Raw genomic sequence first — 144,179 nt, forward strand, 5'->3', positions numbered from 1 at the left:
CACTTATATTTTATTGAGGTGGCACTGGCAGGGGGCAGGTGGGCTCTTTTTTTTTTTTTTTCTCCTCGCACTTTCAGCGCGAGGAGGAATAATAGCCGATTACTGGCTCCGTTGTATCACATGATCAGCTGTCATTGGGTGACAGCTGATCACGTGATAAGGGGTCGGGATCGACCCCTTGCTCGGATCGGTGATCAGGCGAGTCTCATAGACTCGGCGATCACAGAGCGCGCCACGCGCGCCCCTCAGGGGGCGCGCAGGCCGCTCGTGCACGGGACGACGTCAATAGATATCGTCCCGGCAAAGGAGGTCCGCGCTGTAGCCGTCATTCGGCTATAGCGCGGGTCTCAAGTGGTTAACCGGTTTTAATAGTACCACTATAAGGGCCTCATTCATAGAAGCCAGAAGAGTCCCTGTTTCAAAAGCCTTGTTGTAAACTTGTAGAAGGGTTGGGATTAATTGTGAAGTATAACGCTTGTATACTTCTGCCGCAAGGCCATCAGCACCAGGTGCTTTGCTGTTCTGTGCATGGGCCAGCGCCTCCAACAGATCATTTTCCGTTAGGGGTGCATTAAGTAGGGCCGAGTCTGCTGCAGAGAAGCATAGTATGGGGTGCCTATCTAAAGGCCCATACACACGATCAGACTTTTTGACAACAAACATGCAAATTAGCTGTTTTGGAGCAACATCCTACCGTGTGTACGCTCCATCGGACAAACTTTTTTGGTTTTCATCGGACTTTTGTTGGCTGTGCGAACGGACAAACTTTCTGGGAACAAAAGTCTGATGGAGCAAAGTCTGATCGTGTGTACAGAAAACCATAGGACTTTTGTACAAAGTACAAACAGGCATGCTCAGAACCAATGCAAAAGATCAGACAACAATACAGAAGTTGACCAAAGGTGGCAGTAAAGAGCAGAAAAACCACGTGATTTGGTGAAAGTTGGCTGAAAAAGTCCTGCTGTGTGTATGCAATACAAGTTCAGGGCCGACGCCCTTTGTACAAAAATCCAAGGGAAAGTTTGTACAAAGTCCTATCGTGTGTATGAGGCTTAAGAATGACCATATGTCTTCCCGTGGGGGTTGGACCTTGGATGAGTAAACATTTTGGAAGAATGGTTTGAACGCTTCTAAAACATCGTTAGTTGCATGACATGGTGTGCCCTTGGAGTTCCTTATAATTCCTATGTGTGAGGATGATTGTTGTGATTTAGCCAACATTGCTATGTCCGGTGTTCTCCCCCCTCCTCAAAGTGCCTCTGCTGTAGGAAAAATCTTTTGTTCTTTGCTAGCTGTAATGTGAGGTCCCTGAGCATAACTTGGGCCGCCAACCACTTCCTTTTTGTGTCATCTGATGGGTCGGATACATATGGTGCTTCTGCATTTTGTGCTTCTTTGAGTATTGACAACTCCCATTGAGGTTTTAATCTGCTTTATGGTACTAATGAACTGGCCACGTAGGAATGCTTTCGCTGTTTCCCACACTATATCTATGGTTGCTGAACCTATATTATGTGCAAAGAAATTTGACGAGGTCCGGGATTGGGTCAGGGTTTGGGATGAGCGGCAGTTGAGGTGCTTACTACAGTAATGCAGGACTTTATAGCCCAAAATAGATTCTGGACACAGAGGCCACAAGCGCCCCCCCCCCCCCCCCCCACCCTTCTGTAGCAGATTCTGTACCTGACTTTTAGTGGCTTCTGCACCATCAGCCACAAAGACTGGTAGAGTTTCTGACATCTATTCCTGAACCCTGAGGTGTTGCAGCCTATTGTTACTCCCAAGGAGACCATTTTGGCTCTTACTGATGCAGTGTGTAATACTCTGAAGCCACAGGACCAGCCTGTTGCTTCTACCATTGCTATTGCTAGCCTTGGGTCATTTTAAGACTTAGGCCTGCAAACCCTTTTATTGTTTTGCACCCCCATTTACAACTTCTAAGTTGGCCCCCAAGTGCTTGCTGGATTTTGTATCTGGTCATTTTGTTAACAAATGGTTCATTCCTTCTCTGGATTCAGCCATGCTTTGCCTTTACAGGATGACTGCCATAACACTGGCGGATAATCCTGCTAACAAGGACCCAAGCAAATGAGCAGTTGGAAGACTTTTTATGGGCTTTGTGCTAGATGGTGGGTCCTGCCCTGCGCACATGAGTGGCTGTATCTTTACTTTGTCAAACCACGTCTAACTGGTTAAAATACCATAAAGGATTTAACCACCACTGCTGATTCCTTGTTCCTTTTAACATGGGGGGCAGATGGCTGTAGTGTTAAATTTCAGCTGTGATGGTTTACTGGAAGCCTTGTTATAACCAAAACTAAAAAACTGGACTATATAAACCTTTAGGCTAGAACGCGATACTTAACCATATATACATCACTGTCTCACTGTATAGCTCTTGGTGTGGTCACTCAAAGCTAATAGCATAATTGAAACCAAAAAGCAGGCGCACCAGAAGGTACTAAGCTAAATAGCTTCATATGAGGACAAAATGCAGTGTATTTACTTAAACACCTAAAGCATATTACGCACGGAACCTCCAAACACCATTTTAAAAACAAAGCATGACAACGTTGTCCTCTTTAAAACCTCATGAGTTTTGGGCCCATAAAACACAACACACCCTCATACCAACCTAGGGCTACAGTGTAGTAATACCAGGGCAGATCTAGCCAACCCCCTTAATGCCTAAATCAGGCTTCAGATTAAGACCAACCGCAAATGCATTTGCATTATACGCTGCAATGCTGTATCAATTCCCTGGAATTTATGTTGCAAAGATTATATGGCGACAGGAAATAGTTTCTTTTTCATACATCATGGGACACAGAGTCCGACAAATCATTACCTGCTGGGTTATACTCCATTAGGTGAATGGACACTGGTAGACCAAAGGTCTTCAGACAGGAAGCAATCCCCTATATAATGCCTCGCATACAGGAAGTACTTTCGTTTTTTTTATTTTTTATTTTTATTTTTTTACCAGTGTCTGCAAGGTGGATGGCACAGTTTGTTTGGGCTCTCTGAGCTCCAGGTCTCTAGTCCCACAAACTGTTCCAAAAATGAATCGAGGGATTGACCGATCGGATCCATTTGACACAGACTGATCCTCGCAAAGAAGACTCAAGATCCTATTGGCTTTTGCCTGTAATGTGGCCTCTTGGTGCTGGACCCTACAAGTGGAAATCCTGGACACTGTAGCACTAAGACATTTCCTGCAGGGTGCTGTACAGGTCCAAGGGAGTTGACCCTAAACGTTAACAGGTATCCAGTCCTTGAAGGTCCAAGTGACAGGAACCCGCTGTGAAGGGTGAAGATTGGGCTGTTTAGTTCTTAAGTGGCCCTGCGCCTGGACAGGTAAGTGAAACCCTTTTATTTTTATTATTGTGGGGTATCCCTGTGATTGTTACAATCAGTCAAGCTAGCTAAAGGCTGGACACCTGTGTGCGGTGACCATACAGGGGCATTCTGGGATAGCTGTGGGTGTTTGCAAAGTGTACCTTTTTTGCTTGTGTTTAGCCATTTTTTTCACTTGTATGATGGCGCACTATGGTGCGCCATTTCACCTTGGTTTGCCATGGCGCACATGCATCCACAAGAGCGCAGCTGGGCGCAGCAGTTTGTTTGACAGCCATGGCGCATGCGGCTTCACCACACGCACTGTAGCCTTTATCTGGGCGCACGAAGATTTGTGTTGTATGCGAATACAGTCATGCCCACTCACCGGGACTGCGTACGCATAGAACGTTCCGGCTCACATCCAGCTTATTTAAGCTGTGTATGCCAAGCCTGTGGTGCTTCCAGAAGGCAGCTGTGGGACACAGAGCAGGCTCTGAACAGATGCTTGCAGTGGTTCATTTCTCCTTACCTGGGTCGGGTGTTGCTTGGCAGGCTAAAGGTGCTTAGCAGGATTGTTGCATAGGGGGTTAGTGAGCCCTATTAAAGGGTCTCCCTTTTGAGATGTTTTAACAACCCCTTAGTACTCTGTTTGTGGCATTGAATGTCTTCCAAAAAGAGGAGCGGGACTAACACCACAGGGAAGGGCACACCTATGTCATCATTAGTTCCTGATGAACCTAGTCGTATCCCCTGAAAGACCAGAGACTCTCGGGAAATCTGAGCTGCTGCGCCTATCTGGTATTGTGCCTAAAGTCAACACTGCTGCTTCACCCTTTTTATCACTAAAGATGAACTGTCCTCAGCCCTAGCTGGGTTAGAGCACAGGATTGCCGGTGGTGTGGCAGATACAGTCCACCTATCGAAAAGTGTCCGCTCTGAACTGGGTAGGCGCAGCGCTTGCGCAGTACGGATCACAAGGAGATTCGGAAAATCTCCGAAGATGAACAGCACCTGCGCCGTGAGTCCAGGTGCAAGCCCCACCATCCAAGTGGACATAGGGCTGCACATATTATTATAGGGCCCCTCGTGGGCATGCTTCACTCGCCACGCTTCGGGCACGGCCTTGCTTCGCTCGGCTCTTTTTATTCTAACTCTGTCCACTTGGATGGTGGGGCTCGAACCTGGACTCACGGCGCAGGCGCCGTTCATCTTTGGATTTTTTCAGAATCTGCTTGTCCTGTGTACTGCGCTTGGGCAGTACACAGCGGACACTATCCGACGGACACTATTTGACATGACCCCGGCATGATTGCCTCCATCCTGGAGGGTGGCAGAAAGCGTGACAGATCCCCCCTCTATGGAGTCTCCTGGTCTGCAGCAGGAATGGGTTGAGGATGGGGAAGAGCTTAAAGCTCAGGATTCGGTGGAGTGCCCGGCAGATGGGGTCTGTTTTCGAGCATTCTGGACAAGAAGATAGCCACTCAATGTCTGCCTCTCAGTCGCAGACCCTGACTCTGACCGAAATGGTTCGTGCTGCCTTTTAAGTTGCTTCTTACAGAGGTGACTGAGCCTCCTCCTCTTTGGGATCCCTGAGACCTTTTCAGGTCGCATAGACTTTCCTGCTACACTCCCTGTTGGAACAGGTGGTGTATGTCAATTGGGAACATCCTAACAGGACTTTTTTGCCTCCTAAAAAAAATAAAAAATAAAAAAAAAGTGTTCTCTCTTTATATCCTATGAATGAAAAGTTTGTTTAAAAAAAAAAAAATGGAACACGCCAGCTGTAGATGCAGCAGTCTTTTCCGTTTAGGCTCCATGCACACTGAAGTTCAAAAAAGCTTTTTCTGGACGCCAGATTGCTGGCAGAAAACGCTGGTTGAAAAACGTGCTTTTAACAGCGTTTTGTACTAGCGTTAACGTTTACGGGCATTTTCAATAAAAATTCAGAGGACACTCCAAAAATCCCACAGTGCATTCCAAACTCCCACAATGCATTGAAAAAATAGAATGCTGAACACTAACGCGCGTTTATCTGCGTTTATCTGCGTTTATCTGCGTTTATCTGCGTTTATCTGCGTTTGTCGTTTTTTGGCGGTGAAAAACGTCACTTTGAACACGAATTTCTACGTTCAGAAAAAAAGCCCATAAACTTCACTGCTCATTAAAGCTAAAAGACAACCATGTGTGCATGGACACATAGGCTAACATAGAGTGGAGTTTATGGGCTTTTAAAAAAAACGCCCAAACTCCAATAAACTGCAGTTTATGAGCTCCAGTGTGCACGGAGCCTTAAACAAGAGCTTAACTTGTCCAGTAAATAAAGCACAGGGCTTGAAAGACCCTGTTGACAAGAAATTTGAGTTATTAACGACTTAAGGACCGGGCCTCCTTTCTGAGATTTGTTTTTTTGCTAGAAAATTACTTGGAACCCCCAAACATTATAAATTTTTTTTTTCTAACACCCTAGACCTAGAGAATAAAATGGTAGTCGTTGCAATACTTTCTGTCACACGATTTGCGCAGCCGTCTTACAAGTGCACTTTTTTGACAAAATAACACCTAATTAAAAAAAAAAAACCAGTAAAGTTAGCCCAATTTTTTTTCTATATTGTGAAAGATAATGTTACGCCAAGTAAATTGATACCCAACATGTCATGCTTCAAAATTGCGCCCACTCGTGGAATGGCGACAAACTTTTATCCTTAAAAATCTCCATAGGCAAAATGCAATAAAAGGGGAAAAAAAAAGGCCCTTTTAAGAGCTATGGGCGGAAGTGACGGTCACTTCCACCCTGCAATGGTATGGAGATGGGTGGGGGCCATCTTTCCCTCACTCGCCTCCATGCCTAACAGGAAGAAGGATCCGATCGCCTCCGCTGCTGCCGACTTCTCCGGTAAGTTGCAGGTACCAGAGCATGGCGCGAGGGGTGGGGGGCCCCTCTCCCTTCGCTGATAATGGTGATCTTTCAGCAAATCCAAAACTGGACCGCCTGCCTAAGCCCCTGTACACACGGTTGGAGATTTCGACAACCAAATCTGTCAGATCTTGTCCGAAACTGTTGCATACACCCGGTCGGACTAAGTTGTTGAAAAATACGATCATTCAGAATGTGATGACGTAATTTCGTTACGATGGGACTACGTTCAGGCTAGTAGCCAATAGCTTTGATGTAGGAATTTGATCTGAGCATGCGTGGCACTTGGTCCGATCAAAATTCTCTACACATGATCGGAGTATGTCCGATCGAACCAGTTGGTCGGAAAATATTTCCAACAAGTTGGAAAATTGGGTCCGACGGAATCAGTCCGATGCATACCACACGCAGTCGGATTATCCGACAACACGGTCCGATAGGACACATTCCGACGGATTCTCCGACCGTGTGTACAAGGGCTAAGAGGAGGATACCAGGGTTATGGCAGCTAGCTTCTGCCATAACAAAGATATCCCTTTTCAAATTTAGGATGTATATCGGCGTGCGGCGGTCTGGAAGTGGTTAAAGTCTTCCTTTTGGCTGGTTCAGCTATTCAGCCAGCTGTTGCAGCATTTGGTATTTGCCAGTCCGTAAAGGATCAAGTCAAGCGGCCAGATAGGCCTAACCAAGAGAATGAGCTGCCTGAAAGTAAGACGGATATTCCTTGAGCGCTGTGTTTTGCTATTGATGCTTTAAAGAATTCAATACAGCAGGTTTCTCGTCTGACTCTCTTGTCTGTACATATGCGCAGACTTTTATGGCTTAAAAACTGGTCAGCAGAGCTTCCTTGTAAAAAGTTATTGTCAGGTTTCCCATTTCAGGGAGAACGTTTATTCAGTGATCACTTAGACAAATATATCCAAAAGATTTCCGGAGGGAAGAGTTCTCTACTTCCTGTGAAGACGAGCACCAAACGTCCCTTGTTTAAAAACCCAGGGACTGCTTCCTCAATTGTCTCAGCGTCATGTCGGTTCCGCTGCCAACAGGACGCTAAGGCTAGTGGCAAGCCGCAAGGCCAGGGCCAGAACAGGCCCTGGGTCCAAAATTCTTCTAAACCCAGCACCAAGCTCTCCTTTTGAGGGGACGCCCCCACTCCATCGGGTGGGGGGGAAGGCCGCTGCACTTTACGGCCATTTGAAAAACTATTCAGGACGAGTGTGTCATGTCAATTCTATCTTACAAGCTGGAGTTATGGGGGGTGCCCCCTCAAAGGTTTCTGAGATCCAGTGTTGCCTCGGATCCTCCAAAAAGAAACTTCTTCAGGCACTACGTCATCCAGTGCATCAAGGAGTGATTGTAGAGGTTCCGGTATCCGATAGAGGGGCATGGGGTTTTACTCAAACCTGTTTATGGTTCAGAAACCAAAGTGGGACACAAGGCCCATTTTAGACTTGAGGTCCCTGAACAAGTATCTATTGACACAATCCTTTCAGATGGAGTCTGTTCACTCAGTAGTAACCTCACTCCCAGAGGGTAGACTTTTTAGCCTCCATCGATATAAAGGACGCGTACTTACACATCTATCTTTCAGCCTCATCAAAGGGGCCTACATTCTGCAGTAGAGGAATGTCATTCTCCGTGTGTGGCTCTACCCTTCAGGCTGGGCTACAGCTCCCTGGGTGTTCACAAAGGTCCTAGCACCAGTACTGGGCCTTTTAAGGGCCCAAGGGATCCTGGTGTTCGGGTATCTGGACGATCACTCAGCACAGGCTCTAAAACAGAGCATAATACACAGAGTGAGAAAATCTTAGGCTGGATCATAAATACCAAAAAAGTCACCCTTGCGATCAGCTCAAATTCTAATATATTTAGGTCTGATTCTAAACATGGTCCAAGCAAGAGTATTCTTGCCACCCATAAGGATCTGTGCCCTGACGGATCAGGTGTGTCAGATAAGGGGCCCCAGACAATCCTCCATTCGGCTCTGCATGAGACTTCTAGGGAGGATGGTATCCTCCTTCATGGAAGTGCCCTATGCCCCATTCCATTCCAGGCCTTTACAACAAGACATCTTGTTGACTTGGAACCGAGGACGAAAAGCCCTGGATTATCCAATGTGCTTATCTCCTCAGGCTTGCTTAAGCCTAAACTGGTGGTCACAGGATCACCTGCGAAAGGGAAAATCCTTTCTCCCGGTAACTTGGAGAGCACTGACTACAGATGCCAGTCTCTCAGGCTGGGGAGCGACCCTAGACGGGCTCACAACCAAGGGGAAATGGTCAGGGACAGAGCAGACCCTGCCCATCAACGTCCTAGAATTACTGGCAGTACGTCTAGCCCTATGATCCTGGACAGTGGCGCTTCAGGACTTCCCTATCAGGGTTCAGTCCGACAATGCCATGACAGTGGGCTATATAAACCAACAAGGCAGTACCAGGAGTTGATCAGCGCTGAGGGAGGTGAACTACATACTAGCCTGGGCAGAGGGACATGTGCCAATAATATCGGCAGTCCATATCCCAGAAGTAGAGAACTGGAAGGCAGATTATCTCAGCCGCCAGCAGATCTGCCAGAGGTGTTCCAGGAAATTTGCCAACGTTGGGGATGGCCAGGGGTCGACCTACTGGCATCCAGGTTCAACAACAAGCTACAGCAGTTTGTGTCTCGAACAAGAGATCCTCTGGCAATTGGAGTAGATGTTCTGATAGTTCCATGGAGCCAGTACTCTCCTTCCACATTTGTTGCGCAGGTTTCAGAGAGAGGGGATTCCAGTCATTTTGGCCTCATCAGCCTGGCCCAGAAAGCCCTGGTTCTGGGAGATTGTGAGACTGACAATAGACGGGCCATGGATGCTTCCAGGTCGCCCTGATCTACTATCTTAAGGTCCTATATTCCACCCCAATTTACAGGCTCTAAATTTAACAGCATGGCTATTGAAACCATGGCATTTCGGGACCAGTGGTGTCTATTCTAGTGAATGCTAGAAAAGCTATCGCTAGGAAGATTAATCATAAGGTCTGAAAGACTTATTGCTTGGTGTGAAGCCAGAAAATGGCATCCTTGAAAATATGGGATTGGGAGAATTCTTTTCTACAGTCAGCTGTGGAAATCAAATTTGGCTTGGAGTACAATGAAAGGTTGCGTTTCGGCCCTATCAGTATTCTTTTAAAGGCCTTTAGCCTCCCATTCACTGATTCGCACCTTTAGGTCACCTATGTGTCCTTGGGACTTGGTGCTGTCTGTGTTACAGAAACAACCATTTGAACCTATTAAGGAAATTCCACTAGACTTGCTGTCACGCAAGCTAGCCTTCCTGATGGCTATCACCTCAGCTAGAAGAGTGTCGGAGTTGGCAGCCCTTTCATGCAGGGAATCGTACTTGATCCTTCACCATGACAGTCATGTTACGACCTGTTCCATCCTTTTTGCCAAAAGTGGTGTCAGCCTTTCATTTAAATTAGGACATTATTTTGCCTTCTTTTTTTCTCTCAGCCTCGTTCAGCGGAAGAGAGACGACTGCATTCTTTAGACATTGTCCGGGCAGATCTGCAGAGATCCGAGGATCAGACTCGTGGACCAGCCTTGTGCATTATCCTTTGAATGATATTTATTAGAAAGGTACAAAAGAAAACTACTCGCAAACAGAAATGTAAATTCTTGCGATTATGAATAGTCACAAAAATAGCCGCATCCAGTCACAGATGAACAAAACTCTCCAGAGCTCACAGAGGAACTCAAAATGCCACTGACACGTTTCGAAGGGAACATCCCTTCTTCCCCAGAGCTCAACAGTGAACACCCCCCTCAGTAATCCCAATATTTATACAAACACACCATACACATGCTTATGCACATAAGCTCCCATGATCAATCAACCAATCAAGCAAGCCAAAACATAGGCCCCTCCCACTTGACCCAGTGGGCAGCCCCGACAGTAGAACGTCCACTGCAGGGGCATCACTTAACATTCACTATATAAATTACCAAGTGTTGCATATAATGAGCGCAGAAAAACAATGTGTATCACTTGTTAAACAGCATAAAAAAGACTGCTCAAGGTGGACAAGGGCATTAGGAATCCTAGCGCCCTCATAAATGGCCAAACACCCTTGTCTACCTTCAAAGGCATTCACTGTTCATAGCATTCTGAAGCACTGTGGCATAATGTAGAGAATTTAAGAGTACTGCAATGACAATCCATCATATGCAGCATTAGTCTCCGCATCACAATTATGCCGTGTAGCCCATTGGTTACATGCAACTGCCCGGAGGCTCTCACCCGTATGGTTCTAGGGGATTCGGGCCAGAGCATCATTCAAGGAGCCTGTGTTCATTCTTCATTCCCAGAAGCCTCCTATTGCATGTACCAACAGTTTGTTCATATGTTTGGGGCACTTTAGCTAAAGTCCTGCACTATGGAGCCCCTGTGTAGGAAACCTTTGATCTGCTTGGCCTTTGAGGTACAACATTCTTTGAACCAGATCTTAGTAAATATAAAGGAAAGCTTGTTTGTTTCTAATCCCCTCAAGGTTTAGGGTTGAGACCTACCATACTTGGTTTTCTGTTCACCGACATATCCTTTCTTCACATGTAGGCATACCCCCACTTTCCTGGAGGGAGGGCTCTCCCTGGGATAGCTTGCATTCCAGATGCCTGGGTACACAAGATGATTTTTACTCCAAACTTGTTTACTGTTCCCAAGTACAAAGGGCATTTGCCCAATCCTGAAGATTCTGGCAAATATTCACCAGATTTGTCATCACCTCCACCTTCGTTTCTGCGGGCATTGAATATACTTTGTTTCAGGTTCTCATCTTTCATCATTTTGGCAATGTCACTGCAGTGACATTAGTCAACCATCCAGAAGGAGTCAGGTCTCGCTGCAGCAAGCCAATTTGAGGATCCTGTCCTAAGCATAACTGCATGTTCCATCTTTTTCATCCACGTACATTCCAGGCTTAAACAGTTGGCAGGCAGATGGAGGATTTCAGAACTTGGTAGGTTTGTATCTAGAAGCGGGGATACTCTGGTGGCTCTGTGAGATCATTACACCTCAATCTATGCATTTCTTCCACTGAAATCTTTTGTCTGCAGGATTTATTTGGAGAAATTCCAGTAATGCTCAAGAAGGGACCAAGTGGATTTGGTATTCCAACCTGGTATGACTTCTAGCATATATGTTGAGGATCCTGCCAAGAAACCAATTTCATCTTCTGCTTTTCAGTCGCTGGCTTTAGCACCATGGTTGTTTAAGCCTAGCTATAAGGGGCAGGGGCATCTCTCCTGAGACCTATAATGCTCAAGGCTAGGAAGTCCACTAGGCCTACCAATGGACATAAAAATCCTATATGTGCTTATGTGGTGTAGATGAGCCATGTTTGATATGGCTTTTTGTTGTCCTAGATCTACTCTTGATTTCTGGACTGGGTACATTGCCTGCTTTTGGGTTTATACATTTTGCACTAATTTAATTGATGGCTTGGTGCCCTCTAACCTTGCTTTCTGAAAAAATTGTTGCATCATTATTAATGTGGCTGTCCCTAATGAATCTTGCTATGTGAGCCTATATTAACAGGTTAGTAGTACAATTTAACCTATGCACTTTTTAATGGAAATTGGCCTTTTGAGAAGTTTGCCATACCTTAATTAATTCTTCCACTGCATGTACTCCTGTAAAGGTTTTGTTTTTCTGTGCCTCACCCCTCAAGATTAGTCCACCTCCGGGGAAGGATTTTCAACCTGGCTGTTAGAAAATTTTTAAATGTTTATTGTGTGACTATTAGAAAAGTTATTAGAAAAACAATAACCCTGAGACTGATTTTTAAAATGACTTCTGAGCACGTTGTATTAACTTGCTATATCGTTTGCTTTAACTAACTCCATAGTAAGTTGTAGGATGATTAGGCTTAACCATATATGGTAGACTAATTAGCCAAGTAAAGTACCATTTTGTACCAGGCACGCTATCTGTGTTTCCTCAGCCAATAGAAGCATTGAGGCTATATTATTGTAGGTATTAGGAGAGGGGTTGTACATCTCTTTGCTTGATTCTTACTGCAGCTTTTGGCTTGTAAGCTTCATCCTTTTGTGTGACACATCAGAAATTGTTTGCTTCTCAATACACCTGGCGTTTGACTGATCACAAGAGAAGAATAATTCTAAAATTTTTGGTACTTCTACGCCATAAACAACATTTCGGGTCAGATGGTCCCGATAAAACTTTGGTGAGTATTGGACTTTGAAGCTCACTGAGAATTTAAAGTTCCCCCACTCAACGCTAGTGGTGAAATAGGGGCGGGGGCCTAAGACCCGGATCCACTGTCTGTTTTCGAACTTGCACGATCCAGTCCTCTGGTGTTTGAGAGGTAAGATCATTTAAATTATTCTTAATTCTTTCTAAGAGTCTCTTCCTCTCTTTCTGTTTGATTCTGGTTTAATGTTTTGTAATTGCTGACATTGGTATTGATTGTATAATAGCTAGATGATCCAGTGCTCGTAGATTGAGACACTTGGGGACATTGTCTAAGGTAAAAAATTGCGTCACCCGCTGTCCGGGACAGATAAAAAAAAAAAGATTTGAGGTATACCGAACGTCAGAGGTTGAATGCCTTTTTTGATTCTCCCTATAGTGTGGGGAGTGCTGATATTATTACTCTTGTATTCCTATTGTTACCATGGGCTGAAGACCACTAGCCCAGTGTTTTATAGGTTAATGAGAGACCCGACTGGCGCTGACAATGGGGAATAGTCTCTGTAAAAAAAAAAAAAAATGTTTTGTACCTGTAATAGATAGGAAATGCACCTTCTTTGAGAGTGGCCCTGTATGGTGTGCATCAGTATATAGACCAAAAAACTTTCCCTGTGACACTGCGCTATCCAAAAAAGAAAGAAAGCTGCTAACACAATCACAAGGATAAAACAGTGAATAATAAAACAAATACCAAACCAAAGTGTAGCGCTTAACAAAGTTATGAATAGTCTAGTTAGTGCATCATCATACAGTTTAACCAAAACACCTTAAGTGTGACAATTCTTGAAAACTTGCATAGAAATAAAAAAATATACAGTCCAAACGAATAAAAATAAATTAAAAGTCTCTATGTGAGGAGTTGATCCAGTCCAAACGTGAAATGCAGGTCACCATCCACCTTCTTAAATAAGACTAGCATGCAGGCACCCTGTGATGTTCCCGTCACCTTTAGAATTAAAGGCTTACCGGATAGTATGGATCCAAACGAATCTATATTCGAAGGATCATACAAGCTTATGACTTAGAAGCCAAAATTTGCAGGTGTAGATTTTCAGGGAAGTGTCAACTCAGACTCCTCATAAAGTTGTCCCAACTAGTTGTTAAATCCACATCAGTATACTCCAGCTCAAAATGTTGAACTCATACAAAGAAAAAATAAGGAGCCACAATAGTGTAAATCCGTTTAAGAGAAAAAAATTTAATAAAAAAGTAATGAACTCACATGTAACCAAAGAAATCAAGCGCTTAATCCATAAAAACAGTGCTACAGCAGTAGTCCCGACGCATTTCGTCCTCTACAGACGTCATCTGGGGTAGCACTACACTGTAGCATCATCACTTATATAGCAAACAGTCAATTTGGGCGAGAATTCCATCTGCCTGTGTCACCGCGTGTCATTTCCGGTTTAAGATGGCGCCCGGCGTGCGTTCCACGCCTCATTACAATGTTACAGCATGTATCAGCAGACAGACCATGCCCAAACATGTGTAAAATAAACCAATAAATGAAAACTAGGTTGGCCCAAACATTAGAAACATACCCAACGTAAAAATTAGCCAGACGTTATGATTTATTCCACTCTGTATTACCGTTAGTAGTGTTTCCGGGTCATGATTAAACGCATAAGGGGCATGGGTACGGATCCAATCATTATCATACCCAGCCACCTATGCCGACAAAGCCACACCCACCACAGGGAGGCACCAACACAGTGGGCGTGTCGTACATAGAGAGCACTGATGCCTCCGTCAAGCGGCGATGGAGCGTACCGGAAGCACCAGCACCACACGCACGTCCGACGCAAGGGGCGGCGTAAGAGGAAATACGTCACAACCCATCGGAGAGCGTCGAACATCGGAAGTGACGTGAACGGAAGGTACATCACATCCGGCCAGGATGTATCCGACAACAGGAAGTGATGTAATGAAAATACATCATCTCCGGTGTCAAGAGGGACATATGTAAACACACGCCGGACCATACATCCTAGAGGGGATGTGCATTTAAGTACACCCATACTAATAAGTATGGGATGGGAACGATTATGTATATGTAATGAAAAGATGTTTTTAAAACAATCTTTATACAAAATATATATCAGCACCGACACAACACATGCCCGGACATGCACTGTGACAAGTACTGATAGCACCTAAGGCAGATAGAATTCTGTCCCAAGACCAATATTATTAGTATAACATAAACAGCAACAATAGAAAGGCTGCCACTTATATAAAAAAATCAAAAAATCAAAAAATGTTAAAACAGATAAGCAAATTAAAATAAAGCACTAAAATAAAATATTATCAATGTGCATATTAACCATTATTAATGAAGGCATTAATATCCCATTCTATGTTCAAACCAAATGGCGAGTAAGAACGAATCAAATATATCCAGTAGGTTTCTAATCTGGAAACACCCCGAGTCATAGCACCCCCCCTCCACGGAGGTGTATATTTGTCAATAGCTAAAAATTGGGTACCTGTTGGGTCACTGTTATGATGTTCCCTATAGTGTCTCGGGACAGTGTGTTTAGAGACCTTACTCTTTATTAAGGCTATGTGTTCCCCCACTCTAATCGCAAACGTCCTTGTCGTCCTCCCCACATATTGTTTACCACACGGGCAAGTGATCAAATATACTACATACCGGGTACTACAGGTACAAAATGATTTTATAGTATGTGTTCTATTAGTTGTTGTTGATACAAACTCAGTTGTTTTATGTCTCCCAGCTATATTACACTGACATACCACACATTTTTTGCAAGGATAAAAACCTGTTAGATTGTGAAAAAATGATGGACGACAGGGAGGGTTAATGACATTGGGAGCAATGAAGTTCCGTAGAGAGGGTGCTCCCCTAAAAAGTACTTTCGCCCGTTCAGGTAACTTTAAATTGAGGACTGGATCACTTCTTAATACGTCCCAATGTTTATTAATGATGGTCTTGATTTGTTTATGCTGTACCGAAAAGGATGTAAGCATAGACCACCTATAAGTGTCCACAGGGTCGTGACGGGCTTTCTTAATCACTAGGCTCTCCCTGTTAGTGTTAATAACCTTCTGTATCTCTACATCAAGAACCGTAGCATCATATCCCTTGTCTTCAAATTTTTGTTTTAGGATTCCTGCCTGTGTCCTAAACGTATCAAGGTCCGTGCAATTCCTACGCAATCGTAGAAACTGACTGCGTGGTATCGAACTCAACCATGATCTATGGTGGCAGCTGTCAAGGGGAATAAAACTATTCCTATCAGTCGGTTTGAAATGCGTTTTGAACACAAATTTATTGTCTACTAATTCGATCTCTAAATCGAGAAAATTTATCCTAGAAAGGCTCATTTCAAATGACAGAGAAATCCCCCTATCGTTATTGTTCAAATTCTTAAAGAATTCAGTCAATGAATCAAATGAGCCATTCCATAGGAGGAGGATGTCGTCTATATACCTGGCCCACAGGACCAAAGAGGGGTTCCCCTGGGCATAGACGACATCCTCCTCCCACTTAGCCATGAATAAATTAGCAAGACTGGGGGCAAATTTGGCCCCCATTGCTACACCCCGTTGTTGTAAATAATACTTGTTGTTAAACCAAAAATAGTTATGTTCCATGGCAAATTCTAAAAGTTCTATGAGGTAATCACATTGGAATGATGCCAAAGAGTCCTCGCGATCTAAAAAATATCGGACAGCATCTATACCCATTCCCTGAGGTATGCAAGTATAGAGGGACGCTACGTCAGCTGTAGCTATAATACATTGCTCATGAAGCACTAAACTTTCAAGTCTCCTGATTGTAGCACCCGTATCTTTAAGATAAGATGGGGTTTTTTTAACAAGGGGTTGCAAATAAAAATCTATATAGCGGCCTATACGTGAAGTGACCGAATTTATGCCACTCTAGGATGTATGGTCCGGCGTGTGTTTACATATGTCCCTCTTGACACCGGAGATGATGTATTTTCATTACATCACTTCCTGTTGTCGGATACATCCTGGCCGGATGTGATGTACCTTCCGTTCACGTCACTTCCGATGTTCGACGCTCTCCGATGGGTTGTGACGTATTTCCTCTTACGCCGCCCCTTGCGTCGGACGTGCGTGTGGTGCTGGTGCTTCCGGTACGCGGTGCGTTCCATCGCCGCTTGACGGAGGCATCAGTGCTCTCTATGTACGACACGCCCACTGTGTTGGTGCCTCCCTGTGGTGGGTGTGGCTTTGTCGGCATAGGTGGCTGGGTATGATAATGATTGGATCCGTACCCATGCCCCTTATGCGTTTAATCATGACCCGGAAACACTACTAACGGTAATACAGAGTGGAATAAATCATAACGTCTGGCTAATTTTTACGTTGGGTATGTTTCTAATGTTTGGGCCAACCTAGTTTTCATTTATTGGTTTATTTTACACATGTTTGGGCATGGTCTGTCTGCTGATACATGCTGTAACATTGTAATGAGGCGTGGAACGCACGCCGGGCGCCATCTTAAACCGGAAATGACACGCGGTGACACAGGCAGATGGAATTCTCGCCCAAATTGACTGTTTGCTATATAAGTGATGATGCTACAGTGTAGTGCTACCCCAGATGACGTCTGTAGAGGACGAAACGCGTCGGGACTACTGCTGTAGCACTGTTTTTATGGATTAAGCGCTTGATTTCTTTGGTTACATGTGAGTTCATTACTTTTTTATTAAATTTTTTTCTCTTAAACGGATTTACACTATTGTGGCTCCTTATTTTTTCTTTGTATGAGTTCAACATTTTGAGCTGGAGTATACTGATGTGGATTTAACAACTAGTTGGGACAACTTTATGAGGAGTCTGAGTTGACACTTCCCTGAAAATCTACACCTGCAAATTTTGGCTTCTAAGTCATAAGCTTGTATGATCCTTCGAATATAGATTCGTTTGGATCCATACTATCCGGTAAGCCTTTAATTCTAAAGGTGACGGGAACATCACAGGGTGCCTGCATGCTAGTCTTATTTAAGAAGGTGGATGGTGACCTGCATTTCACGTTTGGACTGGATCAACTCCTCACATAGAGACTTTTAATTTATTTTTATTCGTTTGGACTGTATATTTTTTTATTTCTATGCAAGTTTTCAAGAATTGTCACACTTAAGGTGTTTTGGTTAAACTGTATGATGATGCACTAACTAGACTATTCATAACTTTGTTAAGCGCTACACTTTGGTTTGGTGTGCATCAGTACCTGCTTATGAGGCTGCTGTGTTCCTAATGTGCCAAGTGGGAGGGGAAGTTTGGATTCAATAGTAAACTAACTGTAAAAAAGTGTCAGGCTTTGGTGGATAAACTTAAATTGTTAGAATCTAAAGATCAAAAAAAGTATGGGTTGATAATAGGAGTTTAAATAACCAGCAAAAAATTCATTCTTCACGTTTTCATGTTCTGTGTGTCTGTAAAACTTGCCAGTTAGACTCTGGACTCACAACCACCCCCCCCCCCCCCTCGTGTTGAGCCTGCTTGCCTATCAGTGAGATTGGGAGCTGGCAGAGAAGCAGGAAACTTTGCAAAAGTTTAAAGAGATACTTGGTTGAATTGTCTTATGGCTTCACTCTGTAGGGCTGGATTCGCGCCTGTGTATTTTTGGTGCTTTTTGCGGATTTGCACTACAGTCCGTTTACCATGTTTTCCTGTGCACCACATTCTGTGGTGCGGATCTGCGGGGGGCGCTGGGGGTGCATGGGTGTGAATCCAGCCTAAGGCAGCCAACACCTTGCTAGCCGATGTATTAAGCAGGTAAATATGTAAAATACCTGGTACTATATGGCCTATGGCGATTGGACTGGGGCCGGCGTCTTGGATTACGGCACAGTCTCAAGTACCACTGGACAACTTTGTCTGGGAGACCGTGCTACATCTTGGCCGCCTGCTCAGGGACAACCCTCAGATGGACTCATAGGAACCAAACAGTTGGAGATGCAACTTCAGGTAAAATATTGAAACTTAGCTTAAAAAAAAAAAAAAGTACACTGATAACACCAGGTTGCTTTATTATTTTAGCATGCCATGGTGTTAAAGGAAGCACATGGCAGAAATTGTTGATGGTTTTGAGGAGGTGCATGGGAGACATGAAGGTGGATTGCACTGTGGAGTGAACAGAAGGTTATAGAATTATTATCAGGTGGCTTGCTGAATGGTAGAAAAGAAAAGGCTGAGTATGTTTTGATTACTTTAAATGTGTCCTATCCAGAGACAGTATGTGACTGAGTGCTAATTTACTGCCATAAGGAAACGAGTATTTGAATGGGTTTTCTAACAGAAGTGTGCAGTAGTATTGAAGCCCAGAGAGAGGAGAGATTGTCAACAAGGTGTTTTTCAGAAACCAGATAATGCAGATTGCCTGACAGATGTTGCAGAAGAGAGGGAGATGATGATGATGGATTAGTAGGGCAGCATTAACCGTTTGAGTACATAGAGGTTAATTTGTGCATCTGAAAATATTAGGACTTTTGGTGGGAAAGAAAGTCTGAATAATAGTATTAAAGTAAATATTTTTGGATATGTTACTTTTAGAATTCAGACTTTCAACTTTCAACTGTGAAGTGTTAATGATGCAATGCTGTTTATATTTGGGTACATTTATAAAGTTAAAAGGCTAAGTTCTGAATCAGAATATTAAATATTAATTAAAAAGAAAAAAAGTTCTGTTTTGAGACCCTGTGGATTTCACTTGGGACCAGAGAATAAGGGGAACAATACAAAAGGGGGTTTAAGTTTTCTTAAATTCTGCTAAAATATTGGGGTCTGAGGAAAAATATTCGTGTGTGTGTGTGTGTGTGTGTGTGTATATTCTATATGTCAAATAATGAAAATGATGCTAGGAAACATTTTATGTCTGCATACATTGTGGACTTATGGACTTATATTTGAATAAATAAAGAAGATTGTTTTTAACAACTCCAAGGTAAGGAAGGCTTTCTTTGGTAGTTTGATCTGTGATCCTGTGCTCATTCATGTTAGATAAAGAGTGTCCATTTTCCCCAGCCCCAATTCAAGTGCAGATATGACACCCCCCACCCCCCTCCTTCTACACAACTGAAGAATGAACCTTTAGAGGTATTTTCGAGTTTAGAACATTAAATTAAGGTATGCAATAATGTAGACTACACAGTCCTTAGAGACAAAGACAAATGATGTCCTTCTTGGGTATGACAAAAAATTTTGTAGAGCCTGGATTCCCGGGTATTCCACGCTGACGGCCCCGTTGGTTCAGGCACTACATGGGAGCCCTATGGCCCCCCAGGATGCTATAAAATGGAGTGAGGAAACAGAGACGGCTTTTAGTGACCTAAAACAAGTCATTTCTAGTTCATCAGTGCTAGCCTTATCAAACTATGACAAACCTTTCGAACAAACAGTAGACTCAAGGGAATTTTACATGACATCGGTACCGTCACAGGGCACCAGAGGCCGATTGCTTACTATTCTACAAAATTAGACAGTGTAACTAGAGCACTTTCACCCTGTGTACAGGCAGTGGTAGCTGCAGCTGAAGCAGTTAAGGCCTCAGCATCTATAATGCTATATCACCCACTGACACTTGAAGTACCACATGCAGTATCTGTTATCCTTTTTCAACAAAAGATATCACATTTGAGCCAGCACAACACCTTTCCTGTATGACAATATTTTTGACACCTCACTTAACAATACAGAGATGTACTACATTAAACCCATCCACACTAATACCACTTCCTTGTGATGGTCATAAACATGACTGTACTGCTGCCATCACTGAAAAGGTACTGCCACAAAGTGATTTGAAAGATGTACCGTTATCTAACCCTGACATGAAACTTTTTGTTGATGGCTCCAGTAAGAAAAATGGATATGCAGTAGTGATGAAATTTTGGAAGCTAGGACATTATCAAAACATTATTCAGCTCAAGTAGCAGAACTTGTAGCACTGACGAGCATGCATACTATCAGAAAGAAAATCCGTAACCATATACACTGACAGTCAATATGCCTTTTAAACAGTACACGTTTTTGCACAACAATGGAAAAACAGGGGGATGGTCACCTCCAGTGGTAAACCAATTTCACACACGGACTTCATTCTAGAATTCCTAGATGCAATACGGTTACCAAAAGGGCTGGCAATTTGCAAATGTCAAGCACACACAAAATATACAGACCCCATCTCGAAGGGAAATAAAAGGGCAGATGAAGCGGCCAAAATAGCGGCACAGGAAACACAAATAATGACAGAACGAGAAATCCATAGAGATAGATCATACAATTCTTACTGATATGCAGCAGAATGCAGCCCCTGGGAGAAACAATATTGGAAAACAAAAGGTTGCACAATAATGGATAACATCTACATGTCACCTGATTGAAAACCAATATTGAGATGTTAAATAAGGTATGTACAGCCTATGGCTTCACTAACTACTAAAAAAACTTTTTGCTCTCAATGTATTATATGTGCAAGACACAATGCTCAGGGAGGCATAAGACCACGGAAAGGGAAGTTCCCCACAATGCAATATCCATTCCAACACATTTGCATGGATTTTATTGAATTAGACAAATGTGAAAGGAAGAAATATTGTTTGGTAATCATAGACACCCTGACCAAATCTGTGGAGATATTCCCAACAGGAAGTGCAGATGCACAGACGGTGATAATGGACCCCATTTTGTAAATAAAACTATACAACATTTGACACAAGTGATGGGAATTCAAGTGAAATACCATTGTGCCTATCATCCCCAATCAGCTGGATTGGTGGAAAGACATAATGGCATTCTAAAAAGCAAACTGAGACAAGCTATGGAAGAAACAGGTAAAAATTGGATGTACTGCCTACGAGTAGCTGTGACCAGTATGCATATCACACCCACAAAAGAAGGTTTAAGCCTATTTGAAATGATACATGGAAGTCCATATAAGATACTCTTACAGACAAATGAAACACCTACTGAGCAGTCTGTCTTAACAACCTAGACATGTATTCTGCTAGTTTGTGCTCAAAGAGATACTAATGATTTTCGTTCTGTCCTACAAGGTTCCATTCAAGAAGATGAAAAGGTGCATGTGGGAGACTGGGTCTTAACAAAAAGTAATAAGAAAAAGCAGTGGTACTCCCCAAGGTGGGATGGTCCTTTCAAAGTCCTCTTAACTACCACTACTGCGATAGGGATTGCAGAGAGGTCTACCTGGATTCACCAGTCCCATTACAAAAAGGTTTTACAGGCAGAATAGGGCCAGTTGCGCTGATGACACGCAACTTTATTTCCGGATCAATGGAAAAAAAGATCACCAACAACAACTTGAAAACTGCCTCAAATCAATAGAGGACTGGATGACCACTAACTCCCTCCAGCTGAACGAATCAAAGACAGAGCTTCTTATCTTAAACCCAAATCATAAGCCTGCAACCAAAACCTCCTGGTCTCCACCGACAGTCTTTGGGCAGACTATCTCCCCAAAGACCAAAGCGAAGAGTCTCTGGGTTATTTTAGACGCACAAATGTCAATGGGTGCGCAAATAGGATCTGTAGTCAGTGGATCTCACCATCTGCTACGCATGCTTCGCAGACTCATCCCTTTTATCCCAAATAATGACAAAGCAGTGGTAGTTGGAACAATCATTAATTCACGACTGGACTACGCAAACTCGCTTTACATAGGATTACCACAATATCAACTTGCGTGATTACAACTGATCCAAAACACGGCGGCAAGGCTGATAACAGGAAAAAAACCCTGAGATTCAATCTCTCCTTCGCTGAGGAGCTTACATTGGCTAACCGTAAAAAATCGGATCACATTCAAGACCCTTTGCCTCACCCACAAATGTGTGCATAGAGAAGCTCCGTAATACCTAATGGAGAAAATAAATCATTACACACCAAACCGCAGTCTTCGATCAGCCAACAAAAACCTCCTCCTCGTGCCCAAAGCCCGGTATAAATCCAAGGGGGATCAGAGATTCGCTGTCCAAGGGCCTTGGCTATGGAATGCTCTACCAATCAACATCCGCCTGGAAGAAAATCACCTGGCTTTTAGGAAAAAAACTCAAGACCTTCCTCTTTTAGCAGATGATCAAAGCTCGCCACAGCGCCTAGAGGCGATTCAGTTCGCACTGTGCGCTATACAAGTATTTCATTCATTCAGTTGGCTACAAGAGGTTCAGAAAATCCGGCTACAAAGGGAGGTCTCGCACAAGGTGGGACTTGTCTCAAACCCGTGCAGTCTCCCTACTCTATCCGCTGGAACTCTGTAGCTGGTTAGGATAAAAAGGGACAGTATTTATCCTTGGGTTACTGATGACTCTTGCAGAGGCATCCATAAGAGGGGTTATACGTTATGGAAGAGCAGAGGAACCTTTGGATTGGGAAAGAACAGGAAAAGCCTAATAACCTTTTATAGAGGGAATAACTAGCACTATACTGGTAGACTTCTGTCAGATTGCAGATTGTGGGGATAAAACTGGGGCTAGAGGACTTCTATTGGCAAATAAATACATTTGCTGGCTCTGGAATAGGGCAGGATGCCAAGCATGGAATCAGGCCCTGTGGACCACAGTGTATTAAGATTGGGGGTATAATATACCAGGGCCTAAAAAGAGTGGAATAAAGGAAAGACTCATAATTACAGAAGCGGCCAACTTCCCCTGCACACAGAGTAAGAACTGTAACCAGTTATTGATGACATTAAAAGAGCCGAGGAAGAAAGCTCAGCAGTTGTACTCTATGGGAGCATGGGTGTCAGGATTTGACCACTCAGGCAATTTTTTCCTCAAGGTATTACCACCTAAAAACCAGACAACAGGAAAAGGTAGACACAGAAAGGAAAGAAGAAGGCCATACTAAAATAAAATTCTGAGTAAATATGATTTATTAAGCTAACAATAGAAGATGCCATAGCTTTGGAGATGGGTTACCAAAAAAAAATGATTGGTTAGAATGGTTGAGGTACATGGTTAAAACTCTAAAAAAAGGAAGACTTTTTCGTTCGTGCTGGAGCCAGACCACATTTAGCAATGGTCCCTTTTCCTCTAGATCACAATACAGATCCAGAAGGTTTAAAATGTATGTTGCGATTGTATAATAAGAGCTATAAACCTGAAACAAATTCTACTTGTCGCACATTGAGTTTGTTGTTTCCCCTAGTACAGAAACCTCAGATACCTCCGGCGGTTATTGCTTATCTGGGCACCTTTACTTGTTTTGCACTCCCAGGGAACCGGAGCGTGGTGGATCTTGGGTCACTACCCGTGACTACTGTGTGGAGAGGATTAACACGGACAACGGTGACTGAGTTGAACATGACATTCAGAGAGCTGATGTCTGGTGGATTTGTGGGGATAAGAAATTGCGAGCTAGGATACTGGCCAATGCCCAAGGGGATTACGCTATGGTCCAGCTGGCTATGCCCCTGAGGATCCTGTCAGAACACCCGTGGAGTAAGAGTCACCAACAGTATCGGAGGGACACCTCTCCCATAGGGTCATTTGACTCTCAGATCTACATCGATGAGTGCGGGGTGCCGGATGAGTTTAGGGCCAGGAAGCAGGTGACAGCTGGGTTTGAGTCTCTTCTCTGGTGGGTGACTATAAATAAAAATGTTGACTGGATTAACTATATATACTATAACCAACAACGATTTGTAAACTATAATAGGGACACTGTGAAGGACCTAGCAGAACAGTTGGCCCCTACATCTTTAATGGTATGCCAGAACCAAATGGCCTTAGATATGGTCCTAGTTGAAAGAGGAGGGTATGCAAAATGTTTGGTAGCATGTGTTGCAGATTTATCTCTAACAATACAGCTCCTGGAGGGACCGTGACCAGAGCCTTGGAAGGACTGACTGCTCTATCGAATGAATTATCTGAAAACTCAGGTATTAATGATCCATTCACAAACTGGCTTGAAGGATGGTTCGGTAAAAGGACTGGACTTATCACATGTTTGATCTCAATCGCTGTGGCTTTAACCATTTTAGCCACTTGCAGATGCTGCTGCATTCCCTGTATTCGAGGACTTTCACAAAAACTGATTGAAACCTCAGTCTCAAGAACAATGTATCAAACCCTTCCTACTTCTGAGGAGACCCATGTGGACATTGAAGCTCAACTTAATGACATACAGTCCGAAAGTGTATAACACAGGGACTATCATTGAAATAAAATAGTCACACAAGAGGAGGGAATGTTAGAAAAGTTTTAAATGTTTATTGTGTGACTATTAGAAAAGTTATTAGAAAAACAATAACCCGAGACTGATTTTTAAAATGACTTCTGAGCACGTTGTATTAACTTACTATATGGTTTGCTTTAATTAACTTCATAGTAAGTTGTAGGATGATTAGGCTTAACCATATATGGTAGACTGTACAGGAAACACTAATTAGCCAAATAAAGTACCATTTTGTACCAGGCACGCTACCTGTGTTTCCTCATCCAATAGAAGCATTGAGGCTATATTATTGTAGGTATTTGGGGGGGTTTGTACATCTTTGTGTGATTATTACTGCATCTTTTGGCTTGTGAGCTTCATCCTTTTGTGTGACACATCAGAAATAAATTGTCTGCTTCTCAGTACACCTGGATTTTGACTGATCACAAGAGAAGAATAATCCTAACACTGGCATTTTTGGGTTGATCTACCATGTGGCCTATTGCCATCTTGTAGTGGGTAAAAATTGACTTGGCCAAACGAGCAGTTGCAGAACTTTATAACTGACATGTCTCACAAAATATAAAGGGTCTAGGTTCACATGAAATATTTTGTGTGTTCATATACAGACAATGCATGCAAAAGTGTGCATACACAAGAGAATAACTCAGAACAGTACCCCTCAATTCCCCTCTCTCTGTGTTGTGATCTTTGAGAAAGAATAACTTCACGTTAACTACTTTCTGACCGCAGGCAGTCAAATGACGGCCAGGCGGCGCACCTATTGTAGTCATATGACGGCCTCCCGTTTTAAACAGGGAATGCGCGCGCATCCCTGTTTCTTCGGTGGCGGTGTGTCACGGAGACACTGCTCACCACTGAAGGGGGTGAACAGCCATTGGTTATGGCTGTTTACCACGTGATCGGCCGTGATGAAGTCACGGCCGATCACAGATGGTCACACCCCCACTGTGTACGGCGCATGCGCGCCATCGCGCTGCGCGTGCACGTCAGTGGCAGCGTGTTCCCTGGGAACACTGCTCTTCACCGACGCTGGTAAACAGCCATTGGCCGGCTGTTTACCCATGTGATCGGCTGTGATCCTTTCACAACCGATCACTAAAATGTAAACAAACCGCGGTAACGAGAGGTTACCGGATTCTCCTCCTCACACACCGATCGTGTGTGAGGAGGAAATTGCAGTAACATCTCGTTACCGCCTACAGTGTACACCAATCACACTGATTGCCCCCCCAATAAAGAGGACCTGTCACCACCCCTCATAGTACCTGTCAATCACAGTCCATCAGAGTACCCGAGTACCTGTCAATCACAGTCCATCAGAGTACCCGAGTACCTGTCACAGTCCATCAGAGTACCCGAGTACCTGTCACAGTTCATCTTAGTACCCGAGTACCTGTCACCACCCTTCAGAGTACCCAAATACCAGTCACCAAGCCATCAGAGTACCTGTCACCAGGCCATCAGAGTACCCGAGTACCTATCTCCAGCCCATCAGAGTACCCGAGTACCTATTTGCAGCCCATGTCTCATAGAATATACGTTGGGTGTTTTATTTCTAAAATGGAGTAATTTTGTGGGTAATTTCACTGTCCTGGTGGTCCAGGACCTTCAAAAGTGTCATGGGTAGGAATGAAATGAGATGTGTCATTTATGCTCCTAGAACGCCTGAACGTACTACTTCAATGTTCGGCCTCTCTATGTGACCAGGCTGTGTAAAAGTCCTACACTTGGTATCGCCATTTTTGCTCGTAGAACGTCTGAGGGTACTGCATCAATGTTTGTGCTCTGTATGTGGCCAGGCTGTGTAAAAGTCTCGCACATGTGGTATTGCTGTACTCGAGAAGAGTAGCAGAATGTATTTTGGGGTGTAATTTGTTGTATGCATATGCTGTGTGTGAGAAATAACCTGATAATGAAAATTTTGTAAAAAAAAAAATAATAAAAAATAAATCTTCATTTTGCAAAGAATTGTGGGAAAAAATGACAACTTAAAAAAACTCACCATGCTACTTAATACTTTGGAATGTCTACTTTGTAAAAAGGGGTCATTTGTGGGGTATTTGTACTTTCCTGACTTGTTAGTGTCTCAAGAAATGAGATACACCTGATGTACTGAAGGCCTGATCAGATATGATCAATTTTCAACGATTGGCACCATAGTTTGTAGACTCTATAATTTTCACAAAGACCAAATAATATACACTAATGTGGGTTATTTTTTACCAAAGATATGTAGCAGTATAAATTTTGGCCAAAATGTATGAAGAAAAATTACTAATTAGCAAAAATTTATGACAGAAACAAAGGCATTTTTTTCACAAAATGTACGTTTTGTTTTATTTATAGCACAAAAAATAAAAAACCCACTAGTGATTAAATACCACTAAAAGAAAGCTCTATTTGTGTGGAAAAAAGGACGCAAGTTTCATATGGGTACAGTGTTGCATGACTGAGTAATTGTCATTCAAACTGTGAGAGCGCTGAAAGCTGAAGGAAGGGGGTGTAAGTGCACTGTATTGAGGTGGTTAAAAACAGCTTGATCGGGTTGGCTTGTTTAACACTCTTTTATGGCTGTTTAAGAATATGGAAAATAGTATAAAGTCCATAGTCTGGGTCCAGGTGCACTTTAGGATAACAATGAATTTAAAGGAAAAGTTTTTCAATATAAAATTTGCATCTTCTCTGAGGACCGTGGGAAAATTAAAAGCAACTATCATGGCATATGACGATTTCTTTCAGATAGACAACTGAATTGAAACGTGAAGATAATTTCATTGATATGTGTTTTTAAATATGTTTCAGTAATGTGAAGTCACTTTAGAAAGAAACTAAAGCTTATGTTCGGGGAAGAGGATATAAGTTGATAGTGGGGGGAGGGCAGTTTATTGGAGCTGATAGAAGAGAAAGGGTGATAGAAAGTAAGAACTCTCGATGGCAGGGGAAGCAGAGAAAAAAAAGGAAACTAGCATGTTATTCAAGCTTGCCAGCAAGCATGAAGAGCTGAAATACCCTTTTGTGTAAACTAAATTTGGCCTTTGTAGAAATTGAAAAAGCATATGGCAGTTTTCCCTTATAAGATATATACACAATTTTTCAAAAATGTGGTGTCTATTCCTGATTATCCTATATCTAGTAGCAATTGAGATATGTACATTAAACCCAACTCCATCCAAAGCATGGAACGGGGAAGGGTTTAGCGTTTTAGTTGGGGAATAGTTTTGCCCATGTGATTGGAAACCTGAGGGTGGTGAAGTGTTGAACTTCTGCTTTTATTGCTGTCTGCACCTTCCTGTCCTTGTGATGAGTACTATCCATATCTTGTACTGGTTACACTAGAAAAGGAAGCGAGGGAAAATTTCCCCAATGGTTCACAACCAGACATAAAAACATTGCAGATTTTTTACATCTTTTCTGCTTAATTCCCCCAAAAAATAAAAAATGGCTGGTGTTATGCTTTGTTTATTAGCACCTCAATTGCATACACATGTTCTAAATGATTTCTCAAATCAATGTCAAATGAAACTCCGTCATTTAAAGTTTCTTTTGTTACATATATGGTGATCCTGCCATGAAAGTCCTTATTCAGGCAATTCTTGTTATGGGGTGACAACTGTCTTCCAATTATGGAAAAAGAGATATAGTAATTGCACAGGTGATGAATAATCAAAAAAGCAGCTGGAAATCACACAATAGAACCCTTTGTATAAAAACATGAAAAACAAAAAGATTGCCATGCTAGTAACTTGTGAGCAATATAATAACTGAATAATAATGATCAGTCCGTCAAGTGTCAAAAAATGAAGAAATCCTTGAAATTGTGTCTCGTGGGATAATAGATGACAAACGCTCAAAGTGCACATACCCCCGTTAAAAGATGTTCCTTTACCAGATAGCAAGACTCCACGTTATAGTAGCCTAGTAAGACATAGATTCACACATCATGGAGGATCAATCCATCGAAAACAAACGCAAATGGCATTGAGGCCAACCTTGCTGGTTTCTTCCTTTCACTGGGATTCTGATCATCCATGACTGCCCATGGCCCTTTACACCCTAATCTAGAACTGTTAAGGCAAGGCAGAAACCCGCAAGGTTGGCCTAAACGCCATTTTTGCTTGTTTCCGATTAATGGATCCTCCATGATGTGTGAACCTATGTCTTACCAGGCTCCTATAATGCGGAGTCTAGCTATCCGGTAAGTGGAAGGTGCACTTTGGGTGTTTCTGTCATCTATTACCCCACAGGACATGATTTCAAGAATTGACTTTATTTTTGGACTGATCATTATTATTCAATTGTTCACAAGTTATTAGTGCAGCAATCTTTTTGTTTTTCATGTCTTCCAATTATGCCTCTGCATTGTTATCACTTGGTCATTTGCCTTGCCAACATACCTTGCATAGGCCTGTTATAGGTCTTCTTCACACCAAATACAGTACAGTGCATTTTTATTCTGCAACAGAAATGCATGGACAGTGTTCAACATGGATTCCAATGGCCCTTGTTCACACTAGTGCAGTTAACAAAAGTATAGCACGCTCTACTTTTTCACTACCAAATGTATCAAAAGGGCCTTAACTGAGGTGAGGTGACGGGGAAAAAATACAATGCATCAACAACAAGCTTCCACTTTCTAATCCCCTTACTTTGACCTCTCTAGATCCAAAATATTATGTTGTCCTTTTTATGATTCTAGATAATGCATAACTAGTCATGGAGTATGCAACTTCTGTTTATGTGCTTTCCCTGTGATTTCTATATTTGCAAAACTCAAACATATCTTTAAATTAAAAAAAGATAACAAAAAAGTAACGACCCTGCTTGCAGAAATTGTGGTGTGAACTGGCCCTTACTGTTCTAACCAGGAAGCAGGAGGAAGTGGCTGCAAAGTAGCTAAAGGAGAATAACAACAGTACTGATGAATAAAAAACAATAAAATGCTTACAATACCCAGTGCTGCAAACTAAATATAATCCACTTACTGTAGGGGTTATGTCTACTTTAAAACTTCCCTTTGTATATTTGTTTTAAAATGTGTTTACAGTTGAAATATTACGTAGGAAACTCTGAACAATTGATTTAACTTTTAAATGGAAAGGACAAGGCAGCACACTGAATTCTGAACTATGTACCCTACTACAGTTTTGAGAATTTGACCAAGCAAGTATAATTGCAATTTTTTGTTGTTTAATGTTTCATTACACATATACAGAATAGTACATAAATATACAAATAAAATATACAGAACATGAAGAAAGGAAGACTTGGACACTTAGTAGGAATATGGCACGTGTGACTGTTAAACCTGTTAGGTACATCACTGTGTGCCCAAACTAACAATACTACTGAAGTTCAGGCATTAGATACCTTTGATACTGAGCTCATGGGTCCCAAGAGCACTGTAAGCTGAGGGCTTTGACCTCTACCCAAATTGGAAGTCATCTCCCCATCATTCTTTATTCCAACAATAAAGCTTAGGAGCCGATAGGGACTGTTATTTCAGCTGATAAGACTTAGCCCCACTTCAGACAGTATTTGAGGCCCTTTTTTACAGAGCACACCCAGGTTCCATGGACTTTCATGATACAGAAATACAAGTATTATCAAAGCAAATGTCTGCACCTCAAGGTGCCTACACTTTGGAAGTATTGCTAGACTGGATACACTGAAGTTCATTGACATTGAATACTAAGTGCATGACTGTTGGAAAAGTGTATGAAATAGTATGGCTCTGTACATATTCATATGATTCCTTTGTGTTGCACCAAAATGAAGATAATCTGCAGAAACCAGACTGGATGGGGGGCTGGTCTTGGGTCCAGCAGCACTTATTCATTACTGCACTGTTTAGTGCACCCTATTCAGGATCACTTTTAGTTTTCAAGATTTTACTCTCATACAGATTTAATATATCAATGAATATCAGTTCTAAAGATGTTAAAGCGTAAGTAAACCCATTGATTTATCAGTTTAAAAAAAACAGTTACATTCCTGGCACGTGCCGGAAATGTAATTGTTGCATTTGTTGTGCTCAACCAAACTGTCAAACCATCCAATTGTTGGTGTCATAACTGATCACATGTGCAGCACCATGGCAGTTGAAAATTAAACAGAAGCCAACATGGCAGCTTCCTGGGCTGAAAATGATAGGAGAGTTTACTTCCACTTTAAAGGTAATCTTATTTCGATAGCTGGGCCCATAACTCATCAAAAATTGCCCTTTCTCTGCAGAAAATATGCAAACTGCCAGGGAGAACAAAACCCATAGAAAATGTTGCGTTGTCATGGCTGCATTCTTGTATATTTTGTCTCAGGTCTTCCTTCAGCTTTGGCTGCATATCTTGCCAATGTGAAGAGGTAATCACTCAATCTGCAAGTAAAAATGCATCAGATTAGCATCTAAAGTGTAGGAATTATCAGAAAGATTAACAGGTGATTTTACTCTATTTCCATATTTGGAAACTTTCCTTTAACCTTTTGTTCCCATAGAATGCCTCCATCGGGTTTTTATTGCTATCAAGGGTTCCGTTAGAGACATATTTACCCTCACTTCCTGTCTTGTTGGCAACCCTTTACCAGGAAGAAAATGAGTTCAACTTTCCCACAACACAAATTTAAAAAAAAAAAGGTTTTTGGATTGACATACACTTTTACGGCTAAGTTCACCACATGCAAAAAAAAAAAAAAAAAAAGGCAGTCAAATTGATAAATAATAAAAATGTGCATGTTTATATTGTTTGCATTGGAGCCTGTAAAGCATTACAACCACAATTTGTGGATTGCTGGTGCAATGCTCTGGCTCGTGCAGACTATTCTTTCAGCCGCACAGCCCTTCAGTTAGAGGGCTGGAAAAGTATCAATGGTCTACAAGGGCGATGATGTCATTGCACTTCTGCTCCGCTGATATTTTCCCCAGGATTATAACTGAAGTCTTGTACCTCAGTATGGGCCTGAGCCAGAGCACTGCATCCACAATCCATTGATCATGGTTGCAATGCTTTTCAGGCTCCAAAAATAATAAATGCATATTTTTTTATCAATTTTGCTGCATTTTATTAAGAAAAGGCAGATTTAGTCACTGCACTTGTGCCCCATGCTGCAGTTTTTTTTAAATAAAAAAGCTGCTGTGATTTTTTTTTTTTTTGAAAAACAAACTTTATTGAAAGGAGCAGAAAACAGGGTAAAAAGCAGACATAGCAAACATGCCATCGGTACAGAGGGTAACATAGGCCAACATGGCCAAGACAGTATCGCCTATATGAGTACATTAGATTAGCTGTGCTGTAGAAAAATAAACACTAAACATTGGCAAAGTCATGATAGAGCCATTGTGTATCAGCCGGGGTAGGGGGGGTAAGCAGAGAGAAAGGAAAAAAATAAAGAAAAAGGGGAGAAGTTTGATACAAAAGTAACTGAAAAAAAGGGGGGGGAAGGAGGAGGAGGGGGAAATAATAAGAGGAGGCCCAATGGGTGGAAGATACACAGAAAGGGAGAGGCAGAGGGGGGAGGGGGGTAAGGGATCAATATAGCAGCAAATCAGGTACATGTCTCCCCATCTTCCAACCATCTACCCCAGATCTGCTCATATTTAAGTGGACATCCTCTATGTGCATAAATCAATTTCTTATATGGAAGGGTATCGTTAATCTCCTTCTTCCAGCACTGGACAGTGGGGGGGAGGGCCTGCATCCAGCCACGAGCAATCCCTTTTCTCGCCAGGAACAGCGTTTCATGTAAAAAGGTGCGAAGAGGTTTGTCAGCGTCTAACTCCGGCAACAGACCAAGCAGGCACATCTTCGGGTCAAGGCTAGCAGGAGAGCCCATCTGATCATGGAGAAAGCGAATCACCTGTATCCAGTATGTTTGGACAACCGGACAGGACCATATGAGGTGATAGAAGGTGCCTGGGGTGTGGTCGCATAAGCGGCATCCCGGATTATACATTGGTTTAAACCGTGCTATCCTCTGGGGAGTCAAGTATGTCCTATGAATGATGTACAACTGCGTAAGGCGGTCCGACAGCTTGGGGGAAACTCTCTTCACATCCCCCAAGACTTCATCCCACTCCTCATCCTCAATTATTCCAACATCCACCTCCCATCGGGTCTTAGCAGCATATGCCAATTTCACGGTGCCTGGGAGACGGATGGTGGAGTAGAGGGCGGAAATCAACCTGGTTGGCTCATCACCTTTAATGATATCAACTATAGGAGGGACTGTCAGGGTTGGGTTGGAGCCGGCGAATTGGGTCTGTAAAGCATGTCGGAGCTGTAAGTACCTGAAAAGGACATGATTAGGGAGTGAGAATTCTTCCTTCAACGTTTGAAATGATTTGAGCCCAGCGTTAGTCATAGTTTGGTGCACGTATAGGATCCCATAACGTATCCAGACCGCGGGGTCTGGAATGGACAACAGTTCGGGCAAATGAGTGTTAAACCAGAGAGGTGTATAGGAATGGACCTGCGGGGTCCCGATTTTTTTCAGGGCCGTCCGCCAGATCCTCCAGTGATGTGTGAGCATGTCTACTTTGTGATGGGGGGAATGTCCTGACAATGGGGCCCGAAGGACCGACTGAAGTGGGGTATGGGCCGGGTCGCCCGGACGTTGGCAAAGTAGTGTCTGGTATCTTGGTAGCTCGCTCTTGTCAAAATGATAAAAGTGGGACAATTGGGAGGCAAGATAGTAATCCTGGAAATCTGGAAGAGCAGCCCCTCCCAATGTCGTTGGATTCTTCAGAATGTTCCAAGACAATTTGTGTCTGCTGTGACCCCATACGAATGAATTAAGAATTGACTCGATTGTTTTGAAAAACTTTTGTGGTATGTATAGGGGTGCATGCCACACCAAATAAAGTATCTTAGGTAGAAGTATCATTTTGACCAGACTGATGTGTCCCATAACACCTAGAGGTAGTCTGGCCCAGGTTTGTGTCTTGTTCTTGATCAGGGTATACAGGGGTTCAATGTTTAGAGGCACGTAGTCCGTCAGTGATCTAGTGACCTGCACTCCTAGATAAGCTGCTGTGATTTTGAACTGACTCCTGTCTTACATTGCCTTATATCCTTTTATAAAAATATAATTTAGCTAAGTTAAAGCATACATAACACTCTCCAATTTGTTTCTAGTTTTGGATGAAGTGGGAAAAATATAAGCTCTACACCTTCCCCCTCCAGACTTTCCATTTGGTAGAAGTTATGTAGGCTACTGTGTGCAACCACTTAAAGTGTAAATGAAAATAACAAACATGTTATACTTGCCTGCTCTGTGCAGTGGTATTGCACAGAGTGGCCCCAAACCTCCTCTTCTGGTGTCCCTGGCAGTGATCTTGGCTTCTCCTTTTTAGGACTACCATAGCCAGCTGCTGGTTATGTGGAAAGTATAGTCTGCGCTCCATAGACTTACACAGTGGGACTTAGGCCCGCCCCCACTTCTTCACTGCATTCGATTGACAGCAGCAAGAAGCAATGGCTCCTGCTGCTGCTCGAATGCTGTGTAAAGAGGAAAAGAAGGGAGAATAGATGCAGCCATGCACAGCGCTGATCTCGCCTCCCCTCTCTTCCCCTTCACATAGGGGAAGGGGGGGCACAAAAAAAATGCATTAAGGGAAAAAATTTTTTTTAGGTTTAGTAACACTTTAAGGTTCCTTTTTTTTATTTTTTTATTTTTTTTATTCTCCTGAACGAGTGATTGCATCTGACCAGATGCTATGAGCAAATGCACCAACAATATGTTCTACATAATTAAAAAATAGGTTCCACGATAATGGTGCAGTTGGTCATTCACTCATCACTGACAGGTCTCCTGTACTGAGCTATGAAGCTACAGACAATAATAACATAGGATTCCCTAATGCTAAAAGAAAAAGACATTGGAATCTACCACTACTATGAATGACAATCCAGCAGGACTTGTTTCCTTAATATACACTGATCATTATGGACACAGGATCCCTCTGATGGGAGCCATTGAGTTTGAATTTCTTTACCTGTTTAAGTATTTTCCAATGTTTGGATCTGCCTCTCCTTTTTGCAGCAATTTGAATGTGCTGAAAAAAATGACAGTTTTTTTTACTGTTATTGCAAAAAATACAATTTAGGCATTTTAACAAATATTATTGTAACCATTCAAATTGTGGTTATAGAAACAAGGGGGCTGCCATTGCTGACCTTTCCTTCTGAAAATTTTATCTGTCTGGCTGCAATGTTAATCCAATGGCTTCAGTACTTGGAACTGGCATGCACATAAGATATTATGACTTCACTAGGAACTAACTTGTGGCATCATGCTTGTTCAGGTCAGTGATGCCAAAAGTAGTGAAGGCATGGATAGCCAGAAAACAACATTTTTAGAAGGCAACGTTACCCTCTGTAATTCTCTCAGGAAAGGTTCGGAGGTGGGAGGGACTTACGCTCTCTCAGCTCTTCGGCATACAGCTCTGGCCACATGTAAGGATGCACTAGCTTTACCTCCTGACTAGAGAAAGGGAAAAAAAAAAAAAAAGGGAAAAATGTTAATACAGGCAGACATATTAACAGTGTTCTATTTATTTAACCCTTTGGCTACCAAGGTACATTACAAGCATTCTTGTATTTAAGGGGCTAAAACAAACTCACAAGCTTGGTATTGCTTATTTTAAGCCAGTGATCATGTAACGGTGCTGTGGGAGGCTTTTACTTTACACTACAAAGAAGGTGCTGCTGCCCCCAATGCCTATGATGGCTCGCAAGCTCTCTCATTACACCAGGGAGCCTGAGCTGCTGTGAAATGCCTCAGCATGCTGTGTGGGAAGAGCTTGGGGAACATTCATTCCCCAATCTTCTCTGTGATAAATGAGCTCGGAAGCAATTAGCATCCAATCACTTCCGGGTTCAAAGTGGTCATTGATTAGCTGCAGTGAAGGGCATAGGTGAAATTGAGGATCTAATAGAAGGAAAAAAAAAAAAAACGGGAACGCACCCCTGTCAAATTCAAATATGCGTGTGGTGTTCTGTAAACAGCAATTGTGTCACACATGTGGGGTATCACTGTAAATGACAGAGTGAGAGTAATATTTGTAGGCCATAATTCATTAATAACTCCAAACTGATAATGTAAAAGGCTTTAACTACCTCCCACCCGCCGTATATTAAAATGGCAGCAGGTAGGATCTCCTCTCGTTCTGGGGCATGCAGCGTGGTGAGAACTTGGCACAACCCTGATCTGGGTAAAGAGCCAATGACTCGGCTCTTTAACCATGTGATGGGCTGTGTCCAATCACAGCAGTTCACATGTAAAAATGGAAGTGTCATTTTTCGGCTCTCCTCGCTTCACACTCTGTCAGTGCAAGGGGAGGAGAGCCAATTGGAGGCATCTCCTCACAGCAGTGTGTGTGTGTAGAGTTAATCAGAGCACCGATCATCAGTGCCCTGATTATCAATGTAGCCCCAGCAGTGCCACCAATCAGTGCTCAGTAGTGACACCAATCAATGCCCGTCAGTGATGCCAGTCAATGCTGCCCATCAGTTCCTGCTCATCAGTGCTGCCCATCAAACTAAGAAACCATCTTTTTTTTTAATTTGAAATTTTCAATATTTTTTCGCTTTTTATTTATTTTATTTATTTTTTTTGCAAAAAATAAAAAAGCTCTATTTGTGGGAACAAAATGATAAAAATGTCATTTGGGTATAGTGTTGCATGACCGCACAATTGTCATTCAAAGTGCGACAGCGCTGAAAGCTGAAAATTGGCCTAGGCAGGAAGGGGGTAATAGTGCCCAGTATTGAAGCGGTTAAAGTGTTGCATATAGACAATTTTGCATACCAACATTTTTTGCCATTCTATGGGCATGTGCAATTTTAAGGCTTCACATGTTTGTTATCGTTTGGATGCAACCCCCATTTTTTTATCCTACCAATAAATGGTTATTATATTGTGTTTATGTGTACTAAAATTAGTTTTTGTGTATTTTTTCCATATATGCATTTTGATGAACAATTGTGCAAGTATCATGCAACATAAAAAAATTGCAGCGGCTATCATTTTATTTTTTATGGCCTCTGCTTTCAAGAAATACAAGTTTTCAAGGGTTTCATGTAATTTTAAAGCAAAAAATGCATATTTTAACATGTGTGAAAAATAAAAAATTGCACCACTATAAAAGTGGGTAAAGACCTTTTATAGAGTCTTTTGGGAATGTGTAAGGAAGTTGTGTCAAGTCAGAAATAAATTGCCAGTGTATACACGAGCACTGGAAAAAGATATACAATGTTGTAGTTATAACCACATGAGCGCATGCTCTATTATTTGGCTTATTAAAGTGATTGTTATTTTTAGGGGGAAAAAAAAAATATTTAGAAACAGGTTTACGTACCTGCTCTATGCAATAGAGTTGCACAGAGCGGCCTTGAACCTCCTCTTTTCAGTTCGCCCGCAGGTACTTCTGGCTTTTCCTCTCTGGTGAGTGACCCCATAAAAAGCCGATTTCTATAGGGGCACTTGTGCGAGCTCAGACAACAGGACTCAACCCTGTCCCAGGCTGTGATTGACAGCAGCGGAGCCAATGGTTCCTGCTGCCTCAGCAAAGCCTGTGAGACCTGGAAGTAAGGGGAGAGAAGAGCTGCAAACAGGCACAGTGCTGCACCGAATGAGGGCTCAGGTAGATAAGAAGGGTGAGGGGGGGGGGGGGGGGGAGATACTGATGCCTAAACTTTTTTTACCGTAATGCAAGGAATGCATTAAGTTAAAAGAAATTATTATTATTTTTTTTTACTTTAATTCCCAAACTCATGGTTTATCCGTTTACTGTTATGACCGCTTTGTATATATGTTTGGGGGATGGGCCCCTGGCTCTTTAGGTGCCTCTGTACATGGCATGATGTGGGGGGGGGGGGGGACTGACTGTGCATTGGTTTTTGGCCATGAGGGGTAGAAATTTGGTGCGCATACATTATTATTGTAGATATAATCGCGTGTATCTGTACTTTATGGCGCTATGTATTGTGTATGTATATATATTTTTTTTATATGTAAACTCTTATACTTTATTGTATGATCCATCTATTCTATCACCAATGATACTGATGATGAAGTGGCATTAATTGACTGTGAAACATGTTTATTCAAGCCACCCCTGTCTCAGTGTAGAAGCAGCATCGGGCCAAGCTTTATTATCTAATTCTCTCTCCAGTGCGATGGACATACAAATTTATCGACGAGCAACGATATTTAGGAATGTGGATAAATGGCGTTGCTATTTGGTTGCAATATTCAACATTAATGATATCCCATGGTTTTATTTGAAACAAGTTATTTTAGTGTTCGATTACTCTGGCGGTTGGGGAGGCGATAAAAACACACAAACTGCAGGATACGCTATGAGCCGTGGTTGGTAAAATGACTCAGTATAACAATACCAATGGATGCCAGTTTTGTCTTTTACAATGCGAGTTTTTTAAATCTTTTGGTTCTTAATAAATAATTGCGATGAGCATTATGAAGTCTCTTGACATCTCTTTATAAGCTACACTATGCCCTCAATTGGTGGGGACGGCTACGTGAGGGGAGATCAGTCATCATACATCCAAGGGAGTTTAAATTTGGTGCTGTTTATGACTTATTAGAACACCGAGGTCCATCCAAAAAGCACACGTGGGTGCAATTTAAGTGGAATACTGAAAGGGTGCGATTGCCGATATTCGGTTTTAAGCACATATACAAATAGAGTGGATTGCACAGATTACACAATTTCGTTTACCAATTCAACAAGGGTGTTGCAGTCTTGTGGTAGATAACTCTAGCAGTGCGGGTATATATTACAAATTGTGTTAATGGCAACAATAACATAAAGGCAATGAGCTTGGCCTCAAAAATGCTAGAACTCACTGCACTCGGCTAATAACCAGAAGCGACACACACTTGCAATGAAGTGCTAGTCTCCCACTTGTCAGTCAGGAAAGGGACTAGTTGGCTGTATGTTTGGGGTCATTGTCCTGCTGCATTAAGTTTCCTTGGCAGACCACTGAGAGGAGATTTCCTAAAACTAAAAGCACTCAGAATCTGAGCGCAGCTGTCCATGGTAATCAGCTTCTAACTTCAACTGGTTCAGTAAGGCTCTGGCAATAAAACCTGGAAGCCGATTGGTTTCTATGCAGAGCTGCATCAGATTTTGCACTCTCCAGTTTAAGTAAATCAACCTCATTGTGTCTATGATCCTCAATGTTACCCGATCGATGGTCTCATCAATGCGGAGAAATACAGTCAGACACTTATCTATCATGCTGTACCATCAGGGAGGCATGTGATTGGACCCAAATTTATTCTACAACAGGACAACGACCCTAAACATACAGCCAATGTCATTAGGAACTATCTTCAGTGTAAAGAAGAACAAGGAGTCCTGAAAGTGATGGTTTGGCCTCAAGAGAGAGCTGATCTCATCATCAAGTCTGTCTGTGATTACATGAAGAGATAGAAGGATTTGAGACAGAAGATCTGCGGTCAGTTCTCCAAGATGTTTTGAACAACCTAACTGACGCGTTCCTTCACAATCTGTGTGCAAGTATACTTAGAAGAACTGATGCTGATTTGAAGGCAAATATGGATTTGATTTGGATTTTTCATCTGTTCATTTATTTTCCGTTTTATTATTTGATAAAAATAAACTGTTAATACTTCTTAATATACAGTCTTTTTTCACACCTGCCTAAAATTTTTGCACAGTACTGAACGTTTCTGATATCTATTTTTGTTGTTTGTAGTGTTTACTCCATGGCCCAATCCTCTCGCTGGATTGTTTTAGTGGGTACAAAATCAGGTTGTGTATTGTCTCCCTAAGCCCTTGTACACACAGTTGGACATGCCGACGGAAGGTGTCCGATCGGACCGTGTTGACGGATAATCCGACTGTGTGTGGGCTCCATCAGACTGTTCCCATCGGAGTATCCGACGGACCAAGTTTTCCAACTTGTCTATAAAATTTTCTGACAACATGATCCGATCGGACTTTGTCCGATCATGTGTAGAGAATTCCGATCGGACAAAGTGCCACGCATGCTCAGATCAAATTCCTAAACCAAAGCTATTGGCTACTAGCCTGAACGTAGGGCGAAGACAGAGGGCGAAGACAGAGGGCGAAGACAGAGTATTCCGATATCATGAAGATCAGAGCACCATTACATCTGAATAAAATGGGTTCCATATCAGAAATAAAATATTAGCTCCCTGCCCAAAGAAAATGAATGTACTAAGTAAGGACAGAATCTCAAGAGTGGGGAGTCAGCTTTAGGTCTTTCATTTCCAGCTATACGAGTATAAAATACCACTTTGTTTTCATTAAAAAGACTTACGGGAAGTATGAAGTTGGTCAAGGGGGGAAGTTGTGCAGAGTATTTATCAATCCACTGCTCAAGCTCCTGAGCAGGATCAGCACTAAATGATGTTCGTACTATGGAAACAAAAGAAATCAACGTGAAGCTACATTATAATAAATGCCAATTTAAATAAATGACACACAAAACATACACGATTATCCAGCTAGATAAATTACAACAGTGCAACATAGAAAAAAGACACACAAAATAAAGTGTTAAATCGGTAGTAAACTCATATAATTTTACCCCAAATAATAAATATGGAATTGCATGCTGCTTTTTATACAGAAGGCAAACAGAACGTTCTTACTTGAAAGAAGAAACTTTTTCTGGAAGCTCCTGCTTGTATGCAGCCGGTGCCAATTATAACTTCCGTGTCTAAACAGCATTTTATTTCCACCCTTACTCAGGCTGGATTCACACCTATGCATTTTTAGCACTTTTTGCATTTTGCAGATTTGCACTACAGAACGTGTTCCATAGCAAACCTTGCTAAATGGACTGTAGTGAAAATCTGCAAAATGCAAAAAGCACTAAAACTGCATAGGTGTAAATCCAGCCTCAGTCTCTGTGAACATAATCCCATACATGCACATTAGTTCCCGAAGCCAAGCCTTATTTTCGTTACAGTTTTACCATGGCAACCATGTATAGCGAATAGGGAGCTGATCCTGCTGCTGCATTACTCCATAATCGAGGCTTAGCCTCAGAATGGGGAAGGAGTATCGTGGGATCTCAAGGCTGACACTGACCCAAGGAAATGACGCAGCCCCGGCATGTACACACCATTTTTCCAGCACAAAGAGCTTGCCGGAAAAATAGGACGAACAGCGCATGCGCCGGTGATATCATTACAAACAAGATGAAGGATTGCACAGAGAGCAAGCAGGTAGGAAGTTTGGGAACACAACACAATAGCTTGCAATGATTAATTTAACGTGAACTTGAGTAAATGGGTTTACAACCGCTTTAAATAAATTCTATTTACATTGCATTATACTTTATATTAGAAAAATAAAACATCAGAAAAGATTAAAGATATGCTAAATTAAAGAACATTTCTACGAATGACAGTCATCTGACTCAAAGATTTTATACTGCAAAAACATTTTTGCAACAGAACACAGTCACATCTGCAGTATAAATTATATATTGTACGGCCTAGCTTCAACAATAAGGTAATGCATTAAAGTAGAACTAAGGCTGGGTTCACATATGTCTGGTACGAATTGTATGTCTGTTTTCACTGTGAATAAAAAAAAAGCATATGTTCAGCGACTGAAGTGCGTTTTTGATGCAGTTCTGATGTGAATTTGCAAGCGCTCAGAACTAATTTTTGGCACAGCTGTGTTTTCAGTGCTGGCCAATACACAGTGGATAAAGGGCATCAACTCCTGTAGAAGGAGAGGAATCCATGCTGAAATCCTGAACACGTTTCAATTCAGAAGCATTCCCATAGAACTCAATGAGCCTGGAATTTGCATCTGAACTGCTATGCAGTGCTCACAAAAAACACAGGACTCTTTTTAAATTCACATTTAGGATGCACTGGATAAATGTGAACAGCCTAAATGGGAATCAATGTTATTTCACATGTCATGAGAACAGGATGTGGTTCAAAATGCATCCAATTTGCATATACTGTACGTGAACTGAGCTTTAAGGCAAAGCTTGTTTTCTCCACTTCTGTAAGGGAGGGTTATAACCCCTGTCACCTTCATTACCATCTATTGGGGAGATTTTCCTTTATTTCCTGTCCCATTGCCAAACAGGAAGTGAGAGGAAATCCCACCAAAGTGAGCGAATTCCAGGTTGTCACCAGAAATTTCCGTACTGAAAGATTTCCCCTCTATTCCTGTTTTGGGGACAACCCAAAATTTGGGTTTTCTTTCACTTTATAATATAATACCAGTAAGCAGAACAAATGGAGAAGGTGAATCTCTTTAATGGGGGGAACAGACAGCAATAAGACCCCTTTCACACCGGGGCGCTTTGCAGGCACTACAGCACTAAAAATAGCACCTGCAAAGTGCCCTGAAAGAGCCGCTGCTGTGTCTCCAGTGTGAAAGCCCCAAGGGCTTTCACACTGGAGCTGTGCACTGGCAGGACAGTAAAAAAAAAGTCCTGCTAACAGCATCTTTGTAGCGGTGAAGGAGCGATGTATACACCGCTCCTGCCCATTGAATGCACAGGAGTGGAGAGGCTTCACTTCCTGACTCCTTTACTTAAGATGCCAGTGCCTCCACCCAGGGCAGAGGGACAGGTCGGCTTCAGGTGAGGACATCGCGGGTGCCCTGGACTGGTAAGTGTCCTTATTTTGAGGCTTCATGCACACTGGATGTTTTTGGACATTTTTACAGCAGCTGTTTTTGGCTTCAGACATTTTTTTCTACAGTCAATAAACTCCCCATCATGGTATCCTATGTGTCCATGCACACATAGGCTGTTAGCAGTTTTTGGCTGGGCATTTTTTGGCTTTTTTTTAGAATTACGCGCACAGGGCCAGTGCTAAACTAATTTGCGCCCTAGGCAAGACCAGCTACATGCTAGTACAGGAGGGGCAGAGTACAGGGGGGGAGAGGGGCATAGTACAGGGGGGTGGAGGGGAGAGAGGCACTGTACAGAAAGGCAGAGTAAAGGGGCGAGAGGGGCAGGGTACAGGGGCATAGAGGGGCAGAGTACAGGGGCATAGAACAGGAGGGCAGAGTACAGGGGCATAGAACGGGAGGGCAGAGCACAGGGGCATAGAACGGGAGGGCAGAGCACAGGGGCATAGAACGGGAGGGCAGAGTACAGGGGCATAGAACGGGGGGGCAGAGTACAGGGGGGGTTACAGAGTTCTGTGACCTGGAAAGTGCATAGTATCTAGGCGTACAGAGTCAGGCTTACCGTGACCATCTGTAGAGCAAAGCCATCCACGACTCCAGGTGGTCTGACTAGTCTCATGCTTCTCAGTGGAGGAGGGGAGAGATAACACACACTCTGCATCTTCAGATCTGTCTTTTATCTGCTTTATCTGGGGAGTGGACCATTCTCTGCATGCACTGCACTTTGAGCTGCATGTGGCAGCTGGAACATGCCAGGCTCCCAGGATGTTTACACACAGGGTCTGTCCCTGAGGGTCATCAGACGGCACTCTAAGCTTGCCCCATTCCAAGCTGGCCGGCTGTTAAACTGTGCATGTGAAGTGCAGCTTGTATTTGCTGGCGCCTGGCAGAGCTGCCATTATTACTGACAGGCAGCTCTCCCATGTTCACAGTCTGCCGGAAGCTGCGGGGGCTCCCCATGCATTAAGACAGCCTTGTCGCCTCAATGTCTCCAATCCCTCCCATTCTCTGGGTGTCTGCCTCTCTTCAGTGACAGTCTCCTGCGGGCCCCACTCGCTGCTCTCCCGACTCCTCATGCCGTTTCCATCGGTTCTCGGGGTACAACCAGAATTGCTGAGAGTCGCAGAGAGGGGGTGAAGCTCCCTGGCATGCCACTCCACCTTCCTTCTGTGCTATGCCCCCACGCCCGGACATGTATCTGCTTCTGGACCCTGCACCCCCCCCCCCCCCCCCCCCAGAGGAACTTGTGTTGGGGGAGAGTCAACTGGCATGATGTCCAGAACAGGAGGAGGAGGATATGAGATCGACACCTACCTCCTGCACCCGGTATACGGAAAAGCTCCCAGCGCCCCTCCTCCCAGCGGAGATTAGGGAAACCAGCAGCCCTAGGTGACACTGCCCCCTAGGCGACTGACCTAATCAGCCTATTGGTAGCGCCGGCCCTGCACGCACTTCTTTATTAAGTTAAAAAGTGAATTCCTAAAATGAAGCATACCAACATTACCTTTGTGGCTTTCTCTGGCAGAGGACAAAGGCGTTGCAATGTTTGAGCCAACATCCTGCAGCATGCACTGTATCTGTGGGGATATTTTTTATACATCACGTATGCACTCATTCATGTACAATTCTAAACAAGCTTGTATTTATTCTCTATCATAAAATGGTATGTGATATAAAGAAATACGGTTTGAAAATAGTCTAGTAAAAATCCATCATGTGCCTAAACTTGATTAAAGGTTAAGAAAGTTTCAAGACAAAAAGCACTTGCTGTGTTTGCCCCTATGCCCAGTCTTAAAGTAACCCACTCTCCCCCTCTGCAGATGCATACATTCCTAGAACCAGGCCTCTGATATTTGTTCACATCCTGACAAAGCATGCACATTACAACCCCATAGATTTATATGAAGCTCTCTCCTGCTGCTTCCAAATACACAGATCATAACAGGATTTGTAAAAAGAATTTGTAATTCTTTTCAACCTGTATTCTGACCCAGGCACCCCTGTCAGAAAGGATGACCTTTGCAGTTAAAGGAAAACACCATTGGGAGATAGATGGGCATGTCATTTAAAAACTGGCAAAGAATCAGCCAAATTCACATACGTATTTTGAACTTGTATTTGAATTTGACTCATGCTGCGCCACCATTTAGAATGCACACGAGACACATTCACAAAATCTGAGCGAGTTTTTCTCTCTGTATGCAAAAGAAAGTTGGTCTTAATTAGCTTCACGTTTGCATTTGGCGCATTCAGGCGATACAATGAAAAAGTGGGGCATTTTAGTGCACAAATTGCTGTCAGAGCCAAAATTGTTACAAATGCTTCTTGATGTTGGCACAATACATTAACAAGAGGGATTAATGCAGGAAATGTATATAGGGAAAAACTAGTGCGCTCCACCTAATATGTCATAGGAAGACTAAATATAAAAATAATATATACAGGAAGCAGCCAGCATGAAAACAGTGATCTCAGCACCGAAAATGAGTATATAAATTGATTAGAAATGCGGCGCTACCTAAAAGTGCTTAAACATATATAGTGAATAGTAATCCCAAAATTAAAACGAGAAAATATAATGTAAATCAGATACTATCCATTAGATGCAACATAAATAGTATAGAAAATATGTCTGTATAAATAATCCAAATGTAAATGAGCGTGCAACCAATATGTATATATATAAAAAAATGAATAAATGAAAGTCCGTGAAAAAATCAATCAATCAAGTGGTTAAATAAAAATAATCTGCATTAATGATCCAAATAGAAACAAACGTACAAAAAAATATATAGAGTGAAAGTACGTGAAAAAAATCAATCAAGTGATTATTTATATAATCAATATAAACAAGTGATTGTCCATAAACAAAACGTGCACTGATGACTGGTAAACTTGCAAAAATAAAGTTCATGCAAAAAGTGTAAAAATCATTTCCAAAAGTGACAATCCACTGCAAACTTCAGTGCTTAATGGGTGCATCACCTATTTCCCCCAGCCTCTCACCTCCAGTAACTGGTAAATAGGCACTGTGTATAAAGATAGCTGCTGGCTTCTTATTCATTCAGTCACACTGCTCCACCGCTGTCAGTATTTCACTGTATGGCTATGTATTACATGCCCTCTCAATAGCTCCAGGATATCCAAGCAGTATAGAATAGAAGAACACAGAGGGCTTTCATGTGTAGTATTTCGCTACTTTATTGTAATAAAGATAAAATCCACACTTACATCAACATATACAGCAGAGTGTGCAGCAGACGCGGACTTCCGGTTTCGGCCGCAACCGGAAGTGATAGGTCCGACACCAAATTCCTTCCCTGACGCGTTGCGTTACAGCACGTAACTTTTTACCCTTTGAAAAAGTTACGTGCTGTAACGCAACGCGTCAGGGAAGGAATTTGGTGTCGGACCTATCACTTCCGGTTGCGGCCGAAACCGGAAGTCCGCGTCTGCTGCACACTCTGCTGTATATGTTGATGTAAGTGTGGATTTTATCTTTATTACAATAAAGTAGCGAAATACTACACATGAAAGCCCTCTGTGTTCTTCTATTCTATACTGCTTGGATATCCTGGAGCTATTGAGAGGGCATGTAATACATAGCCATACAGTGAAATACTGACAGCGGTGGAGCAGTGTGACTGAATGAATAAGAAGCCAGCAGCTATCTTTATACACAGTGCCTATTTACCAGTTACTGGAGGTGAGAGGCTGGGGGAAATAGGTGGTGCACCCATTAAGCACTGAAGTTTGCAGTGGATTGTCACTTTTGGAAATGATTTTTACACTTTTTGCATGAACTTTATTTTTGCAAGTTTACCAGTCATCAGTGCACGTTTTGTTTATGGACAATCACTTGTTTATATTGATTATATAAATAATCACTTGATTGATTTTTTTCACGTACTTTCACTCTATATATTTTTTTGTACGTTTGTTTCTATTTGGATCATTAATGCAGATTATTTTTATTTAACCACTTGATTGATTGATTTTTTCACGGACTTTCATTTATTCATTTTTTTATATATATACATATTGGTTGCACGCTCATTTACATTTGGATTATTTATACAGACATATTTTCTATACTATTTATGTTGCATCTAATGGATAGTATCTGATTTACATTATATTTTCTCGTTTTAATTTTGGGATTACTATTCACTATATATGTTTAAGCACTTTTAGGTAGCGCCGCATTTCTAATCAATTTATATATTAATGCAGGAAAGGTGTCGCAGCAACTTTACTGAATGCCCCCCTTTGGGTTTATACTGAGGCCTCTCTCACACGAGTAGCCACAGGACAGTAAGAACAGGATACTGAACCAACTGCAGGTCAAATACACTTGTCAGTGATGTCAGAAGCATCTCAAACTGATTTCAAATGCAAACAGAATTCATCCAAAAGCAAGCTGCCCATTGACATATGCCCTTATATTGAATCTGGACTGTAGTCCAAGAAGTGAATTGTTTCAGAACACTGCATATTAGAACCTCTTGGTCATAACCAGGTGGCATTTTAAAACAGTTTAAGGCTGGGTTCGCACCACATTGTTGTGCACATCACATGTGATGTCTGTTCAATGCAAATTCAGCCAAATAGCATGGCTGAAATCGCATTGAGTTCGCACCAAAATGGTGCAGGACCCTTTTTATGGTCCACACTGGAATCAGATCGATTCCTGTACCATTTGTCAGCTCTCACTGCGATCTAAGAAAAGATCTGGGGGGTGTCATTAACTTTACATTAACACCCGCAGCGGTTCGCAGAGGGCAGTGTGAACTGCCTGGGAGTGAGATGCGATGCGGCAACCTGCACTGGAATAGCGCTGGTTCCTGCATCGCACAAGTGTGAACCAAGCCTTAAGGTTGAGGACAACTGCTGAAGCACCATTTTTTAAACTGTACACGGTCGACGTATACTCTTACTATTCCATTTCAAAAGCACTGTGTATCATAAATAGCTGCCGTTTTGGTGACAACAGTTGACTACGCTTGTGCAATTTGTGCTGAAATGGCTACTTGTGGTCTCCTTGGGAAGCCATCTCATGTGAGGTTTAATGGTTTACATATCATTTATGTGTAAACAGATCTCTATATACAGTTAAAATAAGCACTTAAAAACCCTTACAGCTGATTACAATGGATAATGAAAAAAAAGAAAAAAAAGAAAGCAATTAGTATGAGAGTACAAACACAACAATGAGTCATTACCTTCTCAAGTTCAGACACAAACTGGAGATTAGCATCCAGACAGAATTCTCTGGCCAGTCTGGAAAGCAGATGAGACTAATTAGAACAGAATGAGAACCACAACCTCTGCCACTTGAAGCCTCTACAGAGAAATATGATGAAAGTATTCGGTTTTCTTAAGCTTACATAAATGAAATTGAATTATTTAGGTTTATCCTCATCCTATATAGGTAAGGCTATGTTCACATCTAAGTGTAGCATGATTTGCTTGTGTATAGCACAACTACAGGCTAAATTCACAAAATCGTTTATCCCCACTTCCATAAAATAGCTTCTGGCAATTTGTGCCTTATCAGTGCAAGGTTTGGAACACATAACTATTATGTAATGTTTAACTTATACAGCTTTTATTGAGGCGGGCTAAAAGAAAAATGAAAAGCACTTACATCTCACACAATAGAAAAACACAATACAGCATATCTTCAATAAAGTAGACTTTAACTTTCCATGATTTCACTCCTAGCCCCTCCTCTATTACAGCTGCATATTTATTCATTTGTTTTTACATTTTTTGGGAACCCTCCTCATTCTTTCGAGGATTCTTGCCTAGGCGAGAATGATGTCCTAAGATGCACGCAGCCTCCCGGGACACCACATCATGTATCCCAGGAGGCCTCAGGGTAGTCTACCTTGCAACAGCATAGAATCCAGGCCTATAGCATTTTTAGAATAAAGTCAGCATGCACATCCTCTATTTTTTTTCTCATGACAGGTTCAATTTATACTGTAAAAATTCTGATTTTTTTTTATTTTTTAAATACATGTTAACAAAACAAGGATAAAAGTTGGCACCACTTACCCAATAGCGGAGCTCAGTTCATCAGTAGCTCCCAATGCTTCAAACACCAAGTCATCCTTAGGTCTTCTTTCTCCTGTGTAAGTGCTAGAGAAACCTATAGAAGAATACAGAATATTATACAATCTGTACCTTCATTTAAAGAGAAACAGTTCCTGTCCTACGTCATTGGTAGCAGTACCTTTATCTCCAGTTTTTGTGTAAATTCTTGGGAACTTCTTTGCTGTAGCTTCTGTTTGGGAGCTGTCACACAAAAAAATAAAATAATGATATGAATGGGAAACTACTAGTTTCCCCTCTAAGTAAAATATACACACTTGAAGGATAATGCTTCAATGCCCCCGATCGCCTTTACTTTTGCTCCTACTTGGCCCAGCTGACAAAAGCAATGAAGCCCAAGCTGCTCAAAACAGAGCTTACCCAGGGCTCAGGGCTGCCCCCCACCTTCAGTGCTGGACCATTTACCAGGCTATCACAGATGACGCAATAGGGAATTGCATACCCTCCATACCCAGAATTAAGAAGAAGCCTCTGAGACAAAACTTTCTCAACTGGAGTGCAGCCAATCAGCTTTTAAGTTTGAATTTTTTAAGCTGTGTGGAAAAAATGAGATATAAGCAGACTTGTTTCTATGGACAACAGAACCAGTTGAGATAGAACTTGTCTCGGGAACTTTCTATTAAAATGTAAGTAAACCCCCCTATGGTTTTTAGCCAAGGGAGCTGCCATCTTTGCCTCTGTTTAATCTCCAACTTCCATGATGCTGCACATGTGATCAGTTATGACACCAGCCATTGGATGGTTTGACAATTTGGTTGAGAGCACAACCAATGGGAGTGTTACATTTCCGTAACTTGTTTTATGGATGGGTTTACTTCCGCTTTAATTCTCCCCTGTGAGGAGTATATACTTTGTTCCTAATAGCTGAGTCAAGGGAAAGATGGCATTTAAGCAACCCTGCTGCTTTTAAGTAAATAATTGTATAGAAAAACAAATGTGATTCTGATTAACAGTGTAGATTAAAATATTTTCTATATAAGTAATGAATCTAGTTCCTAATCCTAAATGTAATCGTTTGCATTGGCTGCAACAATCCTGGCAGCTCCTCTTGAAAAGGGAAAACAAGCCATTGACACTTAAAATGGATCTCCAGCCACATAAGGCAGCTACTGTGCCCTTACTTATTATATTACACTAGACATACATAAAATGTACTATTTATTCAATGGCTATTGTAGTAAAGGTGCTAGCATAGTCCAACTTCTGAGGTACCATGGTGTGAAAGCAGATGTGTGCATGCATATATTTCATTGGGTACCTGTCTAATGGACAAGCACAAACAAGGTGTGGAATGAGGCAGGTGATTAAACCACCAACCTACCAATCCACCGTCTACAGCACTCTAGACTTTGTTCTCCCTGAGAAAGAATGAGATGATATAGGGCAGCCTTGCTTAATCATTCGAACACAGAGGAACCCTTGAAATAACTTTCTGGTCTCAGGGAATATCTTGCTAAGAATAACTATAACTACAACTCATGATACATTAGTGTGATGGTCAGTGGGAAGAATGCCCCTTACATTTCTGAACATTGGGAAGATTATTAGCACTTACATATAGCTAAAAAGATCATTAGTGTCATTGGGAACTTACAAGAGGCTGGAATCGCTCATTGCTTAGGGAACCCCTTGCAACCTCTGTAGGAACCCTAGGGCTCTATGGAACCCTGGTTGAGAAACCCAGATATATAGAAAACACTATATGTATTCATGCAGACTTATCCAATCTGCAGAAAATCATACAATTCATAAAACACAATTGCCTGGATTCCTAAATTGCACAGTTCTATCTCCATAGGCGACGTTTAAAAAATTCTACAGGTTGCATGTTTTGAGTTGCGGAGCTTGGGCACGTTAAAATTTTCTATTTTTACACTGTTCTTTTTAAAAAAAAAAAAAATGTTGTAACTTCAATCCTATTACAAGGAATGTAAACATCCCTTGTAATAGAAAAAAAAGCATGACAGGACCTCTTAAATATGAGATCTGGGTCAAAAATACCTCAGATCTCATATTTACACTAAAATGCAAAAAAAAAAAAGTCTTTTGAAAAAAAATAAAAAAAATTTCCCTTTAAGAGCTATGTGCGGAAGTGAAGTTTTGATGTGGCTTCCACCCTGCAATGGTATGGAGCTGGGTATGGGCCATCTTCCCCTCGCTCAGCTCCATACCAACCAGGGGAGAGGAACCGGGGCACGTCCTACTGATGACCTGCTCCCGCTGTGATTGGACACAATGTCCGCTGGAACCCACCGATCGTTCGAGAAAGAAGCATCATTCTGTCAGTAGCAAAGCAGGAACACAGATCTATGCCTCTCCCATAGTACAAGCAACTCCCCCACAGTTAGTAAGCACATTTTAGGAACACATTTAACCCTTTGATTGACCCTGATGTTAACCTCTTCCCAGCCAGTGTCATTAGTACAGTGACAGTGCATAGTTTTAGCACTGATCACTGTATTGATGTCACTGGTTCCCAAAAAAGTGTCACTTAGTGCTCGACTTGTCCGCCTCAATGTTCTGATCCCCAACATTACTAGTAAGAAAAAATAAATACAAATTCCACACATATATAACCAATTGTTTGAAGATGCTATAATTTTTGCATAAACAAATCAATATACGCTTATTGGGATTTTTTTAACCCAAAATATGTAGCAGGATACATATTGGACTTTTTTTTTTTTTTTTTTTTTTATCAGAAAAGCGTTTATTGAGCATAAAAAAAAAAAAAATATACATAATCAAGTACCAGGTGCAACAGGCACCAAAAACAAGAATATCACATCTGACATTACTTTCATGCAAGCAGTGCATACAATTTGATTCGGCAATTAGAGCCCATCCAGAAACCCAGGTGAGGGGACCAACAGGCTGGCCCGAGAGGGCAGCTCGTGGTGCCTGTCCGCGTGGACATATAAAGGGCATCTAATACTGTTATTATTGGCCAATGAAGCATAGTGTTAGAAGACAATTAGCAATTGCATGGGTCACACTGAAGGTGGCGGCATTGCTGGGGGTCAGTCCTGTTCCATGCATGTGGTCATGTCTTCCAGCCACCTGTCCCAGATTTTATTGTACTTGGTTGGGCAGCCTCTGTGCAAGTACAACACCTTTTTGTAGGGGAGGGTGGTGTTTACCGCCCCCCTTCCATTGCTGAATGGTGGGGGGGGGGGGGGGGGGGTTGCCCTAATCCAGATAAGAGCGATTTGCATTCTGGCGAGGAATAGCGATTCCTGTAGGAATATATTGAGGTACTTCTCCTCTTCAGGTAGAGAGAGGATGCCGAGTAGGCATTGTCGGGAGCATAGAGATAGGGGAGAGCACATACGGTCGTGGAGGAACTTGAACACCTGGGACAAGTATTCCTGAAGTCTTGGGCATGACCATAATAGATGGTAAAATGTACCTTGTGGGTCTCCACATTTGGGGCACACCAAGCTGTAGTCTGGTTTGAACTTGGATAAGCAAGTCGGGGTGAGGTAGGATCTATGGAGCATGTATAAGTGGGTGAGTCTGACAATTTAGGAGAGACTGTCTTAGAGGTGGCCAATGCATCTTCCTAATCCCCATCCTCCACATCCTCCAGGTCCCTCTCCCATTTGGACTTCAGCCGGTGCACCTGCAAGGTGGCCGCTGGTGTTATTAGGTGGTTGTAGAAAAAACATATCAGCCCTTTGGGGTCTTGACCACGGATCACATTCACAGGAGGCAGCAACTCAAGTATGGAGACGGATTCTCAAAATTGGGAGCTGAGGGCATGGCGAAGCTGGAGGTAGCGAAAGAGCATTTGGTTGGGGAGGTCAAATTCGTCTTTGATGGCTTGAAACAATATAATTGTTACTTCTCTAGAACAAGGGAGAGGAAGAGGATTTCTTTGGCTATTTATAGATTTTGGAATATAGGGGCTTTGGTTATGGTCAAGACGTGTTGCCAGATTTTGCAGTGATGGGACAACATGTTATTTCTGATGCCCGGAGGTCCATGGGTGCCTCGCAGGAGGATTTGGAATGGATGGGCGACCTGGTCGGTGTAAGGGGAGCACACTAGGGCCACATAGCGATCTCTGTATTTGGTTGTAATGATATAAATGCGACAATTGGGAGGCAATATAATATAGGGCAAGGTCTGGGAGGGCAGTACACCCCAGGTGTATAGGGTAGAGGTCGACCGATATGGGTTTTTGTCTGGCCGATGCCGATATTTAGAAATCATGGCGGCCGATATACGATGCCGATTTTTTTGGGCCGATATGTTAGGCCGATTTTATTTTATTTATTTATTTTTTTCTTTTTTATTTATTATTATTTATTTTTTAATCCCCCTTGATCTAACACACCTTTCCCACTGGGGCGTTTTTTAGGCGCTTTTGGGCTAAAAATAGCGCCTGTAAAGTGCCTGCAAAATAGCTCCCCTGCAGTCTGTGTGAAAGACAGAGTGCTTTCACACTGAGGCGATGCGCTGGCAGGATCTTAAAAAAAAAAAGAGTCCTGCAAGCAGCATGTTTGGAGTGGTGTATACCGCTCCTCCACCACTCCTGCCCATTGATATGAATGGGCACCACTGCCGAAGCGCATGCAATGCGATTTGGCAGCAGTGCTTCATGGGCGCATTTAACCTCTTCCTTGGCCGCTAGCTGGGTTATATGTGCCCCACTAGCAGCCAAATAGCACCGCTAAAATGATGGTAAAGAGCCGCTAAAATTTGCGTTTTACCATCAACGCCTGCCCGCTCCAGTGTGAAAGCAGTCTTCATAAGTGATACAGAAAATTTCTTACATTTAAACATTTATTAAACAAAACAAACCTCCAATCGGTTTACTTGTATGTATGATTTAGATTTAAAAAAAAACTATATATTAAATAAAAACAGGTAGTCAAAACTTTTGGACGAAAAAAAAAAAAATGGGCTAACTTTACTGTTTTTATTTTATTTTTATTTTTTAAATAGTGTATTTTTTTCCCCAAAAAAATGCATTTGAAAGACCTCTGTGCAAATGCCGTGTGACATAAAATGTTGCAACAACCGCAATTTTATTCCCTAGGATCTCTGCTAAAAAAATATATATATAATTTTTGGGGGGGTCTAAGTGATTTTCTGGCAGAAAATACAGGATTTTTACTTGTAAGCAACAAGTGTCAGAAAAGATTTAGTCTTTAAATGGTTAAACTGAGAACTTCTACACACAGAGATGACTTCATTCATTCAAGTGTAAACATTGTATCTTTCTGTTTCTTTTCTTGGCAGGCTGCCCAGAGAGGAGGAAAGTGTTTCTATGATGACTCAGGCAACTTACACTGACTTCTTACAGAAGTCATTTCAAAGTCCCGCTGCAGTTCTAAATCGGCTTTTTATCAGCACAATCGGCCGATGATGATTATTTAAAAAACGGCAAATATCGGCCGATATATCGGTCGACTTCTAGTATAGGGCACTTCAGAGTGTACCATGAAAGCTTGTGTCGGGATGTGCCCCATACAAACGTGTTGAGGATGGCTTCCATGGATTTAAAAATTCTAGGGGAATGTAAAAGAGGGCATGCCAAAACAGATAGTTAAAATGATTTTCCTCCCCAAGCTGCTCTAAGTTTACGCACCCCATAACTCCAAGAGGGAGTCAGAACCAAATTTTAGCTTTTGCTTTATGGAGGGCAAATAACGGTTCTAGGTTAAGATTTATATAGTCTGCTAGTGCTCTTGAACATTGCACGCCCAGGTATTTGATTTGACTCGCTGTGACGAGTGGGAGTGCTGCCTGGGCCGCAGATGGGCGTCCAGGTCCAGCGGGAGGATCTGGGATTTAGACCAATTAATTTGTAGACCAGAATACTCCCCAAACTGCTCTATCAGCCGCAAGGCCGCCTCGAGGGAGGAACCAGAGTCTTCTAAATACAGGAGCATGTTGTCCGCTTAGAGGCTTAGGGTCTCTGTCATCCGGCCCACACGGAGACCTTTGATATGTGGGTGAGCCCTGATGGCAATAGCCAGTCAGGGCATACAGTAGGGGGGATATGGGGCATCTCTGGCGAGTGCCTCTGGTCAGTGAGAATGGATCGGAGATCCTATCATTGACTTGGATCCGGGCAGTGGGGGGCTGGTAAAGAAGCTGTAGCCATTTAACAAATTTAGGGCCGAAGCCAAATCTGTGTAAGCATTCCCAAAGGTAGCTCCATTCCACAGAATCGAAAGCCTTTGCAGCGTCCAGGCTCACCACCACCTTGGATCCAGTATTGTCATGCATGGACAGTAGGTTCATAAAGAGCCTGCGGAGAATGAACGCAGTGTTTTTGTTGGGCATAAACCCGGTTTGATCAGAATGGATCAAACTGAGCATTACTTTGTTAAGTCATAGGGCTTTGGCCAGAATTTTTAAGTCTAGTTGCAGGAGCGATATGGGGCGATAGGATTCTGGGTATAGAGGGTCCTTGCCTGGTTTTTAGAGATGAGGACGATGAGAGCCTCTCCCATGGATGGTGGCAGGGTCTCTGAATCAAAGATATGGGTGTACAGAGCTTGTAGTTTGGGAGTGAGGACTTCTTGGAATTGTGTGTAGAATTCTAGGGGGAGGTGATCTGAGCCTGGCGCTTTAGAGGTCAGGAGTTGTGCCATAGCCTTGGCAACAAAGTCTGAGGTGATAAGTGCTTCTAATTGGGCCCTTTGGGGTTGAGTAAGGGGAAATTGATGTGTTGAAGGAACCGAGATAGTTCAGTTTGTGTATGACGTGCAGTGGACGTTTAGAGAGTAGAACAGAATCGTTTGAACTGCTCTGCCACCAAGTTGGGGTCTGAAGTCACAGCTCCAGTAACTTTCTGGAGCTGGACCACAACTGGGGGGCTGTGATCAAGATGGGCCATGTAAGCTAGCAGTTTACCTGCACGTTTTCCATGCGCAAATATGTGTTGCTTGCTAAAGAATATAAAAATATGAATAAAGTATTCAGCGCTAATATATAAATACCATAAATACTATTGCAAGCAGACACTCAAGGTAAATTTAATTAATCCCTCAAATAACTAAAAACATATAAACAGTGCTGCGCAAAATGTTAAATGTCCATAATTTATGGGAGACAGTCCGAAAAAGTGCAAGTGGATAGATGTAAGTTGATAGGTCTGATATTCAGTGATCCCTTCACCACATAAATGGATGGCCTCTCACCTCCAACCTTCGACCTAATACAGGTCACTATGCAGTGAACGAACGGTAAAGCCCACAAGGGGAGCCTCAGTGTCATCCAATATGGGGAGTGATCTGAGAGCACCCTGGTGCCGAATCCCACGTCTATGAGGTCGGGAAGCAGGGTGGGGAAGATCAGGATCAAGTCTATACAGGACATGGCTAATTGTGAGGGGATATAGCATGAGAAAGCTATTTTGGTTGGGTATTTGTGTCTCCAAAAGTCTGTCATGGCAAATTTGGTTATGAACCTGCCAAACCTAGTGATATGAGAGGGGGGGTGTCGTCTGGGTCTAAACTAGGATTAGTTGTCATGTTGAAGTCTCCTATCCATATTACAGGCACCGTGGGTATTTAGTCATGAAAGTAAGTCCTTCCTGTAGGGCGTGGAACTGGAAGGGTGGTGGGATGTAAAATGCCATGAGAAGTACCTCCAGGCCACCAATAGTGGTGTGAAGGAACAGAAACCGACCCTGAGGATCCGACTGCAGATTATGGAGTTGGAACTGCACTGTTTTAGCAATGAGTATGGCTATACCTCAGGAGTTAGAGGCATACGGGGCATTATATAACCAGCCTACCAAAGGTTTTTTTAGTGCCATTTGGGTTTGGCCGGTAATGTGTGTTTCAACTAGGACAGAAACATCTGCTCGTATACGTTTGAGGTGAGTGTGGACAGCTACACTCTTGGGTTTAGTGCAGAGCCCTCGAACATTCCAGGTAACAATTTTAAGCAAGGCCATGGGGTATCATGGAAAGTTTGAGCATGCAGTCGGATCTGTCAGTGGAGGTGCCCAGCAGGGGGGTGAGGCAAGTAGCACGTAGTATAACACAACACAGATTATATAAATGGATAGGCATTCCACGAGGGAGTGCAGCGAGTCTGTGCAAGTAGGCGGTTAGGATCAGGGGAGCGGCATGACTCGTTGCACAGAGTGTCACCACTAGCATTGCGAGACAATCAGTATACAATATGTAGCTCATGCTGTTGAATTGAAGTTTACAGTATATCAAAAGTGGATGATAATTCAAATAAACCTTGTAAACTTTACTGTCTCTGGACCAATTTGGCGTGGTATGGCCGTATAGCATATACAGTGGGGAAGACATGACCCACGGGGATGCAGCATCCCTGTGCAAGCAGGTGGCCAGTGATAGAAAAATAGCATGGTCAGTTGCACTGGGTGCTGCCCGCAGTATTATGAAATAGATAGAACATTGCATGCAATGTTCATTAAACAGGCAGAGCACATGGTAAGTCCGATGCAAACAAAAAAGTATAAATAGCATATGAACTATAGTAACTGTGCCATCTCTGGACCAGCATGGCAAGATATACAAACAGCCACTCTCCATGGCCATGGAGGTGGCAGCTGGCCAGGGAAACCAAACTTGAGAAACTGTTAACAGTTGCTAGGTCAAAAGATCAATGGGGGGGTATTCGTTTTCGAAGGTGACCTTGGCAGGTTGTGGGGGCGACATATAAGAAAACTGCAGATCACATAACTTGGCGGGATGTAGGGTGTGCAGTTAATATGAGTGAGTGCCTTTGGGGTGTCTGAGAACACTTAGAATGCAGTGGGGGGGGGGGGGGGGAAGAGTTCGGGCACCCTGTATATCAGGCATATGCAATTAGTGGAGCTCCAGCTTTTGCCGAACTACAAGTCCCATGAGGCATAGCAGGACTCTGACAGCCACAAGCACTCTAACACACAGAGGCAGAGGTATGATGGGACTTGTAGTTTTGCAACAGCTGGAGGTCCGCTAATTGCATATCCCTGCTGTATATGGCCACAGAAACAGATATCACAAGCAGCTGCGGGGTGGAGAGGATGAAGTTCAGCGCTTAGCAGGGCCCACCACCTCTTGTTGTTCCAGCCAAAACAGGACAGCAGCGGGGTCTTCAAAAAACTGAGTTTTACCATCCCAGACCACCCGGAGTCTCACCGGAAACAACATTGCATAGGGGAGATGATGGATGCGGAGCTGGCGCTTGGCCTCTGTGAATTGCGCCCGTTTATTCTGCACCTCAGCAGAAAAATCCGGAAACACAGCGACGGTGACTTTACTGACCAAGATGTTTCCCCGTTCACGAGTGAGGCGCAGCACGGTGTCCTGGTCCCTGTAGTTGAGAAGTTTTGCGATGAAGGTTCACGGGGGTGCACCGGCCTGTGGAGGACGAGCGTCCAGGCGATGGGCGCGTTCTATCACAAATGTGGACGAAAAGGCCTCTCTGCCGTAAGTCAAGATGAGGAGATTATCCAGATATGTGGGAGGATCAGAGCCCTCGGATCTTTCAGGGAGGCCCACGAACCAAAGGTTGCACCTTCTTAGCCTGTTTTCCATGTCGCCCTGTTTGTGAAGAACGACATTGAGCTGGTGCTGGAGCTGTTCCATGGAGACCAGTAAAGGGGCAATGTCCGCTTCCACATGGCTCACTCTGTGCTTCAATGGCTCTGTCCCTCAGCTTCTGGATATCTTGTTGGATGAGAGATTGTTGGATGAGAGCTATATCGATTTTGACCTCTTCTATCTTTGAGATGAGTGTAGTTTGGCACACGGAGATGGCCTTGAAAATTTTGGCAGTGTCGCTGGAGAACTCCTCTGTGGCCTGGGTAGGGCTGGTGCCATCTTCCTCCTCGGTGTCCTGGACCTCATGGCGGTATTTAGCCAGCTTGGCTATGGCCTCAGATGTCCTTTTCGGCGGTGACATGAGGGCTGGTGTGTAGGTAGTCGCAGCAAATCGGCGTGTTTTGGGCAGGATTTCCTTGGAGGATATGATATAAGGCTATCATGTCAGTCTCTCTCACTCTGCACGTCCTACGCCATGTAGCTCCAGGACACGCCCCCAACATTTTAAAGCTTTTGTTAGTACAAGTTGCAGCTTGCACACATAACACGTGCTATAAAAAAAAAGTTAAAATACACAAAAGGGGTATGTCGTAATATTTTCAATCCACTCTAGTGTGATCACGTGATGCAGAAGCTCTGGCTCCCCATGTAATTAAAGCTGCTTTTGCACAGGAGAGGAGTGAGTGGCAACAACAGATGAGCTCTGGAAGCCACGCTCCTTGTACATTGCCCCATGGTGGAGCGATCCATGACACAGGGGAGCCGGAGCTTCTGCATTACTTGACCGCATTAAAGCAAACTGAAAAAGGTATTTATACGCATCTTTTAAAATTTATTTTTACACCGTTCCTTTCATTTCTTCTTTGTAATTACTTTTACTGTTGCCACAGGAAATATAAATATCCACGATAGCAACAGGCAGTGACAGGTACACTTTACTGAGAGATCTTGGGTCTATTAGGCCCCAGATGTCTCCTCTGCCCTTAAAAGCTTTAGATTACAGCAAGATCATTATCGGCCAATGCTTTTTTCAAAAGGAAGTGATGAAATGCTCATCGGTTCTGGTTTCTAAGACCATATAGATGATTGGGGATGTTCTGGTCCTCGATCAGCTCTATGATCAACTGGCAGAACCACCGGCTGCACACTCGGGTCTCCCCATGGGATGACAGAGCCTGGAGAGCCGCTGAAGAGGGGGACGTCCCCTCCCACTGCTTGTAAAAGCAATTCAGCAGCTAGGATTGTTTTTACAAGAAATCTGACGGCTGATAAATAACAATACCAGGATTATGATGCCTGCAGCTGCAGGCATCATTCGGGTATAGCCACTCAAAGTCCAGCGAAATACCGGCAAGTGGTTAAACCCTCCTATCCTTTATAGCGATCTTAACTACTGCTTGATCTGCAGTTGCCATGGTTTATGCAGATGTGATTATTTATAAAACCAGCCAGTTGATGGCTTGAATGTAACGGTTTTTGAAAACTGTTGAATTGATGGGTTAAATCTCACTTTAATTCACCTGACTGTGCATATGCAATCAGTCTAAAATAATTTATATAATATGACTAGTACTCAGCTTTCTTAATTCCTTCATGTTACGCAGGAGTAGAAAGAAAAAAAAAAAAAAAACATACACATTATATTGCTGTTTAATCTACATTACTGGGCGTTCTTTATTTTCAATTCTTCTTTTAAACAATTGTAGCAGTTTTATTCTGTCTTCATTCACGGAGGTCAGAAATGGCAGTTTGGGACAGGTTCCTTTTAACTGCAGTAAAGGCAGAAGGTTTAATACACAAAGCTAAAACAAAACAGCAAGGTAAAGATACTTAATTTTTTTTTAAAAGTGAGTTATTTTCCGCCAATTCCAAGATTTGAAATTACAGACACTGGGCTAAAAATACACTATAAAGCAGAATAAACCTATGGATTTAAAGCGGAACCAAACCCATCAATTTTACCATTTAAAAAAAAACGTTACATTCCTGGAACGCTGGGATTGCTAACTGTCACATTTGCTTGTTTCCTCCTGACAAACTGTCAAACCATCAAATGGCTGGTGTCATAACTGACATTTGCAGCCAGCACCATGGCAACTGCAGATCATACAAGAGGCTAAGATGTAATCTTCCTTGGCTGAAAATGATAGGAGGGTTTAGTTCCACTTTAATGGTTTTCCAAAACAGTTACAATCAATGCATACTGGCAATGATAACTGTCACAATCGCTTGGATTCTCAACCAAACTGTCAAATGAGAAAATCACTGGTGTCATTACTAATCATATGTACAGCAACATGGCAAATGCAGATAAAACAGAAGCTAAGATGGAACTTTACCCATAACAACTTGATGAAAAATAATGTTCTTTAGCAAGAAACATACATTCCACATTAATAATGATGCAATCAACATCAGTGTGTGCTGTAAATTGCCTCCAGCATTGCTCTTGTTTCTTCTTGCTGGATGCTGTCATTTTGCTGAAGCCCAGAGCCCCTGAACAGCAGTAAAATCATAAAGTGGAACTAAACCTGTTGATCTAACATTTCAAAAAACAGTTACATTCCTGGAATGCAAAGATTGCTAACTTACATTTACTTGTGTCCTCAACCAAACTGTCAAACCATTAAATGGCTGGTGTCACAACTTATCACATGTGCAGCACCATGGCAGTTGGAAATGAAACAGAAGCAGCTTCCCTGGCTGTAAAGGATAGAAGGGTTTAATTCTGCTTTAAAGCTGTCAGCAGATTGGCCTCTTTAAACTTGGCAGTGCAACTGAGCATGTGCAGTATAAGCACTTATATTAAACCCTGATGGGTTTACTTCTTCTTTGACTCCCTGCAAAGGTAAAGCATAATGGGCTACTATGCATCGCATATTAGTCCATTATGTGTCACTTACTTGACACAGGAACCAGCAATGTGACCGCTGTCCCCTGTAGTACGGAGCGTCCATCTTCTTCCTGGTATCGCTGTTCCGGCCACTCACAGCGCCAGAGCAGTGATAACGTCACTCCCGCGCATGTGCGGGAGCCGCCACTAACGGCATATCGCCGTTAGCGGCAGCATGCTGATAACGACGATAGTGCGCCTGCAAGCCGCTGTCTTTTAGTAAATATCTCCTAAACCATGTAGGTTTAGTAGATATTTCTTGGACCTACAGGTAAGCCTTAATCTAGGCTTACCTGTAGGTCAAAGTGGTTTGTAAGTGTTTACAACCACTTTATTGTTTTACATAACTAAACCTGCAAAAGGGGCCAGCCTGAAGTCATGCAGAACCTAATTTTTCGACTAAAGTTCACTATATAAACTCAGTTTACTGTTAAAAATAATTGTAAAATGCAAAAAACTCTGGTGGGTGTAACAAGATGTCCGCTTGCCCCCTTCTCAGTGTATCCTTACTGCGGAGGAGTGCAGGGTGTAGCAAGATGAAGGCGAGGAAACATCACTTCCGTTACAAATTATGACGGGTCGCCTAATCTGACAGGACACCCCTAGTTTGAGACCTCTGAGTTAGAGCTGGCCATGCTGGGAAAGGCGCATTCCCTGGTATTATGTCCCTTCCCAGCACTGTATCCTGTATACATCAGCACAGCAGCCTCTCACCTGCCCTCAGCCGCACTGTCACTGTACAGGCGCCTGCTCTGCCCCAATCCGCGCACCGCTCTCCATAATAACAACCTGGCTACGGTCGCCGCCATGACTACACCCCGCCCACCACTCGCCTCATGCTCTACACTGCAGCTGATTGGCCCTCCTGCTCTGGCTAGGTCTCACAACCTACACTTATTGGGCACGGTCCCGTGCGACGCAGCCTGTTGGGTCGAAGTCGTCTCTGGTTGGGAGAACAGGTGAGGCGGGGTCTCTGCTGATTGGAGAAAGGAAGGAAAGCGTAGCTGTTGAAGCTGATTGGTTAGAAGTGGCTGGGTTGTACTGTTGTTGATTGGTGAAGGGATGTGTACAGTGTGGAGTTCATTGATCGCATTAGAAGTGTATGGAAGCCGAAGTGAAGTGACAGCATCTCCTGATAGAGCGTGTTGCTGGTCTGTGTCACCTGTCTGCAGTCTATGTATGTATACCATAACCTTTATCTTTGTTCTAGTGCTTACAATGCATGATATGTTTTATAGGTAATGTGCCAGAAATGTTACAATCAGCTTCAACCACTTCAATACCAGGCACCTTCCCCCTTCCTGCCCAGGACAATTTTCAGCTGTCACACTTAGGAGTGACAATTGCACGGTCATACAAGTTTTTATTTTTTTTTGCTAAACAAACTAAAAAAGATCAACATTTTTGAAAAAAAATAAAAATAAAAATTTTCTTTGTTTCTGTTATAAAATTTTGTTTTTTCGCCTTCAATGATGGGCAGTGATGAGTTGGCACTGATATGTAGAATTGATGGGCACTGATATGCAGCACTGACAGACAGCACTGTTGGGCACTGACAGGCTTCACTGATGAGCACTGATGAGTCCGCGCTGATGAGGAGGCACTGATATGTAGAATTCATGGGCACTGATAGGCGGCACTGATGGTCACCAATAGATGGCACTGGCAGGCTTCACTGATGGGCACTGATGAGTTGGCACTGATGGGGAAGCACTGATATGTAGAATTGATGGGCACTGATGGGCGGCACTGACAGGCGACACTGATGGGCACTGACAGGCGGCACTGATTGGCACTGACAGGTGGCATTGATGGACACTATGCTATGAATAAGCGCCATGATGGGGCGTGAAATGCGTTAGATATTTGTCCTGTTTTCCTTTTTTTTGTGAGGTGACTGTACTTGGATTTTAATCGTTTGGCAATAAAGATGTCTTTTTTGATGTGCGGCCATCCAGGAATTCTTTTTCTCCTCAATCTTGAGCAGAGCCAGCACCTGTGAGTTCCATCAGGGTGAGTACTTTATTGTGGATCTGGGAGGTTGGAGTGATAATCTCTGTGTCCATTGATGGACACTAATAGATGACACTGATGGGCAGAACTGATTGGGTAGGTGCTGACAGGTGTCAATGCGGGGCACTGATTGGCACTATGGTGGGTACTGATTTGCACTGTGGTGGGCACTGATTGGCACTTTATTGAATAAAATGGCGGTTGTTGTAATTTTTTTATTTCACACTGTTTTTGTTCCACATTTTTTTTTTTTTAAATGCAATTTGTTCTTGGGGGGGGGGGGGGGGGGGGAATACACTTTAATAAATTAAAAAAAGAAACAAATGATAATATATTGGATATAGGCGTTATTGCTGCACTTAAGTAAGCAGCCAGGATTTCCGGTGAGTGCGACATTCGGCTATTTTGGGAGGATTTGCACTTTAAGAATCAGTTTATGAACTTTTTGAACTTTACGTTGAATTTTTTAGTGCTGCATATTTCTGCACAAAACACAATATAAACCCCAAATTTTTTGTATTATATGAAAGATGATGTTACGCCGAGTAAATAGATACCTAATATGTCATACTTTAAAATTGCGCATGCTCGTTAAGGGGCACCAAACTACGATACTTAAAAATCTCCATAGGCGACGCTTTAAACATTTCTAGAGGTTACAAAAGAGGTGTAGTGATAGAATTATTGCTCTCAGAGGTTTGCAACGATACCTCACGTGTGGTGCAAACATCTTTTACATATGTGGGCTTGAATTATGTATGCGTTCACTACTGGACGGGGGCGCTTTAAAATGACATTTTTATTTTTTACGTTTTTTTACACTATCGTTTTTAATATATATATATATATATATATATATATATATATATATATATATATATATATATATATATATATATATATATATATATATATATATATATATATATATATATATATATATAAATAATATATTTTTTTCATCACTTTTATTGACATAGCAAGGAATGTAAACATCCCTCGCGATAACAATACAGAATGACAGGTCCTCTTTATGGAGAGATCGGGGGTTTAAAAGACTCCAAATCTCTCCTTTACCTTTTTCAAAGCAAAGGATCAAAAAAAAAATATATATATTTTATAACTTAAAAAAAAAAAAATATTTACATGGTCCGTGAACCAGAAGTGATATCATGACGTTGCTTCGGTCCTCCAAGGGCATATAAATGAGCGATGGCCATCTTGCTGGGGAGCAAAGATTAACTTAATTATCCCTTTTATATTAGAGCTTACTTTTGGGAGGGGGATTACTAATAGAAGATTTTTATCAGTTGAGTTTAGCTTTATTTCCAGATTGTTCTTTGACTAAGAATACTTTCTTTTGGCAGAACTACGTAGCAATGGACAAAGACTTATTCATATCTGCGCCTGGAAAAGTAATATTACACGGTGAACATGCTGTGGTCCATGGGAAGGTAGTGTATATGATGTCTACTAGTATTACTTATCATGTTGTGTGTTGCATTTGTAGTCTTTTATACTTTTTATTAGGTGTTTATAGGTCAAACTTCAGTTGAAACATTTTCTTTTATTACTAAAGTGGACAAGGGTTAGAACCTGTCTGTTTGTTTATTGTTGCTGTTACGGAGACTTTTGGGATCCCTGCAAGGACTTCCAGAATTCCCTGGTGGATTACACTGGGCATGTCCTCTGTCCAAAAGGGTATTTTAAATTAGATGTCCAGCCAAAATCGAAGTAAGCTTAAATCTGCTCCCACCCCCATTCTAAACCTTATGCGAACTACCCTGTAAAGGTAAGATGTGTATACTTCCCTAATTTAAGGGTGCTCCGATTTGGTCATGCAATTGGGTTCCAGTGCTATCTTAGGTGTAGAGATGGGACAGCCGACAATGGATACCCCATAGTAAGTCTATGTGTGACATCACTGGCCAAGCTCTGCAGCCATTGTTGCAGCTCTCTTCTCTCTAGAGAAGCCAGTTGCTGGGGAGATCACGTGACTGGACCTGAGCGCCATTAGATCAGGTAAGTATACACATTTTTTTCCTTTACAGGAGAGTTAGCATAAGGCTTAGAATGGGGGTAGGTTTAAATTTAGTCATGTGTTCTCCCCAGCAACTGTCTTCTCTATAGAGAAGAGACCTGGAACAATAGCTTCAGAGCTTGGCCAGTGATGTCACGCATAGACTTACTATGGGGCATCCGTTGTCAGCTAACACCTAAGCGCAGGGGCAGACTGACAACGCATGGGGCCCCCCGGGCAATAGGAGATTATGGGGCCCCCCGGGCAATAGGAGATTATGGGCCCCCCAGGCAATCAGAGATTATGGGGCCACACAGTATACACATACATGTATACACAGACATGTTTCTATTGGCTGAGAAGGTACTGGAGAGGTGGGGCAGCTATAATCTTGGGATTTTTAGACCAAAAGGATGTCGGTAAGGGACATTTCAGAGACAGATGTAAAAAAAAAAAAACACAGATTTTTACATACTGTCCCTGGTTTTACTAAGGCTGGCAACCCTGATGGGGCCCCCTAGTGGCCTGGGGCCCTTGGGCAGTGCCCGAGTAGCCAAATGGTCAGTCTGCCCCTGCCTAAGTGCCCTTAAATTGGGTAAGTATACACATCTTTCCTTTACAGGGTAGTTCGCGTAAAGCTTAGAATGGGGGTGGGAGCAGATTTAAGCTTAGTTCGATTTTGCCAGGCTTTTGGCAAAAGAGCTAATATACTTCCCGAATTCCTTGCTTATTGCTCAAATGGATTATCTTGACTGCTGCCTGCCCACAACCTTTGCCCCAACATGACTACTCTCTTGCCTACCCACAACCTCTGCTCAGGACTGACTACTCTGACTGCTACCTGCCCAAGACCTCAGTCTGTACCTGACTACTCTGTTGACTGCCACCTGCCCAAAACCTCTGCCCAGACCTGACTATTCTGTTGCCTGCTACCTGCCATTGACATCTGCTTGGATCTGACTGTTCTGTTACCTCTCCCCGTGTTTCTAGTACTTGAGTAGGGATGCTTTAACTAGTAATGTCCTAATTCAATAAAGAGTGCCAATTTCTAAAATAAACTGTCACAGCCTGGGTAGGTTGAAGTCAACATCTGATGTTGCAGACTTGTAGTAGTTTTGTAGGTAGCCTCACATATATATTATTTACACGTATAATTAGTGTCTCAGCAATACTACAAGGGCGTTCAAGTCAAACCGGGACATTTGAGTTCATATAATAATTAAAAAAAATAAAAAAATTTCAAGGCGTGGAAACTGCATTTATTTTTCGACATACTCCCCTATTACATTTTACATAAGTGATCCCAGCGTTTAATGCCTGGAAAGATCCGGCATAAAAAGATTTGTCAGTACGTCTGGACTGGCTAATGACGCGCACTGCCTGTCAGTAATAGGACACTCTTGCGACTTACTACTGCGTGTAGTACCACCACGTTAGCATATCTTTTTATACCTGTAAAATTTAAAGTCCCAGTTTGACTTGAACACAACCCGTATCTTTTCGTTGTGGAGATATATTTACATAGGTAGGCCTTTGCTGGTATTTGAGGACAGGTTTAGCAAACATTACCAAGGGGCTAATTTTGTCATACAGCAGTATCGCTTAACCATGGTTCTACTGCTACTTTAACACCTTCCCGCCTGGCATATAGCAGAATGATGGTCGGGCGGTGGCTTTACCGTTCTGACTGGACGTCCTATGATGTTCTTCACATTGCGCCTATAGCACGGCGATCATTGGTGAGCGGTGTGCCTTGGACATGGCGCATCACCAATCGGGGTAAAGAGCCGATGACGTAGGCTCTTTACCATGTGATCAGCTGTGTCTAAAAACAGCTGATTAGGAGAAGGAAGCTTCCGGTGTCAGAAGTTCACCATAGAGAATACTGTGGGCCAGATGGTCCCCGGCAGTTTCTATGACCTTTCGGAGGCCTCTGCAGTTGTAAACCCTGCCATTGCCTCGACTGGGAAGCTGAGATTGTGGTGGTTTATTTTGTTTTTTTATTTTTATTTTAGGCTTTCCAGCCTAGAGGCGAGATCTGGGGACTTATAGACCCCAGATCTCGCTGTAAAGAGAACCTGTCATGCCCTATTTCTATTGCAAGGGATTTTTACATTCCTTGCAATAGGAATAAAAGTGATCAAAAAAAATGTAAAAGGAAAGTGTCAAAATAGAAAAATAAAAGTAAAATAAACATTAAAAAAAATAAAATAAAATGTAAAGCTCCCTCATCCCCGCTCACAGTACCAAATGCATACATAGGCCACGTCCAAATATGTAAACGGCGTTCAAACCACACATGTGAGGTATTGCCGTAAACATTGGAGCAACAGCAAAAATTCTAGCGCTAGACCTCCTCTGTAACTGTGCGCAATCTTAAAGTGTGGCATGTTGGGTATCTAGTTACTCGGCATAACATTATATTTCACATTATGCAAAAAAAATCAGGGTAACTTTAGTGGTTTTTTTTTTTTTTTATGCATGAAACAGTTTTTTTTCCAAAAAAAGCGTTTCAAAAATTGCTGCCCAAATACTGTGCGATATAAAAATTTGTGACCACCATTTTATTCCCTTGGGTCTCTACTAAAAAAAAAACATATATTTATTTGGAGGTTCTGAGTAATTTTCAAGCAAAATAATTATGATTTTTTTTTTTTTTTTTTTTTACATGTAGGAGAAAAGTATCAGAATTGGCCTGGGTGGCAAGTGGTTAAAGCTTTTGAAAAAGCTTTGCTTTAAAAAAAATAATAAACATGGTATACTTACCTGCTCTGTGGTATTGCACAGAGTAGGTGTGAACCTTCTCTCCCAGGGTGCACCACAGGCGCTCCTGGCACTTCCTCTACTCTCTATGCAATGATAGGAAGCTGTTGCCAATGGTGGCACACTTGTGTGCTTGCTCCCAAGCTGGGCTATGCGTGCCTATAGACAAACACAGTGCGTCTCGGCCCCGCTTTCTGCACACAGGATTTGCTGCTGCCTCTGTCATGTGAGGAGACCAGCTCCACTGTAGATGGGTATAGCGTGAGATAAGATTCAGATAAGTATAAGGGGGTGGGCAATATTTCCACTGGAACATTTTTTTTTTAACCTTTTAATGCTGAGAATGCATTGAGGTTAAAGAAATGTTCTACCTTTTAGAACCACTTTAAAGTCAACCTGTTTTGCTCATGAAAAGAAAAGCAACATATTTGATTCATTGCTGTCTCTACAACACATATGTTCACTTTGCTACCCTGCCTCTTCATTCACCAGTGGAAGCAAACTGACATGGCTCCTACATGGCGTCGCTCGCGGTTTATGATTAGCTGCTCAGGTTCCGTGCACTGTTGTATGAAGAGGGGATGGGGTCCATAACTTTGTGTAAGCTCCAACTTGCAACTGTAAGCTTTCATAGGGCTTTTGCTTCTTGCTTCATGGAATGGCAGAACAGTTAAAAATGTACTTGCTGCAAATGTTGGCATCAAAAGCACAAATCCACTATATGGGATGGGTAGTTTTACAGGTATGGTTAGTGTGTGGGGCTTGGGGTATTCCATTACTCCTTGAATTGTTTATCATATGTTCTGTTACTTAATGTCAGTTTCATGTTTTTTTTATTTTTTAGATGGCTTTGGCAGTGGGATTAAATTTAAGAACGTTTATTAAAGTCAAACCTCACAGGGACAGTACCGTGTTAATAAACTTGCCAAATATTGGAACTAAGCTTACCTGGGATGTCAGTGAACTTCAGACTCTACTACCCAGATTCCAAGGTGAGTTTGCGCACAGATAATGCTTTTATACAACAGTAACAATGTTTGCAACTGCATGAAAATTGACTGGCTATTTCAAGGATTCTGTTTTTATATTTTCATGGGTGTAGTATAATAATGGGTTAAAATCCAATGGCTCTTCACACAATCTGAAGACTTTACCAAAGCTAATGCAAAACTCGCATACATATTTCCTCATTAAGGAAACAATCCTAAAGTCCTGAAAATTCCTGATCACTTTAAACCCCAAAATTTACATTACGTGACCATTATTTATTATTATTATTATTACTATTATTTAAATGTTCACTAAATCTAATACTTCATCGACCACCCTTCCTTTAATGCACGCTTTACATAGATTCAGATACATTAAGCTTCCCTTACTTCATCGCTTATGCCCTGTACACACGGTCATACTCTCCAACGGAAAATGTGCGATCGGATCGTATTGTCAGAAAATCCGATCATGTGTGGGCTCCATCTGACTTTTTCCATTGGAATTTCTGACGCAAAGTTTTAGAGCTGGATCTAAAATTTTCCGACAACAAAATTGTTTGTAGACAATTCCGACTGACAAAGTGCCACTCATGCTCATGATAAATTACGAGACGAAAGCTATTGGCTACTGCCCTCTTTCTAGTCCTGTAGTACGGGTTGTATGTCACCTCATTCTGAATGATCGGATTTTCCGTCAACTTTGTGCGATCGTGCGTATGCAAGACAAGTTTGGGCCAAAATGCGTCAGAAAATCGGATGGATTTTGTTGGAATGTCCGAACTTATGTACAGGGCATTAATGTATATACTGCTTCATTTTGTATTTTTTTTTTTTATTCCCATGTAAACTGACATAAATACTCAGCCGATATTGGATATTTGTTTTGATGCCATTTTGTCATATGTTATAAACTTTCAATAAATTTTGTTTTATGGATCTGCTGATTCAGCTTGCCTCACTGCAAGATCTGCTGACCTTACAAGTTTATATAAATGGCAGGAGGCCTGTGATGGGGCCAGATCCTATAAGTAGTCCCCCAGCAGTGGCCAGTAAAAGTGGGTGTTCAGGACCTCTTGTAGACATGAAATCATTGCCTGATCTGACCATTTTAAGTCATATCAGACAACCGTCATATCATGTCTGTGGGTACCTTTTAGTGCTTGGCTTGAACAGTTGGGCTTTAAAGAACAACTCCAGCCAATGTTCTAGAGGGGGTTTTTCTGTCCTTGTTGGAGAATGTTTTCTCAGAGTATTTTTCAGTTAGTCAGCAGTTTATTTTGCTTTGAATTGTATAAGCTATATTCATGTGCAAGAGCAGTCAAAGCCTACACACATAATAGCTGCAGCGTCCCCACCGTACACACAATATAATAGAAATATCCCATTATATAGGGGTATTAACATTCTATTCCGCTACATCACCCTCTCTATCGCTGTTATCTCCGCATCATACCAGACTATGTACAGTGGAGATATTAGTCAGATGCTCCAGGGGGTTCTTCCAGGCCATGGACTAAAACAAAAAATATATAAACAATTGTATTTGTAATGGAAGATGATGTCCAAAAAGGTTCCTAACTGCATTGTAAAATAAGCGTTTTGCTGTAAAAGTTAATCAACAAGTGATTGTTTTGTATGTATTTATATACAGCATGGTGGCTTAAGCTGGGTTCACACATTTGCAGTGCGAATTGAAGCTCCGTATTCACAGCTAATTGACAAAATAGTTGTTCAGCGTTTCAGGTCAGTTTTGATCAGGTCAGGTTTGCATCCATATCGGGTCAGGTTTGCATCTGTATCAGGTCAGGTCTACATAAGGATCAAGTCAGAATTGTATCCTGTTCACAGCTGAATGACATGTGCGATTCAGAAGCCTTCCCATAATGGTCAATGGGCCTGAATTCACACCCGAGGCGGACCGCACTGCTCAGACAACTTACTCTTTTTCAGTTTGCACTGAATTCATACTTTGGCTGCACCAGACATGTGAAATGTTCTTTCACATGTCATGCGAATTCAATTTGCATATGTGTGAACCTAGCCTCAGAAGCAACAACTGTGTTCTTGTAGTCCTAGGTTTGGTTCTGAAGGATACTTTTTTTTTTTTTTTTTTTTTTTTTTTTTTTTCTCTTTCACATTTATATGATCTTATGTTTGCCTGGGTTAAATCTCATCTCTAATGGATTAATTTGCTTGTAGTCGGACTTCCCCAGTGTGTGTGCTTATATCTATATGGATGTGGCATGCACATTAACCTCCCTGGCGGTAATCCCAAGTGTGGCTCGGGGTGAATTTTCATTACCAAAAAAAACGGTGACCCCTAGGAACCTGCGATGGAGCCAGCGCCAAATTTTAAAAGTGAAAAACACATAATACATACAGTAATCTTACAGATTACAATAATGTATCATATATATACACTGTTCTTTCTGCCTGGAAACTTGAGATTGTCCATGGCAACCAAAAAGTGTCCCTTTTTGGTTGCCATGGACAATCTGAACCGCCAGGGAGGTTAAAGTAATACTAAAGTTTTTTTTTTTTTTTTTTTGTTAAAAATAAAAAAACATGTTATACTTGCCTGCTCAGTGGTTTTGCACAGAGCAGCCCAGATCCTCCTCTTCTTGGGTCCCTTTTCTGTGCTCTTGGGCCCCTCCCTCCTGTTGAGTGCCCCCAAAGCAAGAAACTATGAGGGGGCACCCAAACTCCCTGTGTCCATTCAGACACAGGGCCACAGCTGTGCGCTCTCTCTCTCCTCTCTCTCCTCTCTCTCCTCTCTCTCCTCTCTCTCCTCTCTCTCTCCTCTCTCTCTCCTCTCTCTCTCCTCTCTCTCTCCTCTCTCTCTCCTCTCTCTCTCCTCTCTCTCTCCTCTCTCTCTCCTCTCTCTCTCCTCTCTCTCTCCTCTCTCTCCTCTCTCTCTCCTCTCTCTCCTCTCTCTCCTCTCTCTCTCCTCTCTCTCTTCTCTCTCTTCTCTCTCTCTCCCCTCATTGACTTTGACAGCAGTGGGAGCCAATGGCGCCACGCTGCCATCTCCGTCAATGAGGAGTGAGAGTCCAGGCAGCCAAGACACTCCTGCAATGTTGCTGGAGCAAGATGGGCTCAGGTAAGTATTAGGGGGGGGGGGGCTGCTGCACACAGAAGGCTTTTTATCTTAATGCATTAAGATAAGAAAAAAAACCTTCTGACTTTAAAAACCCCTTTAACCACTTGGCCACCAGAAGCTTTACCCCTTCACGACCAGGCCATTTTTTGCAATACGACACTGTGTTAATTTAACTGACTATTGCACGGTTGTGCTACATTGTACCCAAATGAAATTGATGTCCTTTTTTTCTTTATCAAACATCATGGGACACAGAGCAGCATAGTAATTGCTATGTGGGTTATAGGCCACCTTCAGGTGATGGACACTGGCTCACCGTAAACAGGAAGTTGCCTACCGATATAACCCCTCCCATACCAGGAGCACCTCAATTTTTTTTCCACCAGTGTCTAAGGTGTTGGTCATGAGTGAAGGTGTGCTCTGAAGAGCTCTGTTGGAGGGATCCTTGCTGGATTTAAACAGCCTCCATAGATCGGATCTATCCAAAGTTGCCGCTAAGGCCAAAGTGGATGGTACCCGGGCCTCGTATACGAAGCTCAAGGATTTGCCTGTAACGCCTCTCCTTGCAGGGCTGGACCCCGGGACCCAGGGCTTTTTGGTCATGCCTACATTACCTAAAGTTTTTCCTGGCTGGGTGCTAATACAGGTCCAAGGGGTAACCCCAATAAAAAGGGACCCGGTCCTTGAAGGTTTACTAACGCAGCCCGCCGTGATGGGTAAACTTTGGATCTGTCTGTTACCTTATCCTCGCTGCAGCATACTGATGTAAGGGAAGAAGTCTAGGAACTGTAAAAAGCCCACCTATGTTTTTTTTTTCTTCCATAGGTAAAATGTTGTATGCCTTTAGTCTCCATTAGAGGGAGTAAATGCACATACCTGATACGTTGCTTCTCAGGCAGCTCAGTGTCCAGCCAAAACAGCATGTGTGTTGTTTCAGCAGCCAGGGATTCTTAATTCAACAAAGTTTGGCATGTTCCTCTCCCCCCCCGGGGGAACTAAGGGGCTGGGGTACAGCAGCAGTTTGTACACTCCCCCCCTTTTCCCAGGGGGTGTGGTGGTGGCTTCCCTGTGTTGTATTTACCTCACTGTTTTACATGCTTAACGGAGTTTCCCCACAAAGCCATGTCAGTGCCTGCCATCGCCCCAGCCCTTGTCAATGGTAGGTAACATACTTGATTTTGTTATTATTATCCTGCCAGAGGGTGATCGCAGAGCCTCCCCTGGCAGACCAAATGCGCCACGTGCGGATTACTGTTCATTTGAAACAAGGGGGGGCGGGTTAGTGGCGAAGGGGCGTGCTGGGGACGCTGAGCAGAGCTCGCACTTGAGGTTTTTAAAACAGACGCTTCTCAGTAACAGAAGATCTCTATCAGATGCAAGAAGAGCTGGAAGTCTGACACACAGGACACAGGAGCGTTGGGGCACGTAAGGGATACATACAGACATTTCCAGTACAGGAAATACATTGTTACTCAGCACCAAGCTGAACCTTATAGCGGCATTGTATGCTAGACTATTACTCAGCAAATAGCACATTTACTTAGTGCCTCTGCTTTTGTGCTAGGCACTATGGCTTCCAAAAAAGACACCACAAAGGTAACAAAAATTCCACCCCCAGGCGCTGGGAACCCCAGTTGTGCCTCTACATTGTCATCCTCTCCTCAAATACCAAATATGGCAAGCCAAGATGAGTCATTGGAACCAATTGGTGGTGCAACTGCTTCTCACATTTCAGCCCCTGTATACATGACTGAAGATGCATTTTCCTCCGCCCTGGAGGGCCTATAAGGAAAATTAGTGGATTTAATCGCATCCTCCATCCAAAAGGATAGGAATTGTGTTAGATCCCCCTCCCCCACCTCAGACCCTTTGCCAAGGGAACAGTAGGTACAGGATGAGGTGATCAGGCGATCAGGAGGAAAACAAACCGATTACTCCTCTGCGGAGGAAATAACTGTAGGTGAACCCTTTTCAGCCTGGCAATCTGAGAAATTGCTGGTACAAACTCTTATGAAGATGGTTCGTTCCACTTTCATGCTACCCCTAACGGAGTCTGCTGAAAGTTTGGTTTCTTCCTTTGGTTCCTTAAAACCTTTACAGCCTTTTCATGCGTTTCCTGTCCAAGCATTACTAGAAAAGCTTATTTATGCTTAATGGGATCACACAGATAAGCATGTTCTCCCTCCAAAGAGATTCTCTGTTCTTAGGGGTTTTATCAAGTGGATGTAAAAAAGAAAAGGGCATGAGGATATCGCCTATGGGCGGAGTGTGCTGAAGGCAGCAGTATGGTATTTAATCACCTCTGCAAAAATACTGCCAATTTTGAAAAAAATATATATATTTTCCTTTTCTGCTATAAATCACATCACATAAATAAAAATAAAAAAATCTAATTTCTTCACCAGTTTATGCCAATATGTATTCTGCTACATATTTTTGGTAAAAAAAATGGCAATAAGCTATATTGATTGCTTTGCGCAAAAGTTAGTGTCTAAAAACGGAGTTTCTATTTTATTTTTTTACTAGTAATGGTGACAATCAGCGACTTATAGCAGGACTCCGATATTGCAACAGACATTCTGACACTGACACTTTGTAGGAACCAGTGACACTAATATCAGTGCTAAAAATGTGTACTGTCACTGTGCCAGCGGACATCACGTCCATGGTACCCGCCGATTGGCTCCCACTGTGTGTAATCGCCCATTTGCGCCCTCTACCTGGAAGTAGGAAAGTAGGATTGATTGTGTGTGTGTGTGTGTGTGTATGTATAATTATAATATTTATAAATAATCCTGTGCACAGCTGTCGTCCTGTAGCAGTAAAACTGCTATAGGGCAAGCGGTTAAGTTGTTACTGTTTGCACATCCTCCCTAAGGTTTTTATTGCTGTTGGCATCCCCATTTGTAAGGTTTTAACTTCATTCCTGGTAACGGTGCCTGGAAGTAAATAATGGGCAGCACTCTAAACCGCTAAAGTTTTTTGATTTGAATATATTTTCCCAAGGCGTCTTTCAGGACAGCACATGAGAGATGGTGACTCCTCCCACCAGACCACAGGAAACGCCTTCTTCCTCCAGATCTTTAAAGGGAGGCACCTCCCTACCACACCTCAGTTTTTGTGTTTCCTCAAGCCCGGAGGGAACATCTTTTAGGGGGGAGCCAGGATCTCTTAGGTGCTCCTGAGAGACAGGGTTTCCTCTCTTGATTTTTTTTTTTTTCCTTCTTTTTATAGAAGACCCCAGCCCTCCCACCTTACCAGGACTTTTAGCGGTGAGTTCGGGCTTCTCTTACCCCCAGGTGCTCGAGGAGAGCTGCAGTAGGTCCGGTGACCTGCTTCAGTATCCTGATGGATCTTGCCGCACTGGAAGTGACACTTCCCATTAGCAGTTCACCCCATCGGCACCCAGAGTAATTTCCGGCGGCCGGACGCAGGGCAGGAACTGGCCCCTATTTACGCTTCCGGTGCAGTGACACTATGGGAGACCAGAAGCTGCATACCTGCTATGGAAGCCGTGGCGTCTACAGCAGTGGGGGACAGGCACCAGCAAGGCTCAGGTAGGGGGCAGTTAATTAAGTCTGCCCATTTCCTTTTCCGGGGATTTCTTTTGTCTTCCCATTTTTTTTCTTTCCCCCTAGTGGCGAGGGCCTGTCTGGGCACTGGAGGCTGTATTTTCTTCCTAGTGCACCTTGTTGGGTGGTCCGCAGGCAGAGACTGGGTCTCACTAGCGGGCCCCCTGGGTTTTTTCCCTTTTTGTCTTTTTTCTCAGGCCAAAAGCTCTGACCCGGGGAAAAAGAGATGCTGCTCATGTAAGGCTTAGATGGGAGAAAATTGTAAAAAGCCCTATGCAGAACTTGCATTGCTTCTTTAATCAAAGAAGAATCTGCTTCCGTTTTGTGATGATTTGGTTGCCTCAGTAAAGAAAGAACTATATGCCACGATTCAGAAATTCCGTCACTCATTAGTTAGTCCAGCTGCTAGTCAGCCCTCCACTTCAGAGTCTTCTCAGGGTTCACTTCCTGTCCCAGGGGTTAGAGACTCTGTCTGAAGGTCCTTCTACCAGGGAAAAACAATCCTCCGCACCTTCCATCGAAGATTCGGAAGAGGAGGATGAAGTGGCTGAAGTGGCCCCCTCCAATTTAAGCTATCCCTGGAGGAAGTTGACAGGCTTCTTGGAGCCATACATGTTACCCTTGGCCTAAGGAAGGAAAAAAAAGGAACTAACGCTACATGACCGCATGCACACGGGTCTAAGTGAGCCTAAAGTTCAAACATTTCCGGTTCATTCTGTCATCTCGGACTCCATAGAGAGAGAATGTCAGGAGCCAGAGAGAAAACCTTTCTCCTCAAAAGCCCACAAGAGACGCTTTCCATTTGAGGAAGACCCCTCTGCGGTATGAAACAAGGACCTCAGGCTGGATGCTGCCTTCTCCCAGGTCTCTAGATCCACTGACCTGGCCTTTGAAGACATGGGATCCAATGGATAAGGGTATGGATCTCTTGCTCAAGAGATTCTGGCAATCGGTCATGAGCAATTTAAAGCCAGCTATGTGAAGCCAGGAACCTGGAGTATTGGGTTATTGCTGATTCACCTGATTCACCCAAACAGGAGATTATGGATTCCTTTTCTACCTTGGTACTCTGTGGTAGCCTATATAGCGGATGCTTCGGCCGAAGCAATTAGAATGTCGGCTAGATCAGCAGCTTTAACAAATTTGGCTAGAAGAGCATTATGGCTGAAGTCTTGGCCAGGTGATGTGGCATTGAAGAGTAAGCTCTGTGGGATTCCTTCCTCGGGTGACCTTCTCTTTGGCCCTGATCTAGATACCATTATTGACAGGACTGCCGACAGAAAGAAGTCCTTCCCAGTAAAGAAGAAGAAACCACCCTCAAACCGCTTTTTTCAACCTCAAGGTGCTCAGGAGCAGGATAATGAATCCCAGGGGAGGAGGAAGAAATGTTATGCACAAAAAGCTAAAGGCAAAGGCGGAATCTTTTTCCACCCTCCTACGCAAGCCAAAAAATCGCAATGACTCGACCCTGCGGGCAGACGGAAGGCTGCAAAATTTCCTTCCACAGTGGTCAGCCATAATATTAAATCAGTTTATATTGACCACTCTTTCTCAGGGCTACGCAATAGAGTTTACAGAATCCCCCCCCCCCCCCCCCCAGAAGATTTCTTGTGACAAATACCCCAAAGGATCCAGTAAAAGCCCTGGCCATGAAGTCCTCATAAATGGAGCTGATGCAGCAGGGTGCGGTGATTCAAGTACCACCAGAAGAATGGCAACAGGGTTTTTATTCTCATACTTTCTTGGTAAAGAAGCCAACAGGAAAATTCCGATTGATCCTCAATCTAAAACCTCTGAACAAATCTGTCAAGTACAGTAGGTTCAAGGTGGACTCGATTTTTTTTCAGTCAGAAATCTGCTCACCCCAGGATGTTATGTGGCGCCAATAAATTTAAGGGATGCATACCTGCATATCCCAATCTCGCTTCAGTCCCAGAAGTATCTCAGGTTGGCGGCAAAGATGGAAGGCGTGATTCATCATTTGCAGTTCAGGGCCTTGCCGTTGGGGCTGTCATCCTCACCTCGGATCTTTACCAAGGTAATGGCGGAAGCTCTAGCTCTGCCTCATCTTCAGGGAATCGCAGTGATTCCCTATTTGGACGACCTATTATTCTTTGCCCCCTCAAGGGAAAGGTTTCAGGACAATTTGGCCAAAGCACGCAGCCATTTGGAATCTCTAGGATGGATTCGAAACCTCCAGAAATCCTCCCTAAACCTGTCACAGGAGGTTCACTTTCTGGGCTACCAAATCAGTTCGGTAGAACAGAAGATTTTTCTCCCCTGCAAGAGAAAAGGGACAAGGTTCAGTGCACTGTGTCAATGCTGCAGACCAGCCAGCCAATAACGATAAGGCAAGTTTATGTCGGCATTAGGGGTACTGACCTCAACAATGCTGGTTATTCAGTGGGCAAGACTGCACTTCAGGTGTTTACAAACTTTTCTACTGAGGTCATGGGATCACAGCTTAAGATTTCTGGACATACAGGTGAAGATTTCAACCCGAGTGAAGGGGTCACTATGGTGGTGGAGGAGTCAGGAGATCCTATCAAGGGGTCTAGATTGAGCCTTTCTAGTTGAAAGAAGACTGACCACAGGCGCCAGCTCTTGGGGATGTGGGGCCCACCTAGAGGAAAACTTCGTCCAGGGAAGTTGGTCCAAGAAGGAGGTGACAAGGTCAAGAAATTGGAGAGCGCTAAAGGCGATCACCTTATCTCTACTAGGGTTCATGCAAGATCTCCAGTTTCAATGCGCTCAGGTCTTGACGGCTTATCTAAACAGACGGTGGGCACAAGGAGCAGATCCTTACAAGCACTGGCAAGGGAAATTCTTCTGTGGGTAGAGAAGCACTTGCTATCCCTGTCAGCAATCCACCTAAAGGGGACCCTGAACCGAGTGGTGGATTTTCTGACCACAAACCCAATGCAGGAGGCAGAGTGGTTTCTGAATCCGGAGGTCTTCCCAACAATTTCCAGTATGTGGGGACAGCCAGAGGTGGACCTGCCTCAAGAGGAAATGCACAGGTTCCTCAGTTTTTTTTCCTTAAAAAATATCAACACATCACTAGGGACAGACACTCTGACGTATACATGGATATTTCACCTTTGCTACTCTTTTCCCCTCCATTCCAGTTAATTTCAATGGTATTAAGGAAGATCTAACGGAAAATGTACCAGCCATCCTAATTACTCAGTTTTGGCTGAAAAGTGCCTGGTTCTCAACCGTTCTGGGAATGGTGACCAAGCCTGGTTGGCATCTACCTCCTCAGGCAGGATCTGATAATCCAGGGTCCAGTAAATCATCCAGAAGTGGCCAGTCTGTCTCTTGCAGCCTGGTATCTGAGGAGCAGCTCCTAAAGAGCAAGGGGTTTTCAGACCGTCTGATTTACAACATTAATATCAAGCAGAAAAAGAGTAACAAGGGCCATCTATATTAAAGTCTGGAATGTCTATAATTCATGGTGCGATTCACCTGCCCAAGACCCAAGGAGCCTTGCTTCCATCTTGGAGTTCTTGCAAGATGGGGCAGATAGGGGACTGACAGTTACTTTGAAAGTACAGGTTGCTGCACTAGTGGTTTTCTTAGAAAAATCTGTGGCCTCTGAACCGCTGGTAGTCAGATTTTTTTGTTGCACTGGTCAAGAATTTCCCTAATGCCGCGTACACACGGTCAGACTATCCGGCGGACTTTCCGGCGGTTTGTCCACCAGACTAAGTACACCGGACTTTTTGAACAAGCGGACCTGCCCACACACAACTGGACTTTTCCGGTGGACTAGGTCTGCCAGACTATGGCGGGAGTCCGCCGTTCTTTTGAAATGAACGGACTTGCCCACACACACGGAGGAAAGTCCGTTAATTTTGAACGTGGCTCCAGGTAGCCAGGACTAGCGAAGGAAGTCAATGTCACTGCTGAGATTGACACCTCGCTGGCCCCGTCACCTGGTATGGACTTAAAGGGGAAGCCCTATGCCAAAAAAAATGACGTGGGGGTCCTCCATAAGGTCCATATAATACCCCCCCACCCCAAAGCACCTTGTCCCCATGTTGATAAGGACAAGGGCCTCTTCCCGACAACCCTGGCCATTGGTTGTCGGGGTCTGCGGGCGGGGGGCTTATCGGAATCCGGGAGGAACCCAGATACCGGCCCCCCACCCTATGTGAATGAGTATGGTGTACAATGTACCCCTACCCATTCACCTGGTAAAAAAAAAATGTAAATAAAACACAACACAAAGTTTTAAAATAATTTATTGCACAGCTCCGGGGGTCTTCTTCCATCTTGGGGGGTCTTCTCCCCGGACTCCTCCGCTATCTTCTGCTCTTTTGCTAGCTCTTTTACTAGCGGAGGAGCCCGGCTTTCTTCTTCGTCGCTGTCGGAGGGTCGTCTTCCGACTTCGTGGGTCTTGTCCCCCTCTTCGGTTCTTCTTGCCGGGCCTCCGCTCCTTCTTCCAGCTCTTTCACTAGTGGTGGCCCGGTCTTCTGTCGTCGCTGCCACCGCCTTCTCTTTTTTTCTTATCTTCTTCCTTGAGATGTTGACTCGACGCTGTCTCTGGCCGTAATGACAGGGACGCGTTGTGCGGCGACTTATATAGGGACAATGGGCGGGGTCACCGGGTGATGTCACAGTCCCAGCATCCTCCAGCATCAGTGTTTCCGGATAGAGTTATTCTTAGGACAGACCCAAAGTTCTTTACCAAAAGTAGGTTCAATGCATAAGTGCTCAAAGACATTGTGCTCCCAACCTTCTGTGCTACCCTTTGGGGGAGAAGGAAACCTTTTTTCATACTTTGGATGTCAAAAGGATTTTGTTGCGCTATCTAGAAATGACAAAGAACCTTAGATGTGCAGGCTCGTTGTTTGTCCTTTTTTCGGGCAATAAGAAAGGTTGCCAAGCTTCTAAAGGATCATTAGCCAGATGGCTGAAGTTATCCATCCTGGAAGCATACCCGCATGCAGAGTTGTCTCCACCAGATGGAATTCGTGCACACTCAACCAGAATGCTTGCGGCCATTTGGGCAGAAAGAGCTGGTCCCACCCCTGAACAAATTTGCAAGGCGGCAACGTGGTCAAGTTTCCGCACCTTTTGTGCGACATTACAGGCTGGACTTCACATCTGCCAGCAATCAGCCATTTGGCAGAAAGGTTCTGCAGGCTGTTGTCCTGCCCTAAGGGGGTAAGTCTCTGTTATCCTCTCAAGTGCTGTCCTGAAAGACACCTTGGGAAAATTCAAGTTGGACTTACCGGTAACTTGTTTTCCAGAAGTCTTTCAAGACAGCAATGACCCGCCCTATTAGTTTGGTGTACCATGCTGTGACTAACATATGTGCTTATGTGTTCCAGCTGGGGCCGGAGGTTCTCTTCTACCACTGAGGTGTGGTACCAAGGAGGTGCCTCCCTTTTAAAGACCTGGAGAAAGAAGGTGTTTCCTGTGGTCTGGTGGGAGGAGTCCATATCTCTCAGGTGCTGTTTTGAAAGACTTCAAAAGTGCTTTACCACTGTTATAGGGGCGCTTTGAACCCTTTATTCGCCTGCTAGCGGGGGTTAAAAGTGCCACGCTAGCGACCAAAAGAGCCCCTATAACAGCGGTAAAGCGCTTGATTTCAATGGCAGGGGCGGTGGAGGAGCAGTGTATACATTGCTCCTTCGCCGCCCCAAAGATGCTGCTTGCAGGACTTTTTCTAATGTCCTGCAAGCACACCGCCCCAGTGTGAAAGCACTCGGGCTCTCACACTCGGACTGCAGGATGGCGTTTTTCAGGCGCTTTACGGGTGCTATTTTTAGCCTAAAGGCGCCTGAAAAATGCCTCCAGTGTTGAAAGGGGTCTAATTGAACAAGCTGAAGTTATAAGCTTATTGGTTACCATGCACAGCTCCACCAGATCCTGTGTGCTCCAGTTTCAGCAAATCTCCGCTTTTGTGTCACAAAGATAAAGGGTGAAAGGGAAATCTCCCTATTTAAGTATGTGGAGTGTGCTCCCTGTAGACAGTAATAAAAACCCAGCAGAGGTTCTAACATTTTCTACGTTATTCCTACTCTAAATAAGAAAAAAAAAGTTTTGGTGGGGTTTGGTTTTCGTTTTTATATATTTTTTTTCTTTTTGTAGGTGACCCTGAACACGAGCCTGTGAGCCCCAGTTCAGAACAGCTGGATTTACTGAAGACATTTGCAGGCTTTCCTGAAGGATCTAAAGACACAGAAAGACTTGCTGCCCTGGCTTTTCTCTACCTCTACCTTTCCATCTGTGGGCGGTGAGTGACACTTCCTATAAATATTTAAACTAGGTCTAATGAATTATCCTGAAGAGTAGTGTTTTATGTGTCAATTCCCTGTCACATATTTGTCAAATTTCTTGAAAATTTTGGCTGTGTACCAAGATATCTAAAGTTACCAGCATGATAAGGCATGCCTGCACCTATTGTTTCTGAAGAATCGCTTAGTTCAAAAGATTCTCTGCTTAGACGTATAGGAAAACGACAAGCAGCACCCCTTCTTTATTGTAGTAAATGAGCCACAGCTTAAAATAAGGTCACACACTGACAGATAATGTCCTGCCGGACATACACTATATTACCAAAAAGTATTGGGATGTCTGCCTTTACGCGCACATGAACTATCTCCGCTCTAATTCACCCCAAAGGTGTTCTATTGGGTTGAGGTCAGAACTCTGTGCAGGCCAGTCAAGTTCCTCCACCCCAAACTCTCTAATTTATGTCTTTATGGACCTTGCTTTGTGCACTGGTGCGCAGTCATGTTGGAACAGGAAGGGTCCATCCCCAAACTGTTGCCACTAAATTGTCCAAAATGTCTTGGTATGCTGAAACCTTAATGCCCCGTACACACGAGAGGGATTAAGTCTGACAGACTTCCGACGGAGTTCTAGCGGAGTTCCGCCGGAGTTCTGGCGGACTTTTCGACCGAACGGACTTGACCACACACCATCACACCAAACTCCGACGGAGTCGAACGTGATGACGTACGACTGGATTCGACGTAGGAAGTTCATAGACAGTAGCCAATAGCTGCCCTAGCGTCGGTTTTAGTCCGTCGGAGTAGCACACACACGAGCGAATTTTTCTAAGGGGACCGGGTCCGGCGGAGTTCCGTCGGGAAAATTTGAAGCATGCTTCATTTCTAAAGTCCGTCAGACTTTTGCGAAGCTAAAGTCCGTTGCAGCCCACACACGAGCGGATAGTCCGCCGGACTCAGTCCGTCGGAGTTTGGATGTCGAAAAGTCCGCTCGTGTGTACGGGGCATAAGAGGTCCCTTTACTGGAACTAGAGAGTTCTGGTGTGCAGAGTCCTGACCTAAACCCGAAAGAACACCTTTGGGATGAATTAGAGCGGAGACTGCAAGCCAGGCCTTCTCATCCAACATTAAAGGAGTTATAAAGTGTCCAAAATGTCTTAGTATGCTGATGCCTTAAGATTTCCCTTCAGTGAAACTAGGGGGCCAAGTCCAACCATTGAAAAATAACCCAACACTATAACCCCCCCCCCCCACCAAATGATTTGGGCCAGTACACAAAGCAAGAACCATAAAGTCATGGATGAGCGAGTCTGTGTTGGAAGAACTTAACTGGCCTGCACAGAGTCCTGACCTCAACACGATAGAATAACTTTGGGATGATTTAGAGTGGAGCCGAGCCAGGCCTTCGCATCCAATATCAGTGCCTGACCTCAAATGCGCTTCTGGAAGAATGGTCACACATTTCCATAGACACACTCCTAAACCTTGTGAACAGCCTACTCAGAAGACTTGAAGCTGTTATAGCTGCAAAGGGTGTGCCAACGCAATATTGAACCCTACAGACTAAGAATGGAATGTGATTTAAAGTTCATGTGTAAGTAAAGGCAGGTGTCCCAATACTTTTGTACTCTGATGCCGCGTACACACGGGCGGATTGTATGGCGTACTTAGTCTGTCGAAACACATTTCAGCGGACAATCCGCTCGTGTGTGTGGGCTTCAGCTGACTTTTTCAGCGTGCAGTCCGGAGTACTAAGTATTTCGGTTTTTTTGAAATTCTGTACGTCGTACTTTGGTTTCAGCGGACAATACGGTCGTCAGTATGCTAGTTCGACGGACTAAGAATGGCGCATGCCCAGAAAGGATTTACACGGCGGAAGGGTGCTTTGCTGTGTCTTGGACTTCCTATTTCTAGTCCCGTCGTACGTGCTGTACACGTCATCGCGCAAGCTTTCAACGGACTGTTTGTGCATCCGTGTGTGGTCAAGTCCGTTCAGTGGAAAGTACGACGGACTGTCCGTCGGATTGTATGACGGACTAAGTATGCCATACAATCCGCTCGTGTGTACGCAGCATGACTGTGGGGTGGTGAGGAGAATCCCCTGCTCTCAGAATGCAAAGATCTCTAAAATTCCTTCACATACAAAAGCGTTTTTTTGCATAACAGTGGATGAATTTACCATACAATCAATCCCCTGTGGTCAAACTCCTCTCTCTGACAATCTCAGATGCTCAGTTGGTTTTAACATGGCATACAGTAAACCTCTTGCCACCTGTGTTTCACTGAAGAATTTAAAGTGATACTAATGTATTTTTTTTTTTGTTTGTTTTAAAATAGCAAACGTGTTATACTTGCCTGCCCTGTACAGTGGGTTTTGCACAGAGCAGCCCAGATCCTCCTCTTCTCGGGTTCCTCCCTCCTGCCGATTCCCCCCACAGCAAGCAACTGTGCTGTGTGACCATTCAGACAAGGAGCCGAGGCCCAACCCCTCTCTCTCACCTCATGGACTCACTGACTTTGACAGCAGCGGGAGCCAATGGTGCCCACTGTATGTCTCAGCCAATCGGGAAGGGAGGAGTCTTGTACAGCCAAGTCTCTTGTGCAAAATCGCTGGATCCAGATGGAACTTGGGTAAGTAAGAGGAGAGCTGCTGAACACAGAAGGTTTTTATCTTAATGCATAGAATGACTTAAGGTATAAAACCTTCTGCCTTTACAACCACTTTATAACATTTCTTCAATTAAAGTATAATTAAAGGCAAAACCTTTTTTTGTTTTTCTTGTTTTGGATAGAGGGGAGATAGATTAGAACTCTTGTCAGCTTTCAATGCCGTCTGTGCCCACGTTAAGGAGATTCTCCCTCTATATTTGTCATATTTACCATTATCATTGAAAGCGAAAGTAAAAGAAAATCCCAAATTTTGGGTTGTCTCCAGAAAAGTAACAGGGGAAATCTTCCAATGGGAATACTAGTGCTGGTGACCTGGGGGTCCCTAAGGAATTCCCTTTATTTTCAGGGATTTCATGTTTGGCCATGGGACAGGAAGTGAAGGGATATCTCCCCAATGGGACACAAATGGCAAAAAAAAAAATCTCACGGGGGTTATAACCCTACCTTGCTCTATGCAAAATGAAAAAAAAAAAAAGATTTTGCCTATAGTTCAACTTTAAGGGAGGAATTTGAATCTCCCTCTCCCTCTTCTTTATTTTACTATTTCTAGCCTTGGCCTGCAATTTGCATGTAATACAGAACCTATAATAACCCAACAATTTTTAAGTCCCTTTTGAAAACCTGAAAAGTCCAGATAGTATCACGTTAGTTTCTACCTACTATTCTACAATTAGTGCTATCTCCAAAGCTAGATACCAAAAGGTGCAACTCAAGTGGTCCTTGCCTGCTCTTCAACTCACTGACCAGGATTGGTTGACATTTGAAAGACACCTATGAATTCTCAAGCCTCCTACACATGATCGGATTGTTGGCCAACAAAACCGCTGACTTTTTTCCGAAAGGTGTTGGCCTAAACTTGTCTTGCATACATATGGAACACAATTGTTGGGCAACAAATACGAATGTAGTGACATACTACATTGTTTTTGGGCTCCTTCTGCTAATTTTGTGTTAGTAGAAGTTTGAGTGTTGAGTCGTGCTTTTCAGTTCGTTTCTGAACGGCCGTTCGTCAACCAGACATGTTGCGAAATCGGAGGAGATAACATGTTATTTATTATTGGCCAATTTTTTGGTTGAATAATGATTTGTTATATTTTCTTTTTTGGATGCATAGAATGTACTTTTTGGTTCAGTTCTATTGGCAGATAACATGTCGTCTAATTTTTTGTTTTCTTTTTTTATTGCACAATAAAAAAATTGTGGAGAATAATACTTGGTTATGTGTTTTACTTTAAATGGCAGGTTAGGAGTGGGCAGTTACATTTAAAAAAATCCAATGTAGAGTTGACAAGGGACACCAACATAGTTGTATCTTTGATCTTAAAACTATGGGATAATGGTGTTGTGGTAACTTGCCCAAAAAAAAAAAGAAGCATAATAATATTATTCTTGATATTGCGAGAAAAAAAAAGCCTTTAAAAATTAGCTTGCAATAACTCCATCAGTATCACCAGCAAAGCAGCTTCATTATTATCTCATTAAAGAAGAGAATGTGCGCTGCATTTCGAGATTTCATAATTTGCCACATCACGAATGTTAATTCTCCATTACGAATGCTAGTTTACAAGACCGACCGCTTCTGGCTTGTCCTTGCTTCCGAGCCTGCGTGTTTGGACTTTTGTAAAATCCAACAACGTACATTTGTACGCGGAAAATTTTAAAACATGCTAGCCAACATTTGGCTCCAATCATGGTCGGACATTTCGTCAACAGCCTGTCATCGAACATTTCCCGATCGTTTGTACGAGGCTTTAGTGATTTTTCTCTAAGGACAGAGTAATACATCTGATATTGCTTCATAATAGTCGTTTTACATCTTATATATTGTATAAAGTGGGCCTGTGCCAGTTTGAGTTTTACATGTATTTTCTTATAACAAATGTAAACCTTGTTTTATCTTTATTCTGTAATCGAAGTGCTTATCCCAGAACGTATCATAGTCCTCAACGCTCTTTAAATTTTGAGACAGTAGATACTTCCAAACAGCACTAAGAGATGTTTGGGAATTGTTTAACTGTACTACTAAATGCTTTCTGAACTTTTATAATTGTTCTAGAGATATCAAGGGGTTGAATATCGAGGTTTGGTCTCAGCTACCTCCAGGAGCTGGTTTGGGGTCTAGCGCTGCCTATTCTGTTTGTCTGGCTGCTGCCTTGCTAACTGTCTCTGGAAAGATTTCATGCCCAGTGCAGGAAGGCACAGAAGATGCCAGGTATGAAGTTTGCTTTATTCCAATTTGGTTTTAATTGGGACATTATAAGCATAGTGAAGTCCACACTACTTACTGTATTTAATATGGCTTCCAATATTAATGTATAACACTTGCATGATCATTTTTTAATATACATACCGTGATATTCTTTTGTCTTTTTATTTATTTTTTTACCTTGGTAACCTAAATACTAAAACAATGTTTTTTTTGATAGGTGGACAGAGACTGAGTTAAAGCTCATTAATAATTGGGCATTTCAGGGGGAAAAGGTAATCCATGGGAATCCATCTGGTGTGGATAATGCTGTAGCAACACTAGGTAAGTAGTAATGTCCAGAAGTCCAAGTAGTAGGGTGGCATACTTAGTCTAATGCCGCGTACACACGATCGGAAAAAGCTCTGATGGTTTTCCCGATGGAATTCGGCTCAAGCTGTCTTGCCTACACACGGTCACACCAAATTCCGATCGTTTATAACGCGGTGAAGTACAACACGTACAATGCGACTAGAAAAAGGAAGTTCAATAGCTAGTAGCCAATAGCTTCTGCCTCAAAGTTGAATCTGAGCATGCGTGATTTTTGGCGTGTCGGAATTGCATACACACGATCGGAATTACCGATAGAAAGTTTTTCCGTCTGGAAAATCGAGAACATGCTATAAATTTTTGGCTGGCGGGAATTCGGACAGCTAAATTCCGATGGAGCATACACACGGTCGCATTTTCCGATGAAAAGCTCTCATCGGTCTTTTTCTGGCCGGAATTCTGATAGTGTATACGTGGCATTAGTTGATACATATGCTGCTGTTTGTGCTTACTGTATGTCATTAACTATAGGTTCACCATTATTTTGTTTAAACCTTTTTAGTGACTGTATGCTTAGTATATGTGTAAGTGATCAGAAACACACAGCGTACAGCAGGGGAATGTCAGTTTGTATGTGGCTAGCACCCTTATTAGCAGCTCAAGGGCCCTGGACACAATTCCCACTTAAAATACTGTCTACATGAAGTTTTCATATTCTCTTCATGTCTGTATGGATTTTTTTTTTTTTTTTCCACAATCCAAAGGCATACCAACATGTCAATTGGCATCCACCCTGTTTTGGGTTTCCACTAGAGGTGCGCCAAATGGGAATTTTGGTACAGAAAATGCAGGATGCACTTGGCTGAAAACCGAAAGTGGCAGTTTAAAAAAATATATTTATAATTTTTATATATAATTTTATTGTATTTGAATTTTTAACTAATATCAATTTTAAATGAATATGAATGTATTGTCAGCCAGTATTGGCACTTTTAGCGCAAGAAAAGCTCAAGGAAAAATGTATCCCTCTAAATTCTATGTATATCTGCACACTGGTCCGTCGGGCTTCCATTGTGGTGTTAAAAATCCTGCTTGCTGCATTTTTGCTCAGTTAAAAAACTGCACAAAAAACACACCTCCCAGTGGAAATGCATTGAAAACGCAGCAAGAACACATCATTAACACATCTGTGTTTAATGAGGTTTTGGAGTCACATGACCTATGAAAAACACTATAAGCATGGTAAAATCGTGGCAAAATCAACGCAAATTCGCTGTAAAGTCACAGCAAAATCGCGTACGTTTTCGTTGCCATTATCTGCTTTTTGTTCTCTTATTAGCTGAATGCCGATAATACCATTTTCTGCCCAAATGTTTCGGTGGCCGAAATTTCGGTGCATCTCAAGTTTCCACATGTTTAGCACTGGTCAGGACTATAGATTGTGAAATTTATAGGACTAATATGAATGGCTTTGAAAACCATTTCCCTCAAAATCATTGAGGGAACAAAATTCAACCGAAGTATACAGACTACATTTCCTCTGGTTCTCTGAATTATTCATTGGCTGACTGATATATTTTTGTTCTGTTGGACTGTGCTTTTTGCTTGATACAGCTTTGATAATGTAACTTGATTTACTTCCCTTTAGGTGGTGCTTTACAGTATCAAGCTGGACAAATAACCCCGATGAAGAGGTATATATTTTTTTTATGCTGACCTTTTTCATTGTTCTTTTTGAATACTTTTCATTTAATTAATTAGTGCTGTCATAGAGAACACTGAATGCAACGATTGAAAAAAAAAAAGACAAGCTTATACAATGCAAGATCAACCTAAGCAGGGTAGCTAGTACCAATATACATGAGTACACTAATTCATATTATTGAAGAAGATACATTGGGCCCCAAATGATTCTCTTTCTGGCAATCAATTATAGCTATTATAAATAGTATTTTGCAAGCAAACATTGCTTTAGATCCTGATCAAGTCTCCTAGGAGCGTTAGATGAAGAAGTATTATTAGCGGATGTTTTCGCTCCAATTAACAGTTTACTCTTTCTTTCACGTAAGAAAATTGCATCAGAATGGCTACCCCCACATCCACCAACTCAAGCGGAGAGATTATAGCAGGTCAACAATACACTTCCTAGAGAAAAGCTAATCTTTTAAAATAAAGGTTGTCCCAATAAATGTAGTAAAGGGTGGGATCCATGGTTGTCATTACTGGGACTGGCCCCAATGTCATTAGCTCTACAAAAGCTTTTTTTAGATGGTCTGGGTGGCAGCCCCTACTGGTAACTACAGGTTGACATACCACTATAACCCAGGGAGCACACACTAGGTAACTTGCCACTGATTCGCAAAAGCTATCTGATCACTTTCTGCCCGTGTAAGCATATTCGTTTGGTCGGAAGCACACAAGTTTAATTGTTTTTTGCTGATACTGATACCAATGGGGACCTTGGGCACAGGGAGTAGTGTACAAATGTATACTATATGATCACTGTGCTAGTCCATCATGGGATGACCATTGTTATATCTGCATCCAATATGTATTTGTATACAATAAAGTACTATACATACGTACCATCCATTTTCAACTGGTACTGCAATGTGGCCACACAAGGTCTTATGACACGTGCACACGATCGGAAATTCAGCCAGCAAAAGACCGATAAGAGCTTTTGGTCGGAAAATGCAACCGTGTGTATGCTCCATCGGACTTTTGATGGCCGAATTCCAGCCAGCAAAAGATTGAGAGCATGTTCTCAATTTTTCGATCGGAAAAAGTTCAGATCAGAAATTCCAATCGTCTGTACCAATTCCGACGCGCAAAATTCCTACGCATGCTCGGAAACAATTCGACGCATGCTCGGAAGCATTGAACTTTATTTTCTCGGCTCATCATGGTGTTGTATGTCACTGCGTTCTTAACGGTCGAAAGTTCGGCAAACTTTTGTGTGACCGTGTGTAAGCAAGCCAACCTTGAGCAGAATTCAAACCATCCAAGATTTTTCTGATGGAAAATCCGCTCGTGTGTACGCGGCATATCAAATTATTTTGCTTTTGTTTTGGTTCATTTTTATTTAATTTACACTTACTGAATGAGTAAAACTCCAAATGCTATTTTCCAAAAAAGAAAAAAAGAAAAACATACATTTATTAATATTTGCAGTCAATGTTCAACAACCTCTGAAATGCAGAAAAAAACTAATCACCATTCTTTGAGCTGCAGAAACTTTTCTTGTTTATTAAAATGGCAATATTTTCTTATAAAGCTCTCTTCATCGCAAAACATGTCAGAGGTGACAACTGCTGTCTTTTAAATAAACAGGAAATTCTGCATCTTGATTCATTTTTTTTATTTTATTTTTTTTATCTGACAATTTGCCTGGAGTAAGAGTCAAACTGGCACACTGGGGTATTGCAAGGGAGCTAGTGGTGAGCCACCCAGTTTAGGCACTATGCATTTTTTTATTTTTTAACAAGATAATCGGATTATAACTTGAATAATAAGAGTTTTTATATATTTCCCTGAATTCAACTTGATAATAGACCTGGTAATTAAAAAAAGCACCTACTGTAGACTTATTTGAGAAAACTTTCAGACGTCTATTAGAGTGCTGTTAGAGCCCTCAAGCCCATGGCACCCTCACCTGAAAGTTGTAACATTTCCTGTGTAAAAAGGCTGGCTTGACCCATCCCGTTGGTCCAAAAGCAGGGTTAGAAGGTACAAGGGGCAGGCCAATCTGACACTAACAGGAAGTGCCCCGGGTTAATTTTCTTTTTCTGTTACACATACAAAACTAGTACATCGTTTTTTGTTTTTTCACAAAATGCAAAAAAAAATAAAAAAATAAAAATGATTTTGTTTGGTTACGTGCGCTTGTTCCAGACCACATTTAATTAACTCTGTACTTTCTATTCTAAGGCAACATTCAAAATTGACTTTTTGTTTGAGCAGGCATCTCAAATACCATATATCTTTTAAAACACTCCCTAGAAAACCAAAACACATACCAAACATTAGGTATTCTAGTTTGTATGTTGGCCAAAATATATAAGTTTGTCCTATACGAAGCCATTTTAATTTTCAAACTACTGTAAGTTTCATCAAGATTTGTGTATAAATACTGTAAGCCCAAAGCAATCGATAGGGTCATATTAAAGAATCGGATCCATTGTAGAAGTTCATTTTACTCCTGCATTTCTATTAGCGAAACATTGTTTCTGTTTTCCAGCAGGTTGCTGAAATGTTACAGCGGACCCAGTATAATATATTGTGGCCTCTTTCCAGGGTACCATTGCTACAGATTTTGCTCACCAACACAAGAGTACCACGCAGCACAAAGATCCTGGTGGCAGGAGTGAAAGATAAGCTACTCAAGGTTTGGGCTTTTCCCTTGAAAGTATATATATATTAACCTTTTCATACACACGTGTACCTGTTTAATTTCAGGTTTGGGAAAATCGTGTTATTTTTAAAGGCTATATGGTTACCAAATTAGCTGAAGAAAATATAAGGCAATAGCTACATTATCTGTTTTCCTGTTGAGATTTACATCCTGAATGAGTGGCATTAACTACTACTGCCTATTATGAGAAACGAAAAAAAACCTACAAATACATTGATCAGTTGGCACCACCAAGGTGGCTAGACATATTATTGCTTATCCGCTTCTAAAGGGGCTTAAAGAACTCCATAAAGTCCATAAAGAAAATCACCCAGGTCTGTAGGGAGGTTTTTACAGCTAGGCAGGGCTCCATTTTAGAGAAATGTACTCTCGCCTTCTGTCCTGTTGAAAACGGGAAGTTAGTGAACAATCTGCAACACAGACAGAAAAAACAGGGGTTCTTTCCTTCCTCCAACATAATAAAGAAAAGCACTTTTATTTGTCAATTATTTGTTTTTTTAGAGGGCCCCCTTACTTCCTGTCATATAAAAAAAACTTGTCTGTGGGACAGGAAATGAGGATACATTTCTCAAGGGCCTGGTTCACACCTGTGCGGGTTGCAGTTTGCATATTGCAGGTGCATTTTTATGTTTTTCAATACATGCTTTTCATCCATTGAAGTCAATGGAACCAAAAACTAGAAAAAAGTCCCTGGCCCTTTCCATAAAATGCACAGATGTGAACTACATCCATAGGAAACCTGGTTAAATGGACTGTAGTGTGTGTCTGCAAAACTGAAAAAGCGCTAAAAAATGCATAGGTGTGAACCACGCCTTAAGGAGATCCACATAGCAGTAAAAACCTGACAAAGGTTCCCCATTATATTCAAAACAAAAAAAGACTTTTATACTTTTAAATCATATGTAAACTCTAACAATGCTCTTTTTGGTCTGTTAAATATACAGTTAAAAGCAATTGCCTATATCTGTTCGATAAGTGCTAAAAATATCTGTTGATCCTACCTGGAGCACCAAGAGTTACCTCAATACTAGCACTACTGGGAGCTGTTACATTTCCCGCTTACAGTTAGTATTACTGCAGAATGGAGCACTGATATCATCTGCATCATCTAACATTCAGCATTGAGGAACCACTTTTCCCCTGCTGGTCCTACTGCAGTGACAAGTGGAACACTCCTTGGTTCATCCCTGCCCATCTACAATGACTTAGTCACCTTTGGAGCCTGATGCTACTTTTCAAAGCAGTTGAGTTTGTGACTATCTGAGGTCTTGCCTCATATTCAAAGCAAGTTACCTTTCATCTGTCCTCTACCAGTGCTGTCCCTAATCTAAGCTCCTTTTAGTTCCTAAGAATTCTAATGCCGCGTACACACGAGCGGACTTTTCAACATCCAAAGTCCGACGGACTGATTCCGTCAGACTATTCGATCGTGTGTGGGCTGCAACGGACTTTTGATTCGCCAAAGTCTGACGGACTTTAGAATATGGAACATGCTTCAAATTTTTCCGACGGAACTCCGCCGGACCCGGTCCCTTCGAAAAATTCGCTCGTGTGTATGCTATTCCGACGGACTAAAACCGACGCTAGGGCAGCTATTGGCTACTGGCTATGAACTTCCTTATTCGAGTCGAGTCGTACGTCATCACGTTCGAATCCGTCGGAGTTTAGTGTGATTGTGTGTGGCCAAGTCCGCTCAGTCGAAAAGTCCGTCAGAACTCTGTCGGAACTCTGTCGGAACTCTGTCGGAACTCTGTCGGAACTCTGTCGGAACTCTGTCGGAACTCTGTCGGAACTCTGTCGGAACTCTGTCGGAACTCTGTCGGAACTCCGGCAGAACTCCGGCAGAACTCCTTCGGAAGTCTGTCGGACATAAGTCCTCTCGTGTGTACGGGGCTTTAGAGTTTTCTGGTGCACCCACTGTTTGCAGTCTTTCTTTATGGAAACGGGAAAAATCCTGACAAACTTTGTTCCTTCCATGCAGCTACAAGCCCAATAAACACCCACCGAATACTTTATTACTTTGTTTAGACTGCGCTAAATGCAAACGGTAGCTGCTGTTGTAAGGTGTAAACACCTACTTGTAAATGTAAAATTAAATCCCATACATTGGGAAACAGCACTGCCTTATATTCTAAAAGTATTTCCCCAATGTAAACAGTATATTAAATTTACTACTAATATACAAATAAAAAAAGTTTGTTAAAAAGTTCCAGCAGTGATAACGTGCTTTGCTACTCCAAACAACATCAAATAATGAACTTTTCTATAGAATTTCTCCAAACAGACCTGTAGTGCCCCCCCGGTATGCAACACACTCCAGTGAGTGGGTTATACCACTTGTGTTATCAAGGGAGTCAATAAGCGCTCAATTATGGTCCAAGTTAATATGAACTTTTATTTATCTTCCATCCAGCTTGTTATGGTCTTTTATATAGTTCATAATTGTGCATCAAGTATGGCCGTAAAGGAGAGGGAGGAGAATCTCATAGTGTAAAACTGCTTTATTGTGTAAGAAAAACAAAGTATTGCACCCCCATAAAAGACCTCACAAACTGCTTATTGGAAACCAGGAAGCGCTGCTTCCAAAATTTCCTGGTTTTAAGGATGTCATCTGCAGCAAGATTATTTATCATCTTCTGCAGGTAAAGAAGCCAAGGGCTCAGCGTAGGAAGACTTGCTTCTTGACAGATGGATGGTTACTCCTAAGTCTGGCACCCAGTCCTCTCAAATCCTGAACTTACAAAATTTCCCAAACCCTCATACAAATCCTCTGCATTAGGGGGCCACCTGCTTTACAAAGTAGGGGGACATCTGTTAGCCTTTGTGACTGCTTGGACAACTAACATCTCAGATCGTAGATGCTGGGGATGGTTTATGGGGCCTACATACTAAAGTTATATTCCCAGTCCTCTCCTGTCATTGCCCAAGTCTTTGTGAACTTCCCAAACCGAAAGGGGGCATCTGCCTCATTTTGCATCTTAAGGCCCTTAAATGTCTTACATTCGGTCCATGAATTTCTATATGAATCCACTAGGTTTTTAATAGTCTTATCAAGGAGGCTTTCTGACAACTGTAGACATCAAGGGTGCATAATTCCATGTCCCCGGTTTTCAGTGCATCAGCAACTCTTTTGCTTTCTGTGAGTGCTTTTTACTTCCAGTATTTGGCCCTGACACTTTGCCTATCTTTTGCAACTTGGATGTCACCAGGGTGCTGGCCTCTGTGTGTTTACCTTATCACAATTCCAACGTACTATTCCCAATGCACACGTTCCTATAGACATGGCTGTGCATTTAAGTGGGTGCTGAAGTGACACCATGGATTTCCAGAATGGGTCCAAAGCTTTATTCAGTGATCGCATCTTAATAGCAATGTTTTGGAACCTCGCAAGACCCCTTCATCAGGCATGTCACCAAGGGTCACATGCCTGAAGAAGGAGCCCTGTGGGGGTCTGATACTTTGCTATTTGCTGTAATGATGTGATTGCTGAATAAAGCTTTGGACCCATTCTGGAGATCCATGGGGTGTTGGTGATATTCTCCCGCTCTACCTTACAGCTGTCTTCCATTAGGAAATCTGTCCTTTTTTTTTTTTTTTTTTTTTTTGTCATTACTGAGGGTCTCCGAAAGGGGGAACCTGCATCTCATCCCACCGTTTCCCGATGGCTCAGACAGTCTATCAATAATGATTATGGCCTTAATGAGTGGGTTCCACCCATTCCTGCCAAGATCTGTGAGCACTTCTGTTCAACATCAAGCAACTGTAAAACTGTTACTTAGTATTTGTGCCCACTGCCTCGTTCCTTCTGCTATTCTGCTGTAAGCATGTGTCACTTCTGACAAGTTTTCCTGACCCCAAGGGAAAAATGGTGATAGGGGAGAGAGCTCCAGCTGATTGACAGCCTCAACACTGTTCCTGTGTAGGGAGGGAAGGGTATCAATTCCCTCCAATCAGCTCTCAGAGCTCTCCTCACTGATGTAACTTTAGCTTTCTGCCCCCTGCTTTCTAGAGCTGAGCGATCCTGTGTACATTCTGCACTTTGAATGGAGGTAGGGGAAAGACAGCTGAAGATAAACGGGTACAATTGATGTAGGTGGATTTTTTTTCATCTCTGTATATTACCTGAGGCCAGTCACTTCACTGGGTATATGTAAGGGTTTACATCCACTTTAAGCTGCAGGCTATTCCCAGTTCTGTTGTTTTACAGGCCTGTTAGTCATTTGTTGCCCACTCATTTAGTTGGACTGCTTTTGGCTTCTCAGTGGTTGAGAAAATAATAGAATTTCGTATTTACCACAAAGTCCATTTCTTGAAGTCCATTACAGGTTGCACCAGTGTTTATGATCATGCTCTTGGCGCTGCTTTACCACAAAATCAAGGCATGCTAGGTGTAGGGGGGTTAATACTTGGCTTGCCCACAATTTTTTTTTTTGTTTGACAATTTCCAACCCTCCTGTAGATGGCAGTGTAACCTAAAATTTGAATAGGATTTTTGTGTCCCTCAATGAACTCCAATAAATAGATTTTACAGGAAGTACACAAATCCTATTGTATCCTTTTTTTGAATACATTTTCTCTAATAAAATGGTCAATCATTAGTAAGTTAAAGGGTACTCACATTGTGCATTTTGTCTTTCTTACAGTATCCAGGCATTATAGAACCGGTCCTGTCATCAATACATGCAATTTCTCAGGAGTGCCAGCACATACTAGAAGCTTCATCTTCAGGATTGTCTACAGACCAGTATTCTGTGTTAGAGGTAATCTAGCTGAGGGGATAGCAATGTTTTTGTTATATGTAGCACAATTCAGTAAGGTTTCTGTAGCACAAAGTTAAAGCAGCACATATAAATGTTTATTACTAAAGAACATTAGGTTAATTTACTAAAGGCAAATATACTGTGCACTGCAAGTGTACTTGCTCTAGATCTGAGGGGAAGCTCTGCTGATTGCTATCATTATTTATGTTTGTTTATTTTCCATGCATGTGATTGGGTATTCTTTGCAAAGTGAAGCTTTACCTCATTTACTAAGCTCTGGAGCAAGTGCACTTGCAGTGCACGGTATATTTGCCTGTAGTAAACCAACCCCCAATGTATTTTGTTGTAGAGTGACTCAAATGTATGTTGTATTTGAGATCATGCTAAAGTGGAGTTCTAGCCTTTCCCACGACCCCACTGGTAGCCAATACCTGTGCCTGTAATCTTTGGCTATTGTGTTGTGCCTTTTTTCTTATTTAGTTACTTTCTTTTTATTATTTAAAATTCCCTCCACTTTCGGCCCTAGTCACCACAGCTATGTACATCATATCTTGACTCCCATTGACTCCTGGGATTGATGATATTGATATCCCAGGAGTCAATGGGAGTCGACATATGTTGGGCATCCTCCGCTACCATTGTGTTATTTTTTGCAATCCAGAGTTCACCGCGCTGTATCCTGACTGCTCAGGTGCGTGATGAGTAGCCTGCTGCACCAAATCCGGAAACAAGTACAAGCGGGCTTTAGATGCCCGCATTATCAATGGGCGCTGTCTACATACCAGGGACACTGTGAGTAGAGGTAGATTTAAAGGAAGAGCCACATCAATTATCACACTGATAACAGTTTACACTTTTGATTGTACTTGCAAAGAAAATCATGGGGGTGCTTTTTTTTTTTTATTTGACAAGGAGATCGGAACCCCACTTTAAATATGAAGTGTATTGTTAGTTTTCTATATCTTGATGCAGTACATTGATTACAAAAAAGTGAATTATCACTTTCAGGAGATGCAGTATTACAAAATGTTATATTTAAGTTAAAATGTAGTGCTTCTCATAGGTTGTTCCCGATTTTATATTAATTTAATGTTTAGGCATAATGTAGTGTCTGTGCATAAATGAACAAATCCTTTTGCCTCAGGAGAACTGGGTATTTTGATCATAAGGTTTGTGCCTAAAGGCCAACAATGAGCATTTCTAATGCAGGAAACACTGGACTTTCTCATTGTACGAGCTTGCACAAAAAAAGAGGCAAGTCCCAGCATCACTGGAATGAGAAGAGGTCTCCCTGCCTGACATTTTGAAAAGACATCTGCCAACCCTCCAAAATGCTTTAATTTTCCATGTGGATAATAGATTGGACACAGTACATATGAGATGCCACTAAGGGTGCAACGGATCAAAAAACTCATGGATCGGATTGTTCCTCGGATCAGAGTCATGGATCGGATCATTTTTCGGATCAGCAAATAATAATTGAATTTTCAAAAACCTGTGAAAATTCCACCACCATATAGTCCCCACTGTAATATACATCTCCCCCACTGTAATATTGGCTGGGTATTGCAGAGTATGGCTGGGTATTGCAGAGTATGGCTGGGTATTGGCAGGGGTATTGGCGGGTATTGGCAGAGTATGGCTGGGTATCACCGAGTATTGCAGTGGGGTATTGGCAGAGTATTGCAGGGGGGTATTGGCAGAGTATTGCAGGGTATTGGCAGGGTATTCACAGAGTATTGCAGGGTATGGCTGGGTATCACCGAGTATTGCAGTGGGGTATTGGCAGAGTATTGCAGGGTATTCAGAGAATTGCAGGGTATGGCTGGGTATCACCGAGTATGACTGGGTATTGGCAGGGTATCACCGAGTATGGCTGGGTATTGGCAGGGTATTGGCGGGTATTGCAGGGAATGGCAAAGTACTGGCAGGGTATTGCAGAGTACTGGCAGAGTATGGAGGGATGGCTGTGACTGCTCTACAGATCCAGCCCACAGCGCTGCTGCCATCCGATCGCTACCCTCCACTGTACACAGAGGGGAGAGAGGAACCAGCATCATGACGCTGGTTTGTTTACAAATGATCGCTCAGTCATTTGACGGAGCTATCACATCGTAAACGCCAATGGGTGCACCAAGATGGCCGCCGCTTGGGAACTAGGCCCAAGCCGCGGCCTTTCCTAAGGCCGAGATCGCGGCGTGTGCCGATCCGAACGGGGTGCACCCCTAGATGCCACTGTACTGAATTGAATAAAATGACAAAAACAGACTGGCTCCAGAATACTAGGACATATGTTGCACTGGGAATCTTGTGAATGTCATGCAAGAGCCCAAAGAGCAGCTGTGTGGGTGAGCACACTAGGTGGGGTATGATTACAAGTAAAAAAATTCAGGGGCAACCTCAGTTGGAAGAGCTGATCAAGATAGTCTTGAAAGGACAAACCATCAAAAAGCTCAAGGAGATAAAATCATGTGCCGATATAACCACATGCCAAAAGAAGGCTGCAGCGCATTCGGCTTATTCTGGGAGGGGGCCATGGACGTCCTCTCAGAATCTTGCTCCCGCACGCCCCCTGGGGCGTGCACCCAGGAATATCCGTGACCTGGACCCGGAGCATCAAGGATCACTGTAAATAGCCGCTGACAGTGGGCGTTTACCACGTGATTGCTGCGTCAAATGACGGAGCAATCACTTCTAAACAAACCATCGTCATGTCCAGTTCCTCTCCCCTCCCCATACCTATTGGTACAGGGAGAGGGGAGAGATAAAGTGCTGCAGCGCTGTGGGCTGGATGTGTAATGCCCAGAGCGCTGCTCTGTGCCCAATCCAGCCATCCATCCTAACCATGCTCACAGAAGTACTCATCCATCCATCCCATCCATGCGCACAGAAGTACTCATCCATCCATCCCATCCATACTCATCCATGCTCAGAAGTACTCATTCATCCATACTCATCCATGCTCAGAAGTACTCATCCATCCATCCCATCCATATCCATCCATCCATCTCATCCATGCTCAGAAGTACTCATCCATCCATACTCATCCATGCTCAGAAGTACTCTTCCATCCATTCCATCCCTACTCGTCCATGCTCAGAAATACTCATCCATCCATCGATCTCATCCATGCTCAGAATTACTCATCCATCCATCCCATCCATACTCATCCATGCTCAGAAATACTCATCCATCCATCCCATCCATGCTCAGCAATACTCATCCATACTCAGCAATACTCATCCATCCATCCATACTCAGCAATGCTCATCCATCCATCCATACTCAGCCATACCTACCCAGCCATACTTAGCCATACCCACCCAGCCATACTCGGCCATACCCAGCCATCCACATTCATGGCTCAACCATGCTTAGCCATCCCCATCCACAACTTATCCATGCCACATCAGTTCACATCCATGCCACTACAGTGCCTCAAAGTGTAATAGGTAATCACATTAGATTTGACATTTATGCCCCTAGAACACTTGATGGTGCTCCCTGCATGTTGGGCCTCTGCATGTGGCCAGGCTGCATAGAAATCTCACACGTGGTATTGCCATACTCAAGAGGAGTAGGAGAATCTATTTTTGGGTGTAATATTTGGTATGTACATGCTGTGTGTTAGAAATATTGTATAAATTGACAACGTTGTGTGCAAAAAAAAAAAAAGTGTTTTCATTTTCTTTCCACATTTTCTAAAACTTTGTAGAAAAAAATTACATGTTCAAAAGACTCGATATGCCTCATAGATTATACATTGGGTTGTTTTCTTTCCAAAATGGGGTCATTTTTGGAGCATTTCCATTGTCCTGGTGCTCCAAGACCTTCAAAACTGTAAGCCCTTGTACACACGGTTGGACATTCTGATGGACAATGTCCGATAGGACCGTGTTGTCGGATAATCCGACAGTGTGTGGGCTCCATCGGACTGTTTCCATCGGAGTATCTGACAGGCCAAGTTTTCCAGCTGGGCTATAAAATATTCCAACATGATCCGATCATCGGACTTTGTCCGATCATGTGTAGAGAATTCCAATCGGACAAAGTGCCACGCATGCTCAGATCAAATTCCTAGACCAAAGCTATTGGCTACTAGCCTGAACGTAGTCCCCTCCTAACGAAATAACGTCATCACTTTAAGTACGATCGGATTTTCTGACAACTTTGTCTGACTGTGTGTATGCAACAGTTTCGGACAAAATCTGTCGGACAAAATCCGACAGATTTGGTTGTCGGAATCTCCGACCGTGTGTACAAGGGCTAAGAGGTAGTCAAGAAATTAGATGTGTAATTTCTGCCCCTAGAACGTCTGATGGTGCTCCCTCAATGTTGGGCCTCTGTATGTGGTCATGGTGTGTAAAAGTTTCATACATATGGTATCGCCATACTCAGGAGAAGTAGTAGAATGTATTTTGGGGTGTAACTTGTGGTATGCGTATGCTGTGTGTGAGAAATAACCTCATAAGCTGACACTGGTAGACGGAAACACCCTGGTGTGACATCTTACGATCGGGGTACACAGGTCCAAAACGAGGCTTGAAGCACAAAGAGTGGAGAGCAAGCCGAGGAGAATGGAGAGACAGGATAGCTGTCCATCTGGCTCTGCACACGCTGGCTTCCCTCCTCTTAGTGACATCCAGGAACACATGAAGGTTCTGCCATCGCAGCATTGCTTCATCAAGCCAGTCCACCACTAAGGCTGCTTTCACACTGGGGCGGTGCGGGCGTCGGCGGTAAAGCGCCGATATTTTTAGCGGCGCTTTACCGTCGTTTTAGCGGCGGTCTGCGGGCGCTAGCGGGGTGGTTTTAACCCCCGCTAGCGGGCGAAAAAGGGTTAAACCCGCCCGCAAAGCACCGCTGCAGCGGCGCTTTGCCGGCAGTATTGCCGCGCTGTCCCATTGATTTCAATGGGTAGGAGCGGTGAATACACCACTCCTTCACCGCTCCAAAGATGTGGCTAGCAGGACTTTTTTCACTGTCCTGCCAGCGCACCGCACCAGTGTGAAAGCCCTCCGGCTTTCACACTGGAGTGAAAGGGGCCGGTTTTTTTCAGGCGCTACACAGGCGCTATTTTTAGCGCTGTAAAGCCTGAATACCGCCCCAGTGTGAAAGCAGCCTTACTGTTTCTCAAGGTACTGTCACAGTGAGGAGCACGCTTTGCAGTCGCTCCATCTATGCAAGGAGATTTTTATACAATTGTTCATCTAAGCACGTCATTATTAAATCGGCACATGATTTTATCTCATTGAACTTTTTGATTGTTTGTCCTTTCAAGACTTTTCCCGATCAGCGCTTCCAATTGTGGTTGCCCCTGAATGTTTTTACTGTACTAAGTGACGACTTGCCTGAATCGGAAATTGTGCTGCCAGCAGAAACCAGTCCGCTTCTTCATCTGTCTAGTGCAGGCTAGAAAATAATATGACAACAATAGACAATTCCTCATTTAAGTTGTTTTTAATAAATCAAGCTCAGCGTAATCTACTAACTGGTCACATGATTTTCCGTAATATTTAATAATAAATATGAAAAAATATTTGTTTGCATGAGAATAGAAAAATATCATTGCATGTTATTCTGCATTAGTTGTGAAATATTGTATTGCTCTTCCAGGAACTGATTGACATCAATCAAAATCACCTAAATGTGATTGGTGTTGGGCATCCTTCATTGGACAGACTCTGTCAGGTGACTGTTTTGCATGGTCTGCACAGTAAACTGACAGGTGCTGGAGGAGGTGGCTGTGCAATAACTTTACTCCGACCTGGTAAGTATTACACTCATTTGTCATGTCATGACTGTTGTGAGAGGAACCTGAAAACACATTCCCTGTGGATTTGAGCTTTCCTGGCAGTCAAGAATAAAAGATGAAGGAATGCTTTCTTCTGTCATGTGACTGATATCTCTTTACTTGAATAGAGAGTATGCAATTATCCTTTCTGTAAAGAAGATATTTGTAATTGTGACAAAGGGAATTTTTGTGCACCCTCTTCACACTTTTTTTTTTTTTTTTTTTGTAAGATTTTTCAAATACTCAAAACTGTTCAGTGTATATAGTTTCAGACGGTTGTGTTTTTATTTTTTTATTTTTTTTGTGGTTCCCATGTCGTGTTAGCAACCAATAGCATGTGGATAGGTGCTTATAGTTGAAAGGAAAGCAAAGCCAAAATCATATTGCTGAGAGTAGCAATATTGCTGCAATGATGTACTGTAAATGACACTTAGCTTAGTCATTTTGAACAAAAAAAGTCAGCACTTTACATGTAGCTTCTGGTAAAACTTCAGCTCTTTTTTGAGGCAGAAGCTTAAATCTTTAGTTTTTGGAACCAGGAGATCAGTGCTGTTGTCCTTAGAAGGGGATTGCTATCTTTTGGTGCCGGTGTATTCAGTGCAGGACAAGGTCTGCTTCTTCTGCACTGGTCACATCACTGTTATTTGATTTAAAATGGATGTGTAAACCCCATTAATGAAATTTGACCTGGGGACCTGGGTGTTTACTTATCTCTCTCCAAAGCCCTAAGTCCTGTTTCTTTCTGCTGCTCCATTCCTCTGTTATCGGCATGATAACATCTGACAAGTTCTCCAACACAGGAGATAAAAGCAGCTGAAAATTTGTGTTGGGTAGGGAACTTAGAGACAGATAAGCAGAGAGCTTGCCTATTCACAGCACAGCTCTGCAAAATTCTGCCTATGTGGAGTGGGGCTATGTGACTTTTTAGTGTATGCCCAGACTCCCCTCCCGCTGCTGAAACAGGAAGTAAAGAGAACACAGAAAGCTGGAGACAGCAGATATGCATGTAAAACTTAAGTAGGGCGATTTGATTTATCCCTGTGTATCAGCTGAGGCTGTTCACTTCACTGGGTTTATGTGAGGGTTTACATCCACTTTAAGGGTTTACATTTCTGGAGGGGGAGGATGGGGCTGCAAGGGCCCATTTTAGGAGTTAGAATGAGAGTTAATTGTTGGGGGCGTAAGAGTTAAGGGCTAGTTAGGGCTTCACTGTTTGGGAAGGTTAGGAGTTAAGGGTTTATTTTATGTGTTGTGTTGAGTTAACTCTTGAGGTCATAATACGAGTTAAGTTTGAGGGGTTATGTGTTGGGGTAGGTTAAGACTCTGCCCTGTATTGTCATTTCCAGGAGCCTGAGGGCAGTGATATTCACTTTGTACTGTGTGTCAGTATTCTTTTAATACACAGAATGCACTGTAAGGCAGATTGGTTGATAATAGTTATATGTCATATATGAATATCATCATTTATTATTATATTATTGTTATATATATATTAGTTTTGTGGCTCACTAACACCAAGGTATTGAACCAAAAATGATTATTTAGAAATGCTTTTTTGAGCCACTTGATTATCTGGTGCCTTTTTTATTAGTTTTAACCATTATATCTTAGCACTGTGCCTAAATCTGGCCATACCCACAAAGAATTTTGGCCAACTTAGTGGATGGCCCGGTCAGCTGAACTGTGCCTGCATCCAATCAGATGCAGGCATTATTTGGGTACTTTTACAGGCTGTTAAAATACAGTATACGACACAGGAGAGTTGTGCATCTATACTGTGAAGCATGGAGGAGTCTAAGATTTTTTTTTTACAATCACCCTGCAAAGTTTATGGCAGACAAAAAAAGTCACATATTTGCTAAGCTTTCTCTTTAACCACTTGCCGACCGCCTAACGCCGATGTACGTCGGCAGAATGGCACGGGCAGGCATAAGCACGTACATGTACGTGATTTGCCTCCCGCGGGTCGGGGGCCCGATCGGGCCCCCGCCCGGTGCCTGCGGCGGTCGGTTTTCGTTCGGGAGCGATCCCGGACGAGGGGACGGCCATTCATTCATGGCCACCCCCTCGCGATCGCTCCCGACGAATAGAAATCCCCGGTGACATCACTTCCTCTCCTGTAATGTAAACACAGGAGAGGAAGTGATGTATTCTCTCCTCCGTGTCGGTATTTTTCGTTCCGACACGGAGGAGAGCGGATCAGTGAGTTGCACCAACACATCCCACACACAGTAGAACATGCCAGGCACACTCACACCCCCCCTTTACCCCCCGATCACCCCCCCAATTACCCCTGCCCCCCAGTCACAGTGACACCAATGTCATTTTTTTTTTTTTTTTTTTTTTTTTTGCATTGGTGTCATTTGTGACTGTAATAACTGTTAGGGCAGTTAGAGTTAGCCCCCTTTAGTTCTAATGTACCCCCCTAACCCCCCCAATAAAGGTTTAACCCCGTGATCACCCCCCGTCGCCAGTGTCACTAAGGCTGGGTTCACATTGCAGCGGTTTATGAGAACGAATGTGATTCGCACCGCACTGCAGTGCAAATCACATCCGATCTCTGTGCGATTCGAGTTCAGCCATTCGCCGCACCCGCCGCACCCGCCACACCCGCCGCACCCGCCGCAAATTCGCACGGGACCCTTTTTTTGGCCCGCAGCAGAATCGGATCGCATGGGTGTTCACACCATGCGATCCGAGTTTGCAGATCGCACTGCGATATGCGAACTGATCTGGGGGTGTCAGTAACATTTCACTGACACTCCCAGCAGTTCGCATAGGGCAGTGTGAACTGCCGCCGGGAGGCATGCGATGCGGGAACCCGCCGCGGATTCGCGGCGTTTCCGCATCGCTCCAGTGTGAACCCAGCCTAATAAGCGATCATTTTTCTGATCGCCGTATTAGTGTCCCAGGTGACGCTAGTTAGGCAGGTAGGTATTTAGGTTCGCCGCAGCTTTTTATAGCGCCAGGGACCCCCATATACTACCGCATAAAGCCCCCTGATTGCCCCCTAGTTAACCCTTTCACCAGTGATCACCATATAACTGTTACAGGTGACGCTGGTTGGTTAGTTATTTTTTTATAGTTTCAGGGCACCCGCCATTTATTACCTAATAAAGGTTTAACCCCCTGATCACCCGGCGGGTGTCATTTGTGACTAATAACTGTTAGGGCAGTTAGGGTTAGCCCCCTTTAGTTCTAAGGTACCCCCCTAACCCCCCCAATAAAGGTTTAACCCCGTGATCACCCCCCGTCGCCAGTGTCACTAAGGCTGGGTTCAGATTGCAGCGGTTTGAGAACGGATGTGATTCGCACTGCAGTGCAAATCACATCCGATCTCTGTGCGATTCGAGTTCAGCCATTCGCCGCACCCGCCACACCCGCCGCACCCGCCGCAAATTCGCACGGGACCCTTTTTTTGGCCCGCAGCAGAATCGGATCGCATGGGTGTTCACACCATGCGATCCGAGTTTGCAGATCGCACTGCGATATGCGAACTGATCTGGGGGTGTCAGTAACATTTCACTGACACTCCCAGCAGTTCGCATAGGGCAGTGTGAACTGCCGCCGGGAGGCATGCGATGCGGGAACCCGCCGCGCATTCGTGGCGTTCCCGCATCGCTCCAGTGTGAACCCAGCCTAATAAGCGATCGTTTTTCTGATCGCTGTATTAGTGTCACAGGTGACGCTAGTTAGGCAAGTAGGTATTTAGGTTCGCCGCAGCTTTTTATAGCGCCAGGGACCCCCATATACTACCGCATAAAGCCCCCTGATTGCCCCCTAGTTAACCCTTTCACCAGTGATCACCATATAACTGTTACAGGTGACGCTGGTTGGTTAGTTATTTTTTTATAGTTTCAGGGCACCCGCCATTTATTACCTAGTCTCACTAGTGTACCCCTAAATTTAGGGGTGTCTACTTTCCAAAATGGGGTCATTTGGGGGGGGTTTGTGCCATCTTGGCATTTTATGGCCTTCAAAACTGTAACGCCCTTAGAAAGCCTGAAGGCGGTGCTTGGTTTTCGGGGCCCCGTACGCGGCTAGGCTCCCAAAAAGTCCCACATATGTGGTATCCCCGTACTCAGGAGAAGCAGCAGAATTTATTTTGGGGTGTCATTTCACATATGCCCATGGCATGCGTGAGCAATATATCATTTAGTGACAACTTTGTGAAAAAAAAAAAAAAAAAAAAAAAAGTTTGTAATTTTCCCGCAACTTGTGGCAAAATATAAAATATTCCATGGACTCAACATGCCTCTCAGCAAATAGCTTGGGGTGTCTACTTTCTAAAATGGGGTCATTTGTGGGGGTTTTGTGCCATCTTGGCATTTTATGGCCTTCAAAACTGTAATAGGTAGTGAGGAGTGAAGTCAAATATTTACGCCCTTAGAAAGCCTGAAGGCGGTGCTTGGTTTTCGGGGCCCCGTACGCGGCTAGGCTCCCAAAAAGTCCCACATATGTGGTATCCCCGTACTCAGGAGAAGCAGCAGAATTTATTTTGGGGTGTCATTTCACATATGCCCATGGCATGTGTGAGCAATATATCATTTAGTGACAACTTTGTGAAAAAAAAAAAAAAAAAAAAAAAGTTTGTAATTTTCCCGCAACTTGTGGCAAAATATAAAATATTCCATGAACTCAACATGCCTCTCAGCAAATAGCTTGGGGTGTCTACTTTCTAAAATGGGGTCATTTGTGGGGGTTTTGTGCCATCTTGGCATTTTATGGCCTTCAAAACTGTAATAGGTAGTGAGAAGTGAACTCAAAAATTTACGCCCTTAGAAAGCCTGAAGGCGGTGCTTGGTTTTCGGGGCCCCGTACGCGGCTAGGCTCCCAAAAAGTCCCACATATGTGGTATCCCCGTACTCAGGAGAAGCAGCAGAATTTATTTTGGGGTGTCATTTCACATACGCCCATAGCATGTGTGAGCAATATATCATTTAGTGACAACTTTGTGTAAAAAAAAAAAAAAAATTTTTTTTTTGTCATTATTCAATCGCTTGAGGCAAAAAAATAAAATATTCAATGGGCTCAACATGCCTCTTATCAATTTCCTTAGGGGGTCTACTTTCCAAAATGGGGTCATTTGGGGGGGTTTTGTACTGCCCTGCCATTTTAGCACCTCAAGAAATGAGATAGGCAGTCGTAAACTAAAAGCTGCGTAAATTCCAGAAAACGTACCTTAGTTTGTAGATGTGACAACTTTTGCGCAAACCAATAAATATACAATTATTGACTTTTTTTTTACCAAAGACATGTGGCTGAATACATTTTGGCCTAAATGTATGACTAAAATTGAGTTTATTGGATTTTTCTAATAACAAAAAGTAGAAAATATCATTTTTTTTCAAAATTTGCGGTCTTTTTACGTTTATATCGCAAAAAATAAAAATCGCAGAGGCAATCAAATACCATCAAAAGAAAGCTCTATTTGTGGGAAGAAAAGGACGCAAATTTTGTTTGGGTACAACATTGCATGACCGCGCAATTACCAGTTAAAGCAGCGCAGTGCCAAAGTGTAAAAAGACCTCTGGTCATTTACCAGCAAAATGGTCCGGTCTGAAAGTGGTTAAAACATCTTAAAGAATTATACCTTTTCTTTGACAGGGCTCATGTATACTGTTAAAGGCAGGTACATTCACTTGTTCCTATATACCGTATTTATTGGTGTATAACACGCACCCCAGGTTAAGGATGGAATTTTAAGTAAAAAAACTTACATTTAAATGCCCATCAATGCAGCCTTATCAGTGTCCATCTGCAGCCTTGCCCATCATTGCACCCTTGTCAGTGTCATTTGCAGCTTTGTCATGCAGCCTTGTCCATTGTTGTACCCTTGACAGTGTCAATTTCAGCCTTGTCAGTTTTATTTGCAGCTTTTTTTTTTTTTTTAAACTGGCACGGCCGAGATACAGAGCCGGATGTCCTGTGTATCTCGGCGGCGCTCGGTAGTTCTCGGCTGCATTCGGCCCTTCTCGTCAGCTTTGGCCGTTCTCGTCAGCTTTCACCCGCTCTCAGCCGAGAATGGTCAAAGGCAGCTGAAAGCTGACGAGAACGGCCGAAAGCTGCCTAGAAGGGCCAAAGGCAGCTGAAAGTCGCTGAGAAGGGCCAAAGGTGTCCGAAAGCCGCCAAGGAGGGCCGAAGGTGGCCGAAAGCTGCCCAGAGGCTCAAAACAGTGGAGGATTGGCGTATAACACGCACCCACGATTTTCCCCTGACTTTAAGGGGAAAAAAGTGTGCGTTATATGCCAATAAATACAGTACCTGTATATGCTGTGTTTTATTTGTCAATTCGAGACTGGCTTAAAGGAGGAAGTATGGCCTAAGCTTTTTTGACTATACTTTGACTATACTTCTCCTATGGATCACAGGAATGCATTTCATAGTTCACTCTTGCGAGCTGTTTTCAGCTGACAGCGGGCTGAAGCCCAATGTTGGCTTATGTCACAGAGCCAATCCAGACCATAGAGCCTGAGCCAGCAACTCCTGCCCCCTTCACAGCCCAGTGCTCCAGCGAGTGCTGGAGGGGAGAGCAGATAGTCCGTGATTGACAGTCCCAGCTCTCTGCTCAGAGTGGAGGGGCAGAATAGTGTCTCCTATCCGTGAGAGGAAGAGTGCCCCAAGAGCTGGATAAAGGCAGGCAAGGTATGCAGTTTGGAGACCACTGCTTTAAAGGGTGGTCAGATGTGGTGGCATGATCTAGTAATCTTCAAGGCAGGAAATGTTCAAAGTGTTGCAGAGATCTCCATAAACTTATTAGTAAATGTATGCCTATAGAGAGGGGAAACAGGAGCCTTATAATAGTACTGCAGACAGACACTGCTGGGAGAACCATAGTAATCTGGATAGAATTTCTCATTTCACAGGTCAGGCAGCGGTTATCTTGTGTCTGTGGGATGGAACGCCAGCAAAAAACTTTTTTGTTTTTGTTTTGGATAGAAGTAGTGAATTTAATCACATAGATTTCTTTAAATGGGCAGTGTGGTTTTACAATGCAGAACAAGTGTAGCTAGTAGTTGGGTCACATTCAACTGAAGTTCTGTAATGTTTGCAGCTTATCCAAGCAGCTTCCTCAGTTCTGATGAGTCAGGAACATGAGCCAGCATTTATAGTCACAGAAGTAACTCATATTTACCTAATCGCAATGGAATGTATCAAGTGTATGTGAATGTCCAAGAACACGCATGTTTCAGTGGAGTGCATCCCCACTGATCCCCTGATGAGATGCAGTAGTATTTTTTAGGATATTTATTTATTTCAGTTATGCCGTGTACACACGATCAAACAATCCGGTGGAAAAGTCTGGCAAACTCAAGTCCGCCAAACAATCCCCCCGTGTGTAGCCTCCGGCATACTTTTTTGACCCGACAGTACGGCGGACTTAGAATTTCGTGTTGCACATCAATCTGCCCGCCGTACTCGCATTTCGGCGGACAATCCGGCCGTGTGTATGCCATTCCGCCGTACTTTTGAAATGAGCGGACTTTTCCCGCCCGGAGAAAAGTCTGCTCATTTCGAGCGGGTCTCCAGGTAGGCGGGGCCCGCGAAGGAGACGTCGCTGGCCCCGCCGCCTGGTATGGACTTAAAGGGGAACCCCCAACGCCGAAAAAAATCGGCGTGGGGGTCCCCCCCAAGTCCACAACAGACCCTTGTCCGAGCACGCTACCCGGCCGGCCAGGAAAGGGGGGCGAGCGAGCGCCCCCCCCTCCTGAGCCGTACCAGGCCGCGTGCCCTCAACATGGGGGGTGCCTTGGGGAAGGGGGGGGCCGCGCGGCCCCCCCACCCCAAAGCACCTTGTCCCCATGTTGATGAGGACAAGGGCCTCTTCCCGACAACCCTGGCCGTTGGTTCTCGGGGTCTGCGGGCGGGGGGCTTATCGGAATCCGGGAGCCCCCTTTAATAAGGGGGCCCCCGGATACCGGCCCCCCACCCTATGTGAATGAGTATGGGGTACAATGTACACCTACCCATTCACCTGTAAAATAAAAGTACAAAAAAAAACACAACACACGAGATAAAATACTTTATTGCACAGGTCCGGGGGTCTTCCGTCTTCGGGGGTCTTCTCGCCGGACTCCTCCGCTATCTTCTTGTAGCTCTTTTGCTAGCGGAGGAGTCCGGCTTTCTTCCTCGCCGCCGGCCTCTTCTCCCGACTTCGGGGGTCTTGTCCCCCTCTTCCGTTCTTCTGCCGGGCCACCGCACCTTCTTATAGCTCTTTTACAGGCGGTGGCCCGGTCTTCTGACGCCGCTGCCGCCTTCCGTTCTTCTTCTTCTTCTCCTGGAGATGTTGACTCGACACTCTCTCCGGCCACAATGCCAGGGACGCGCTGTGCGGCCACTTATATAGGGACAAGGGGCGGTGTCACATGGCTTTATGTCACATGGGTTGGTGTCACATGGTGACCCCGCCCCCTTACGATGTCACAGTCCCCATGTGACATCAACCCATGTGACCAACCCATGTGACATAAAGCCATGTGACACCGCCCCTTGTCCCTATATAAGTGGCCGCGCAGCGCGTCCCTGGCATTGTGGCCGGAGAGAGCGTCGAGTCAACATCTCAAGAAGAAGAAGAAGAACGGAAGGCGGTGACAGAAGACCGGGCCACCGCCTGTAAAAGAGCTATAAGAAGGCGCGGTGGCCCGGCAGAAGAACCGAAGAGGGGGACAAGACCCCCGAAGTCGGGAGAAGAGGCCGGCGGTGAGGAAGAAAGCCGGACTCCTCCGCTAGCAAAAGAGCTACAAGAAGATAGCGGAGGAGTCCGGCGAGAAGACCCCCGAAGACGGAAGACCCCCGGAGCTGTGCAATAAAGTATTTTATCTCGTGTGTTGTGTTTTTTTTTTTGTACTTTTATTTTACAGGTGAATGGGTATGGGTACATTGTACCCCATACTCATTCACATAGGGTGGGGGGGCGGTATCCGGGGGCCCCCTTATTAAAGGGGGCTCCCGGATTCCGATAAGCCCCCCCGCCCACAGACCCCGACAACCAACGGCCAGGGTTGTCGGGAAGAGGCCCTTGTCCTCATCAACATGGGGACAAGGTGCTTTGGGGTGGGGGGGCCGCGCGCCCCCCCCCCTTCCCCAAGGCACTCCCCATGTTGAGGGCACGCGGCCTGGTACGGCTCAGGAGGGGGGGGCGCTCGCTCGCCCCCCTTTCCTGGCTGGCCGGGTAGCGTGCTCGGACAAGGATCTGTTGTGGACTTGGGGGGACCCCCACGCCGATTTTTTTCGGCGTTGGGGGTTCCCCTTTAAGTCCATACCAGGCGGCGGGGCCAGCGATGTCTCCTTCGCGGGCCCCGCCCACCTGGCCGACGCGTTTTAAATGAGCGGACTTTCCTCCGCGTGTGTGGGCGAGTCCGTTCATTTCGAAAGTACGGCGGACTTAGTACGGCGGACTTAGTACGCCGTATTAGTCCGCTGAAAAAGTGCCGTGTGTGGGCAAGTAGCCCGTTCAAAAATTCCGACGGACAGTTTGGCGGACGTCCACCAGACTAAGTACGTCGGACAGACGGCTACGTGTGTACGCGGCTTTACTTATATAGCGCCATCAATTTACACAGCGCTTTACATATACATTGTACATTCACATTAGTCCCTACCCTCAAGGAGCTTACAATCTAATGTCCCTAACTCACATTCATACATACTAGGGACAATTTAGACAGGATCCAATTAACCTACCAGCATGTCTTTGGAGTGTGGGAGGAAACCAGAGTACCCAGAGGAAACCCACACAGGCACAGGGAGAACATGCAAACTCTAGGCAGGTAGTGTCGTGGTTGGGATTCGAACCAGCATGAACAGGATAGCATTAACAGACCAGGTATTAGATGACCAGTAGTCGGACATCTCTATCAAATCCAAGGATCATCAATTCATTAAGGTGTGCATTAAACAATAATAATGTTCCCTTTGATTCGGAAATTATAACTAGACATATACCAACTAAAGGCAGTACCAGAAATGGTTGCTAGGTGGCAGTATTTCCCAAATTATAATAAACTGTGAAGTCAAGATTGGCTAATTCTGTGTGTGTAATAATTAATCCTAAATTGTCTCTCTATCTCTATCAATAAATTGTTACACAAGCACATAAAAGTAATAAAGCAAATTATATATATATATATAGGATGTTCCTTGTAGCATAAATATACTGTAAAATCTAACTCCTAATAGCAGTTCTCTTTTTTTTTTTAGATGTAGACCGAAGTGTGGTGGAAGCGGCCAAGCAGCAGCTCACGGACTGTGGATATCAGTGCTGGGAGACCAGTATCGGAGCCCCAGGTGTTTCTTTGCATTCTTCTGTGTCATTGCCACAAGATATTAGAAGAGCTTTCAGAAATTTATAACCTATATTTAGCCCATGGATATTACATTGTGGAGCACCATCATGGACTTGCGTATCTCATGAAGATTGTATTAGAACTGCTTGCCTTACTGATGCAGCGAAAAGATGCAAAGCTTTAATAATGGGGTATTACCTGTTACCAGCTGTCAGTCATCGCACCAACCAGAGATGCCACTGTTTGAAATCAAATTGTTGGTTTGGAGAAATGTATTTAGTTTTAAAATAAATAAAAAAAGATTAAAAAAAAACATAAAATGGAAATTTTATATTTTTTTGTGTTTCCTATTGTTTACAGAGCACCAACCGCAGTTTTTATGAGCTGACAAAATGCTATGGGATTGATTTACTATAGGCAAATAGACTATGCACTTTGCAATTACAGTTGCTCCGGAGCTTAGTAAATGAGATGAAGCTTCACTTTGTAAAGATTACCCAATCGCATGCAAAGGAAAAAAAAAACGGCATTTTTGGTTACATGATATTCAGCGAGTTTCACCTCATTTATTAAGCTCCGGAGCAATTGTAGAGTGCAGTCTGTTTGCCTTTAGTAAATATAACTCTAAATGTGTGTAGCCACATAAACAGCATCTTGGACTAGTCGTCAGCAAAACATGATATGATCAAAGTGGACCTGTGATACCAAATAGAAACTTTTTATATTTTAAGTTAAAGTGGATGTAAACTCTCACATATACCCAGTGAAGTGAACAGCCTCAGATTATACACAGAGATGAAACAACAAATCTCCCTGCATAAGTTTTACATGTATATCTGCTGTCTTCAGCTTGCTATATTCCTTAGAAAGTGAACATTGTGTTAGAGATTTTTTTTCTTCCTGTTCAGCACTGGGTGTGGATTCTTGGCATACACTGTGTGACAGCTTATTGGAGGAAAGACGCACCCCCCTCCACATAAGCGTACATATTCGCCAGCACACCATGGATCAATACATTTTCGTCCAAAAGCTTTAATGAAGAGAATCACATCACAAAGGAAAAGTGCAACATTTTGGAGTTGTGCAGGACCCCTTCATCAGGCATGTGATAAACAGAGGGAAGGAATGTGCAGGGCTGTGCTGTGAATAGACAAGCTCTCTGCTAATCTATTTATAGCACTCATCCCGACACAAATTTCAGGCTGGTTTTATCTCAGTTGTCGGAGAACTTGTCAGAAGTTATCATGCTGATAACAGAAGAATGGAGCAGCAGAAAGACAAGGGACTTAGTGCTTTGGAGAGATATAAGAAAACACTGCAGATATTTATATGTGCCTAGGTCAAATTTCAGGAATCAGGTTTACATCCACTTTAAAGTATATGTAAGACTGAAACTTTTTTTGCTGATGGTTTATCATATACAATTTTTTTTTTTTCTATCCTTACCTTATACCAAAGTTACCCCATTTTTTTAAAAATCTCAATGCTAATGAACCCCTGCAGCTTCTTTGCAACTAGTTCCTCTCTTTATGCTCTCCAGAGAAGGCTGCATGGCATTTCACAGGGTTGCTTTTCTAATGGTGACATCACTGGACTATGCTTGCATAATGTGTGTTGGAGCACAATTGCTAGATGGGGACTGAGTGTCACATACCTATAACAGAATGTGCCTGAACAAGGACTTTCATGGCAGGATCACCAGGTGTTATTTTAACCACTTCAGATCCGCACTATAGCTGAATGACAGCTACAGCGCGGATCTGCTTTTCCGGGAGTACGTCTATTGACGTCCTCCCCTTTCAAAGCTGGCCACGCCCCCGTGCGGGCCACGTGCGGCGCACGCTGTGATCACCTGAGTCAATGAGACTCGGGTGATCACAGATTGGAGTAAGGGGGTCGATCCCGATCCCTTACCACGTGAGCGGCTGTCAATGACAGCTGATCACGTGATGTAAACAGAGGATCAGTAATCGTGTTTTTTTTTTTCCTCACACTGACATCATGAGGAGAAAAAAAAGCTGATCACCGGCTAATGTTGAAGGACATCAGTTCGAGCAGGCAGAGGCAAAGCCGTCTTATATGTGCCCACCAGTACATCAGTGCCACCTATCAATGCCCACGAGTGCCACCTATCAATGTTCACCAGTGGTGCCAATCAATGCCTCATCAGTGCCACCTAGCAGTGCTGCCTATCAGTGTCGCCTACCAGTGTCGATCAGGGACTATCAATGCCCATCAGTGCCACATCTCAGTGTCGCCTTATCAGTGCCCATCAGTCTCCTTATCGGTGCCCATCAGGGTAGCCTCATCAGCGTACATCAATGAAGGAGAAAAATTACCTGTTTGCAAAATTGTAAAAATTCATTTTTTATTTTTTTTTAATCTGTCTTTTTTAATTTTTTTTAACAAAAGGTAAAAAACCCAGAGGTGATCAAATATTACCAAAAGAAAGCTCTATTTGTAGGAAAAAAAATGTATAAAAATGTCATTTGGGTACAGTATTATATGATCGTGCAATTGTCTATCAAAGAGTGACAGCGCTAAAAGCTGAAAATTGGTCTGGGCAGGAGGGGGGTTTAGATGCCCAGTAAACAAGTGCTTAACAGCCCCTGATTTAAAAAGAAAAAAAAAATTACATTTAACATAGCAAAGCTTACATGGGATTTTTAGTTGTTGGGTTTATACTGCAGGTAAAATTTGTATTGAACACGTCATCATTATTGCCAATTGCAGTTCTGGTTTCTCCATACAAGAGGCGCCTTGAAGCTGTCATTACCAACAAAGGATTTTGTACCAAGTATTAAATGCATTTCAGTTAGCGTGTTCAGTTCTTTTCCCCTGTGTCATTCCATTTTATTACACATAACTTAATTTCTGAATGTATTTGTTTTGGTTTGTTTGTATGAATGGATTGCATGGGTTGTTCTTGACAAGTGGTGAAAATTTCATGTCAATAGCACCTTTTTAGAAATATATTTACCTAGAAAAATGTTGATGTGTTCAATACTTATTTTACCTGTTCTGTGTACTTGAAGAATTGTTACACATATTTGATGCTTTTGTTCCAAAATCCATTGTTGCACGCTATGTATTGAGTCTGGTGTCACACACTGTACATGCCTGCTAAACTCGTTCCCTGCTATTGTGCAATACCACTGAGGCGCTTTAATTGGCATTGTCCCAATACTCATGAGAATTCAATGTCTGCATTACAACAAATGAGCTTACATATACTATACCCGCATATGCAAGACTACTCTGCAGACATGGGGGGTTATTTACGAAAGGCAAATCCACTTTGCACTGAAAGTGCACTTGGAAGTGCAGTCGCTGTAAATCTAAGGGGTAGATCTGAAATGAGGGGAAGCTCTGCTGATTTTTATCATCCAATCATGTGCAAGCTAAAATGCTGTTTTTTATTTTCCTTGCATGTCCCCCTCAGATCTACAGCGACTTTACTTGCAAGTGCACTTGCAGTGCAAAGTGGATTTTACTTTAGTAAATAACCCCCATGGTCTCTGGGCAGTAGCCGTGTTTGGAAAGATGCCACTATCTCCACTTTGACCTTTCCCTACAGACAGAAGGTGCTGTGGTGATCTTTAAGTTGGGAATAACATTGTTCTTTAAAGTTAAACCATTCCTGAGAGAAATATGGGGTTTGCCATTGTTGACCTTCTGAAAATGCTAGTTCCTGTTATTATGCTGGTCCATTTGCATGCAAAGTCAACAATTACAATACTTGCTCTTTGTTGGTGACCCATTGGAGTGTATTTATAAAAAAAAAAAAAAATAACAAAGCTGTTTGTCATACATTCATGCTGTATGAATGGGGGCAAATTGAATATTATTAGGCTATTTCTCCAGATCAGATGTCCTTCATTCATAGGAATGGGATAAATCAATAAGACCCTTTTCACGCTGGAGCGTTTAGCAGGCGCTATAGCCTTAAAAATAGCGCCTACAAAACGCCCTAAAACAGCTGCTCCATTCACTCCATTGTGAAAGCCCGAGGTGCTTGTGCTGGCACGGCATCAGAAAAAGTCCTGCCAGCAGCTTCTTTGAGTTCACCGCTCCTCCACCGCTGCTCCCCATTGAAATCAATGGGGCAGCGCTGCGATGCCGCTGACAAAGCGCCACTCCGGCGGCAGTTCCTGTTATTTAACCCATTTTTGGCCGCTACAATGACGGTAAAACGGCTTTACCGACAGCGCCGTCTGGCGGCTCAATGTGAAAGGAGTCTAAAATACTGCTTTATGGCTACTAGATGGAGCTTGATGATCATAGGAAATAAGTATTTATTTCCTATGATCATCAACTCCATCTAATGGCCATATTACTCCATCGAGCAGCATTCTTCCTGATTTTACTTATTTTTATGAATGAGCAACATTTGACCTAGAGATAAAATAGCCTTGCTCCTATTTGGCACAGAATGAAGGTACTTGCAGTTTTACAGGCAGTTTTAATCAATTTTTTTTTTTTTTAAATACACCCTATAGTATTGAACATAACATTTTTTAAAGGGGGTCAGCATGACTGCTAGGCAAGTAGCAGTTGCAGAACAAGAAGTCAGCAATAGCAGCTTTTTATAGTTCTTTTACAAAAGTTTCCTTGAGCAGACATTAACTGCTTTTTGTTGTAAATTATTTGGTACTCCCCTGTGTAACAAGTAGAGCGTGCACAACATCTGAACGTACTTTGAAATATAGACCCACATTTTGCAGCCATTGCTTGTTGGCAGAGAGCTCTGTTCTCATTTGTACTCTAGCTCTGTTTCCTAATGTATTTAGTTATACTGATGGACATTTGGGTCTGAAGTTTTTCACTTTACTCATCACCACCCCATCTTTGTCTTTTTTTATGCTTGTCTTTTACTCTTTCAGTAAAAACATTTTGAAAGCCCCTAATTTATTGCTTTTACAGACTTTTATATAATGTGTAATTTTACAGATAATGCTTTAATTCAATGCAGAAGATATTTATTAGCCCTTGTACACACGGTTGGACATTCCGACGGAAAATGTCCAATCGGACCGTGTTGTCGGATAAACCAACTGTGTGTGGGCTCCATTGGACTGTTTCCGTTGGAATATCCGACGTACAAAGTTTTAGAGCTGGGCTATAAAACTTTTCCGACAACATGATCCGATCGGACTTTGTCCGATTGTGTGTAGAGCATTCCGATCGGACAAAGTGCCACGCATGCTCAGATCAAATTCCTAGACCAAAGCTATTGGCTACTAGCCTGAACGTAGTCCCGTCGTAACGAAATAACATCATCACGTTACGAGCGATCGGATTTTCCGACAACTTTGTCCGACCGCGTGTATGCAACACAAGTTTTGGAAAAAAATTTGTCGGATTTTGTTGTTGAAATGTCCGACCGTGTGTACAAGGGCTTACAGGTACTTGTATAGCGCCGTCAATTTATACAGCGTTTTACACATACATAACACATTCAGTCCCTCAAGGAGCTTACAATCTAAGGTCCCAAACTCACATTCATACATAGCACATACTAGGGCCAATTAACCTACCAGCATGTCTTTGAGGTGTGGGCGGAAACCCATGAAGGCACAGGGGGAACATGCAAACTCCAAGGTAGGGCCATGGTCGGGATTTGAACCAACGACCCTCGTTCTGTTAGGCGAAAGTTCTAACCACTTAGCCACTATGATACATTTTAAATGGCAGCTTTTTAGTCCTTTATATATGGTGGTTTCATTAGTTTTCTTTTCTCAGGCCAGGTATGCAACTGCAGAGACATTCTTGTTGATCATGTCAAAAGACAGAAAGTGTTACTAGCAGGCAAAAATAAAGGATAAACATCCAGGGAAAATAAAAAGGAATCTAAGCCCCCGCACACGTGGTCGGACACAGGGCCGTCTTTAAGGCAGGGCAAAAGGGGCAGCTGCCCTGGGCCCTGTCATTGTTGTGGGGCCCAAAGCAGCTGCCTCATACTTGCCAACTATCCCAGTTTACATTCCCTTGTCCCTTGAAGTTTTAGTCCTGTGCTGCTACTAATGCTGCCCAGCTCTGCCCTATTGTTGTGTACAGATGACTCACCTGCAGACCTGTATTTATATGTAAATACTGGCATTCATATGTAAATAGCAGTGACATGCATATGTAAATAGCTGAGGCCAACTGCATTGATATGTAAATAAAGGCAGCATTCATAGGTATATCATGCCCCCCATGCAGTGAGGAGAAGATGTGTTGTAACCTATAGCAACCAGTGAGCAGTATTACTGTACAGCAATCTCTAGCAGCCAATCAACAAGCAGAAATGTGCTGTAACCTCTAGCAACTAATCAGTGAGCCTTAAGGAGTGCTGTAACCTCTAGTAACCAGTCAGTAAGCAGTAATGATATGCTGTAACCTCTGGCAACCAAATCGCAATCGCTGCCTGATCTGATACAGTAAACTGATTTTAAGTCTAGCTGCTATTTATTGTATGTCTCAGAGAAGGTGGAGAGCAAAATTGCATGGGGGGAGGGGGGCCCTAAGAACATTTTTGCCCAGGGTCCAATCAATATTAAAGACGGCCCTGGTCGGACATTCGGACACCACATCCGACGGATTTTGTCCAAAACTGGTGTTGCATACACACGGTCGGACAAAGTTGCCGGAAAATCCAATCATTCGGAACGTGATGATGTTCGTTCGTTGCATGGGACTACATTGCCGCTAGTAGCCAATAGCTTTGGTCTCCTAATTTGATCTGAGCATGGGTGGCACTTTTTCCGATCGTTTGTAGAGAATTCCGATGGGACAAAGTCCAATCGGATTTTGTTCTCGGAAAATTTGAGGTCCTGCTCTCAAATTTTTTCCGTCGGAATTTCTGATGGAAAAAGTCCAGTAGAGCACATTCACAATCGGATTTTCCAACAATACAATCCGATTGGACCTTTTCTGTTGGAATTTCCGACCGTGTGTACAGGGCATAATACAGCCACTACATTTAGGGCTAGTAAGCAGAAATATATTAAATATATGTTTTTGGCTTTGGATGAAGGAGCACAGGGAGTGTTAAATGTACTAGCATATTTAGATACACTAAAAATTGAAGCCAACCTCCAGCTAATACTTTATAAGCCGTACCAACATTTTTTTCCTTTAGGATAAAAGCTCATCATTGTAAGCATCCCTGATGGTAGTAAACAGTTTTTCTCAACCCTCTAACTGATTCACTGGCCAGTTCACCAGCTGAAACTAAAGGAAAGAAAGCCTAAACAAATGCAGCCGTCACATCTAATGCTGCGTACACACGACCAGACTTGCCAGCAGACTAGGTCCGACGAGATCAGTCCATCAGACAATCCGATTGTTTGTGGGCTAGTCCGATTGTTTTTTGGGGAAAAAAATCAGATGGACCTAGAAATAAAACATGTTTCAAATCTTTCCGACGGACTCAAGTCCGATCAAAAAATCAGTTGGTCTGTATGCTAGTCCGATGGACCAAATACGACACAAGGACAGCTATTGGTTACTGGCTATTGAACTTCCTTGTTTAGTCCCGTCTTATAGCATCACATTCAAACCGAATGGAATTTCGAACGGACTTAGTCTGTTCGTGCGTGGCCAAGTCTGGTCGTTTGGAAAGTCCGTCGGACCTTCGCTGAAAGTCCGTCGGGAAGACTGTCGGACCTAGTCAAGTGACATGTGACATCGCAAGGGGGCGGGGTCACCATGTGACATCAACCGGTGACCCCGCCCCTTGTCCATATATAAGACGTCGCGCACCGCGTCTCTGGCATTGCGGCCGGAAAGAGCGTTGAGTCAACATCTCCAGAAGAAGGAGAAGAAGAGGAACGGAAGGCGGCGGCGACAGAAGACCGGGCCACCGCTAGTAAAAGAGCTGGAAGAAGAAGCGGTGGCCCGGCAAGAAGAACCGAAGAGGGGGGACAAGACCCCCAAAGTCGGAAGAAGAGGGCGGCGGCGACGAAGAAGAAAGCCGGGCTCCTCCGCTAGCAAAAGAGCTAGCAGAAGATAGCGGAGGAGTCCGGTGAGAAGACCCCCGAAGACGGAAGACCCCCGGAGCTGTGCAATAAACCATTTTAACCCTTGTGTGTTGTGTTTTTTTGTACATTTTTTTCACAGGTGAATGAGTATGGGGTACAATGTACCCCTACCCATTCACATAGGGTTGGGGGCCGGTATCCGGGGGCCCCCTTATTAAATGGGGCTCCCGGATTCCGATAAGCCCCCCGCCCGCAGACCCCGACAACCAACGGCCAGGGTTGTCGGGAAGAGGCCCTTGTCCTCATCAACATGGGGACAAGGTGCTTTGGGGTGGGGGGGCCACGCGCCCCCCTTCCCCAAGGCACCCCCCCATGTTGAGGGCACGCGGCCTGGTACGGCTCAGGAGGGGGCGCTCGCTCGTCCCCACCCCCTTTCCTGGCCGGTCGGGTAGTGTGCTCGGATAAGGGTCTGGTATGGATCTGGGGGGGACCCCACACCATTTTTTGCGGCATAGGGGGTTCCCCTTAGAATCCATACCAGACCTTAGGGCCTGGTATACTCTCGGAGGGGGAACCCACGCCAAATTTTTTTCATAAATATGGCGTGGAGTTCCCTCTTGAGAGCTGATAATTCTGTGAGAGTCGCCTCCGTATAGACGGAGATCCGACTTGGAGGCGACCTCCATTGAAATCATTGGGTACCAGTCGCCTACAAGTCGGATTGAAGTAGTACAGGAACCTCTTCTGAAGTCGGAGCGACTTCAGTAGCGTGCATTAAGACAGCTCTCATTCACTTACATTGATTTTTAAATGTTGTCCGACCTGAGGCGACTAGGGGGCGACCTGAAGTCGGATCTGAGTCGCCCCTGTGTGAACCGGCTCTTAACTAAAATCCAGTGGAACCAATTGCCTTCAGATGTCACCTAATTAGTAGAGTACACCTGTGTGTCATTTATTCTCAGTATAAATACCGCTATTCTGTGAAGCTCTGAGAGGTTTGTTAGAGGACCTTAGTGAACAAACAGCATCATGAAGGCCAAGGAACACACCAGACAGGTAGGGGATAAAGTTGTGGAGAAGTTTAAAGCAGAGTTAGGTTATAAAAAAAAAAAATATCCCAAGCTTTGAACATCACACAGAGCACTGTTCAATCCATTATCCGAAAATGGAAATAGCATGACACAACTACAAATCTACCAAGACATGGCTGTCTACCTAAACTGACAGACGGCAAGGAGAGCATTCATCAGGGAAGCAGCCTAGAGGAACATGGTAACTCTGGAGAAGCTGCAGAGATCCACAGCTCAGGTGGGAGAATCTGTCCACAGGACAACTATTAGTCATGCACTCCACAAATCTGGCCTTTATGGTAGAGTGGCAAGAAAAAAAACCATAAGAAGTCCCATTTGCAGTTTGTGAGGAGCCATGTGCGGGACACAGCAAACATGTGGAAGAAGGTGCTCAGGTCAAATGAGACCAAAATCTAACTTTGGCCTAAAAGAAAAACGCTATGTGTGGTGGAAAACTAACACTGCACATCATCCTGAACACACCATCCCCGCCGTGAAACATAGTGGTGGCAGCATCATGTTGTGAGGATGCTTTTCTTCAACAGGGACAGGGAAGCTGGTCAGAGTTGATGGGAAGATGGATAGAGCCAAATACAGGGCAATCTTAAGCCCCGTACACACGAGCGGACTTTTCAACATCCAAAGTCCGTCAGACCGAGTCCGTCAGACTATCCGATCGTGTGTGGGCTGCAACGGACTTTAGCTTCGCAAAAGTCTGACGGACTTTAGAAATGAAGCATGCTTCAAATTTTCCCGACGGAACTCCGCCGGACCCGGTCCCCTTCGAAAAATCCGCTCGTGTGTATGCTACTCCGACGGACTAAAACCGACGCTAGGGCAGCTATTGGCTACTGGCTATGAACTTCCTTATTCGAGTCGGGTCGTACGTCATCACGTTCGAATCCGTCGGAGTTTAGTGTGATCGTGTGTGGCCAAGTCCGTTCGGCCGAAAAGTCTGTCAGAACTCCGGCGGAACTCCAGCGGAACTCCGGCGGAACTCCTTTGGAAGTCTGTCGGACATAAGTCCTCTCGTGTGTACGGGGCTTAAGAAGAAAACCTGTTATAGTCTGCAAAAGGAGTAAGACTGGGGTGGAGGCTCACCTTCCAGCAGGGCAACAACCCTAAACATACAGCCAGAACTACAGGTTTAGATTAAAGCACATTCATGTGTTAGAATGGCCCAGTCAAAGTCCAGACCTAAATTCAATTGAGAATCTGTGACAAGACTTGAAAATTATTTATATACAAGCACTGTACTCTGACTCTGGAGGGTCCTATTACTTTCAAGGAATTTGTATTGAAACAAATGAAGACGGGCATTACAGTGCAATATTATAAAAGTTTTTGAAGATATTCTAGCTTCATGCTTCCTATGGCTTTCAACTCTCTCACAGATTGCTCTGTTATACCCCCCCCCCCCATCTTTTTGAGGTTCATATAACAGTCATAACCAAGGGGAAAGATTCCAAGCAAGTACAGGCATACCCCACTTTTAAGTACACAATGGGGTTTATTTACTAAAGCTGGAAAGTACAAAATCAGGCTCACTTCTGCATAGAAACCAATGAGCTTCCAGGTTTTATTACCAAAGCTTAATTGAACAGCTGGGGTTAGATGCTCATTGGTTTCTATGCAGAAGTGAGACTAATTTCTTTGCTAAACATCGACATCAAGCCAATAGACTTATTGCCAACAGTACAAGATAAGGGTGTACCCTCTCTGCACTAATACCACTTAGTTCGCTCCCTATGTGGATTTACCTCCAAATCAGACACTTTCTAAATCAGCCTGCCTTCAGACAGGTGTATAGCAGAATTCCATCACCTTTTGAAACTCTGTGCCTTTCGAGTAACCCGCAATGACTTTTTATATCTACCACCTATACTTTAATGACTGTTCATATTCTTTCAAACTTAGGAACTTCCTGAAAAAGGTGAAAAGCAGAATTGGGGCTGCACTTTTCAGAGGAGGATTGGGAACATATACATATTACTATACATAAGGCCTCTCTAAATGAAAATATTCAAAAAATGGAAACAAACTCTGTATCACTGCATATGAAATGACTGTTGGCGCTGCTCATTATACAAGGGTACATTCCTCCATATCTGGTGGCCCATGCTTCTACTGTATTTGCAGTTCACACACCAGATCATCCTGGAGGTAACCACTTTCAAGGTAGATCCTTTCCCCTGCTCAGTATGTATTGCATCATACCTTCCTTTCTGACAGAAGTTACCTGAAAACATTGACAATGCACATGGTTAATGCTGCTAGGATGTGCATTCCAGTACAATGGAAAAAGTCGGTGCCATCTATGAAAAAATGGTTTGGTAGATTGGACGAAGTATCAGAAATGGAGGTATTGATTTACACTTCCCAGGACAGACTCCCTGAATTCATTACAACCTGGGCTTGCTGGAACCATTTAAAGCGGAGCTCCACCCTAAAGTGGAATTTTCGCTCATTGGAACCCTCCCCCCCTCCAGTGCCACAATTGGCACCTTTCAGGGGGGAGGGGGATGCAGATACCTGTATAATACAGGTATCTGCACCCACTTCCGCGCATAGATAGCAGCAGATTCTGTGGGTATTTACGCCACTTCCTGCAGGGCCCCCGCTGTCTGCTGTGAAACACATGGATCCCAGAGACAGCGGGGACCATCCTTATTGTGCAGCGCGACTCGCGCATGCGCAGTAGGGAACCGGGAAGTGAAGCCGCAAGGCTTCACTTCCTGATTCCCATACCGAAGATGGCGGCGGCAGCACCAGAGAGCCGGTCGAGAGATCGGCTTCGGGTGCCGACATCGCGGGCGCATTGGGCGGGTAAGTGTCCATATTTTAAAAGTCAGCAGCTGCAATATTTGTAACTGCTGAATTTTAAAAACAAAAAATGGCGGAACTCCCGCTTTAAAGGAGTTTTAAAGGCAGAAGGTTTTTTATCTTAATGCATTCTATGCATTAAGATAAAAAAAAAACCTTCTGTGTGTAGCAGCCTCCCCAGCACCCCCCAATTACCTACATAGGCTCCTTCTCTCTCCAGCGATATCCACAATCTCCTCAGCCATCCAGTACACTCCTCCTGATTGGTTGAGACAGAGCAGCGGCGCTATTGGCTTCCATGGCTGCCTATTAAAGTCATTCAGCCAAGCAAGGGAGAGAGGGGGCATAGCCAGATCCGTGCTCTGTGTCTGAATGGATACACAGAGCTCTGACTCGGCTTGGGTGACTCCCTTTAGCAAGCTGCTGGCTGAGGGGCACTCAAAGGAGAAGAGACTAGGAGCAGCAAAGTGGGACCAGAGAAGAGGAGAATCCTCTTCCCCCCCTTTTTTTTCTCATCTGTTTCTTCTTCCTTTGAGTATTTATTGCATTTTTCCACCAAGATGTTTTTTTTAAAATGTTACTGTAAACTGTTGTTTGCAAAACTTTATTAGACTACTTTTATTCACCTCTGTTACCATGGCTGTAACCATTATAATGTAATGTAAATTGCTGTTGAAAATGATTCAGTAAATATTATTATGGAACAAAAAAAGTTTTTTTTTTTTTTTTATATTAATGATTAGTAAAAGAAAAAGAAAAACAGAGGAAAAATAATAACTGACGGGGAAGAAGGGATTCATTCGAGCTGATTAGGTTTAACTAAGGGGTTAATGGACAAATTTTTATTTTTTTTATTTTTTTACCTTGCCTGATTGCTTTAACTGACATCATCTACGGATTGAAGTTCATCTTTGTTCAGACAGTAAATAAAGACATACAAAGTAACAGGTCAAACACAAGATGATTTATTTTTTATTTTTTTAAACAGCAGCAGTTGCTAGACCTGCGGTATGGAAACAGCAACTGCCAGCTGCATTTTCAGAGTTGAGAATTGCTGCCAATTGGGGAAGGGACGTGAGAAAAGCAGAAGGACTGGACATGTTTCACATTATTACATTATTTTGGTAGTAGAGTGCTGAGACCAATCCATACACACACATATTGAGGTGAGAGTCTGCAGATTCAAAAGCGCAGAACAGTTTGAGCCTCAATGTCGTGCCTGTGTACATCTATGCCTGTAACCAGGAGTTGTGCCAAAACAGGCAGGTTATTCATATGCAGTGCCAAAATAAAATGCAATTACAGGTGAATTGGCAAAACCTAATTCACATCTGTGCTTTCAGACCTGTCACTAAATAGGCAGAACGCAGATCAATTCTGTATATTTTGACCAGTGAACTCCGTAAAAACGACTATTTTTAAGCTAGCCCTGCATTTCAGCACATCCATTACATTTTGACTGCAGATTTGGTAAACCAGATGTGACAGTGATATTTCTCAGGCCAGAAGTACTTTTTAAAGGGTAAACCTTGAGCAGGCTGCAGAGTAACATAACATGAGTATTCATATGAAAAATCCCTGCAAGTTTTTTTATAGCTGCTAATTTAATGGTCTTCAATGCCAGGAACACAAAAGGCTTGCCCAGAACCATGCCCACAGGAAATGTTTTGTGGAGGTAAGTAAAGACTTACTCATGCTTTGCTCCTCTGAGTTCTATAATCCAGTGTCTCTATTTCTGAATTTTGTTGTTTTAATCCTTTATTTTCACAGTATAAATATACAAAGTTGCTATTTGATAGAAGTGCATGACTGTAATTATGTAACCCATACAAATAAAAATATGCCCAATACAAAAACAACTGGGAATAAAGAAAGGGAGGAGGGAAGGTGGGTGATGGTATATAGCATTCTTTGTCAGCACTTTTGAGAAACAAGATACTGTATTTGTTGCAAGGGTTTCCTAAGTCTGTTTGGATTGTTTGCTGTTGGTCATCTTTAAAAGAGAATTCCACATAAAATAAAATAATAATAATAATAATAATAATAATAATAAATGCACCCATTTTGAAAAAAAAAACAAAAATTAGCATTTACTATTTTTTATTTGTATTTCAGCCTACAAAGCATTGCAACTGTGATCCGACTATTCCTACAGGGGTATAGACTTTTAGCTACAAAGCTGCAGTAATTATCAAAAGAACAGAACGGCAGATGGGGCTTGTAGTTTTTAGTAGTTTTTTTAGTAGTTTTTCATTCCCAGATTCCTCTGAATGAATAATGTGGCTGTGCATACAGATCTCAGCATAGCAGTGCTAATTTCTAATCTGAGGGAAGATATGGAGTGGAGAGAAGAATCCCTGGATTTTGTAAGTGAGTGTGAAGGATAAGGGGAGGGGGGTGGCGGTTTAAGTGTGAGGTGTGTGGGTGTGTGTATGCACGCTAACCATGTTTCATGTTACACCCTAAACATGGATGTAACATGAAGCATGCTCAGAAAGGTGGGGTTAGCATTTAAAGTGGACCTATAGACAGTAATACTTACCTTTGCTCCAACAGTGCTTTTTCTGGGCGCCGATCTTTGGCCATCTTGATGGATCAGCATGAGTTGACAATCACTCCCACACATGCGTGGGAGTCATTTATTCCACCACACTGGCACCATAGTTACATAGTCAGGTTGAATATCACATGGCCACTCATCTCCTCCAGCAGAAGCTCTGTCTCGTAGCTGTAAAGCGGTCGCAAATAACGTGACTGACCTGAAGACAGCTCAATATCAGTATTTGAAATGCTTGTTTTTTTTAAAACAACTTACATCGATTGCTATGCCAGCCTCTAATAGAGGGACTGACAATGACAATTTTATGTTTTTTTTTGTGTATCTGGGGCGGAGACGGACACAGAGAGAGAGCTGACAGGCAGGAAGGAGGGGGTGAGGGGGAGGGAGGAGAGCAGAGGGGATAGCAGCGTAGGATGCAGGAACGTACTCTGACCATGGTGGTCAGGGCTCAGCAGCCCTGATTTTCGTGGTCAGCGCAGAGGGGGGATACAGGAAGGGGCATATTCAGGCAGGTTTTCTTTACAGTTTAGATGGGGGCAAATTACACAGCACAAGTACTGTGCTGTGTAATCTGCTTTCAGGGACCAGGATCTATATATATATATTTGGGGTTAACGAACACTTTAAGATTACTGTATGTCTTTGTAGGGAAACCAGTGAAACCTAGCTTGGTTGATATGTTTTTGAGTCTCGTTGGCTATCATTTAAGCGAGGCAACAGTGGCCTTTTTTTCAAAGATATGGTATCTGAGATCCGGCAGGGGTGATTATTTTTATTGATCTGCCTTCTGTGAGATAAAATGTAGTAAGCAGACAGCAGCTTCCCCTGTGTATGCACAATTATGACCGTAATTTATGTTATTGGTTTAGCTGCCTTGAGCCAAAAGCTTTGTGGGAATTTGGGACATAACTGGTAGATGTAAAAGAGTGACTTTTTATTCTCTCCACAGTGGTAGGGAAGTAGGGGAGTTGAGTGAGAAAATAATTTTTTCATAGGTGTATGGTACGGTTTTGTAAGTAGCCTATATCCTATTTCTTGGTAATTGCTACTAATAGATGATTTATTATTATTCCAGGTACTTATATAGCGCCGTCAATTTACGCAGTGCTTTACATATACATTGTACATTCACATCAGTCATTTAAAGGGTATAATATTATTTTATTGATCTTCTGTCTTGTTTTTAAATAAAAATATATAGTTTCTCCAAACCACTTAAATTAAATAGAATTGTTAACATTTTTGTACATCATATAAGTTAATAAAAATAAAAATAGTATGCCATTATTTTGAAGACAATTTATAATCTCTGTAAAAAAAAAAAAAAAAAAAAAAAAGATAACTATATATATATATATATATATATATATATATATATATATATAGTTATCTGTGTACATTAAACATATCTATCTATCTATCATTTTAATGTTGCACAGCAAGTGGGCTTTATTGTTTCTTTCTCTCTCTGCTCTACGAAATATCCAGTAATCTCAGTAATTTTCTTCTGTAGGGATGCCAACTACATTGTTTGACAATATATCTATACATTTGAATATAAAGTATAAAATGAAAGTAAAAATTTTAAAAATAATTACAGTTAAAGGTAATTTCTAGGAAAATACAAATGATTGCAGCGCTATAATCTTTAATGCAAAATCAAATGCATTTTTTAAATGCAGAGTAAGTACCTGAATTTGATCTGATCTTGCAGTCTCTGTACAGCAGAGCTGGAGTGTCAGAGGAAGAAGGAGCCAATCAGTTCAGGGGCTATAAAAAAGCATCTTGATAGGAAGAGAAAGCAGAGTGACAAAGGGATGAGCTCGTTGCTGTGCTGCTTCTCCTTTAACTGCCCAGGAACAGGCTAGAGCAGGTGCAGAACGACTTGGGCACAGAGGAAAAGTTGAATGATGGCCATCAGAGGACAACTAGTGGCAAAAAAAAAAAATTGCTGTGGGGAAAATCTCCAGATTGAAAGTGATTATTGCGACAAAAGCTGGTTTTGTTATTTCATCTTTCAACAAGCTATTCATTTTTCATCCTATTTTTGGCTGGATTTCTGCTTCAAAGGGGCACTACAACTAAACCTTTTATCTTAATCATACAGTACAGGACACAGGACTTGTATTTATAGACCATGGGTTACATGCAGGCTACCTTCCAGTGACCTGACACTGATGAAAACGTACAATGGGTGACCCTAGAGCATACTCATAACCCTGCCCACTCCGCGTGACTCCAGTTTTTTGCTTGTGTCCTTAGGTGATGGATCTCTTCTTTTCTAGAGAAATATTTTTACTTTTTAAACCACTCAATTTTCTTTTCTGTAACGCTTCTGCCAAGAACTAACTGCTTATTGCCTTATCTTTCTAGCAGTTTCTGGATCGGTTACACTGGATGTGTACCTTGGGGACTGTAACTGCAGGCCACTGTATGGAACCTTTTTGTAATGTCTACCCTAATGTTGTAAAATGCTGCGTAAACTGTCAGCGCTATATAAATCCTGTCTAATAATAATAATGGTTTGCTTTGGGCAGTGGATCCTGCGTTAGGCCCTCACCTAACATGAAGTGCAACATGTGTATTTACTGTAGCCCGAGGGTTCTATGCAGGTCCATGGCTGTGGTTAATTTCTATGGTTCGTAGACCATGAAGATTCTTTGGAGGTATGCCCACCATGATGGGCAAAGCTTGCCACTCTAGTTGGCCCAGAATTATGAATAATGTAAGAAAGAGATATCCTGTATGTTAACACCAGTTCCTGGTTTTTAACATCATAATCCACAGTGTGTAGCACACTGTGCAGTTTTACACTCAGAAGAATTGGAAGTTAATTACTTTATTGCCATAACCTCTATAATTTTGTCTTTAAGGTTTATTGGGACAAGCATTTTAGAGTTAGTGATTTTTCTCCTCCCTTAGGGTGAAGTTTACAACTCCTTGAATGCCCAGGGGACATGGCCCCCACAGGAGTCAAGACTTTCCATCAACATTCTGGAACTGAAAGCCATCAAATTATCTTTACAAAACTGGACTTTCCTTCTGCAAGAACACCCAGTTAGGAGTCAGGGTACAGTCGGACAATTCCTCAGCAGTGGCCTACATAAAATATCAAAGGCACACAAAAAGTCAAGCTGGGCTAAGAGAAACAAGTCTGATATGCTCCTGGGTATAAACTCGCTTTACGGCTCTCTTGGTCATTCACATTTCTGGAGTGGACAGTTAGCAGTCAAACTTCCTAAGCCGTCAATGCCTAGAGCTAGAGGAGTGGTCTTTGCATCCAGAGATCTTTCAAAATCTTTGGTGGTGAAAACCAAATATCTATGTTCAACAACAAGATGAACAAATTTGTGGCCAAGACCAGGGATCCTAAAGCCTTCGTAGTAGATGCTCTGGTGTTTCCTTGCACTGAACTCAAACTGGTTTTTGCCATCCCCCCAAAAAAGTTAAGTCTGTAACTGCTGCACAAGATAAAGAAGAAAAGGGTTCCAGAGATTCTTTTCACAAAAAATTGGTCCAGAAAACATGGTCCAGAGACACACTCAGACTTTTGGTGAACAAGCCTTGGTCTCTTCTGAACAGAGAAGACCTACTGGCTCATGGTCCCCTATTCCATCCTGCTTCTCAGTTGCTATTCCATCCTGCTTCTCAGTTAACGTCATGACTGTTGAAACCCAAGTTCTGAAGGATAGGGGTATTTCTGACTCTGTTATTCCCACTTTACCCACAGTGCAAGAAAATAGAACTCCTGCAAGATTTACCATCACACATGGAAGTCTTACTTTACCTTAAAATTAGGAAGCTGAACTCCCGGGATACATTATATGGTTTCTGCCTTATATATTTTCTTCCAGAAACCTATGTAATCTTTAGTCAAGACATTCTTAAGGGAGTTGCTCATATAAATCCCCGGGATTCAACCTCCTGTGTCTTCTTGGGATCTCAACCTGATGCTCTCTGTACTTCAGAGACCCCCTTTTAACCAATTAGGGACATTCCTTTGGAAGACCTCACTTGTAAAGTTGCTTTAAAGGTACTTCTCCTAAACCTTGATATCCATAAGGCATAATAGCGTTAGCTGGTCATACCTAGACCATTTATTGCCCAGATTTTGTATCACAGGTGACTTTCTGCAAAGCTTTCATGCTCTATACAGGGACCCTCAAACCCGTATCAAATTACCGGGAAATAATTCAAAATTTTTCCCGTTGAAAAAAGGCACTGGGCAGGGGTGCCCCTTTTCTCCCCTCCTATTTGCCTTGGCAATAGAGCCCTTATCCCAAGCAATCTTGGAAAACGTGAATATAAAAGGGATATTGTAAAGGAACTGGTGAATTCAAACTCACACTTTATGCAGACGATGCCCTCCTATTCCTAACAAACCCTTTTTTTGCTTTACCTAACCTGACATCCCTATTTAGCTCATTCCATACAATGTCAGGCCTAGGGGTTAATCTAGCTAAATGCTCTGCTATGCCGATAAATATACCAAATGACCTAGCGACCTCTTTGCAGCATCACTTCTCATTTGCATGGTGCACTCAAACTTTTCGCTACTTAGGGATACAGGTCACTCCTTTTCAAGCCCTGTTTCAGGCAAACTATCACCCTATTGTCTCTCATATTAGAACCCTGTTAAAGACTTGGGATAAATATCCTATTTCATTCCTAGGCAGGGTCACGGCCATTAAAATGGCCATTTTGCCCATAATACTCTTCTTTTTTAGAGCCCTCCCCATTTATGTTTCTAAAACTTATATTGAATCACTTCAGAAAGATATTAATAAGTTTATATGGCATCTAAAAAAAAAAACACAAGTCCACAGATTCCTACTGTACAGACCCCAACCCCTCGGGGGTCTGGGTCTCCCGGATCTGTGGCATTATTATATGGCAGCTAGACTCGCCAAAACGACCCAGTGGTATGCCCCTTCCACAGACATCCCTTGGCTAGCATTTGAAACATATTCCATTCACCCCTTTCGTTTATCTGGATTATTATGGTCCAGATCTATAAAACCAAATTAAGTTGTGTCATTTAATACTATTGTACATCAATCTCTATATCTGTGGTCCCATTATGGTAGAAAGTTCAAATTAATCTCTCGCCTCTCTCCCCTATACTCCTTTCTAGGGAATCCAGATTTCCCCCCAGCCTTCAACAACAGAGATCACTTCCTTCTATGGTGCACAGCTGGGGTAACAACATTTCAATCCTTTAAATTGGGATCTCACTTTAAAACTTTCCCCCAACTCCAGTCAGAGCACAATTTACCCTTTTCTGAGCAATTTCGATTTCAATTTTCGCAAATCGAGCACTTTTTCCACAGCGGGGGCACCTTAGAATCCCGTATGCATAACATCCAATTTGAATGCGTTTGTGCATGTTTTTCCAGAGATAAAGGTGTTATATCTAAAATATATAGTGTTCTCAATGAGTTTGCTCTGGTGGAAAAAAAATAAACCAATGCTTAGCTGGGAGAGAGATATAGGTCATACTTTTGAGCCCTCTGAATGGGAAGAGATGCTGACAAACATGTTCAAGAACACAAGGTCGCATTCAATCCGAGCGACAGCTGTCAAGCTTCACTCCAGGTGGTATATGATGCCCACAAAACCTAATTCTATATACCCCACAGTGTTTCCTTAGTGTTTCCACCGTTGCCCTGACCTGGGTTTATTAACCCATATTTTTTGGAGCTGTTAATCTCCTCAACCTATTTGGCAGCAAGCAACTACAAGGACATCTACTATTGCAGGTTGTTTATTCACTCTTACCATACAAATGTGTCTTTGTTTCACATCCATCCTTGATGTTCCTACTCCATGCGAAAGACTGATCCATACGCTTTTCATGGCCATCCACTGGGTCACCTCACTAAATTGGCGTGCTTCAGCTTTTTCCTGGTCACAAGTACTGGCCAGAATGGAAGTAATAAAACTTTCTGAATACATTCACACCTTATATGATACTATGCATATATATATGACAAAAAATGGAAGCACTGAGACACCCCTTTGTTATAATTCTGAAATATACTTTATATGTCTTCATATGACTGTCTTCAAGGACTGATATATACTGTATGCTGGAATTCTCATATTCGTTGTCTCTCATTAACTCGACTTCAATATCTTCCCATGTCTTATAGGCACTAACCTTTATCTAATACTGATGACTCTGTCTGATATACTGTATTTATGTCTTTGATCTTTCAATAAAAAACATTTGTAATTAAAAAAGAAATAAATACATACAATAGCAACATTTCTTGAGGTCGCCACCAAATGTAAAAAATTTGGAAAAAAATAAATAAATGATGACGAAGAAAAACTTTCCAGAGAACAAATAAAGTTGGTGGTGAACCACTGTAGCTGTATCAAACTGGCTCTGCTAAACACTTTCAAATATTATGCAATCAGGCAGGCCCTTGCACTAAATAGTTGAAGGTAAATCTAAAGAAATTGAACAAAACAAAAAATGTATAATGTATGACCAGCTTAAGAAACCAAGTTACATTGCATTGCAAGGAATGTGTTTCAGTATATTTAAACCATACTTAAATGAATTGCAGTGGCGCATAATATATAAAGGATTGTTCAGGTTTTTGTGATTCATTTTAGTAAGGTTTAGAGTTTTATTCATCTATTAAATAGCACAGCGCATATACACACATACACTATATGGCCAAAAGTATTGAGACACCTGAGTTTACATTCACTTGAACTTTAATGGCATCCCAGTCTTAGTCCGTAGGGTTCAATATTGAGTTGGCTCACCCTTTGTGGCTATAACAGCTTCAACTCTTCTGAGAAGGCTGTCCACAAGGTTTAGGAGTGTGTCTATGGGAATGTTTCAACATTCTTCCAAAAGCGCATTTGTGAGGTCAGGCATAAAAGTGATTGCAAAGTCTCGTTTTTTTCCCCTATAAAAATAACAAACATGTTATACTTACCTGCTCTGTTGCAATAGATTTGCACAGAGCAGCCCGTCCCCTCCTCTTCTCGGGTCCCTCTTATGTGATCCTGGCCCCTCCCTCCTTTTCATTGCCCCCACAGCAAGTAGCTTGCTATGGGGGCACCGGAGCCGAGTCACATCTCCTTGTGTCTATTCAGACATGGAGCCCCGAACTGGTCCAGCTCCTCTCTCCCCTGATTGGCCAGATGACTTTTATTGACAGCAGCGGCAGCCAATGGCACTGCTGCTGTGTCTCAGCCAATCAGGAGGGAGAACCTTGGATGGCTGAGACACTCGTAGACATCGCTGGACAGAGAGGGACCTCAGGTAAGTGTTGGGGGGCTGCTGCACACAGAAGGCTTTTTATCTTAATGCATAGAATGCATTAAGATAAAAAAATCTTCTGACTATACAACTCCTTTAACCACTTCAATACCAGGCACTTAAACACCTTCCTGCCCAGACCAATTTTGAACTTTCAGTGCTGTCGCACTTTGAATGACAATTGCGCGGTCATGCTACACTGTACCCAAATGAATGATTTTTATCATTTTTTCCCACAAATAGAGCTTTCTTTTGGTGGTATTTGATCACCTCTACGGTTTTTATTTTTTGTTAAACAAATAAAAAAAAAATACCGAAAATTTTGAAACAAAATATATTTTTTTTGTTTCAGTTTCAAAACTTTGTAAATAAGTAAGCTTTCTCCTTCACTGATGGGCACTGATGGGGCTACACTGATAGGCACTGATAAGGTGGCACTGATGGGCACCAATGATGTGGCACCAATGAAGTGGCAGTGATGAGGTGGCATTGATGGACACTGATATGTGGCACTGATAGGCGGCACTGATGGATGGCACTGATGGGCGACACGGATGGGCACTGATAGGTGGCACAAATTGGCACTGATAGCTGGCACGGATTGGCATGGATGGGCGTTACAGATGGGCATGGATGGGCGGCACAGATGGGCATGGATGGGCACTGATAGGTGGCACGAATGGGCACTAATAGGCAGCACAGGTGGGCACTGATAAGCGGCACAGGTGGGCACTGATAAGCGGCACAGGTGGGCACTGATAAGCGGCACAGGTGGGCACTGATAAGCGGCATTGTATTATGTTATACTGTACTAATGGATGCCAATCAGTGCCAAACAATAATGCATGCTAATCAGTGAAGCCCATTGTGGGCACTGATTGGCATCCATTATGGGCACTGATTGGCATCCATTGTGGGCACTGACTGCCATCCCTGGTGGTCTAGGGAGGATTACCTTGTGCTGGACATCCCTGGTGGTCTGGTGGCGTCCCTGGCGGTCCAGTGTTGGCATCCTCGGGGGGGCTGCACTGATAATCGATCAGCACAGACCCCCCCTGTCAGAGGAGCAGCCGATCGGCTCTCCTCTACTCGCGTCTGACAGACACGAGTGAGGAAAAGCCGATCACCGGCTTTTCCTATTTACACTGTGATCAGCCGTGATTGGACACGGCTGATCATGTGGTAAAGAGTCTCCGTCGGAGACACTTTACCGAGATCATATTTGCAGGGTGTCAGACTGACACCCCGCAACAACGATCGCCACGATGCGTGCCCCCGGTGGTGCGCAGCGGCTCAAAATCCTGATCACGTCATATGACGTCCAGTCAGGATTTTGAAACCACTTTGCAGCCGTCATTTGCCTATAGGGCGGGCGGCAAGTGGTTAAAGTTGGATGAGAAGGCCTGGCTTGCAGTCTCCGCTCTAAGGCCCCTTTCACATGGACGGCTGCTCTGCTGCAGTTTAACATGTTTATTTTTTTCTGTGCAATTCAAGACTCCAGGCACAGCGATCAGCTGCATTTGTACAGTGCGATTACCTGCGTTTACATGCGTTTCTGTGCAGTTGCGTTCAGCTGCAGTTATCTAATATAGTCATTCCCATAGCAACCCTTTTTTTTTGTCCCTTGAATCCCTTCTCACGCTGCTATCCGCAGTTGACACAAAAGACTTCAATTACCTGCGGTTATGTGCATATAGCTGCGCTACATCGCACCTGGACGCATTCAATTCTATTTTTTCTATTCGCACCAAACTGCATGTAACGAAATCGCAGCTAAATACTGTGTGTGAATGGGGCCATAGGAAAGCATTGTGTGCTTTTAGCTGCGGTAGAAAACTAGAAATTCCGCAGCTAAAAGCGCTATTCTATCCGTCCGTGTGAAAGGGGCCTATTTCTAATTCTTAGGTCAGAACTTTCTGCACACCAGTCAAGTTCCTCCATCCCAAAATTTCCTCATCTGTGTCTCTATGGACTTTGCTTTGTGCACTGGTTCAAATTATTTGGTGGAGGGGGGATTATGGTGTGGGGTTGTTTTTCAGGGGTTGGGCTTGGCTCCCTAGTTCCATTAAAGGGAACTCTTAAGGCATCAGCATACCAAGACATTTTGGACAATTTAGTGGGAACAGTTTGGAGATGGCCCCTTCCTGTTCCAACATGACTGCGCACCAGTGCAAAAACAAAGTCCATAAAGACATGAATGAGTGAGTTTGGGGTGGAGGAACTTGACCTCAACCTGATAAAACACCTTTGGAATGAATTAGAGCGGAGACTGCAAGCCAGGCCTTCTCGTCCACATCAGTGCTCAACCTCACAAATGTGCTTGTGGAAGAATGGTCAAACATTACCATAGACACACTCCTAAACCTTGTGGACAGCCTCCCCAGAAGAGTTAAAGCTGTTATTGCTGCAAAGAATGAGCCAATTCAATATTGAACCCTACAGAGTGTAAAAGCAGGCGTCCCAATACTTTTGGTAGTATAGTGGGTGTGTGTGTGTGTGTATGTGTGTGTGTGTGTGTGTGTGTGTGTTTTTATATATATATATATATATATATATATATATATATATAATATCACAAGTGTGAGTACACCCCTCACATTTTTGTAAATATTTTATTGTATCTTTTCATGTGACAACACTGAAGAAATTACACTTTGTTACAATGTAAAGTAGTGAGTGTAAAGCTTGTATAACAGTGTACATTTGCTGTCCCCTCAAAATAACTCAACACACAGCCATTAATGTCTAAGCTGCTGGCAACAAAAGTGAGCACACCCCTAAGTGAAAATGTTCAAATTGGGCCCAATTAGCTATTTTCCCTCCCCAGTGTCATGTGACTCGTTAGTGTCAAGGTACAAGGTCTCAGGTGTGAATGGGGATCAGGTGTGTTAAATTTGGTGTTATCGCTCTCACTGTCTCATACTGGTCAATGGAAGTTTAACATGGCACCTCATGGCAAAGAACTCTCTGAGGATCTGAAAAAAGAATTGTTGCTCTACATAAAGATGACCTAGGCCAGTGATGGCGAACCTTGGCACCCCAGATGTTTTGGAACTACATTTCCCATGATGCTCCACTACACTGCAGAGTGCATGAGCATCATGGGAAATGTAGTTCCAAAACATCTGGAGTGCCAAGGTTCACCATCACTGACCTAGGCTATAAGAAGATTGCCAAGACCCTGAAACTGAGCTGCAGCACGATGGCCAAGACCATACAGCGATTTAACAGGACAGGTTCCACTCAGAACAGACATCACCATGGTCGACCAAAGAAGTTGAGTGCACACGCTCAGCATCATATCCAGAGGTTATCCTTGGAAAATTGATGTATGAGTGCTACCAGCATTACTGCAGAGGTTGAAGGGTGGGGGGTCAGCATGTCGGTGCTCGGATCATACACCACACTGCATCAAACTGGTCTGCATGGCTGCCATCCCAGAAGGAAGCCTCTTCTAAAGATGATGCACAAGAAAGCCCACAAACAGTTTGCTGAAGACAAGCAGACTAAGGACATGGATTACTGGAACCATGTCCTGTGGTTTACTGAGACAAAGATAAACTTTTATTGGTTCAGATGGTGTCAAGTGTGTGTGGCGACAACCAGGTGAGGAGTACAAAGACAAGTGTGTTTTGCCTACAGTCAAGCATGGTGGTGGGAGTGTCATGGTCTGGGGCTGCATGAGTGCTGCCATCACTGGGGAGCTGCAGTTCATTGAGGGAACCATGAATGCCAACATGTATTGTGGCATACTGAAGCAGAGCATGATCCCCTCCCTTTGGAGACTGGGCCACAGGGCAGTATTCCAACATGATAACGACCCCAAACACACCTCCAAGACAACCACTGCCTTGCTAAAGAAGCTGAGGGTAAAAGGTGATGGACTAGTCAAGTATGTCTCCAGATCTGTGGGTCATCCTCAAACGGAAGGTAGAAGAGCACAGGGTCTCTAACATCTCTGATGTCATCATGGAGGAGTGGAAGAGGACTCCAGTGGCAACCTGTGAAGCTCTGGTGAACTCCATGCCCAAGAGGGTAAAGGCAGTGCTGGAAAATAATGGTGGCCACACAAAATATTGACACTTTGAGCCCAATTTGGACATTTTCACTTAAGGGTGTACTCACTCTTGTTGCCAGCGATTTAGACATTAATGGCTGTGTGTTGAGTTATTTTGAGGGGACAACAAATTTACACTGTTATACAAGCTGTACACTCACTACTTTACATTGTAGCAAAGTGTCATTTCTTCAGTGTTGTCACATGAAAAGATATAATAAAATATTTACAAAAATGTGAGGGGTGTACTCACTTATGTGAGATACTGTATACACACCCACACACCTACTGGCCACCCGCCACATTATTAGGTACACCTTGCTAGTACCGGGTTGGAGCCCCTTTTGTCTTCAGAACTGCTTTAATTCTTCGTGGCATAGATTGAACAAGGTGTTGGAAACATTTTTTCCATATTGACATGATAGCATCACGTAGTTGCTGCAAATTTGTCGGCTGCACAACCATGATGCGAATCTCCCGTTCCACCACATCCCAAAGGTGCTCTATTGGATTGGGATCTGGTGATTGTGGCGGCCATTGGAGTATAGTGAACTCATTGTCATGTTCAAGAAACCAGCATGAGACTAAGGATGGTAGGCAGTGGCGTTTACACGATGCTCAATTGGAACTAAGGGACCCAAAGTGTGCCAACAAATTATCCTCCACACCATTACACCACCACCACCAGCCTGAGCCGTTGATACAAGGCAGGATGGATCCATGCTTTCATATTGTTTACACCAAATTCTGACCTGACCATCTGAATGTCCCAGCTGAAATTGGGACTCATCAGACCAGGCAACGTTTTCAATCTTCTATTGTCCAATTTTGGAGAGCCTGAGAAAATTGTAGCCTCGGTTTCCTGTTCTTAGCTGACAGGAGTGGCACCAGTGTGGTCTTCTGCTGCTGTAGCCCATCTGCTTCAAGGTTCGATGTGTTGTGTATTCAGAGATGGTATTCTGCATACCTTGGTTGTAACGAGTGGTTATTTAAGTTACTGTTGCCTTTCTATCATCTGAAACCAGTCTGCCCATTCTCCTCTGACTTCTGATATCAACAAGGCATTTTCATCCACACAACCGCCGCTCACTGGATATTTTCTCTTTTTTGGACAGTTTTCTGTAAACTCTAGAGATGTTTGGAAATCCCAGTGGATCAGCAGTTTTTTAAATATTCAGACCATCCCGTCTGACACCAACAACCATGCCATGTTCAAGTAATTTAAATCCCCTTTGTTCCACACAACTGACGCTCACTGGATATTTTCTCTTTTTCCCGACAGTTCTCTGTAAACTCTAGAGATGTTTGAAAACCCCAGTAGATCAGCAGTTTTTTAAATATTCAGACCATCCCGTCTGATACCAACAACCATGCCACGTTCAAAGTCATTTAAATCCCCTTTCTTCCACACAACTGTCACTCACTGGATATTTTTTCTTTTTTGGACAGTTCTCTGTAAACTCTAGAGATGTTTGAAAATCCCAGTAGATCAGCAGTTTTTTTTTTTTTTTTTCCATGATGATTTATTGAGTATAAAATAGTTACAACTCAGAAGAGAATGTTACAGAAACATTTAGTGTTGTAAACATTAGAACATAATAGTTAGCCTACAACGAACATCCTATAGGTATATTAAATGCGATATAGGGTTGGTGCAATACTTGAGAGGGGGTTCAAGCTAGAGCATGTATTAGGTGAGTTTTAGGTGAAGAAGTGTGAGACGGTCAGTAGGCGATTTGGCGTGTGTTTGAAGTCTCGTTAGTGTGTTGGCTTTAGACTTGGGTGATGTGGGAGGAATGGTCTTGTTGCGTGACCGCCTAGTGCGTTGGGAGTGGAAATAGATTATTATGGGTAGGATGTTTCAGAGTAGGGTAACAGGCTTCTGGCTATGCATGGAAAGGTTTGGGGGTAGCGTAGGGGGAGTTTTTTGGGGAGAGGGAAACGGGAAGGGGTAAGGGGAGGAGAAGGAGGTGAAGGGAAAAGGAAAGAAGAGAAAAAAAAAAACATGGAAATGGGAAGAAGGGGGGGGGGGGCTAGGGGGGTGGAGGGTGTGGACTGTGTACCATCTCTCTCTCTCCCTCCGCTGGGGTGTAACTGTATTTAAGGGGGTCGATGTATGGGGCGTAGAATTAGAAGTTCCGCTCTTTAGATGCCTGTTCGAATGTCTGGTCAGTGGATGGTCAATGTCGGTGTTTTTATAGCGGGCTGTCTCCTGAGGAGCACGTTTGCGGTGTATTAAAGGGAGGCTAGTTTGTGGTATTCTGTCGTTGTGAGAAAGTGGATCCAGCAGGCTCATTTGGAGGAGAATTTAGTAGGTGTGTCATTGGCCAAAGATATAAGTCGTTCCATTTCGATCAGCAGTTTTTTAAATATTCAGACCATTCCACCTGACACCAACAACCATGCCACGTTCAAAGTCATTTAAATCCCCTTTCTTCTCCATTCTGATGCTCAGTTTGAACTTCAGCAAGTCATCTTCACCCGTCTAGATGCCTAAATGCATTGCGTTGCTGCCGTGTGATTAGCTAATCAATTTTTGTTACCAAGTAATTGAACAGGTATACCTATAAAAGTATCTGGTAAGTGTATATATACAGTATATAGTATAGCTGGTTAGGCAATACCTAAATATACTATTCATAAAATAAACTAAAAACTGTTTACAACTGTGTATGTGCTTTATTATGAAGAGCAATTCTCAAAGTGCACAGCCCTATAACCTCCCTAGCGGTAATCCAGAGTCTGGCTCGGGCTGGGATTTCAGTACCACGAGCGGTAACCCCCAGCCAGATCGGGATCGCATCTCTGGATACAGGGAGAGTTACTTACCTTATCCCCTGGATCCAGCGATGTCCTCCCCGCTGTGTGTGCGAGCTCCTCCGCTCGATTCACACAGTGCCCGAGTGCCGCCGAGCTCCGTTCCCTGCGACGTTACCACGCACGGGAGCAGAGATCGGCGCCAAATTCAAAAAAGTTAAATACACAATACACACACAGTACTGTAATCTTACAGATTACAGTACTGTATAAAAACAATTACACACCCCCTTTGCCCCTAGTGGTCTGTGCAGTGCCCTGCATGCACTTTTATATTATAAATACTGTTTTTTCTGCCTGGAATTTGGAGATTGTCCATAGCAACCAAAAAGTGTCCCTTTATGTCAAAAGTGATTTTAGACCAGCTAGAAAACAACGATAATAAATTATAATCACTTGCAGAATTGAGCGATAGCGATTTGTGGGGAAATTCATCATCAAACACTAAATCTAATGACAGCGACAATTCTGCAAATGAGCAAATTTCTGTCTTTTTGGATTTCATTACATTATTGAATAATTTTTATTATTATTTGTTATCATTATTTATAGTTATTTATTATATCATAAACTTTATCATACCCGGGATGTCTACTAGACTCTGGTTTGAACAGATTTAAGAGAGTTATTCCTAAGAATTGCAGGCCTACAATATAAAACGCCAAATTTCCATGCAAAATAATTGTACCGCTTTCAGTACCTAAAATCAGAAATAATCATACCGCCAGGGAGGTTAAGAAGGTTCCTTTTGGAAATATCACCCCAATAACCTGGAATCATATTGATTTCTATGGATTACTACACTTTGCATATCATCGCTGCAGTTTCCTCTGTCATACTGCACAAGAAGTGAAGGACTCCAAGTGTCAAACGTATGACACAGAAACAAATAAATTAGTTGCAAGGAGTCCAATTAAAAATGTAGTATTTATAAAGATGAGGCACTCGCATCATTAGCTATTTAGCACGTAAAGTCTGCTTCTGTTTGGACACATCAAATATCTCAAAATAAAAAAAATAAAAGGCGTAACTATCAGTTATCTTTATTTTTTGCTCTGACTGCTCTAATGTTGCTCTGTGGGCACCAATGCAGCCTTTCCCTATGCACAGATGGTAGATTTTCTTTTGCTATGGCCGTCAGCACTTGTTAATTTCCGCTCTGATGAATTGATTCTAAAGAGGCAGTGACATTATGTGAGATAAGATAGACAGCGGCAGGGCCAAGGCTGGGGGAAAAATGTCAGAGGAACCAGATAAATGGGGAGAGAAATGACGGAGAAAGACAATATGACAATTAGAAAGGAAGAAAGTGACTGGAATGGAACTAAGGCTTGTTTTCAGGAAGCCACAAAGGTACAATCCAATACAGTCAACAAAAAAAAGCGCGCTCTGCTTTACAGTTTAACAGTCTAATTGTCTGCATCAAATTAATTCAGCTTTCTCTGTCTCATGGGACTATGCAAATTGTTTATATCTCTTCCTTCCTTTATCGTATACATTTATTTCCAATTCAGTCCTGTTAAACAAAAAAAAAAAAAAAAAAAGCCTTTTTACTTATTTGCCTGTCTGATGGAGTTCTCCAATCTGAGAGACATATACCACTGGTATTAAATATCCTCCCTGTGGAGGATTTTTCTTGGAAGAAAAGCGTTTTACTCCAACAATGCAGTGTAGTAAAGGGAGTTTTTAAATTTCATAAGCAGACTAGATGCATGCGTTTTTATTGTCCCTAAGCCAGAAAGAAATTCTGGGACCATATTGTTTCTTATAGTGTATATTTTTTTGAGCATGTATTACTTCCCCAGCAACAAGTATTTTTATTGTGCTTGTATTCCCCCTGTATCTTCCTCTACTGTCTGTAAGTCACTGTGCTGCTTGATGTTCACACAGTTGTTTATGTACATCACTTCCTGTCTCTGTGTGTCTTGGTTGAAAACCCCAGAGGGAGTAAGTAAATAGAGAGAGTCCACATGTCCTGCTGTTGAGAAGCTGCTACTAACTTAGGCCAGAACCAGGGATTATTAGGCCAATGAACCTGTGTTTACTAGTCTGATATTGTTGCCCATAGCTTCCTGGCATATCTATTTAAAGACTAGTGACAGAAGCAGGGTTTTTTTCAGCAGGAACTAGGTGGAACTCAGTTCCACCACCTCCGGCTCAGGTCTTCTGCTCCCTGCTCACCACTATCACTTGGTAACACTGAAGTCCAGCTTCTGCATTTAGAAGTGATAGCTTATCTCCCTGTAGCTCCAACCACAGCAATTTTTCCTTGTTTGCTGTGTTTGTTGAGCTGTGATGTGATTTTCCAAAAAAAAGAAAGTGGTCTTCTGAAGCGTGCGGCAGTCCAGAGCTTGTTTTTCATCTGTTTCTAGCTCCCACCACAGGTCATATCTCCTGCGTAGATCCCACTGAGTGACGGACAGGGACAAGGGAGATATAGAACAGGTACCCAGGGTTCAGTGTAGTCAGGGGCAGGAGAGAGTGCATGGTAGGCTGCACCCTCTGTGGTCTCCATTTTTCCCTGGTGACCAGTTGTTGATGCTCCTACTGCATGATCTCCCTTGCAAGTGACTGTAGTATAGTATAGTATGTTGGGAGGTACAGCCAGATAGGTGTTTCAGCTTAATAGTGCAACAAAGGTAAGACATATGACAGATGGTGGAGCTTTTAAGGAGGGGGGGGGGGAGATAAGGGCAGTGGAGGGAGGGGGTTGTATGCAGAGAGAGGAGCTACTATTTTATGCCATTTGGCAGGTATGTGTGTGTGGTGGGCATGGGTTCCTGCACCCATTCTCTGAGAAAAAAAAGCCCTGGACAGAAGTATATTTGGTTCACCTTTTTGTTATCTCACATTCACTATACCAGATAGTTTGCTTTGTCACACAGTGTGTGTGCGTAAGTAGTGGTCACCTTACTGTTCCATAGTAGGTGTATCTGTTTATTGCAATAGAGTTTATATGCAGCTCTTATAAGTCTAGTTAATCATGTCCCTTCTGGTCTGGGATTCTAAAGCTAATTTTGGCTTATGGCGAAAATAACCAGCATAGGCTAGAGCAAGGTTAGGCATTTGATGGCCAAGTCTGGTATTAAGAGGTCCGGTTGTATGAAAGATCAGATGCTATTAGGGACTAAAGCCCCATACACACTATAATTTTTTCTGTTGATCTTTGTCTTCAGATTTACCAAAACCATGTAGAGCAAGGTCCTGCCTGATTGCATACAAATTAAAACTCCTAAGGTTTGACCTCATATTATATGGTTTTGGTAAATCTGAAGGAAAAAATCAGCAGAAAATCTGATAGTGTGTATGGGGCTTAAGACGCAGAGTAAACTATGAATTCCAGCACCACACCATGTTTTCTGCTGGTGGAAAGTTGCATTCCAGACATGTTGGACCACAGCTGGATGGTCTCCTCCTCACTGCAGATCTTGGACTCCAAAACTAATGCTGCATCATGGCCATCCTCAGGGGCCCCCGCAACTGGACTTTGCTGCAATATTCATCTGGAAGTATCTTTATTAATACCTATATATACCTCGGCATATGTGCACGA

At 43.1% G+C, this 144,179-nt stretch overlaps 2 protein-coding genes across 3 annotated transcripts; one reads left to right on the forward strand and one right to left on the reverse strand.

Annotated features, from left to right (window-relative positions):
• Nucleotides 1-29,863: 29,863 nt before the first annotated feature.
• On the reverse strand, nt 29,864-61,742 carry MMAB (metabolism of cobalamin associated B). Its single transcript, XM_077461323.1, has 9 exons — nt 61,624-61,742; nt 48,611-48,672; nt 48,433-48,526; nt 47,595-47,652; nt 43,877-43,949; nt 40,022-40,119; nt 35,107-35,171; nt 34,684-34,743; nt 29,864-31,068 (listed from the first exon to the last, which is right to left on the reverse strand). Exons 1-9 carry the CDS (start codon nt 61,716-61,718, stop codon nt 30,981-30,983), a joined length of 693 nt encoding a protein of 230 aa, XP_077317449.1. The 5' UTR covers nt 61,719-61,742; the 3' UTR covers nt 29,864-30,980.
• A 190-nt stretch (nt 61,743-61,932) lies between these two features.
• On the forward strand, nt 61,933-112,366 carry MVK (mevalonate kinase). 2 transcript variants are annotated; one of them, XM_077461321.1, is made up of 11 exons: nt 61,933-62,086; nt 64,290-64,376; nt 68,550-68,697; nt 81,472-81,616; nt 86,341-86,496; nt 86,711-86,814; nt 88,448-88,493; nt 91,096-91,186; nt 95,857-95,973; nt 101,590-101,743; nt 111,968-112,366. In XM_077461321.1, exons 2-11 carry the CDS (start codon nt 64,302-64,304, stop codon nt 112,117-112,119), a joined length of 1,188 nt encoding a protein of 395 aa, XP_077317447.1. In that variant the 5' UTR covers nt 61,933-62,086; nt 64,290-64,301; the 3' UTR covers nt 112,120-112,366. The 2 variants fall into 2 exon arrangements, with proteins under 2 accessions (XP_077317447.1, XP_077317448.1); XM_077461322.1 differs by lacking the exon at nt 61,933-62,086 and adding an exon at nt 62,803-62,922.
• Nucleotides 112,367-144,179: the final 31,813 nt, after the last annotated feature.

The sequence above is a fragment of the Lithobates pipiens genome, unplaced genomic scaffold, assembly GCF_037356315.1.
Source record: "Lithobates pipiens isolate NorthernLeopardFrog02 unplaced genomic scaffold, aLitPip1_a1.2 Scaffold_3, whole genome shotgun sequence".
Taxonomy (NCBI): Eukaryota; Metazoa; Chordata; class Amphibia; order Anura; family Ranidae; genus Lithobates; species Lithobates pipiens.

What these genes read in the sequence shown, in the direction of transcription:
- MMAB (XM_077461323.1), bottom strand. Translation starts at nt 61,718, where the DNA reads ATGGCGGCGACCGTAGCCAGGTTGTTATTATGGAGAGCGGTGCGCGGA. An exon ending in TTGTGTCTGAACTTGAGAAG is followed by an intron (nt 43,950 to 47,594) that starts GTAATGACTCAT and finishes ATATCCCCACAG; the next exon opens with ATACAGTGCATGCTGCAGGA. An exon ending in TGACCAACTTCATACTTCCC is followed by an intron (nt 35,172 to 40,021) that starts GTAAGTCTTTTT and finishes CCCTTTCTCTAG; the next exon opens with TCAGGAGGTAAAGCTAGTGC.
- MVK (XM_077461321.1), top strand. Translation starts at nt 64,302, where the DNA reads ATGGACAAAGACTTATTCATATCTGCGCCTGGAAAAGTAATATTACAC. An exon ending in CAAATAACCCCGATGAAGAG is followed by an intron (nt 88,494 to 91,095) that starts GTATATATTTTT and finishes GCCTCTTTCCAG; the next exon opens with GGTACCATTGCTACAGATTT. An exon ending in AATAACTTTACTCCGACCTG is followed by an intron (nt 101,744 to 111,967) that starts GTAAGTATTACA and finishes TTTTTTTTTTAG; the next exon opens with ATGTAGACCGAAGTGTGGTG.